Source organism: Culex quinquefasciatus, chromosome 2, assembly GCF_015732765.1.
Source record: "Culex quinquefasciatus strain JHB chromosome 2, VPISU_Cqui_1.0_pri_paternal, whole genome shotgun sequence".
NCBI classification, from domain to species: domain Eukaryota; kingdom Metazoa; phylum Arthropoda; class Insecta; order Diptera; family Culicidae; genus Culex; species Culex quinquefasciatus.
In genome coordinates this window covers 166639627-166765024 of record NC_051862.1, presented here as the reverse complement: position 1 = coordinate 166765024, position 125398 = coordinate 166639627, and the positions used below count along the sequence as shown (strand labels likewise).

Below are 125398 nucleotides of genomic sequence, written 5' to 3'. Positions count from 1 at the left end.
ATTTGTTTATGATGAAAAGTGAGCAAAATACATCTTTTATTCATTATATCTATCATTACACTTGCCTATAGTGGACCCGGGTCCACAATCGGATTATGGACCCGGGTCCACTATAGAAAAAGGGGGTCCATTACAGGCAAAAGAACTTTTTTTTCAAATGGCTATTTTTCTGCTCAAAAAAAAAAAAATAAACTAATGAAATAAATAGTCAAAATTGTTCAAAAGATTTCAGTTTTCATTGTTTTTTTTACAAAGAGTTATGAAAAAGGGCTTAAAATATTGAAAATTTGTGAAATATGTGATCGGCTCTACTAGGGGGTCCACTAATGGTTAAAATACACTCAACCCCCGGTGGTTGGTCACTTTTTCGTTTTAGTTTGTACCCCGTAACGGGTCCTCCGAGCAAAAATTTACAACCCAAAAATTCACTAAAAGTAAAAGTGTTTATTTAATATGTTAAACTGCCTTACTCAAAGCGTTCTCAGTCTCAGATGGTAGTCCCAAATGTCTCCTACAAGCTGTAGGTCGAAGCGAGTTGATATCTGGATGGAACATTTTTTTATTTGAGTTTGAAAATTATGCTATTTTTCCACTAAAATGCCAATAACTCCCTTCAGATTCAACCAATTGGGATGCTTTTTCCTGCAATTTGTTGCATTTCCTAAGCCCTTTCAGATGCATTTTGAATTTTGAAATTAAATTAAATTTTGCTTAAGTTATACTGCCGTTCTACGCATAATTGTCCCATGTTCAAAAAAGGACAACTGAGAAAAACGCGACTGAAATTTTTCGATCGATTTCTGTGTTTCTACGCATAATTGTCCCATGGGTCCCTATTCGCCCTATATGTCCCTAATCGCCCAGGTTAACATTTTATCACCCTTATTTGTAATTCTCTTACAGCTAAACAGGTACACAAGATGAAACGCTCCATAAAACTCATGATTTCGTGATAGAAAATACTTGGTGGGACAATTATGCGTAGAAGTTCAACGATGGGACAAACAGACTTGGTGTTGTTTTCAATGATTTTCTGAACATAGTACTACATTTTATGTGTTTTTCTGAAAATATACGTAAAATTAAGCTTAAAAATGATAAAAAGTCAGATTCGTCCAAAAATGACATGGGACAATTATGCGTAGAACGGCAGTATAGCCTTTTTAAGATTTTTGACGTTTTTGAACCACCAAACTTTGTGTCCCGATTTGCCCCACTTCCCGATTACCTAGAGTGCTCATATTTTGGCCAGATGCTAGTTTTATATGTACAAACAACCCCTGAAAATTTCAGGCAGATTGGTGAGGTCGATGCGAGATGGGTATGTTTTGCTCGTGGACTCGCTCTTAAGAAGTTCATTTTTCGAGTGATTTTATAGCCTTGCCTCAGTGAGGTGAGGAAGGCAAAAAGTACATAATTTAATAAACGTCTGTGCACTTTGTTTATTTTTTAAAATCTGACATTAAACACCTTTAGAGCGAGTTGTGGCGCTATAACCACGGCAGATAGAGTCCAGGGCATTCGTGGAAATTCAATGTCCCATCCCAGAGGGTCCCGGAGTACCAAACCTTCTTAGCATGGTGCTCCCAACGAATACAACCAAATCTCGGAGCGTATGGTGGTGTGTCCCCACGCTTCTTCCTCCCCTGTCGATTCAGAATTGTGTTGTTCAGAGCTGAAAATGTCAGGGGTCATGACGCGAGAATCGACGACGTATACACGAATTTTTCAGATCCATTCACTGAACCGCAAAACCGTGACATAAACAAACCCGACTCAGTCGTGAGTGCCCTAGCTCACTGAGCAGCTCCAATGCGAGGCAGTAGTCAACCAACGCTCATTCGACGTTGCACGCACACACATAAAGAAACAAGTTTTTACACAAAAAGTTGGTATTTATGCGTGGAAATGTAAATTTCAATATAAGTTATGGTTGTTTTAAGTGTTTTGCACAGTCTAGAACCATTCAATTGTTTGAAAATAGTCAAAATAGTGTTTAGAGAGGATTTTACGAGTCAGTCATACGATACGAATTGAGTGAATGTAGCTCATTTTTTCACGTCTCTCATTTTCCAGCAGTCGACCGGCACGAGTCAGGCGGCAGTGCACAGTGGTCCAGATTGCAAAATTAAGTGGAAAATGGATTTTCAGAAAAATGTTTAAGTTTTGGAGCTTTGGTGTCTTCAGAAGAGTTGTTGCATATGGAAAGGGGCAACTTTTGGTTTGGTTGAAAATTAGGGTGGTTCACGATTAGGGTGATTTTGGAAATCTAACATTACAGGAATATTTTTGGGAATTTTTTCGTCTTCTAGAAAGTTGACGGGCTTGCCAATCCAAGCAACTTTGTCGAAGACACCAAAATTTTACCTCGTAATCTACGCCTTCTACGACAAAATATATAGAAAGCATCTGAGCAAACCTTCAAAAATCAGTTTTTTTAACGTGGCAATTCAGGGTTAAGTTTTAGAGAAAAGTGGTATTGGGAGCACTTTTAGAGCTCTAAAAAACAAACATTTTTATTATCTGAAAAGTCAATTTGGACTTAAGGGTCAAAAGTTACAGCGATTTTAAGGTAAAAAGATGCAAATTTAAAACTTAAATATCTCGAAAGGCGCAAGCCAAATTTTAAGCACTAGACTGCATTGGAAAGAAGAGATCCAGCACTACAAACGCTGAAAAAATCTCAGGGTGTTTTCTTTAAACTCGAAATATCTTCATTTGAAAAGTCTAATTTTCAAGGGAAAACCTTATGGGACCACCTAACGAATTTCGAAAATTGTCCAAATATATGTTTTCCATGTAATTTTGCCCGCTGAATCTGAATCTGCCCTCAGAATTGACCCAAAGTGTCGAAAAATCGATTTTTGGTCATATTTTGGGTTTAAATGATAATTTTACATGGAAACCCAAAATATGACCAAAAATCGATTTTTCGACACTTTGGGTCAATTCTGAGGGCAGATTCAGATTCAGCGGGCAAAATTACATGGAAAAAACATATATTTGGACAATTTTCGAAATTCGTTAGGGTGGTCCCATAAGGTTTTCCCTTGAAAATTAGACTTTTTCAAATGAAGATATTTCGAGTTTAAAGAAAAACACCCCTGAGATTTTTTCAGCGTTTGTAGTGCTGGATCACTTCTTTCAAATGCAACCTAGTGCTTAAATTTTGGCTTGCGCCTTTTCGAGATATTTAAGTTTTAAATTTGCATCTTTTTTACCTTAAAATCGCTGTAACTTTTGACCCTTAAGTCCAAATTGACTTTTCAGATAATAAAAATGTTTGTTTTTTAGAGCTCTAAAAGTGCTCCGAATACCACTTTTCTCTAAAACTTAACCCTGAATTGCCACGTTAAAAAAACTGATTTTTGAAGGTTTGCTCAGATGCTTTCTATATATTTTGTCGTAGAAGGCGTAGATTACGAGATAAAATTTTGGTGTCTTGGACAAAGTTGCTTGGATTGGCAAGCCCGTCAACTTTTTTTAGAAGACAAAAAAATTCCCAAAAATATTCCTGTAATGTTAGATTTCCAAAATCACCCTAATCGTGAACCACCCTAATTTTCAACCAAACCAAAAGTTGCCCCTTTCCATATGCAACAACTCTTCTGAAGACACCAAAGCTCCAAAACTTAACCATTTTTCGGAAAATCCATTTTCCACTTAATTTTGCGATCTGGACCACTGTGCAGTGGTTGAACGGACACAGTAGGCTTACAGTCACATGCTAGCAGTGAACTGACATTTTGGTTTGCTTCATGTGTACGCTGGGTTGGAAACATTTTGCAGGCCTGGTGTTGTTGTTCGAACACTCAGTGCTCAAACCAAGGGCAATTCAGTGAGAAACTCTGGGAGTAACTCTGAGTTTCTCAGCTTACTCCCGAGAAACTTCAATTCCCACCCATAGGTTGATACCTTGGTATAACAAAATGTCAATGTCAGGCAAATGTCAGCTAAAAAAATTAAACATTTTTGTTTTGTTCAAAGCAATACAAATCTTCCGCAGCAGACATGTCAGTTTTGGACGCAGTTTCGTAATTTTCCGAAAAAAGGAACTTTTTCTGCCGGAGCTGGTTGAAATTACTCAAACATAACCTGCCAGCGCAGCAGCAGGAGAACAAACCAGGAGACACCTGCCGCGTTGGAGTTCGAAAACAAGTCAACTTGAGGAAGGATTGATAAACGTTCGGCATAGTCTTACACTCCTGCAGGATCTCCAATTTAAAAATTTCCTGAGTAATTTAAACAATCTTTAGAGTGGCTCAGAGTGTTTTTTCCAAAAAGGACTAAACGGATCAACAACTTTGCTACAACCTGTGTGACCACAACTAGCTCAAGGTGGACATGGCTACATACACTGTTGTCTCGTTTGATTTTTAAATCTTCTGAATATGGCAAATTTAAACACATTATTTTGAGATTTATTTATATTTATTTTTCAATTTCACAATTGTATCGTTTGCAATCAGCATTATGTTGAAGATTGTTGCAAAGAAAGAGATCACTTTTTAACGACTGTTCAGGGCACTTGGAGCCGGATGTTGAACTTTGTGTTGTCCTGCTTTCCGTCGACAGTCATTGTTCTTCCAGGAGCAGACCAGATGCAGCTTGAACTGCTCTAAGAACTTGGCCTTGTCACGCACCTGTAATCTAGGCCACGCACGCACCTGACGTGGCATACCTCACAGCGGACCATTGCAACGAGGTGTCAGTTGTAGCTGCCGACGGTGGCCTTGGCCACGCGACCAGTTTATACAGAACCATTTTAGATTGGAAAACCCTTTTCCGGCATCAGCTCCAGGAAATTTTCCGAAACAGGATTCGGCCGCTGCAATTGCGAACTCCGATTTTTTCATTATTTTGAGTAGAACTGCAGGGAAAAAGGTAAAACGAGATTAGGGAGTCATTCCAGATAGCAACGGAACCGGTCTTTTCCACCGGATTTCCGAGAAGCTTACCTTATCGTGTATTTTTGTATTTCGGCTTCTAGATTTACATGATGATATTTGTTTATCAAAATAAACAAACCCCTAGCAACGACACACACTTTTTTCAAACACAAGGTTGATGTATGTAGGTGGGATTGGTGAAAAGCATCCAGAGTAACTCGGAGGAACATTGAGAAACTCCCGTTACTCTGGGCAAAATTGAGGAACTCTTTTGCTCACTGAAATGCCCTTGGCTCAAACTCAACCCAATTACGAGTCATCTCTGCGATATGGCTTTACGCAGTAGGCCTGGCCGCTTTAACGCTTGTGATGTTTCAATGCATTCTAATGCAATGGCGCACTACAAATGTTAATAAATGACAAGAAGAGTGCTAGGCGTCATCTAACCTTAGGCACTCTCCAGGATCCCTTCGAAAGATTGGCTGCGCTAGGGTCTGATTAGATTAGATTAGATTAGAAAATCTGACATTAAACACCTTTGTTTTCTTCTTTGTGTTCTTGATGTTCGTCATCGAATATTTTGGTTTCATAAACATGGCGGCAGTGATAGAGGGCTGCATTATTTTGTTTGGAGCGTTCAGAAAATTCCACGAATGTTTCTTCTATTTATTTATTTTTTCGATTTGTTATCTTTAAGTTATCTTTACGCAACTGAAGATAAACAGAAACGAAAAGTGACATTTGACGTTTGGTCGCGCGGTGCTTGTTTGCAATATGTTTTGATGAAAAAATCTAATATTTGGATTTGCTTATTTGAATGCGACTGAAAATTACTTTGATGTGTATACCTAATATTATTGAAAATTCAGAATTGCCTCAGAACGAAGTTGAAATGAGAGAAAAGCCATACGAATCCTAAAATTGCGGACAAAACAATTTAGAAATTTTTAAATTTAAAAATAAAAATTTCAAAGATTTTGAAATATAAGATTAAGGATGTCAAAATTTCTCAAATTGAGGTATTTAAAACTGAAACTTTGAAAATACAACCATTAAAAAATCATAAATTTAAAAAAAGTCTTAAGTTTTAAAATACAAAAATTTAAGATTTGAAAAAATTAAAAATAAAATTTTCTTGATTTTTAAAACTTAAAAATTTTGAAAACTAAAAAAATAAAATTTTGGAATTCCAAAATTCTGAAATCTAGTCAAAAATGCATAAACTATTTTTTGTTGAAAATTGAAAATTTTAAAATTTGTAAATTTAAAATCAACGATCTAAATCCCAGAACAGTTAACGATTAGATAAAGAATAATTAAATTAATCGGCTTTTACGATTAAATTAATTACAGTCCTGAATCGATTATCCGAAGTTTTTTTTAGACTTTGGATAACCGAATGATGGAAAAAAAAGTTCACTTATTGCCATTTTTTTCTTACTTTTAACATCACATTCGAGTTCTGGAATCCCATTTTAATACAAAATTAAATGGCTGATTGCTTTAAAAATTTCTAAATGCATTTTTTCAATATTTAATCACCGTCATTTTGGCCGCCATCTTGGATTTAAACATTCTAAATCACTTAAGATAAAGTTTGGGGTTTCATAATAAGCATAATGAGAATTGTAAAAAGATACCGATTTTATTTTTCGTAATTCGAATATCAGAAGTGAATTTTTTTCGAGGCTTTCGGATAAAACTCCACAGCTTGCTAGATTCCAACAGTTTCCTGTAATTTAAGATGGTCGAAGGCGGCATTTCAAAATGAAAGAAGTAAAGTTTTAAAGTAAGAAAAAAAAATGTGTTAGAGTATTCCGCCTACAACAATGGGTCGTTGACATTGAGTGCTTGCATTTTGTTCTTTTATCTTTACAAATAATTCTTTGGTCCAGATAAAACTATTTAAAAAAAAAAAAGATTTTCTGTGTAAGACAAGGTGTAAGATCAAATTTTAATTGTTAAAAGGGCTTGAATTTCTTTCGTCGTCTATTTCCCTAAGAAAAACCGAATGTTATTTTTTATTCATTAACTGAACATCTAAAGGGGCGATTCCCCACGTTTTTTATTCGTTAAATAATTTTCATTATTGTTTGAAAAAAGATTGTGTATAAATATATATAGCATTTTGTATATGTTTTTTAGTATTTTTTTTAATGATTTTCACTTTTTTATTATTATTTTCATTATGTAGTTCAACGTCCACTGTGTTACTTGCTACTAATGTTTTCTTTTTTTTAATCTTCGGTATATTGTGTTATGCTTGCCAACATCTACTACTGCGCTACTACTGCTTGATAGTACTACCACGTGTGGGTGTGTGTGTTAAGTTTAACTTGCTCTCTCTCTCTCTCTATTTTCTGTTCCATTTCATCATTTGCTACGGGAAAATTGCTTTACTTCACATTCACATTTGCGCATGACTTCTTTTCAGTACGCTTCTTTTATGGGGGGAATTCGGGGGTGGTTCTGACTAACTCTGGAGAGGGTGTAGTTTTTTGTTTGTTTAATGATTGCTAAAATAATTCTCTGACATTTTTCTGATATTTTTCTTTTTCAAAGATGTTGGAGTTTTTTGTTATTGCATTTTGCGGTTTCGATTTCCCATTTTCTATTTACACTCGTAGGAAACATTCATTTTCCCCTATTGTAGTTGACTAGCGTTTTGTTTGTTTGTTTTTTTTTCTGATGTGAGTTTGTGTGCTTGCTTTTTGAGAATTGGGTGATTCTATTTCCGCGATTTAAAGAGAGGAGGATTTTCGAACATAATCAGACAATTTAGCTCAAACTTACTCGTGGTCAAGTTTTTTTCTCTCGTTAACTAATATGCTTTCTTCGTTGCCGAACACGTGTGGGTTAGCGTGGTTCACGTTTCTATGAAAAAGACAAAAGTTGTTATTTTGTCTTGCATCAACCGGAATTTCGTTCTTTTATGTCCCCAGAAGCACTCCTGAAAATTTGAGCCCATTTGGTAAGGTCTAGGAGCTCCAGTTTTAATTTGAAATTTATATGGGATTTTGATTTATTTTCCATGGGAAACTATCTTTTTTTACATTGTATTAGGATTTTTTTATAAATCGATGAAATGACTTGATTCTTATAGAAGGAGATAGGTTTGAACTGGGAACAACTTTGTAGAACATACCAACATGCTAGGAAGTGACCCTTTAAAGATACAGATACTTTTAGATGGTGGCTGGCCCTTCAAAAGCCACCATCTAAAAGTATCTGTATCTTTAAAGGGTCACTTCCTAGCATGTTGGTATGTTCTACAAAGTTGTTCCCAGTTCAAAACCTATCTCCTACTATAAGAATCAAGTCATTTCATCGATTTATAAAAAAATCCTAATACAATGTAAAAAGATAGTTTCCATGGAAAATAAATCAAAATCCCATATAAATTTCAAATTAAAACTGGAGCTCCTAGACCTTACCAAATGGGCTCAAATTTTCAGGAGTGCTTCTGGGGACATAAAAGAACGAAATTCCGGTTGATGCAAGACAAAATAACAACTTTTGTCTTTTTCATAGAAACGTGAACCACGCTAGTGTGGGTGTGTGTGTTTGTGTAAGAATATTTTTTACTAGATCAATATTGAATCGCACGTTTCGAAATAATTGGTTTAATTATGTGTATTTTTTCGATATCTTGTCATAAGAACTCATCGCCGTGAACACGCCTAAGGTGGGCTGTTTCAAATATTTCCCACGGTATCAGTTTTAGTGATAGAGTGGACAACACTTTGAGGCACTTTAAACGTCCTAACGGTGCAAGCATAATTTTAAGATTTTATCTACGCGTGAACGGTTGATTAACACTTGCATGATCGTAATTAACTACCGCTTTTTTCATCTTCTATGTCACATTCGAATAAAAATCAAGAGTATGGCAGTGTGTCTCTTCCACGGTGTCTCGTGTTGAAATGAGAGCACGCACGTTCGACCGTGCTCTGTAGACAAAAAGACCACGCCTCAAGCGCGATCGCTTCGATATTGTTGGTGTGTTGGTACCCCGATATTGAATCACATCGATTATGTACGTTTGATCGACTAACAACAACACGTAATCACTACACAGAAAGCGGTTTGATTTGTTATTTATTGCAAATAGTGTGGTGCCAATTTGGTTGCGTTTCGAGTCACTTTTGCAGTTTTAGTTTTAGCAATTTTGGCATTTTTAAGGGACGTTGTTGGTAGACAAAGCAAAGGAGAAAAGATAGATTTTCGAATTGTTACTGAAAATAAGAAGATTTTATGTTCGCAATCGAGGTTAGGCAAATTACTTTTCCTAAAAGTAGACAACTTAAACGAAATATTTCCGTCACACTACTTAAACATATTTCAACAATATACACAATTTCGCTTTTAGAGATGATCAATTTTGCTTCTAGTCAAAAATAATTGGTACCTTAGATCGTTACTCCACGGTTCTACAGATTCAATCTACCACCAGCAAAAATGATCATCTTTGTAAATCACAGCTTATTCACACATCGCATCTCAACCAATATTTCGCTGCTTTCGTTAAATTTCTTCTGAAACCAGTGTCCTCCTCAAATCACCGAAACTTTGCCCTAAAAATCCTACACGAGTCTCACTAGAAAGCGTTGAAAAACAAAACATGAAGATTGATTCACAGCAAGTTAGCAGTATTTTCTAAACTATTTATTAACAAATGAATTCATAACAAAAGATAGCTAATATAGATGTACATCAGTGCGATAAAATCATAATTTACAGTTGTGGCGTGCCGTGCGGCGTTTTCCCCCCACCAAATTCGAGTGGACATTCCGCGCCGACACACTCACCAAACCACGATACAGAGTTGTAATTTTGGGCAAACGAAAGAATCAAAACAAATTAAAAATTGAAAATTTGAACCATTTTCAATGTTGTATGCTAGCTCTCTCACTCTCTCTAATGACTACCGAATACTCTCTCGTTCTCTCTCTCACTCTACTGCTTGTCCATCCGCTGGCTAAACTTGGGGCTGTCCGGGACGATCGTGACCACCTTCAGCTCGTTCGGCGCCTCGAGCAGGTTCTTGGCGTGCGCGGCGGCCGTATCACAGTCGGTGCGGCGCGAAATCAGCAGCCGGATGTCGGTGTGCAGCGACAGCTTGCCCGAGCGGGACGTTTGGAATCTGACGAAAAAAAATGAAGAATTGATTAGATTTTCTTCAAATCTTCAGCCGCAAGTTGAACACTCACCTCAGATGGATCGCGTAGCGCAGCAGCTTCATCTGTTCGGCGTTGCTGAGCTGCTCGACGTTCCTGGGCTGAGCTGTGGCTGAACCCTTGGCGGCGCTGCTGTCGTCGTACGCGAGGATGCGCTGCCGGATGAAGGTGGTGGACATGGCGGGCATGTCGCGAAAGTCGTACGGCACCACGAACATCCGCACGACCGTCCCGAGCGGGTTGAGCAAGGTGACCTGGACCGTTCCCTGGCGCGGGATCGAGTAACCTTTCCGTGGAAGACGTAGTTCGCACTGCAATCGAAGAAAACGAGTGATTAGTTTGAACAGCTTCAACAAGAAAACCCACGCAATCTTACCACATAGGGTGTGCTGAGATGTTGGCCAGGCAGTTCATAAAAGTACGAAGCAACTGGAATTGTTAGCTGGGTCGGACAGAAGCTCCCCGAGGCGCCGAGCAGCACCTTAAAGTCCGCCACCTGGAACTTGGGCGAGATGCGACGCTGCAGCAGCGATTCCTCCAGCGTGCCCAGCAGCGGCAACCGACCAAACCGGAACAGGTTCTTGCTGAACGACCTACTGAACGGACGCTGCTGAGCGCTACCAAACTTGAGCGGCGACAGCGGAGTTGTGCTCGGACTGAGATGGAAGTTGCTCCCGTAACTGGTCCCGTTGGAATCCACCAAAAACGGGTACTCATCCTCGGACAGTTGCTCGTCCGACCCAATAGAAGATCGCTCCGACACCGAACTGCGCTCCGACAGATACCGCGAGCGCTGATGCTTATAAGCGTGACGCAAGAACCGCGGAGACAACGACCCCGGCGACAAGTGGCAAGTTGGCGCAGAACTCGACTTTTGCACCGTCAACCGACTCGACTCGCTAAAGTTAAACACCCCGCCGCTACTCCCACCGACACTCTCGTCGATCGGGATCGGACTGGAAGTACTCGCAAAGCCGGAGTCTTCCCGCGCCAGTGGCGAAACATTAAATATGTTCGTCAAATTGATCTTCGGGATGGTGTAGTACGCGGCCGGAGGCGGCTTGGCCCCGGAAACGGCGGTACAGCTGAGGATTTGCTTCTTGTGGGGCGACACGCTGCTGGCGGTGCTGACGGAGCAGTCGCTTTCGGTGCAGTTGACAAAGAGGGGAGCCTTGCTGCAGCCGGCAGCTGGCGTTGATGTTGGGGGCAGGCGGCAGGCTGCGTGGGGCGTGGCGAAGAGCGAGAAGGAGCCATGTGCGCCTTGGACGTTCTTTTGGGTGGATTTCTGGAAGATGGGAAAAGAAAGGTTATGAAAATAGTCTATTTTTGAAGTATTATTTGAAAATTGAAAAGTTTTAAAAAATATTAAGGGATGAATTTTTATCAAAATATTTAATATAATTATTAAAAAAAAAACAATTAAATGCTCAAAATATCTCCAACCAAAATAAAACGCTGTTGCAAAAAAGTGCTCGTAGAATTAGACATTGTTGCCAGATTTTCAAAATTCATTCCTTGTCAGAAAGGTATTTCTAATACCGTTCTAAATGTTTTCGGAACAACAGTTTAGCTAAGCTTTATTTTCAAAGTATTGAGCAACAATTATTGAAAAACTTTGCCTTTTGCCAGATCCTAAAATATTGGTCATTTATCAAAATAATGATGGTAGTTAGAAAACGATAAGTTGATATAGTTGCCAGATCTTTATGATCTGTTGCTCTTTGGAAAAATCTTCAAAAACCTTTCCAAAATGCTCGAAATTGCATTCTAGAAATGTTCCGAAATTCGGTAGAATATTATTTTTTGGGATTTTTAAGTTTATTTTGATAAATACTTTTGAAAAAAAAAAAAAAAAACACTCAGACTCAGAGACTCAAATAAAATAACACCGCACTTCTACGCAAGTGTTTTCTTTTACAGATTTTTGAAATCTCAATAATTAACAATTTCAACAGTTTTGAAAATCTCAAGAATTATAAAAATTACTAAAATTATACAAAATTTAAAAGTATAAAGAATAAAGAAAAACTGAATTAAAAAATATCGCAAATTTGGACATTTTGTTAAAAAATGATAATTTTTAAAGCTTAAAAAAGAAACATAAGATGAAATTGTTGTTGTTCTTGAATTAATAATTGTAAGATTTTTTTTAAATTATATATATATTTTTTTTGTTTTAAAATTTAAATTTAAGAAAATATAAACAACTAAATGTAACTCATTTTTTTAAATTGTAAGATAATAAAAATGTTTTTTTTTAGATTTGATTATAATTAAAATATTAAAATTAAAAATTGCGGATTTCGAAATTGCGAATTGCGATTATTATTAAAATATTATAAAGTTTTAATTTTTAAACATTTATTTTTTTTAAATATTGTTTATATCTATTGCTTTAAAAAGAATTGGGCCCTAAAATGAAGTCTAAATTCGAGGTATTCTTATTGATCACAACGAAAAAGCTTATTTTTCTAAGCACAAAGATCCTTTGTACGACCGCAAAGGGTTTAAAATTGATTTTTAATTCAACTTCGCGGTCCTTCTTGACAGTTTTTTCAAGGGGACCATAGTTGATCGATCGAAAAAATGTTGTCTTGTCATTTTTTTTTGCATTTAGGGAGCGTTCTTTTATTACGTAACGCAGTATGGGGGGTGGGGGTTAGGGGGGGGGGGGGGGTGTCGGAGGCCGTGTTACGCTCCATACAAAAAAAAAATTAAAATTTGTATGGAAATTTTGTTACGGGGGGGGGGAGGGTTTATAAAAATCCGATGTTTTGCGTTACGTAATAAAAGAACGCTCCTTAATATGAAAAAAGTGATCATGAGGGTGCCCAGAAAAAATTACCCCCTGCTCCACAAACGGAAAACGGATTTTTGGGTTATTTTAAGCATGTGTGTAAATTTTTAGCGAGATTGGTTAAGATTATCCCATTGATACTCGAGCCTAAAGTTGGTGAGAAAAATGTATTTTTTTTACAAAAATTACTTTTTTAAATCGCTAATAACTTTTCAGGGCTGAGTTTTACTGCTTTGGTATGTTCTAAAAAGTTGTAGAGCATTAAATTTCCATTAAGAATCTCACTTTTGGGAATATTTTGATGAAAGAAGCGCACCGTGCAGGCCAAACTGTAAGAAAATTGAGTTTTCCATACATTTTTTCGATTTTTCCCATACAAACTTCACCTTCGAGTGTCAATGGGTAAAAGTTGACCGATTTTGCTCATATTTGGCCCAGAGTCCTAAAATAGCTCAAGGAACAATATTCAACTTGTGGAGCGAGGTTTTGAGAAAAAGTCCCATATTCTGGGCACCCTAGTGATCATAAATGGTTTTTAACTTGGTTTTTTACCGTTGTACATATAAATTTATATAGGGCTTTAGGACCCTATTCCGGTCATTCAAAAATCAGGTGGATACTGTAGGGTGGAGGGGAAGTTTGCCAATGGCCACGATCCATGGAAACAATCGTTTCAATAAAAACAATCACAAAAATGCTATTGACTACACATTTTGGTCGTAATATCTCGATCTACTACCGACATTTCTCGGGTTTCGACTGTAATTTCACGATAAATAGTCGTAATTTGTGGATGCTAAAGCGAAATCTCACTTTCGATTGTGAATAAAGATATAACATCAAGTGTATTTCTAATCTTTTGTGCCAAATTTTAATTTTTCTTCTGTTCTTAAATATGTATAAAACGCTCAGATTTGAAAAATCTTAAAGAAAGTGATAAATGGTAATTTTAAGTGGATTTACTACATCAAATACAATAGATAGTAGATGAAATAAGTAACTTACCCCACATCCACACTGCTGGCAGCCCTCTTTGTTCTCCCCGCTGAGCGCGCCGCTCAAGCTGATCGTATCGATCACATCCTCCGAGAACGCCCGCCGGTAGCTCTTGAGCTGCTCAAACGACAGCGTGCCAACCGCTCCGGTCGACGTGCTGAGCCGACCCTCGCTGAGATCATCATCACCTTCGCTATCCCGCTTGACGGCGCCACCACCATGTTTCGCCCCGATCGCCGACTTTGACGACGACGACGACGAAGACGAGGGCAGCGTAAAGTGGCCGACTAGGCTTTCCGAGAGGGTGCGCCGACAGCCGGGCGGGCTGTTGTTGGTGCTGTTGGTGCCACTGCTGCTGCTGCTGCTGCTAGAGCCGCTGCCCGACTCGGTGTCCGACTTGAGAGCCAACTTAAAATTATGCTTCGTTTTTTGTCGCTTGCATAAACGACAGTCACCTAAATCTAACGGTTCCTTACTGAAGGTAAAAGTATCACATTCGCTTCGCTCGCACTTTGCTGTATCACTACCAACGTTGTTGTTATCATTGTAACTTCCACTATAGTAATTATTGTTGCTGAAATGTGCCGTGGCGGCGTCGACGGCGTCGTCGGCGGCGGTGGGCTGATGATCGTTTATGATTGCTGTCCGCTGGATGGCCTGCAGAAGCAGTTCGGCCTTTCGAAGACCTTTGGATTCCTCGCGGCGACGCTGGGCGGCGATCACGGCATCAACCTCTGGTTGGCTAGTATCACAGTTACTACTAGTAGTGTAATCACGGCGCAGATTATTACTATTAACATATTGCATTTTACTATCACTGTTTGTGCACGTTGGCGGCGCTGGCTGCTGTTGAGGGTTGGCACAGAGGCAGCAGCACCCGCTGGCATCGGTTTGCGTGGCCACGGTCGACACGGTTCCGCTGCTCGACAGGGCTAGGAAGATGGCAGTCTGGGTAGCTTTAGTGTTGTTGTTGTTGTTATTGTTTGCGCAGGACGCTGCCTGGTACAGATCATCGCAATTCGAGTACAACGGCGGCTGAATCAGATTGATCGAGGACGTGTACGCCGGCGGGACGCCACAGTTGTTGGCGTGACCCTGCGGCACTGGGATGTTCAACGCGGGTGATTTGCAGACCGGAGGCGTTACCACCATCGGGACTGCTTCGTTCGAACCAACGCTGCTCGTGCTGCCACCACTTTCGAGGGCCTTCTTCTTTTTCTCCCGCTTCATCATGCGCTTCTTGTACTTCAACAGCTGCTTCTCGCGGTGACTCATGGCGGCACTCTCTTCCTCGCCCATTTGCGGATCCTCCTCGTCCTCCACCCGAAACGTGCACCGATGTTTGCCCTTCTCGTGACACGGCCCATCGATACGATCGTTCACCAACGCCTCGTCCATTTTCGCATCCATCTCATCGTTGATCCGCGGAATGCGCTCCAACCGGGGCAAGCTCTTCAGCACCACCTCGATGACGTAATTGTCCGCCACGATGGCATCCGGGAAGTTGTGCACATTCGGCGTCTCGTTGAAGCAGGCAGTGTTGTCGTAGCCCCGGATGCGGAACAAAATGTCCAACTTGGCTCGCGGCAGTCCCACCGGGGACGTTTCATTGCAACTTCCGACTCCTTCTCCTGCTGCCTTCTTGATTCGCGGATGGTTGAAGATTTCCGGCTCGAGTGAGTTCTTTATCAGATCGGTCCACGCGGAAATCTGCGAAAAGTATAATTGACTACGGATGGCAGCGCACAATGATTGTAGCGTCATTGTTGAGTCGGATGATCTGTAACGAAGCACATCATTAGTACAGTTGATAAGATCATCAAGACATGTTTGACTCACTTAATTTTCAGTTTCAAAATCCATTGTTCCAGTAGAATAGCGTGATTTTCGGGTCCAAGATACACCTCGATGCAGATGGCTTCGCCTGTGGTCAACAGGGACGACAACTGCTTGAAGTATGACTGCCAACGTAGACACTACAAAGATAACAAGCATTAAATCAGCACAACTCTTATACGATCAACATCCTCAAAACAACTTACAAACTCATTCCGGTAGCTGCAGCTGTGTTCCGCCTCCTCAACCGGGTCGATCTTGATGACCCCCACCTTTTTCAAAAACTGCTCGCAGTGGGGTCCTTCTCTGGTGCGTTGCTTGATAGCGCCCCCACCACCACCTCCAACTTCCAACTTCTTCTTCGAATTGACCGTCGAAGACCCGGAAAAGTTGATAAACGACGACATAGATGCCGCCGCCGGCGGTACCTTGATCGGCGACACCCCAATCAGCTTCATCTTCTCGAACCCACTGTAGATGTGGTCCCGGCTCCAGGCTTTGGCACTGAACACCAGCGGCGTAGTTTCGCTGCTCCGAGACTCACTCACGTACGTCTCAACGCCGTAGTTGTCATAATCCCCACCGCTGGACCCGGCCTCCACCGTCACCATGTTCTCCACGACGTCCTTGCTGGTGCCCGGACAGGACCGGATCTGCTGCAGCTTCAGGTTGATCCGCTTGGCCGCATCCGTCATGTTGAACGACTTTGGGTGACACTCGGTGCCGACCGCTCCTCCGGCCACCGAGAAAAACCCACCATCCTCGTCCGGGCCGCCACCGCCACCACCTCCGGGACCCGTCCCACCGTCGGACCCTGTTGTTCGAGACGACGATGTGGTGCTGGTGCCGCCATCGATGACCGCTGGCCTGCCCTCAAGCACGATCGACGCGATGCCGATCGAGACCGGAATGGCCGGGTGCTTGGGCGAGATGAAGCTGCCGCTGTGCATCTGTGGGGATGGGGGTTGGAGAAAACGGGAATATTTTAGGAGGATCATTTAGGTTTTGTGGTAAAACTTATTTTTATTATAAAATTCAGGAACTTTTTGCTTAAAGATCTGTTTTAGATTTATTTTTTCCGGAGCGTTTAGTACGGTATGTCCACGCATCCTTTCTCCCCTGTAGATTCTGATCCAATGTGATCCGTTCACAGTAACAGATTTCCAAAAAAGTGTCCACGTGGTTTATGGATGGTCCCCAACAATGTAAACCGTGGACGTGCATGTAAGAGTGACAAAACGCCCTCTGACTAAAATTCCTATTGGCAGTTTGTCGCACTTGCAGGGTGTGTCAAGATAGCACGAACTAATCGGAAGTACATTTCATGTGAAGAGTGACAATATTGGCAACAAAGCACAGATTTAAAATTTCGGCTGTATATCTCAGATTTGAAACCGACTGTTGTGGAGCCAAGAGACAAAAAGGTGGAAAAGCACGTGCGGCAACATGGCACGATGGTGACGATTTGTCAAAATTGTCTGAAAGAAATGTATAAAGAGATGTATTACATTCCTACAAAAGCTCTTTTTTTCTGTAACAGAGCCATGCAAAAACAAAAAAAGAAGTAACCCATTAAAATCTGGTTGTTCAAGTGCCCAACATTCATTGCACGTACACGGCAACGCCTTACAATTGATTTCCCTTTCTTTGGTCACATTTTAACATTCGCACTTCGATAGCGGTGTGCTCTCTTATACTAACCGACATTTTGGTAGTTGCGAGAAAATCGATTTTTAAACTTTGAATTACTGTTTCTGGAAAACTGTTCGACAAACAATTGTTCTAACAATTTTAAAGTATGCACCTGACATTACTTAAAGATATTGTGAGATATAAAAACTTTTGAAATGCTAGAAAAATTTTGGCAGAGAAAATACGAAAAAAAATCATGCTTGCAATTGGCACAAGTGTGTTTTGGGAGTCAATTTGTATGAGTTAGCACAAACGTGCACAGGGCTTTGGTACAAAAGCGTGCAAAGTAATTTTATTGTTAAAATAGTTCAAATTAGTTGTTTCAATGTTATTTTTTCACGAGTTGGTTAATTTAAGCGTAAGAAAAACATTTTATATCAAAACTTTTTTCAAACACTTATTTTAGTTTGAATTTGGTAGGAAAATTAACCTTTTGGAAAAAATAGCATTTAAATCCATATTTTTGTATGAAAAAATTAGTGAAATAATATTTTTTTATGAAAATAATTGTAAAACCATCCATAATACATCAACTATGACGAATACTAGGTTGATGTATTCCTAAAAACATAAGAAAATGATGTTGTAAAAACTTTTAGCTAGTTTATTTTATTTCAATTATATCATACGACCTTTCAAAAACGAATGGTATCCAAGGCACAAACCGTTATTAAGATTTATGGTGAATTGCAGTTGGAACAAGTGTGTCTCATGCAATGGAATCGATGAATGTATTGAATAGAACAATTGTGCCCCAAATAAATTAAAAACGTAATATTTTAAAGTATGGACGACCCATACAGTTGCGCCAAGTGTGCACATCAACTATGGGAGATGTTGTTACGTCGTTTTTTTTGCATGGACGACCCCTTCAGTTGAGCTAGGAGTGCACAACGACTTGAAGAATGTTAAAATTTGCCATTTAGGTTGGGCTAAGTGGGTAATGGGTTAGGGAAAAATGTTGTTACGTTGTTTTTTTTTGCATGGACGACCCCTTCAGTTGAGCTAGAAGTGCACAACGACTTGAAGAATGTTAAAATTTGCCTTTTAGGTTGGGCTAAGTGGGTAATGGGTTGGGGAAAAATGTTGTTACGTCGTTTTTTTGCTTGGAAGACCCCTGCAGTTGAGCTAGGAGTGCACAACGACTTGAAGAATGTTAAAATTTGCCTTTTAGGTTGGGCTAAGTGGGTAATAGGTTGGGGAAAAATGTTGTTACGTCGTTTTTTTTTGCCTGGACGACCCCTACAGTTGTGCTAAGAGTGCACAACGACTTGAAGAATATTAAATATTAATTAGTCTTAAAATGAAGGTATAAAAGGCAAACACGCACATAAGAGCTTATTCAATTTGGTTGCTTTTAGATGTACAAAACGAGGAGGGTTTTTGAAGTGGAGTAGTATGTGTCCAAGGTTGGGAAAACCATAATGTTTTCCGCAAATCGAGTTAAGGCAAAGAACTGTTTGTTTTACTTTCAAGATCAACAATGCATTGCGATGTAATAATGATTTTGATTTTTAGACCTTGGAAAAGGTATGTAAAAAGTTTTCATTCAATTTTCACAACACCACCCTACCATCTGGACAGAGAAGGTGGCTACCATAACGTTATACATATATGCGAAATGGCGACAAAGACAACGTCTTCACTTTCGTTCCCTGCCAACGGCAGCACTCAACGCCCAGCACTCATCCGTTTACCACCGCCCCCAACGATGTTGCTATATGAGGGCACTATGTACAAAATAAGTAGGTCACTCAAAATTCCGGGTTATGTACTGGTGTGGCGGCGCACATAGAACCCCCCTCCTTTTTCCCAAAAGATCTGGGACAGTCAGTGGGAAATTCTGCCATCATCGTCAGGTTTTGGCCACTGACGGGCAGGCACTTCACGTTGGATGCACTTTCAAGTGGCTTTTGACAGCTCAACTTGACTGCTAAATGACATTTGGAGTGCGCCACTTGACCGCAGAGTGGGGCAAACTGTGATTGTGACGTCTGGTTGTCTGTGAGCAGAATTCGACATTCAGCACAACCGATGATGATAAGTATCGAAATCCGTGCCAAGTTCAATTTGCTGCCGTCTGCAGCGTGCAATTCGAACCATATTTTTAGCCCTCCCAATGACGCACCAACGACCAGTCTTCATTTCTAGGGACGATGCGAAAGCATTTTAAAACACTCGATTGCGTCACACAATCTCCAAACCAGCACCCGGATAACTGGAGTTGGCATTTGATGATGTCTTGCAAAAAAAAACATTTCCCTTGCTGTTGTGACACCCTCTGCAAGGGTTGTTCGCAGTAATGTTGAAAAGTTTTATGCTTGACCCACATGTGGTAACCACTTTAAAATTTATTTCAATTTGCGAGAGCCCAGTTCAGCTCGCATGAAAGAGTACATAAAGGTTAACCGTCGGTTGGGTGGCATTGCATAAAGTTGTCGATGGCGAAAGGGTATGTAATTGATGAACGCAAAATAAAAAAAAATAAACTGCAAAAAGTGCAGCACCAGTAAATGATGTAGACTTTAGGGTACAACCAGGCCAATAAACTACCGGATAAAGTGGATTAAACGAGTTGGTTGGTGTTTCGATATACTTTTTAAATGCGATTAGCCTCGATGGAAAGAGGATAATGGTTCAGCAACACGTTCTAATCTAATTTGAGTCGACTGCAACTTCCGGATTGGAGAAACTCACATATCTGAACAAATATTAGCCTTTTGGTTTTTCCCCAAAAAGTCGGAGGGAAAAATTGTTGATAGTCAACTCTCTAGATGTCGATCTTCTCGATCTCAATGATGATTTCTTCAGCCCCTTCAAATTGAGTAGTTCTGTGCTATTCAGTCTTCTATCTTCTCTTTTGCTTGAAGAATCTTTTTCTCTGTTTGTCAAGAAGAATCTTGAACGGAATGGAATCGACGTAACACCTTATAATGGCGTGTATCGTTCTTTTTGCGACAAGACTCCGCCTCCCAGGTCTCCTAAGTGTGATGCTATGGCACGGGGAGAGGGCACCGAATACCTATATTAACACTTACAATTTTTGCGTTTGCCTCGGGATTCGAACCGGCGACCTCTGGATTGTGAGTCCAGTGCGCTGTCCGATTGATCCACACAGGAAGACAGAATTAAATTTGTTCCAAAAATACTTTCCGGTTGTCGATATTTTCTCTTTCGCATGGCATAGACGTTTTTCTTGCGAAACATGGATTTTTGACATTCGTTTGTTTTTGTTTTCAGGGCGTTGTCATGGCCTTCTCCCATAGCTGGGTATCAGGAATACAATATTTTCAATCGAGTATTCATTTTACATCGTTCAGTAAAAACTGATACTTCTCTTTTTTGATATTCCCTTGAATATGGACAATCATAGAGACGAATGTATAAAAAAACAAATACAGTAAAGATTCGGCAACGTAGCCCAGTTACCGAATGTTGCTCGCTAACTGGGCTGAACGAAAAAATACGAGGGGACCACCGATGCATAATATTTTCCAGATGGTATATAAAAATATAAGCTACTCAAATTTATTTACAATACTAACTTTTCATATTTCTTAAATAGTAACTTGAAATTAAATAAAAGTTTGAAAAAATTTTCTTTGATTTTTGCATCCATCAAACCCTCTGCCATTTCGGATCGTTTTGGTATTTTGACGTGTGTCTGCTTTTTAACTGGGCTACGGCCCAGTTATCGAGCGCCCAGTTACCAAAAAAGTACTGTACAATGGATTGTGAATTAACTAATATTTTTGAAATAAGGGACTTTTTAAGTTTTCTACTTATTTGGATTCCACGTCCAAACAGCTGGATCAAATCATAAGTGCTCCAATATGGCCGACTTAATCAGATCCATTTTATTTGTTTGTTTAGCGAGGGTGGTCCTATCCGAAATAGGGTTTTCAAAATTTACTTTAAACTCGACATGTTTCAATAAAGATTATTAGTTGTGCATTTAATTTTCATCTTAAGAGATAATCTGTACAAACGCTAATACAGATATCTTGTAAAGGTTGCATTCTATGACAAAAAGAACAATCAATTGTTCATGTAAACTCATATGTTTTTTTATGATTATAAAGGCATAATGGCTTTTCTAAATCAATTTGACAAACATATGAGCAGACATTAAAACTTATTTAGCAATACCTTGTACTGCTAACCGTTAGCCAATCACCGCGACAACTTTCCATCCCCAAGGACACCAATCCCCCCGCTACAATCTCAAACGACTCATTATCTTAAATGTCCCATTCAACCGTGTCCAACGTCGCCGTTTCGTTCCACGCGAGGCCATTCGCTTTCAGCTGGAAGCCCAAAACCTGATCAATCGACTGTGCGGTCCCTCTCCATACACTGAGAGGTCGTGGTGCGTGACGTAACATATACCAACTCTCGCTGCTTTGTCTTACAACAATATCAGGTGAACTGCGCCCATAAAACAACGGACTTGGCCGTCCTTGCCTAGCTTTGTCCATCGGTTACTCGGTCAGTAGTGTGGACAGGAGTCTAGAATGTGGGGTTCTTCCGCAGCAGCCCCAACCGCAATAGACAAAGAAGACATCTGAGCCTCAAGAGGAAGAACGCGACAACGGTGTAATAACAGAGTCCATCACTGGGAAGGGTGAAACAGAGGCAATTAGCAACAGCCCCAGCGAAATGTGCAGTTGCTGACACGTACCAAGAGGTGGAAAAGAGAGCTCGAGCTGCCATCCAGAAGCTACAAAGGCGAGCACAGGGAAATCACGTGTGCAGCCGTCAACGTGCTGAACAAAGAACCTCGGCGAAAACATATGTCTCCTAGCTATGTTGAGCTAGCTTTCTTTACATGTACTGCGCTGGGAGTATATAAAACCATAGAAGTCAAAACGAAGTCACGAGGTTCGACTTCCAGGGACCAATCCAGCTTGAGAAGTATCGATACGTCAATATTTTGAGTAGCTGACGAAAACACAATATTTGAACGCAGTTCTCAACAAAAATTTACTAACATAATGAAACCTCCCAAATCATCGCCATCATCAGTATATAAACTCGATGTAAACTACCCCCACTCAGCCGTTACAGTCCTCCCGAACCATAACGATATTAATACATAAGGCACCCGCCCCAATACCAGCGCAGAGTGTGGAAAACATCTGATTCCCGCTGGCAGCAGGGTAGCGCAGTGAAGGCTAGAGGTAAATATGCGCGAGTGTGTCTTGCTGCCTTCTGTTCGTGTTGATAGCCTGCAGCCTTCTAGTCTTTATCATTCGTTGAGGTAGGCAAGGAATCGAAAACAAGAAGAAAAAAGGCAAAACAACTCAAAATTTACTTTTTCTTCCATTTACGACCACGTTTTCATATTTTCATGCATGATGATGGTCTATGTGTACGTAAGAGGACCCTAAACGTGAATATGGAATGGTTTACAGTGGCCACCCTAACGAACGAAACACTTTTTAGTTTAGACTTGCAACCAACTGAACCTAGTCAAATCAGCGGAGTCGCACTGTATTTAGAACAACCCTAGCCGAGGCGAGGTGAAATATGATCATGTTTTCCTTGAGTTCGGTCGTCGTTGTTGTTGTTGTTGGCGGTGGTGTTGCGCGTAGCCTACTCGATCACACGTGGCACGAGTTCTCGTAACGGTCGGTGTTTGCGCGCAACGTTGCTTGATCAGCTGATAGTTTGTGTGGTAGGGGAGGAGCACTATTGAAGACATTAGTTTCGAGAACGTAAATCTCAAGTTGAGTGGGGATATGGAGGGAGCTTCCGTGTTGACTTAGAATTATCTCTGCGTTAAGGGTGCTTGAGAGGATGATTCGCTTACAAATTTTAAAAGTTTGTTTGACGGACTAAGTCATTGTTTAAATTTTTATAAATTTTTAAAGGTATTGGAAATTCTCGTATGTTTGGCAGGTTAAGCACTCGCTCCTAATACCGTCCAATTTGCTCATTTTCAATATTTAAACAACTAATTTTGCAAAACTTTTGATAAAAACTTGCTTGCTCACTTCTTATTGAGCTATTTATCACTCGATTTCAGTTGAAAACGCTTTCAATGGGCAGTAATTGAATGCTAAAGTACTGATATGGCAACATTAGAGGCACGCTGGAATTAAATGCTCGCACGTGCATTGTGAGCCAAATTGAGTTAAGAACAGAACGACAAATTCGATTTCAATACTGAAATATTCAAAAAATCCCGAAAAAATCTTATTATTATAACTCACCATGAAAATTGCTGTAAGTGCGACATCTGGCCAAAGAGATTTCAGGTGAGAACGCGTTTGACACACGTACATGCCCGACTACCGTAAACATTTGTAATTATAACTCGGGACTCTGGCAATCGCAGGCCAAGGGCGGATGATGCTGATGATACCTCTTCAGTTGACGCTCAGGCGAGGAACATCCTGGAAGGAGCGTCACTGACTACGTCCGTAGTCCTGTTAGATCATTCTTGATCAAGACAGTATAGCTCTGGTTCCTTGCAAGTGTCCTATTTTCTTACCTCCACGTTGGCTTGGTTTTCATGATGACCTAGCTGGTGGCCTGTGGAAACGGATCGTAAACCTTTGACCACCGTGGGTCAAAGTCGAGACGGCTAAAAGAAAGGGGCGCGACAATGTGGAAAAGGGAAGTAATTTATGATTGTAGACGGTATTGTTTTGATTCGCAGTATGTTGAGTCAACTGCTGTGGATGTACCTGAGCATCGCAGAACGGGGTTTCTCTTCTTTCCATTTCAGCTAACAGCTATCTTCTAATTATTTTGTTTCACTGATTTTCTTAAAAAAAAACTTCTGTTTACTATCCTCCATTTGATTTCGAGTTTACTCATTTGATTCTCTTATTTCTCAACGCTTTTCCACTCTATTTTACCAATTGATGCTGCTGTAACAAACTTTCTGCTTTCCCTTAATTTGGCAGCGATGTCAATTTTGTTTATCATGTGCCTTTTCTTTATTTATCTATTTGAATAATTTCTCATCTTCCCTGTAAATTGCCCTAAATACAATCTAAGCTTGTTTGTTACCTCTATTTATTACCTATTGTTAATTTCTTTATCTACTTCATAAATTACTATCTTTCTTTTACTATTGATTCTTCAAATAGTATATTTCTTTCACTGTCCATTGTTTTCAATCTTCACCCTTTTCTTCAAACAAATGAGGTTCGAGCCCTTACTCAATTTTTTGAATGATCAAAGAATTAACACAAATATTACTATTGTACTTTTGAAAAACTTTTTTAAAATGCTTAGGACCAAAAATTGTAACAAAACACCGCGACAAAAGAAATAGCAACATATAAACACGACTCAACACTAGGAAAGATTTCAGGAGAAAACAAAACACAGTAAATAACAATTAGTTTTTGAATTAGAACTAAAAATAAAACAGTTTTTGCTTTAATGAAAGTTGATAGGCACACTTTAAATGGTTAGGCGCTTATACTTACATCAAACCCTACGTAATGTACCACCCCCGGCCGAGTTAAAATGCGTAACCGGAAAAGAAGGTGTGCATGCCTGGCACGAACACTCAAAGCGTGTTCTAGCGTGCTGCTCGTACTGACTCAGAGCAAGGGTGAGATGTAGGTGTAAGGGCAGTGCGTGTTCGTCGGGAACCTGGTGCATAAGATCGGTCAAGGCCCGTTCTTACACTGAAAATTGCGAATTGCGAATTGCGAATAACTCGGGACTCTGGCAATCAAATTTAAGCAATTTTCGGGACAATGCACAGAATGGTCAGCCAAACAAAAAATTGCGTACTCTAGTTTTTGTTTATTCAAGGTCTAACATTGAAACGCGTTTTTCACGGAACGTCATAAAGCGACGTGCGACAAGATAGCCCGACAACGTCGATTTGGGAAATGAAGTTTGAAAAGGACAATAACTTTCAAAAAGTTGCCCTTATCAAATCAGAGCACAGAAAAAATCTATATTTATGTTTTTATTTTTTTATTTTACGAAATTTAAGAAAATTGCCGAGGTTCATTGTGCTTTGCTTTGATACTTCGTTTCACTGGCATTTAATTGGGACGCAAAACTAACTCATTAACTTACATAACCATTTTTGTACGAAGAAAATTGAATTTATATGAGTATAGGCAATTCAAATAATGGAAAATCCCCATGGTCTCCATATAATAATCTCGATTCGGAGAAACATAACTCATATTTGTTAATCTCTCTCGTCCCGTTATGTATGCGTCTGCACGCAAGATATCACTAGCACAAATACACACACCAAAATATCCAACTTGTTCATCCTCCATGTTCGTCGTGATCCCACTATCAAATCATTCCCTGTCTGCATGTCCATTTGTTATTCCCGTCCATGGTCCATGTGCTTCGGGTTTGGTGCCTTCTCAATGTACTCATGTATAAATAACGCAACATAAAAATTGGTTCTTTCCTTTCGCCCAGGATCTTCTCAATTAGTGTCCGAAACACCACAAAGCAAGGAAAAGGGCACTTTGCTGTGTTCTCCACACAGAATCTTGAAAAAAGATCGGTTCACTTTACCCCATCTTCATCGCCACTGCCGAACTCCTGATCCTCTTCCTCCTCGACCTCGGGCTCTGGCACTGCTGGATTGTGTCTGATCCACATAACTTCTATACTGACTATGTCACACTACCACGTGGAGCAATTACCGACCACAATTGAACGTAATGCACTTTCAACTTCCAGTCACTTGAACGCTTCGCGTGAGAGTGCCGTTCTGATTGTGGACCCGTCGCTGCTGGCTGCCCGTTGGTCTTCGTGATAACCTTTCACGGAGGTTCTCTCCGTGCTAATGGAGTTTGATTGGGCATGTTTACAGAGAGGGGAGCATCCATTATGATGGCTCATCATTAACGTATGCTGAGAGCCGTAGATCGGTGCATGATTGGATCCGTGAGTATTTGTAAGAGAATTCACTATCGGAAAGGGTTTGTGTTTTGACTTGCTCTCGTGCAAATGTCACTGATAAGACGGGCTTGCGATCACGCTGCACAGTACCGTTGGTCATAGTCCAACTGGTTTGATCCGGCTACGTGGCAGATCCGCGATACCCTTTTTACGCTACGCGAACGACGTAATTTCGATTCGTTTGGCACTAAAAGGGAGGATCGCGGTCGCGATCGTGTGTCTGCTGGCACGTAGTGAAGTTGCGTTGTCCATGTCAGGTCAAGATGTCAAAGTCTCATTAGCGTGGATGGTGATAAGAAGCTTTCCATTGTGTGGGAATCGGTGGATTGTTCAGTCATGCGCTGACCGACTGATCAGCACGACGTCAAAGTCCCAGCAGAGATGGAAGTTCCACACTCCACCACACTCGGCTGGTGCGCAACTATTTTTACCAACACGTGGCCGTGTACATCTTGTTGTTGTTGTCGATGTTGTGGCGATGCCCGAAGGTCCAAAAAAAGAACACGCTCAAAATAGTTGAGCTCGAAATTCTGGTTCTACCAATATATAACCGTGAGGCAATCGAATCCGCTCGAGCGTTCGCTTACTCGAGCAAAATGTAATCAAAATGTCATAATCTTATCTGCCTGCCCCCCGTTGAAACCGCTGAAGTCTGGTGCCTGCACTTATGATAATTACATAGCTGGAGCAGTGATTGCCAATAAGACCACAGCGTTATCTTGCACTGCATCAAACCAGTTGTGATGGACTCACTTTCTCTGATCTCCCGGAGTTGAGACACCTCAGGCTATCATCTTCTACCTGTCGGCCACAATACGCTGTAGATAGTCACCAATCACTAGACTTGCGACGACCCCCCCCAAGAAGGAAACGAAGATGATACCATTGTGTTGCGCAGAATAACAAACAACTCGGCGACTTGGCGTAATTAGTACCGGCGGTGGGCCTTACCTGCAACAAGAGAGAGAGAAAGAGGAAAGAAAGGAAACTTTTAATCTTTATGTTCTTGTCTTGGCCGACCGAGAAAAAGAAATGTATTAATGAGCGATTGTGTTTGCGTTGCAAAAGTGGCCACACAGAGAAGGAAGCGCAATTGCGGCGCGGCGACACATATGACTCAATCCATCTTTTAGAAAGCGTCAAGGCCCTAGAAGTCGGAAAAGAAATCGCGTTGATGGGAGTGACGTGCGCGAAGACAAGTGGCACAAATCCATACTTGCGTGGTCATTTCCCGAATCTTGGAAGCTTTGTTACTTTAAAATGTTCTTCTGAACAAGAACCTAGTGGAATACAGCTCAACCAAACGTCTACACGGAGAAAAATCAGTTCCCAAAATCGTGAAAATTGAAACCAAAAACAGTGTTCAAATTCGGTAAAAACTTATCAAGCAATTTGAACACTTTGTTCGTGGTTTCAAAATTCATGAACGCTTGTTCACGATCTTGGAGACTGTTTTTTCTCCGTGCAGATGCAGCAGGTTACTACTGCAGGTAATACCATTGGAACTTTGCACTTCGGCGCTGATACCGCGCGACTAGGGCTATTATTAACCACTTGCCATTTCACTCCGTGATTGCACATTGTAAGAGCATCCACCTCAAGTGGAATCAAGCTTTCCGGACATGATTCCCGCGCAGCACAGCTGTACCGTACTTGACTGCCCCAACCAACCGTCCCCGTCAACAGAGGGGGTGATAAACAGTACCCCCACTATGCTGCTGCTGCGTAATAGGAAAAATGAAAACGATTAAAAAGAATAAATAATTAATAGGTCTTTGGCTCGTGCAGGGCGGTATTCAGCTGGGTCGACTGAATACGGGTCGTCCAGACGCGTTGCGAACCGGTCTGGTTTGCGTTGTTCTGTTTTTGTTGAGCTCGCCGCCGCCAACTTTCTTCTGTACCCAAAGACAGACAGCAGTGAGAGAGGGGGCATCTACAGCTATAATACATTATAAGTCAGTTTTTTTGTGTTGCCTTCCTGTCAGCGCGTCATGACAACGAAACGGTTGGAAAAGGAGTTCGCCGCGGAACTAGTTCAACCTGTCGTCGCCCACAGGGTTCTGGGTGGCGAAACAGAACGGTTAGGATGCGTTCGAGGCCATTGACCGGTTGGTGTCGGGATGGGGAGTTATGTAAAGTACTTTAGAACGCTGAGGAGCATTACTTCATGAAACTCTCTGAATCTTTCCATATGGAAGATTCATTGGTATAACTTGGTATTACCAAGATGTTTTGTTTTTGAGCTCGTTCCTTACCAAATATTATATACATATATACATCGATCTATAGCGAATCATGGAGCTTCTATCCAGATCATTGCACCAAGTCACAAGTGTTGTAGTTTGTACCAGTATCTGTTGAATGTCGGAGTAGACCCAACGAACTATTATTATTGATCATTTAGGAAAAAATAGTTAACATGGACCAATTCATCTACAATATGCACAGTCTGTGAGTCTTTGGGATTCTCACGTATACACTACATCACACAATCCTTTATTGACGCTTGACACCATTTTGCGTGTTTGAAATCAGTTCATGATCAACATCGTACACACTTCTACAGACTTCTACGTTTTTTGGCATGCACCGCCTCGTTGTCGTGGTGGTGCAACTAAACCTGCCCCGTCCTGAGTAGTGTACGGCATTGGGTAGATGCTAAACACATCGTGTGACGACGACAATCCGTGAACACAACTTTGCTAGGGTAGGGTGTCCCAAATTGGAACCCCAAATTAATTTGTTGCTTTTTAAGCTTATACATCCTCAAACTGATCGTTATTTCTTTCGATTTGAAGTATTCTTGAGTTCAAATCACAAAGAACCTTTGTCAAACTGCAAGAATCAGACCGCAGAACCGTGAAACCAAGTCCGCCCAACCGTCAGAGCACTGGCATCGATCATTCGTCAGTGAAAAACGTGTCTCCAATCTGTCTGCCAGATTTCAGCAGCTCTCTCTCTCCCTCCGCAATACCCTCGCGTATTATCGGAGGAAACCCGCCACCACACTTGAGTGACATTGTTTGCGGTGCTATTTTCAGCACGTTCTGCGAACGCTCGTTTGTTGTCGTTTTGGGTCGAGTTTTTTGCACTTTTGGTACAGATTTACGCTGGGCGGCACGAATTCGTGGTGAAATGGTTCAGAATTTGATCTACCGTAGTTAAATGGCGCAAAAAAGATCAAAATAATCACGAAAACGAAACTATTGGCACTACGCCCCCCGGGGCATGGCCTTCCTCTAACGTGGGATTTCTGCTCCAGCGCCTCTGACGAGACAGGAGAAACCGGGACCGACGTTTTACTTCACCATCCGATAGAAGCTCAGTGGATAAGGCGGGAATCGAACCCGCGTCTCATAGCATCATCGGGATCGGCAGCCGAAGCCGCTACCCCTGCGCCACGAGACCCACCCAATAATCACGCATTACCTTAAATCCCTCCACTGAATTGGCTTCAAACACCGCGCCAGCTTGTTGTCGCAAGGCGTCTCACACTGATGATGACAGAGTCTTCATTCTCTGAAGCTGCAACGTGTGCGCGGCGTATGCTACTCAGGGGCACGCTGGTTTTGCATGCTGCTGATTGGTGCCATATCTTTGAAGTGTTTTATCGACGAAGAAGCACTCGACGACGACGATGAAATCGTCTGTCTGATGGAATAGAAGGTTGATGTCTGCCTGATGATTTGTTTTAAATTAGACGTAGACATCGAGATGTTTAATTAGCAGTAAATTTGTAGGTTGTAAAATCATCGTCAGGTGATGTCAACTTGAATCATCATGCCTAAGGCGTTCGATAGATTGCGTCATTATTGACAGGAATACGCACGACTGTGTGCGTTGATACCTTCTCGAATCGAGATCTACACTCAGACAAGGTAGGCGCCGGTAATGGTTAGGGTCAAGATCCTACTCTGTACAAGAGGTAACCTTGACGATCTCTCAAAAGCAAAATTCATATAATTTGTATAAAGTTTTCTCTCGATAAAATAGCATGACCTGCATTGCACACGTTCACAGCCGTGTATACTAAGGCAAATCATCAGCTGAGCCACATTTGAAAGATTTGGGGGTCGACTGTGCGAAGCACAACACAAAAAACTAGACCCTAGACGGACATACAGCTGGCTGGTCAAGTCAACGTTTTTTTGGTCATCAATTTTGTCTGGTTTTACGTTTCTTATACACGTTTCGCAAACAAATTAAAGTAGCATGAAAATTGGCAAAAATCTACTTTTAAGTTTTTTGTAACTTTTTTATGTATTTTGTCACCTACCGGATGTCTTGCTATTAGGGTGTTTCCATACTTTGCAATTTCTGTGGAACGTTGCGCGTCTGCAAGGTGAATGCGATTCTCGCGATACCAACCTATTCGCTGTCATTATTATTACTTCTTTTTGTTCGACGTAATCACGATCGCACCGAGTCGTCGTTAGACGGAGCAGCCCCAGGCTTCCTGGTACTGGGCATGTGAAGGTAACTAGGGTGGTTCATGGAGAGTTTTTTTTTTCGATTTTTTGTTGCCAAACAAGTCATTCAACATGAATTTATTTCTCAAACTACCCTATATTTCTGGTCGAAATTCATCAAACATATCTAAAAGAGGGTACCCTCCCCTATCAACAATGGCTCCGTTACACACCGTGCCGTGAAATGTTGTCTGCACACACCTCCTCCCAGAGGCCAGTACGCGAATCTGATTTTGATGTGTGTGTGTTTGCAAGCGTGAAACGCGAACAGCATACTTTCAATTTCTATTGAGGTTACTCGTGACTCGAGCATTGGGGTACGAAAATGGGCGATGAAAGGGTTGGGGTCGATTTTGTTGTTGCTTCACACTCTGTTATGTTTGCTATGTGTGTGTGTGTGTGGAACGAATGTTGCTCGTGCCGAGAGCGTGAAAGATTTTGGGGGTTTTGGGAAATTTTGGACACACGCGACTGAGGGAAAATCGAATCTAATCGAAAATACGAGACAATCATGTATTGCCATACTTTTGATAATATTTTTTAAAGAAAGGAACAGTTTGAAAGCATTGTCAGCATATACAAGTACAAGTAAAAACCAATTACACCTGAAATTAAAAAAGGGATTTGGAAGACGGTTTTGATGCTCAACATTTTTAAGGGGATAAGGGAAAATTTGACGCCTTAAGCAAGCGTTGCAACCAAACTTTTCAACTAACGCAGCGATTCTCAACGGGGGTACCGGGCCTACTTGATTTATGCTCCATACAAAAAAGTTTTTTTTTGTATTACCAATTGTCCACGCGTGGGGGGGGGGGGGGTACTGATCGTACTCTACTTTATCCTGCACATGAAAGATGCAGCTGGTTATGTGACAGACATGACCATTATGACTAAGAACATGGTTGGAAAATAAAACTTCCGTTCAAGAAGAATCTGAATCGGGACCAATTCTGTGGCAATTTTGAAAATTGTATTGTACAAACTCGTTCCATAAATGTTCCCCCATTGCAACACATTTGAGTGCTCTTGGCGATTGCGGGATGTGGAAATTTTCGTCAAATTGCTTTTTTTCATGTTCGGTATCCAAAATCATTAGTTTTGATACCCTTTTAACTCAAAGTTATGTGGTATTTTTTATAAATTCATAGATATTTAGCAAATTTGTAACAAGAATAACTTTTGTTTAAAAATGTTGAAAATTGAGTATGATTTTTTTTTATTAATTTTATTAAAAATTTTAGCTCCTCCCCCTTTCTTAAAAACATATTTTAATATTTTTTTATATTTTTATGAAATCGTGGTTATTTATACCAATCTTTTTTATTTTATATAAATACTACTACCAATTCACTTTAAAAAAGACAATATCGACAAAAAAATCCTGGAGTTCAACATCTATTGGTCATCGTATATCCACTTTACCCTAATTATTGTAAAAATATTTCTTACTGCTATAATACCCGGAGGTGCTTAACACTTTTCAAGGGTAGGAAGATCAAACATACGCAACCTCACATTTTGTTCACGAAGCAAGAATTATCCGCGGTCATCATTCTCTTAAATAATGGCAGCACTGGTCCTCCATCCTGAATACATAGGGTGGTAGGGTGTTCCAAAATTTTATTTTTTATGATCGATTTCAGTGACTTTTTTTAAAGTGGAATTCAAAAAAATCAAAAAACTTCTACGAAAGTTAAAACTTCTTTATGTTAAGGCTTTTTATGCCATTTAAACTCGAAAACCAATTTAAACGCAAAATAAATTACAGGTCAAAAGTTTATGATATTAGACGATTTCTTCCACCTCACTCAAAATATAATTGGCTTGCGATCGCGATCTCTCGTGTTTTTTTGTTAGGCAATATTTTAAAAACTACTAAGCGAATTAAATATATATTTAACCGTTTCAGATTCTGAAATTAAAAAAAATAAACTGGCTTATTTATAAAAGTTACACTTTTGTTTAATTTTTTATGTAAACTTTAAACCCTGAATGCAACATTCCTGTCAAATTTGTAACACCCTAATACGTAGTGTACTCACTTCTGAGTAAAAAAAAACGCTCACTCTCAACGCGTTGCGCGATCGCCACATAAACCGAAATCGCGCACCAACGGCAAAAAACATATTTTTGGCGATTGGGCGATGTTTTTATGTGAGTACGGTTCGGATCAATGCCGAGCTAACCTCGAAAAATGAAAAGTGGATATATAAAGTTTGTGTGCGCATAGGTATACAAGCGAGCAACCTTTACGGATTTACGCCGTGCTGATCGCGTCGTCATCGTCGTCTTGCGACGATATTTGCTTATAAATAAATAAAGATTGGCTTTCGATTAACTCTCTTCCTGGCGCAGAAGCATACATCATAAATTGTCGGGTGCGCAGCAAGCCGTTCTCGAAACGCGATCCTCAAAAGGCGCTAGAAATGGGTTGACGTTAGAGGTTCTGAACACCTGATGACGACGTGGAGTTGTTGGCCGGACACAAAACTGACCTCGAAAAAAAAGTAAGTGTTGGTCAACGTCGCCGCACTGAAAAGTCGACTCGAGACACTGCTGATCTTGCCTTGCCGGTTCAGTTGGTCGTGTTTGGGTTTGATTTCCTTCTTTCTGCTGCTTCAAGTCAAGTCTGGTTGAGTTTTTTTTTTTTTGAAAATTCAACCAGCAGCAAGAAACGTGGAAAACGTGTTTTACAGCCAATCCGTTGTTGTTTCATGCGCAATGTCCAGGCCAGGAGGACCGCATGAACGTGGACTGTAACGTTAGCAGTAACTGGTTTTTTTGGGGGGATGGGTGATGGATGTGGTTACTAAATTTCCATCTACGTTCAGTTCAGTAGCCGGGCAGTTCGAGCAAACTGGGTTATCCGATGCGGCTGAACGACAGAGTAGAAGGGCTACCATTTATTCTTTGAATTCAATTAGTCTAATGCAGGAGGGGGGAACGATTGAGTTGAAACGACGTGTACCGTGTCGTAGCTTCAAGGGCAATCTACGGGTGATGTGTGCGAGTACAGAACTATACAAATACGACGAAGAGTCGACCATATCCACAGGTTGTTGTGAGGGAGCATAACTCCGCATGTGGTATACATAATATATTAAAAATAGAACAGTTACGTAAGCTAGCACAGATCGCAGTTCCAAGTTCCGGATCATTTCCATCAAGCATATGTTAAGCAACAACAAACAGTTGTCTGTAGGGTCTGACCTTTTTCGCTTCCGAGAGTTTAAACACCTTTCCAGCCGCAGTCGTCGAAACTGCCAAACGGCATTGAACGTGTCAGCAGCTCCTTTTCAGTCCAGCTCCACAGCTTGGCACAGCAACGAAGTTCCACAACTCGCTAATATCGTATTAATTCAACGACAAAGGTCACTCCGCACCACTCCACACCACTACATCGGCAATCACAACAATGGCCGTACACATCCTGGGCCTGCTGAACAAAGTGCGTACAACATCCAAACAATCATCGTAACTTGCCCAACACGACTCGTATCTCAACTGCGGACTGCACAAGCAGGTACATCTGAAGATAACACTTATCAAGCCCAGACACGCACACACTTCTCCCCCCTCAAACGTCACGTTTCGTCTCAAACTTCACCTTCCCGAACCATAAAAACACAGTCACTATCACACGGCATTAGAACAAAACATACGGACCAGCTGTTTGCCCGAGGCAGACAACGGCGAGCTCTAGAACGCACGAACGTTTATCGAAGTAGTTAACACCGCCAAGTCTCCACTGTGACTACCACCGCACCGACGACGATCGCTAGCTGACTGACTGACTGATGAACAATCTGAACCTCCACGAGACTGCTGTGTAGCTCCGACAGGGGGAGGAAGAGTACGGCAGCAGCAGCACAAGGCAAAACAAAATGTAAACGAAATCGAAAAACGTGTAGCCAAACATCTACATACAGACGGAGAAATAAGCAAGCATCACACACCCACAAACACGCGTCAACAAATAGTAGAACGTACGTACAGTCGGAAACCATCAACACGACGACCACTACCAAGTCGATATGGGTAATAGAAGCAGCGAAGCTTCTTGCTGGCACTGAAAGTGTTGGATCCGCGCTAGACCGCTAATACACACATGTGTTTCGTGTCGTAAATCAATGACCACCACAACTCGGAGATCCAGCAAGCTCCGATGTACTGTAGCTCTAGATCTGAGACTGTAATTGCACAGGCAATCGCATTAGTTGGAATGGAGTTGGAGCACCGCGCGCTGGAAACTGTTCTCGGTGTAGGGTTGTGGATAACCCTTTGAAGGACAAGTGGGTTCCACGTGGTACTCCGGTTGACGATCGTTACACTGGTTGCTCTTTGTATTCACAGCTGGTGTAACAGTTTTATTTTAATATAGCCCAGCAAGAATATACTTCAATTCGATGAGTTATCGACTTCAAAGCTAAACACAGTACTCGACCCCTAAAGGGTCACTGTTCGCTGCACCGCTTTCGTGCACACTACTGTGACAATGCAGGTGCTGGAAGAACGCTGCCTCGTGCCTCCAGTAATTATCTATATAGACTGTGTGCGCTATAGCTACAGGCAATAACGTAACACGTTCTGTATAGAACAACTCAGCGCCGGTGTGCTCGACTGCAAAGAATACCCGTTGGAGAAGTGACCGGCGCGCACAACAGCTGAGCACCTCTCCAGATCAAAGGAAGATACGCAGCGGAGTGAAAATCTCAGTTTTCATTTTTTTTTCCTGTTTCCTACATAGGAAGAGAAAAATCTTGCATAAGTCCGAACAAAACGACCGTTTTTTTTTTCTTCCACCTGAAGCTACACACTTATTAAGTTTCAACCCAATGCCATCGGGGCGGTTTGTGCTGTTGCGATTTCTGCATGGCAACAGCTGAGCGAGAGACTCTAGCCAGTCGAGAAAACTGCAAAGCCGCCGTCGAGGATAATTTGAAGGTGAAACACGCCGATACTTAGAGAGCCAACCAGTTTGGGCAGCGCAAAAATGTTCCACATCAAGTGAAGCAGCAGCCCCCCGACCGACTGACATTATGGAGAGTCAAGTAATTAAACTTTTGGAACGTCGTCGCTCTCCTCGCTGCCATGGTTGGCCTGGTCTTTGCCAAAATCGGCGGCGGGGCCAATTTTGACCGTGGGTCCATCATGGCGAAGGTCGCAGATTTCACGCGAAAAAAATCTCAGTTCATCGCCAAAAACGAACAAATAAGGTGCCAAATACACTAATGACAACGATTCGTCTGGTCATTAGCGAACCTTGTGTGGCCGAGATCTTGGAAAGAAAGGAAAATTGTGCTGCAAAAAAGAGCAAAAGCGAACATAATTGGAGGAAACCCGGCAGCAGCGTAACTGTGGACAATTAGGGAAATTTACCAATGGAAAAATACCAGCCCCCACCACCGCCCGTTAGAAGTAGGTTATGCAGACTTGGACTGGACGCAGAGAGTGGAGTGAGCTGGTGGGAACCGAAAGGTGTACCGCAGCAACTTGTTGTAGCGAATAAATATTAGACTGATTCGCATGCTACTTTGAGAAACTTTTCAGAGAACTGAAGACACCTAAATTAAATCCCGTATTCTATAAGACTTCTACACCCATAATTAGAAGACCGAGAGGAAAACTCTACAAAACTGAGATGAGAGCCTTCAGCTTCTAAAAATTTGGCGACTGAAGCTTCTGCAAATTTGGCGACCCCAAATTCAGCTCTTCAAGAAGATCCGATTCCAACTCTGACTCTAACTACCGTCAGTGGGGGTGACCTTGGGTCAAAAAACGATACACCTCTCATAATTTCTTAATAACAAAAACAATTTAAATAACATCGAACATCTTTCAACGAAGATTTGTTCTTAGATAGTTTACAAACATTTTCCCAAAATATGATGGATTTTGATGAACACTACCTTAAAATGCCAATAACAGGATTTGTTCTAGGAACGAGATTTTTTCAGCGAAGTCATCTTAAGATGTCCCCTACACAACCCTTTTAACATAATTTAGTTTCATTGAGAAGAACCTGAGAAATGGTAGAATCCGTAAAAAATCACTTTGACCCAATCTCACCCCCAGACCCAATGTCACCCCCACTGACGGTACTCTAACAACTACTTCCATACAACATTGTTGATTTTTAGCCGACACCAACTCGAAGATTTCGAAATGTACAGCTCCAACACCTCAAACTTGTGTGAAATTTCCCGAGGATTCCGAATATGTCAAATTGAGCCCAAAAATTGCCGATTCGTCCGATTTAAAAAAATGCAGACTTTTTGTCACAGATATACAGACACCACCTTTGAAAATAAAATAGCAACCGTCTACACGGCTCTCTCGTGACGTTCAGACCCGGCCGATTGTGGTTATGTAAACAGTATTTTTAGCATAACTTTAACACAACTAAATGAAACTTAACGATTTTCAATACCAGGCTATGGGACCTGAAACTGAACCGAGTAGACTGAGTAGACTACATCCGGACAAAATTTGTTCAGCCAAAGCCATGAAAATCAAGTGCAAATTTTTGATCAACATCCCCAAATACGTACAGACATTTGCTCAGAATTTGGTTCTGATTCGATATGTATCAATGAAGGTGGGCCAAAGAGGTCAAATTAAAAGTTCATTTTTCGAGAGATTTTTTTTTTACTCTCCTCAGTGAGGAGGGCAACACTGCGATTGGTCAACAAGTTAATACCGTAGGCTTATCGTCCACGAAATTCCCTATCTTTTTACCATAGGGTGTTGGAGGCTGATGTAAAAATATACTGGGGTTTAAAATATTTATTTCTAACAGTAATTTGCAAAAGCTATGAGAAAAACTCAAGCTAATCCCGGATACTTATGGCACATTTTGAAGTGCTTAAAAAACCCTCCAAACTCACCAATAGAGTAAGATTTCATCAGTTTGGTTTGGGCACCAAGTCTCTGTCGAATGTTGTACTGCAAATTATTCATTCCAGAGCACTTAAAAATTCTCAATATGGTGCTTCTTAAGATTGCTTACAAAACGAAACGTTATCGGGGAATTCCTCAGTTTCTTTTGTGGATTCAGAAACGTATTGCTGTTTGAATAGCCATGCTCAAACTCAATCTATTTCAACGAATAATTTTTGCGGTTAACTTTAGACAGTTGGCCTGGCAATAATAAAAGAAGGAAAATTTGGAATACTCAAGCATTCTCCAGGATGCAATTCGAATGGTTTGCAGCTCTGAATTATATAAGAATAGAATAATGAAATATTTCACCTGGTCATGGTTACCCCGAAAGCAATCTTTGAACCAGCCTATAAAGTTCGAACACACCTCGCCCCGGCTTGCGGTCACCAAATGCACCGCGATTGTCATAATGACGTTAATTGCGATTGAAAAATTTAACACGATAGAATGGATAAGTCGCGTGGCATTCACACGAGGCCTCCGGATCACCGCGAACCGGTTCAGATCCTGCCATTTCACGTGCAAGTATCTAAGCTGGTTGAGTTGAGTTGAGCTCTCGCAGATCAATCTGAGGCTGTTGCCATGGTGCGCATAGAACCTTGAAACACGTGCCAATTTTTCGCCCGTGGACATTTGGAAAGGTTGCGCAGCCGACCAGCAACAAGGTATCGCGTGCCAACTTTCAGATTTTTCTGTACAGTGACTGGAGATTGGTGTAGTTCGCAGATATAATTTATGCTTGCAAGTTGATCGAAGGGGGGAGGTTTACATGTGGTTTAGGGTAGAAATTAATCAACATGACGTGTAGTAACTATTGAACGCTGCTGAAAAATCTTGATTCGAGAGTTTTTAAGGCATCGTCGAAGCGAGCAGTTCTTTATACACGCTCGTACGCGTTCGACAGTCTATATGATCAGGAAAAACGTGACACCTTCCCTCGCATCGGCGATTGTGATCTGAGTACTGATCGTTCCCCAGCCGTCACACACAAAGAACACCAGCTGTTGCGCGAGCCGTCCGCCCATCTAGGTCTAGTTCAGCTTACAAACTGTCATCTACCTAGATATATCAGAACAAAAAATCACTGCTGATTGCGCATGCTGAATACGGATCGCACGCTTCTGCGCAGTATGACAAAAGGCGCGCGCGCTCGCGATTCTAAAGTAGGTGATCGCGAAGTGACTTCAAAAAGTTGTTGTTGAGATGGGTTTAATTTCTTAATTCATATGCGCGCATCTGTCGCGGAGACCTAAGTCCACCACACCACAGAAGTGCATCGCGGGGTGCTCTCAATACTGCAGCTTGTGCATATTGTGCATACGTTGTGCATTTATAATTGCAAACAGCTCCTTAATAGGCGATGGCGATAATGGTGGTGGCGGCGACGACGGCTGACGAAAATGATCATCACCAACATCACCACCGTCATATAGTGCTGTGATGATGATGATTTTTGATGATGAGTGTAAAAACGGTTGGCAAAAAACTGCAATTGCAACGAGAGACGCCGCCGTTGCGCTTGCTTGTATGGGGCTAAGTGTCGTAAGATCAAATCATGGCCGCTAATTTTCAAGTTCACTGAAGGAGAATCCGCTTGACACGGGCAGCGGTGGCGGGTCTGTGTGTAGGATGTTGACGTCAAAGCACCGCTGCAGTTGGGTTGTAATAAACTTTTGGAGCGTGCCTCAAAGAGTGCATTTGCACGCAAGGGGAAGCGAATGTAGACTTTGGAAGGATACATATTTGACAGACGTTCTGATTGCGGTACTGAGGTGGTACAAACTCGATCCTAATTTGAAATCATTTGGATTTTGTTAGGACCGAACTTACGTTGTGACAGATGTCAGATATGAGTAAATTTCATCAACAATTTGGGTAATTCTCCGCCAACTCACACAGCAGTTGCCCCGACCCCTCTTCGATTTGCGTGAAACTTTGTTCTAAGGGGTAACTTTTGTCCCTGATCACGAATCCGAGGTCCGTTTTTTGATATCTCGTGACGGAGGGGCGGTACGACCCCTTCCATTTTTGAACACGCGAAAAAAGAGGTGTTTTTCAATAATTTGCAGCCTGAAACGGTGATGAGATAGAAATTTGGTGTCAAAGGGACTTTTGTGTAAAATTAGACGCCCGATTTGATGGCGTACTCAGAATTCCGAAAAAACGTATTTTTCATCGAAAAAAACACTAAAAAAGTTTTAAAAATTCTCCCATTTTCCGTTACTCGACTGTAAAAATTTTTGGAACATGTCATTTTATGGTAAATTTAATGTTCTTTTCGAATCTACATTGTCCCAGAAGGGTCATTTTTTCATTTAGAACAAAATTTTTCATTTTAAAATTTCGTGTTTTTTCTAACTTTGCAGGGTTATTTTTAAGAGTGTAACAATGTTCTACAAAATTGTAGAGCAGACAATTACACAAATTTTGATATATAGACATAAGGGGTTTGCTTATAAACATCACGAGTTATCGCGATTTTACGAAAAAAAGTTTTGAAAAAGTTGGTCGTCATCGATCATGGCCGTTCTTGGTCACCCGCGACAGACACGGACGACGAAACAAAGAGAGACGCAAAAAGTAATTTTTTCCAAACTTTTTTTTCGTAAAATCGCGATAACTCGTGATGTTTATGAGCAAACCTCTTATGTTTATATATCAAATTTTTTGTAATTGTCTGCTCTACAACTTTGTAGAACATTGTTACACTCTAAAAAATAACCCTGCAAAGTTAGAAAAAACACGAAATTTTAAAATGAAAAATTTTGTTCTAAAATTTGTTTTTGAAAATTTACCATAAAATGACATGTTCCAAAATTTTTTACAGTCGAGTAACGAAAAATGGGAGAATTTTTAAAACTTTTTTAGTGTTTTTTTCGATGAAAAATACGTTTTTTCGGAATTCTGAGTACGCCATCAAATCGGGCGTCTAATTTTACATAAAAGTACCTTTGACACCAAATTTCTATCTCATCACCGTTTCAGGCTGCAAATTATTGAAAAACACCTCTTTTTCGCATGTTCAAAATGGAAGGGTCGTACCGCCCTCCGTCACGAGATATCAAAAACGGACCTCGGATTCGTGATCAGGGACAAAAGTTACCCCTTAGGACAAAGTTTCACGCAAATCGAAGAGGGGTCGGGGCAACTTTTCCCGATTTCGTGTGAGTTGGTAGAGAATTACCCATTTATTAAATATTTAGTAAAGTTCATCCGGATTTCAACAAAATTTATCCATAAAGCCACGTGCATAAGTTGTTGTACGAAGCTTATTGCTACAAATACCGGCGTAAAGAAGGAATTACATCTTCCACCCAAACATGCACCGGAAATTTGAGCACTTCGCATAGACGCTCTTGTTTCTATTACGCCTATAAAAATGAGCTACCACTATATTCTTTCATATATAATTCAACTGCAGTGGTTTATTATGCAAGTGGGGCAATTTTAAGCAAAATATTAGTAAATGTTATTTGAATAGTTGTTTCATGAATTTCTGATACAAATATAAGCTATTACAAGTTATCTATAGGATTGGGTGATGGGTGTCATCCAAGCGACATAACAATATTATTCCATTAAATCTTCCAACTCACAGTAAAAACAATGATGGACTCTCTAAAAATCTATGGAACAATTTTTCGTTCGACTAGAATATTAGTCGAATGTAGAATCCACAACATTTATGTTAGCCAAGCTTATGAAATATGCAGATGGATTTTCTATATGTAATGAGGTAAAGCGTATCCTAGACTTTTTACCTTTACAAAAACCGTTCAACGTCAAACGAAGATTACTTGGGAACACCATAGAGATTTTCGCTTGTCCTCCTAAAAAAGTGGAGCATCGACACTTCCCATCTTCCAAATCATGCTCCAAATCATTTTTTTGCCTTTCTTACTAAAGAAAGGTATAGGTTTTACTTTAAGGCAGGACGTCATTTCCATCTTCGTAAATATGATATAATCGGAAAAATCGTGAAAAAATCACACTGCATCGATTTTCGACGCTTTATCGATTCACCTTGACAGAACTCGTTATCTCCAACCCTCGAATTTTGAGAAAATAAATTCCGTGGAGGTCGAGTGATGTTCGTATGTGGTAAAATTTTGCAAAATTTTGTGTCGCGCCGTTCTCAGCTCCCATATATCCGATTTCGATTCTTCTAAATGCAGATGAAAGCTAGTGTGCTGAACCTGGGCGAGTTGCCGCGCAAATTTCGAAATATCCATCTGTTTTCGGATGCGGCCAGACTTTTCAACAAAATACACAGTTTTCAAATGAAAATATGGTCAAATGTTTTCATTTTCATATCTTTTATTCATCTCAAAAATTGCATTTTTCGAGCCCTACAACCTCCCAAATTTTTATCCAGATTCATAATATGGTTCTGGAGTTAGAGCCGTTTGATTGACCTTCCATAAGAAAAAAAATCCCAAAAAAAAGGTAAAAGCCCACCTGGTGACCTTCGCCAACATTTTTCATTTCTGATTTTATTCGAAATTTCTTGCTACATTCATAGTACAGACCATGAGTGAGCATCTGAAACAAATTCGACATCGATCGGCAATCCCGATCAATTTTTAGAACGATTTACTTTTTGCCTTTCTTACTAAAGAAAGGTATAGGTTTTACTTTAAGGCAGGACGTAATTTCCATCTTCGTAAATATGTCGATTCAGCATGAATTTTAATCGGAAAAATCCTCAAAAAATCACACTACATCGATTTTCGACGCTTCGTCGCCAAGTCGACAAGTTGTCAAGTTGAGCTTCGAATACTGGCGCGAGAATGCTGGCTCGACTTATACTCATTTTGTAGTAGCTTGTCTACCGATGTTTCCTTCAGTATTTAAGATATCGTAGCTTTTCGGTTTCTTTTGCCCTGTCCGTTTTTGCATAACTGTCCAATGTTTATGCAAAAACCTTTGTGACATAGGACATTCATCCGGCTACAATCATTTTGTTTCCCGTGCGCTCCTAAAATCGCCTAAATGTAGACTTCATTTTTTCGTGATTTCGTAAGTGTATTTAACAGGGTTCAATGGATTCCAATAGGAGCTTTCTAAGCTTTTCATCGTTTATATCGTTTTCAAAGTGTTCAATGCTGGCGACTCCAATGGCTTTCTTCCTATGGTTCTCGCGATTGAGTGTGTAGTGGTGCGGTTTTTAAAAATAGCTATCTCTGACTCTGTCACTTTCGTAGAAGCTGAATGGCTAGCTTCCATGCACCGTGCGGCACACGCGGTTCACTTGTACCTTGGTTTTGCTTGTCTTGGTGCGCTGGTACGATGAACCAAAACACCAACACACTAGAAACTAGAAAACCAAAACCGCGGTGTGCGTTGTTGGGAAGCTTGCTATGATCGCGTTTGTCATAAACGCTTGTTTGATTACAAAACTCGAATTAGTTTTCAAAAAGCCGTAAGAGCCATTGGTAAACAAAGTCCTTTTTGCATCGGTATTCGACCTACTTACGAAAAACCAATATCAACAATGCTTGAGATTGTTCATCTACACGTCCTTCAAGTGCCCCATACTTAAAATAAATGAAATATTGTTTCATTTTCGAGAAAAACGAAAATTAGTGTCAGAGGTCACGGTGGCTCTTACGGCATTTTGAAAACTCACCCGAGAAACGTACAAACATATTGTACGATTACAAATATTCTTTTGGTGAAAATTGCGTTTTTTATTTCTTTTGGAAATCATATCATTCATAATACTCATAATATCATCATAATACTTTGCTTTCATCATAAGACTTTCTTTTGTGCTGACGTTATAAATAAAGTCGATGTTATTAATTGAAAGAAGTTCTAACATTGTTATACTCTTTAGTAAGAAAGGCTCTTTCTCACCCCAGGTGGGATTAAATCGGGTTTTTTTTTTCAATATTTGAGCTAAGAATTTTCTAATACGACTATTTTCATCAAAATTCTGTTCTACTAATCCAATAATATCCTACATTTCGTCAAACATAAATATAGTGCTGTGCCAAAGCCCATTTCTAACACACAAAAAACAACAACCAGCGAGTTCAAACTCGATAATCAGCTGATAACACGCAAACATACACAAAAGAAACAGGAAACGAACCTTATATACCTGCCCAAGGTAACCAGTCCGTCAGCATGCACTTGTGGAGCGGAGATCGCGCGGGGTATTATATTTATTTTTCATGCAGCACCAGGCACACATTTTCCCTGAGCTTCTCCTATGTTGCTCGTGTTTTTTTTTTAGTTTCCAACTATAGCTATTCTGGGGCCGCTGCCGGTAGGCATTCAGGTATAAATGAAGGAGAATTGTTGATGCTCACGTAACGTGTACGCAAACGGCTGCAGCAGGCTGACGTCATGGAAAAATGATAGCATGAACAAGAGTACCTAAAAGTAATACGAAACAGCCGTAGACGGGGGCATATCACCCACTGCTACTGTTTGGTTGTCCTTCCTGGCTGGAGAGAACCTTGGAGGAGGCACTCTGTAGGGAAAATGTCAAAGTTATGGCTTCACCACTTTTTGTAGTCAGTTTCCGGAAATACCAGAGCTATTGGTTAAGTTTTTATAATTGCACTTTATAATTGAAACTTTATCGGGTGTCGAGCTGTGATGTTTCATAAACATAATCAAATTTTAATTTGAAGTCTTAAAAAAACATGAATGAAATCACCAACGAATCAATCGTAGTCACGTGCGAAAAATGTCTGAATTAATCAGCATTCATAGTATAGATTAAGTTACAATAATACAATAGCTCTCACCGCAAAGGCTTGTCGTAAAGTATCAATTAAATAATGCAGCTGATGCTTGTTCCAGTCGGTAACGCTGCGATTTTGCGAAACTGGAATTATTCCATGTGAATCATTGTTAATTACAATACATCGCACTGACAAAGTCGTGCGCGGTAACAAAAAGGTACTGCACGAATCAATAAAAACTTTTTTAAATCATCGTCTACAGTTCATGCAAAGATTTTTTTGAAGACAATTTTGAGAAATCAAAATTATAAATGCTTTTTGTTCATCAAAAAAAAAATAAATAGTAATATCAACGTGTAATACAAATACGGATATCAAATAAAACACCATAAAGCAAGACCTCATCAAACTGACACGTGCTTAACTATTCCAAATATTTATTTGTAAATGGATATTGCGCGTTACGGAGGAATTTTCCCAGCGATGTAGTAGTGCGAACTTAGTGTGCCACACTGCGAATCGATCAGTATGCAAGAGAGGAGAAGGCGAGTGTACAAAAAGTGGCATTAAAATGGTAAAGCATTACAGAAAAGACTAATCGTTAAGACTTTTTGTTGTCTGATGTTCAACAACATTCAATGTCAATCAAAAGTTAAATGTTTAATTTGATAATACAATCACTTGTTTGTTCTCAATGTTATGTCATTTAATAATATGTATTCATTATCTTAATCATTCTTACAACATAAGACGTCAGTACACCATCTTGAAAACTGCTCTATGGCTAAAGTGTTGCGCACTTTATTTGGCGTTTTTCCTTTCTTTCCCCTTGAAGCGTGCTACACTTATCATGTTTTTATGAGCAGTCGTTCAGCCCGGGTGTTCGCAGCTAAGGTGTACTGTAACGAGTCTGAGCTTAGGTAAATTGACCTCCAAAGATATGGAAACGTAGTGCTAGTACAGCGGAACAAGGAAATCGTTTTCCGATGACGAACAAAATTATTTGTGTTTCTATGCAAAATTAATAATTGCTGGTTATTGTTGTAACAACTTACTTTATGGATTTACATAGTCTTATTCGAACGATTGTCGAAAGATACAAAGTAAATTCAATGTAGGCACAAACAAAGTTTCTCAATAAGATATAGTATGACCTGAACCTCAGTAATCATCAGATCGAATGAGTGAGAAATTTAAGAAAGTGACGCAGCATAAATCCCACAACATCTCGAATCAAACATCCGTCGTGACTTTGACCGGAAAAGTAACTCGATCCATTCTAACTTTTATATATACTCCTTAATCCGTTCTTTTCTCTTGCGATAATTATTTCTGTACAGATTGTTCGAAACACGTTGTAAATAATATACTTTGCAGTCAGCTTGTTTCGCTGCTATACCACAGTAAAAAAAAAGTTTTATTAACCTTCAACGCGAAACTCTGCACACCAATTCGATGATCCCAGGTTCAATCCCCGCGAAAACACAACTTGTTGTTTTTTCGCTGTGCCATTCTCCAGCACACAGCCGAAGCAAAGACCCATCGCCAAATAAAGCTCAGTCTGGCGGATGGTCCTTCAGTTTGAGACTCGTTGAAACTGTAAAATGCGCATATATAACAATGGTTTGCCATCATCAACATTTACAGCAGCAACAACAACGACATCAGGTTTCAATCGTGTATGGTCCGCGGAGTCCCATCCCGAGACGACACAACGGCACATGGATCATGGGGCGGCGAGCAAAGGTGTTGGCGAGGAGGAGCAGCAGATCGACTCTCGACCACAACTTGATTCGCAAAAAAAAAAAAATCAACGATACAAGTTGGGGCTACCAACATCATCAACAGCAGCCCCGTGTCAGCTGCTTTGGAGAGAACAGCCAGTCGGTGAAGGTGTTGTTGTTGTGTACACTCACAAATACTGCCAAGTGGTATAGTACATATTTGAACGTTGAATACTGGTTTGCAGAATAAAACTTAGAATAGGGTGTCTTGAAGTTTTTCAAATGTTTTTACGAAGGATGAAGCAGATCCATTTAATCATTTTTTTAAATATTTGTCGATCCATTCGCTTTTCTCTTCGTGGGATTACTGCAAGAAAAAAAATTACAGGGCAAGACAGTGAGCAAAAGAGAAACTCTCTCTCTCTCTATCTCTCTCTTTCTCTCTCTCTCTCTCTCTCTCTCTATCTCTCTCTCTATCTCTCTCTCTCTCTCTCTCTCTCTCTCACTCTTTCTCCTTCACTCTAGACTTTTAGCATTTATTTTCTTCGTCCCAGATTACCCTGATATATTTATATTGTTAGTATTTCTAATAAAACAAAAATTATTAAAACAAGAATAACAAAAAAGGTTTTTTTTCTTTCATTTGCTTATCAGAAGTACCAAAAAACCTTAAGATAATCAAATCATTCAGGTTAGGTTTGATTATACGAAGTTTAGATTTTCCGCAGCCACATGTTTCGAGTTCGAACGATCGAATTCGAGTTCGACGGATCGGATTACATGGTCTCATGCTCAAGACGAAACCAAAAGCAATAATTGTTTTATTTTGCATTTAGATGTTTTTTTTTTTAATGATGCAAAAATACCTCAATGGAATTACAAAATTTTAGAAAAGATCTTACAAAGGCGGAAAATATGAAGAATGAGTTTTTTTTTTGAGTTTTAAAGTTTTCAATCGACGATACTTTTGATCCGATTGTAAAATTATGTAATTTTTATGAAAAAAATATGCTCAGATTTTTTAAATTATGCATAATTATGCAAAAAAATATGTTCAGATTTTTTAAATTATGCATAATTTTTTAGAAAGGCCTCCGATTTGACAATCCAATTTTATAGATTGGTGATTAGGGTGGTCCTTTCAGAAGTAGGGTTAAAAATGCATTTTTAATATTTTTATTTTTTGACGCTGGTTTGACGTGAAATCGCTGTAAGTATATTCTTCTATCTCGGTTACCCTATTTGAAAGAACGACTCGTGCCTGAATACTTATACCTTACCGATCGGATATGGATTACTGAATAGCGTTACAGTTCTAAATCCGCTTAGTACCTATGTACAACTTATTTCAGTTTGTGAAGATTTTAATCGGATGAATTAGTTTTCTATTGGCACGGAAATGAGAAACATGATTCCATTTTCTTTATTTCCTAAGAAACCCCTAAACTATTTTTAAGTAGCATGAAATCTCTATAAATCACACCTGTTAAAGATGCGCCAGTCTCAAGGTCCATCTGGCTAATCCACCCTCGGTGAACTTGCTCAACTTGATCACTCACTCGCTAGTTAATACCTTTCAAGTCTCCCTGCCTCAACCACCACCATCTCTTACTTGCTTCACCCATCACAAATTATATCCCTCGCATACATTTTCACCCTCTCTAATACACCCCATCTCGGGCTTGCCAGCGCTCGCTCGTTCGCGTGGAAATCCACCAAAGTATAAGGTTGTGCCTGTGCCCATGCTGCGAGATGCCCCAAAGCTGTGTTAGTGCCAACTTGCGGCTCCGCGCATGCTTATTTATTTCTTTCTTTGTTTACATTCACCAGTTCGCATCCTACTGGCCTCGGAACACGAACGGTTTGGCCAGCCAGCAGTGGGCCACAGCACACGCCACACAGTAGGCGCAGGGGTTCTGCTGGTTGCGCTACGCTAGTGTGCGAGCCCTCCCCGATCAGCTGGTTTACCAACACCAGGGCAGCCGCGGGGCGCGCACACGCGAAATTATGTTTCGATTTCGTAATTTATGTAAAGGTATCGTTGAGTATATTCAGATTCACACACATTCACATGAGCAGAGCTGCTGACGGCATTCGCGAAGGTGTGGAAGTGGTGCCAGGTATTAGGTTGTTTCAGGGAATGAATCGGTGATTAGTTGAGTAAATAATTGAATCGGAATTGATTGAGATATTCTTTTGGAAACTGAATAAAGTTAGGAAGAGTTTTCAGCACACTAACACAGAGAACCTATACCAATACATTCAAAAGAACGATCCATTCGAATGGAGTGGCCTTCCTTCGCTCGTGTATTGGCAGCTTGCCAAGTGTCGCACGTTCAAGCCTTCTTCGTCGATGCGTGCGATAGATATACAAGTGAAAACAAAGTTTATTATGTATTTTAATACATGCTTCTCACTCACCACATCTCCCGACTTCATCACAGCGATGTTGTGTGTATGTATCTATTTATTTATATTTTTTTTCGTTTTGGCACTTTTGACTTGGGAAGCGAATTTTTGCTACGCAATAACTTGTTACGCACTTTTTTCGGGGTAGCTCTGGTCGTCAGTGAACCAGATGGAAGGAAGGTAGGTAGGGAAGCGTCTAATACTGGGTCATCGAGCTCTCGACGCAAGGAAGTGTGAACGTATACAAGCGACAGCACAAAGGACGTTGACTCTACTACGCAGGAAGGAATTGGGCGAGGACAAGTCCGATACAGGGTTTTGGAAAGGATAGAATTTTAAATAAATGATTGATCGAGCATTGACATGAAAGTTAGGGTTATTTTTAGAAAATTGTAGTTTTCTAAACTTTTTATGATCATAAAACTCACGTTCATTTCGGGTTGAATTCTCGGATTAGTTTTCAAAAAGACCTAAGAGCCAATGGTAAACAAGTCCTATTTTGCCTCGATATTCGATCTACTTACGAAAAACCAATTTCAAAAATGCTTAAGATTGTTCATCTAAACGTCTTTCAAGTGCCCTAAACTAAAAATAAATGAAATTTTGTTACAATTTGGAGGAAAACGAATAATAGTGTCGGAGGTCACAATGGCTCTTACGGCTTTTTGAAAACTCACCCGAAAATTGAACTGTTGTGTACAGGTCTTTTACTTTATAACTTTTACAGATCCCCAAAACTCGATGCCAAATCTGAGATGTTTAGCAATAACTATGAAACCATTTTTGCTACTGCGACTTACGTGTAGCAAAAACAGTTTGGGACGGTATGTCCACGCATTCCTCTTTCCCAGTAGATTCTGTGAAATGTGATTTTTGTATTAATGTTTGGGGTTTTCGGATGTAGGTAGTGCAATTTTTAATATTATCAAGAATTATGCCGATTTTCACAACTTATTGGGCAAATTGTTTGGTAGAAACCTGCTTGCTCACTTCCCGTTTAGGGGTTACATATACATGTAGAAAATCACAAAATTTCATATTACAGAAAATTTATGAATCCACTAAAAAGATGATTTTCAATCACTCCTGAAAGTTTCATGAAGGTATTTCCAGGGTGACCACTCAAATCCCATTTTCAAATTCTCGACTTTTCCAGAACCTCAAATATATAAATGGAATGAATGATATAAATGATATGAATGATTTCAAAGCTAAATTCTTTATAAAAAGTCAATTCAACCATTGAACAAAATTTCTATAAAAAAAACAAAGTATTATTTTTTAAAGTAAAAATAGAAAGAATTGATTCAGAGAAAAAAAAAACAAATTAAAAAAAATCAAAAAGCCTAACAATATAATTCCAATGTTTATTTTTAAAATTGTCAAACATAAAGATTTATTATACTTGATTTTAACTGGAAATGAAAAAGGCGTCAGTATTTAAATGTTTTAATTCTTTTCAATGGAATATCTAGATTGATAAGAACCTATGTTTACCAATAATTTTATGTGAAATGATTGAAAAGACAAATCCTTTAAACATATTAGCAAAAACTTTAAACACGATTACAGCAATAACTTAAACCAACATGTCTAGAATTTAATAATTTTTCAATATATATTTTAAAATAGTTTTAAGAACGAAAAATGTATGGATTTTTTTCGATGTTTAAGTTTTCTAATAACTAAAAAGCTTTATTTATTGTTATTTACCAATACTCACAAAAATGTTTGAGGAAATTATTGATATTTTTATTTATATTTGCGTTTATGGACTATTTAACTCAAGAGTCATTCGGGTCCGATTGAGGAAATTAAAAATATGGAAAAAATATAGTTTAACACTTAAACATTAAAAATATTTACCACGAAAAACTCAAATTGGAATTGCAAGCAATATGACAAGATGAAAAAGAATCATAGCTTTATTTTCATATTGGTTTTGCAAAAGCATTGTTGTTGTTTAAAGTTAGATGTTGTTTGTTTGGTAAACTTTGTCAAAAATAACTTAACATTATTTGATTCATATTTTTTTTAGAAATTTGTGTCAAATGCCATTTTATTCATCCAATATTGATTGCCTCAAATAGGTTATAATAGTGAAAGGAACCTTAAATTTAAAGTTAGTTGCTAAAAACAATTAAGTGAAATTACAAAAAATATATAAAATCAATTAGAGACATACAATAATTTTTATACAAGTATGCTTGGAATTCCCGACTTTTGTCAAAAAATCACAAATTCCGTACTTTTTCCAGATTTCCCTTAATTTATCACATGATTTCAGATGAAAACGCTTTTTAAAAGCTGTAATTTCATGCTGTTCCATGATTTGGACTTTAAATGTAGCGAATTTCAGTCAAAAACACGGTCAAGCAACATTTTTCAAATCGATGGCAAAGTCTATCAATCTAAAGTTTTTTTTTTCAGATGCCTTTTGAAGATCAAAAAAAAAATAGAAATAAGTCGTTGTTGGTAATTTTTAAAAATGATGCTTGTTTCTTGGTAATTCTTCAGCTGAAAAAGTAAAAACACTGACAAATATCTGTTAGCTCGATGATAATGAGTTCATGCATCAACAGCAGCAGTTCATTTTGGTTTGCCACAATAAAAAAAAAAACCATTTCATGTCGACGACTGAGTTATCTTATCGCGTGTGGACCACGAAAAAAAAACAAACATCCATAATCAGCACCCCAATGAAGGACCACAACGTGACACAAAACACGAGACCGCAATCGCTGCTCGAAGTATGCTGCCCTTGGAGGTCTAATTTGATGTACAATTAGACTTTGGGTGAGAAAATCAATTTTCAGCAGGAAGTTGAATGGCGGTTGCGTCAAAATGTTATATTTGGAATGATGCATTAGACTGATTGACACTAACATGTTGATGTTGAAGTCGGTATAAACCAACCATGTAAAGTTATGTGACTTGTGCAGAACTCAGCTGTCACAAGTCAACCACCAAAAGTTCAACAACTTTGTCTGCATTCCTCCAAACTGACCTTCTTCATCAGGTTCGATTTCTGTCCACAACCCACAACCGTCGTGAAAGTTCTGCGTAAGTACACTTCCGCGTGTAATTGATAACCACCGCGCCCCAGGGTTTGACCTGTGATTCAACGGTAAAAGCCACCAGACATGAACCGCCACAGCGATTGAACGTTCAGTTGCCACCGCCGGCCGTCGCTGCCCTGCCCCTGGTCAAGGGGAAGGAAATCGAAATTTGAAATTAAAATGCCGTATATACAATTTTATAAACCACTTTTCCTCTTTTCCCGTCTGTATACCGGCTCGGTTGCGAGCGTTCCATGAGTCACCACCACGATGCACCAAGATGGACGTTGGACGGTAATTTAAGCGAATCTTTGTGACCAGGAGCTTCCGTGTGACTCTCCCAGATTGGTCTGTGAGACGGGATAGGTCTGGAAAGTTTCCCGTGAAGAAGAGTGATGGATGCGTTTTTTTTGTTGCGCATGCTGGCCAATCTTCGAGCTATCCAGACTGATGAAGATTTCTTTGTGTGAGAATAAAATTGGCCCCAGGATGTCGTCGTCGTCGCCGTCGTCTGGCTGGGAAAAGTGCACAGTGAGTTGATGTCTCCAAAAGTGTGGCACGCGGCACAAACTGCTGCTGGTGCACCGCAATAAAGAAAGACCCTCCCCACGTGTCTGCGGCCATGGCCAACAGCAAAATTGGTTGCCCCACGCCGCGGCGGTAGATGCATTTCCACGTCACATTTGGGTGGGGGAGAGATGTGACTGGGTGTGCAACAAAGAAAAGTGCTGTTCCAAGCATTATGCACATTTGGGGGAAAATCGTGAACTACGCGAGTGGAACGAACCGATGGGGAGTTGCTTTGTGTGGGGCCTAGCGTGTCCCAAAAAAACACGAAGTCGAGGAATTCAATGTGCTCAGTTCTCAAATGATAGAAAATCATGTTAGAAACAACTCTCTCATACATGAAAACTTTCGGAAAAATCGTTTACCACGTTCCCTGGGCATTTTTTTGACAAAAGTCAGTTTTTTCGACAATTTCACAAAATCTGCTGAGAAAAAATGGAAAATTTTAAAATTTCAAATAGCCTATACCGTTAAATGATGGTCTGTGGTCCAATAAACAAGTTAATGTATCGATTTGGCCTTTTAAAACCTTGTTTCCACTTTCCCGGTAGCTTTTATGTCGAAAAATACGAGTTTTTGCTTTACTTTTTTTCAATCTTTTCCCTCGGTATTGAACACAAAAATTTCCTCATATGTGAGAATACATGCATCTTGTAGGAAATTTTCCGCCGAAGATTTTCGTCTAAGCAATTTTGAAGTTTCATCAACTCTGAGCTGAGATATTCCAGTTTTTGTGAAGAAAGAATATTGAATATTTGAAAATGTTGATATTAATCATCATTTGCATACAATATTAAGAATAATTTAAGCCTAATTTGAAGTGCGGCTGTATTGCATCTGTTTTTAAACATGATTGGTTCATCCTTCAATACTAAGGGCCACCTGGTGTTGTTTTCTCATGGCACACTACGTGCTAAATCAATGAATTATTTTTAGCAAATAACTCATATTTAGAGCATTTTGCATTTAAACCAATCGATGCACGTTTGCTGTGTTTCCATGGATACAAATAAACAAATAACAAATATAAGGTTCAATTGTACGCATTTCCGTGATCTGAACCACAACGTAACGTTTACACTCCCTTCTTATAACTCCTGTTGATAAATCCGATGTTCAGGTAAATTAAAAATAACACTAAGTATTTGGAATTTATTCTATAGGGATCCATCCATTAATCACGTAGACATTTTTTTTAAATCTCAGCTCCCTCTCCTTCTCGTGGTCAATTGTCCATAAAAAAAACTTTTTTGTATGGAGCGTGGACAATTGCCAACCCCGTAAAATCGAACCATATATTTCGATGCCTCTGTGCTCTCTTGTACTTAGCTTACTGGTTTTCCTATCTAGTTAGCATAAGAGAGCACAGATGCATCGATTTGTTATTTGTTTATTTGTATCCATGGAAACACAGCAAACGTGCATCGATTGGTTTAAATGCAAAATGCTCTAAATATGAGTTATTTGCTAAAAATAATTCATTGATTTAGCACGTAGTGTGCCATGAGAAAACAACACCAGGTGGCCCTTAGTATTGAAGGATGAACCAATCATGTTTAAAAACAGATGCAATACAGCCGCACTTCAAATTAGGCTTAAATTATTCTTAATATTGTATGCAAATGATGATTAATATCAACATTTTCAAATATTCAATATTCTTTCTTCACAAAAACTGGAATATCTCAGACTCGTATTTTTCGACATAAAAGCTACCGGGAAAGTGGAAACAAGGTTTTAAAAGGCCAAATCGATACATTAACTTGTTTATTGGACCACAGACCATCATTTAACGGTATAGGCTATTTGAAATTTTAAAATTTTCCATTTTTTCTCAGCAGATTTTGTGAAATTGTCGAAAAAACTGACTTTTGTCAAAAAAATGCCCAGGGAACGTGGTAAACGATTTTTCCGAAAGTTTTCATGTATGAGAGAGTTGTTTCTAACATGATTTTCTATCATTTGAGAACTGAGCACATTGAATTCCTCGACTTCGTGTTTTTTTGGGACACGCTAGTGGGGCCATTTGTAACCTTGCCAGCATAACCTGATGTGGCAGCAGCAGTTCCATTCCCCCAAAAGCCATGTCTAGTCGTCTGGATCACGACAGTGTGCTGTAATGTGGCACTTTTCTTTTTTTTTTCGGTGATTGCAAAAAGGATTGCCCGCCGACAACAAAGACTTGCTTAGGGCAGACCTCACAGTTTGCACTTGGTCCTGTACTATGTGGCTAGACACTGAACTACCCCACCACATCGCCCATCGAGAGATCCTTCCAATTTAGCACTTCTCCATGCAGAGTGTCTGGAGTGCTGCTATGTGCATATACAACAAAACTCCACCCGTGTTAGAGCTGGACAGGTTCAATCGTGTCTTTGGCTTGCACCAACTGGTTCAAAGCTTGTGCTACTACGTTGAAAGCAAAGCGACACGAGCGGTGGAAAAAAATGTATGATATTATATTGCTTCAAACTCTGTTTGCTCCCCAGCGACACGAACGGACGGACGGACGAGACTCTGTCAAGACGATTTAGTCCCTTGTCTTGTTACTGTGAAGTAAAGAAAGAGGAAAAAAACATTGGGAGAAAGCTCTCTCATCCCCTTTCCTCTTGCTGGATGAAGAAGATCTTAGAAAGACACTAACAGGTAAGATAAGAGTAAGACACAAAGTTTTAGTTTCTATAAATTAGCCCTCTTGACTATCCAAATGATGTAATTGAGTACAATGTTGTCCAGACTCGATTATCCCAAGCCTCGATGCTCCAAAGTATCGATTATCCGAAGGTTTGTATAGAACTTCGGATAATCGAATTACGAACATCTTTTTGGACATCAAATTTGAGCTTTGCGACCTCATTCCATCGGATGAGGAAGTAAAATGTCGGTCCCGGCCTTGGTTGTTAGGCCGTTAAGTCATTCCAGGTGTAGGAGTCGTCTCCATGCCATAAGTACAAACAACACACCAAACCAAGCCTACTCCGGTGGAATCGCTGGCGGCGGTTGGACTCGCAATCTAAAGGTCGTCAGTTCAAACACTGGGGTGGAAGGTTCCTTGGAGTAAAAAGAGGTTTGGGTGCTCTCCCCATTCAAGCCTTCGGACTCCTAGGTTCGAGCAGAAACTTGCAATAGAGACCACAAAAGACCCGGGGGTCGTTAATGTGGATGGTTTGATTTTGATTCGACCTCATTTTAGTATATTTTGTGTTAAAACTAACTTAACATGTTTCTAATGCATTCAATTTACTCTTGTACACAGTAAAAAAAAATCATGGTAATATTACATCTGGGAAGGGGTACATCTTTTATGTCACAAAAATGTGTAAAAAATGTTTAATTTTACAGCTTTTCTGGTGTTATGTCACTTTTTCAGTATAAATTGAGGTAAAATTACATCATAAAAACGGTAATATTCAACCTTCAAAAATTACACCTTCCAAATTTACTTTTTACTGTGTACTAGATTGTTTCAATAATCTTTTAACAATGTAACTTGTTTTCAATTTAATTTTATACTTGTAACTTGAAATTTCGCATAAAATAGTTGCACATTGAATTGAAACGATTTCAGTTAGGAAATTGCTAATTTTATATTAATGGTTGTCATGTCAAAACAAACAAAAATCGTTAAAGTTGTGTTACTAAAAGTAAAAGAATGAAATCATAGAACATGGCTTTGTTAAATATCAGCATTTTTTAATATTTGCGTTTTGTGAATAATGGAGATCCAACGCTCTCCCTTTTTTCAAAGCCTTTCAGTGATTAATATTCTTGATAAATTATGTGATTTTTACACAGACATGACATTCCAGTTTGATATACAGTTTAGACTCTTTTATCCGAAGCAATCAATTGTTTCGTTGTTTTGTTTTGGGTTGTTGAGTTAAAATATGACTTGAAAAATACTCTTAACTGATAAAAAAATTAGTTTAATATGCACAGAAAAAAAAATCATGGTAATATTACATCTGGGAAGGGGTACATCTTTTATGTCAGAAAAAAGGTGTAGTTTTACCTCTGGAAATGTGTAATTTTACCACTTTTATGGTGTAATGTCACTTTTTCAGTCTAAATTGAGGTAAAATTACATCATAAAAGAGGTAATATTCAACCTTCCAAAATTACAGCTTCCAAATTTACATTATTTTTTTCTGTGTGGTGGTGATGAAATATTTTGAAAATGTAATTAGTAATGTATTAAAAGACAATCAACCAGTCAGATTTGATTAAAATGAGGCCGTAGAGCAAGAATTTGGCGCAAAAAAATGAGAAAATAAAAAAATGGAGATAGCTCCGAAGTTTCTTAAAAACTTGTGATAGACAAAATACAGTCTAGACTCGATTATCCGAAGGCCTTGGCAAAATATCACTTAATCGAAACTTCGGAAAATTGAATCACGAAATAAAAACTCGTTGTCTTATTTTGAATTGCTGAGCTTAACTATGACCTAAAAATACTCTGATTTGATTTTTTAATCCAAGATGGCGGCCAAAATGGCGGTGATAAAATATTGAAATAATGTATTTTTCAATCTAAAAAAAAGAAAAAAAAAATGTTCTTGATTCGATAATCCGAAATCCTTACACCTTCGGATAATCGAAACATCGGAAAATCGAGTCTGGACTGCACAAAAAAAATGATCGGATAACTGGTTTGTAGATGCGGCCTCAAAGAAATTCAAGTATTAAAATATTGTTTTTATCAAGTGCCACCTAATAAGCACTCATATTTTATTTGACGATGACTCGACAAATATATTAGTCTTATTTTCAATTTTAAAAAAGGATATCAAGCAAGGTTTTCTGTTTTTATATTAAAAATATTTCCAAAACATTATTGTCAAGTCAACATTTTCTTTTTTTACATTTTCAGACCTTCGAATTTATTATAATTGTCATGAAGACTTGCTGTTTAAGATTTAAGATTTCAGATGTACTGCCGTTCTACGCATAATATGTCCTATATTTATTATTTAGTTTCTTTGTTTCTACGCATAATTATTCGCCCAATATGTCTCTAATCACCCCAGTTAGCAGTTTATCACTCTTAGTTGTTGTCATCTTACTATACAACAGGTAGGGGAAATATACCAATTTTTATCACACTGAGCCGTTCGACCAATTCTCATCACTTCTGCCGTTTTCCGCCATTAAATCAACATTTTCAACAATGGTTAGTTGCTTGCTCACTTTAATTTGAGCTATTTATTACTTTGGAACAGTCAAAAACACTTTATTCAAGCTGTAATTCATGATCAAAGTGCTGATAGGCCGATAATAGGAATAGGCTGAGAAAGGGTATAGTTCCCTTACACAAGATAAAATGCTTCGTGGAATTAAAGAATTTGTAAAAAAAAATGGTGAGACAATTATGCGTGGAAGTGTAACGATGGGACAAATAGACTTGGTGTTGTATTTGATGAGCTTCCGAACAAAAAGTCTAAAAATTGTCAAAAAATGACATGGGACAATTATGCGTAGAACGGCAGTGTAAGTTATCTTAAAAATCTAAAGAATTGATTTCAGTAATGAACTAGCATAATTTTTCCATGTTAAAACACAAATTACTCATAATCTGTGTCTGTTTCCAAGTATTTCCCAGCACAATCAAAGAAAATTCCAATTCTGGATTTCCCAACGACACATACACCACCACAAAGTGAAGGGAAATGCTGATGGAGCTCCTGCTGGAGGAGCTACACTCAGCTGGTTTATACCAGCTAGCTCGCTCTCTCGCAGGTGAGTTGGGTGGTTGGTGAGTTCCTCTGACAGCTGATTTTGTTGACAGTTGACTGTCGAATCCCTCGGTCTTTATTTTCCTTCTGCTGTTGCACGCAATTCACCCATACATGAGGGCAGCCCCAGTAATAATACGCGACGAGCAGAAATAAATTTACTCCAACACAGTTAAAGTCAAAACTCACCACCCCAGAACTCACTGGTTGTGTGTATAATTAGCATTTTGTTGTCGACATGGGGGCAATAAGAAAAAAGAAATGCGAAAACGATTGACAGAAGAAATGAGACCAAATATTTTGATTTTGAAAAAAAAGATGCGCTTGTTATTGTATGTATTGCCAAGCAAAATTCAGATATTATTGGCCACACAAACTTGTACAATTAGGCAAAATGACGTCTGATGCAAACATGAAACCACTACATGTAAAGGTTTAGAGAAATAATGTATAACTTACCTTACTAAAATAAATTCGGAAAATTTCGATCAAACGAAGATACTGTTATATAAATCCATTTTTCAAACACGGAAAATCTTCTTTTACTAGTTTAATCAACATATTGTCCTAGTTTTGAGCTGGTATCTATCGTATACCGTTTTTAATTCGCTTTACTTCTTGTATCTTCTGACACCACTTGAAAAATGCACTAACACAATTGTAACAATTTTTCTAATTGTTTTGCTTAAACTTGATCGCAACTATTTTGCAATAATCCTCTATTGTTTCACCATACAAGCTGCACTGTTGGTAACTATGCAATCCAAAATGTCCCCTCAAGTCCCGAAATATATCAACTTTTCTTTTCATAAAACGACTTCGCCCAATCCTTCACTATTTTCATAGATCCACTTTCAGTTTTTCATCAAATTATTTGCGATATATATGGACTCCTGATCCCGTAAATAAATGTCTGAGAATCCACTTTATAATCCACTTATTTCACTTAATTTTTCAGCACAATTGCTCCTCGCCCACTTTTGCTTGCTCTTCTCCCCCCAATCAGCCCTTTTGCTGGTTACTGATTTTGGCTGCAGTATATTTTCTTTCTGCAAAAACAGCAAATTCTCACTGAAACCTACGGGGACACACGACGATGGGTGTCGGTTCCAGGGATGGATGAGAGAACTGGCTGCTGGGAAAGCAGGAGGATTGCTGGATGATTCCTTTTTATGGGGAGCAGTCGCGCGAGGACACTTGGTACTGCTGCTGCCTCTAGGAAAATCTCGAACCGCTCACCACCGTAGACGAAGAAAGACTGAGCTCTGGCCCGTGAGTGGAAAATCCTGCTCGACCAGATAAGCAGAGCTCTGTGAACGTACCCACCGTGATTATACCAGCCAGCACAGCTGACAAGTGGTTGACTGGCATAGGGTTGATAGGGTGTTCAGGGACATGGGTTGGTGATTGCTTTTGAAAAACTTAATACACTCAAAATACTGTTCACCACAATGCTGCATGAAAATTCTGGTGGCAGATAATTTTCAGTCCGAAACAACGTTTTACATGAATCATGCAACTGTCGCAGTGCATTCATGTCAACCCAACTTGATTTGCACGTAGCCTTCACCCACACAACCAAATGCTGCGTGAAACTCATGCCTGAAAAATCGGGGGCGTGGCATGCAGTCATCTGTTTCTTGGTTTGCATGAAATTCTTGTTATATCCACGTGGAAAATGTTTTGGAAAAAAATCACTAGCATTTCCATGCAACATTGAAGTGAAAAGTCATGGTGATGAATGAGGTTGCGTGAAAATCCTGTCTGCAAATTTTGAGTCGGGCGTGCAAGTCTGGGACAGTCAGTTAGCTGCTGATTGTCATCAACTGAACATGGTTTCAGTTTTTTTTCTGTTTGTGCCGGAACAATCTAGCACTGTTTTTTTCGAAGTGAGATTATGAAGTGCAATAGTAAGTATTTTGCCCACAATGCCATCGTGTTTTGCTTAACTTTTTTTATTTTATTTGTTTATTTTCTAGGCCACGAAAACCGAAGTTCCAAAGCAACAACGTCGGTGCAAATCACCGACAACAAAGCCAAGCGCAACTTGAAGCCGGAGGTGAGCTAGGCTCACCCGGTCCAGGACATCATGGGAGTCAAACAAGCTAAGAAGGTAATAAAGGCACTGGTCGCGTGCGGCAGAAGGTGAGTATCGCTAGGGAAGCCTCCCTGGATCCACGTTCCGCAAGTGATAAACCGAAACGAGAACCAAGAGTGCGTGTGTGAAATTATTCTTTGAAAATGTCTCCTGAACCAGAAAATAGCAGAAAATTTTAGTATGTTGTGATTTATAGTGTTTTATGTGAAGTGAACAAGATTTTGTGTTGAAGTGTTATTAAAATTGGAAAATAAAAAATGTCAAAAGAGCAACCATTTTTTTCTTTGATAAGTAATCACAAAACGCAAAAAAAGATTACTAGTAACAAATCCTAGAACAAATCACAAGCCACTCGAAGCAAAAACGCATGAAAATCAAGCGAATACATTCTGCTGCACATGAGGACCACGTTAAAATCCAATAAAAAGCACAGGACAATGCGGAGGAAGCTACATGAAAGTCCGGTGAAATTCATCAGAGGCGCATGCAAACTTGCTTTCAATGTGTGTGTCAGCTGGTTTTCGGTATGCATGAATTTCATGACACAATCGCATGGGAATAGGTTTGGAAAAAATCCACATACCTTTTCATGCAGCATTGTGGTGAACAGTTTTTTGAGTGTAATAATCAAAAAACTGCAAATCTGGGCATCAAAGTAATAACAGTGAGCTAAACTTTACTATTTATGAAGTTTTAAAATTGACCTGCGCAAGACTGTGCAGAAATTTTGTTGGTTGGTGTTATCAGTTTGATCAAAATTATCATTACTTTAGTTTTAAAAATAGAATTTTGGAAATATATATTTACTTTTACACAATACTATCAAGAAGCTGAGAAGATGATTAGTTATATTTTAATCTTTCTTAGAGGGAATGTGATATTAATTAATTCTTTTGAAAGACATTTTATAACGAGATTCTATTTTGATATTTTATTCTTAATCTATACGTGAATAAAAATGTTAATAAAAAATCTTCTTACTGTATCATGTCAAGACAATCCGGAGCCAATTGTTCGATAATTGCTTCCCTCCTAATGTCAAATGTCTGAAAGGATGCCCAGGTGTGATTATTTTCAAATGATGGCCCTGTAGTGTTTGTTGAAGTATCAAACATCTGACGGTAGTTCTCCATCTTAATCGTTTCTGTTAACTCTTCATCTGCTGCTACTAAGCGTTCTAACAAAGCGGTATAATCTTCAACATCACCGTTTTTGGTAAAACTTAAGATATCCTCGTTTAAATCTTCAACTACATTGTTGATCCACCACACATTCCTTGAATTAATCGTTTTTAGTTTACCTTTGAGGCAGTCAAATCTTTTGATCAATTCATTTGTGTTTTCAACTAGTGGTGGGGTTGTTTTTCTGGTTTTACTCGAAAACCGTGCAGAAAAATTAAGAATGGAGTTTTTGATGCTACTAAACGCTGCAGGTGCTACCATAGCTAACATAAGACATCCGTTTACGTAATCCAAGCCAAGACCGGAGGGCTTTGGGGTGAAAACCAAAGAACTTTGTTTGCCATCACAAACTACAGATGCATTTCCGTTGAACTCAATAGGTTTGCAGAAGGAGTAGGAGTCTTCAACGATACGTTCGTCCGGATTGATTTTTGTAAAAACGGTGTATTGCGAATTCATGCTAAAGCACTTGGTAACGATCGACTCATCAGATTGTTTGAAGTGGTAGCAGTTTTGAAGTACAAACGTATGTTTCGATTGATCGGGAATTGCTTGGAATCCTACACTTTTACTGCAATATTTGTTAGTATTTGGTACGTGAAAAAAGCTTGAATAATAACTATTCAATGTTGACATAAAATCATTGATAATTGAGGAAAACAGTGGTACACCTGAATTTGAAGCATATGGATGGTCTTTGAGTTGAAAGTTATCCACAACTTGTAGTTGGCAGCAATCAACATTACGCTTTTCAATCGAGTGCCGATTCGATGGTTTAGCATCATCCAAATTCTGGAGTAATTCCGTAACAATGCCTTTAGTTCCATCATATTTCGATACCTCAAACAGAATAGATTTTACAGCATCGATCACTTCATCAGACTGTTTTGATGAAGAGCTGACGAGTTGAAGGAACGGTTGGCGAACTATTAATTTTGCGTTTTTAATTAAGGTTGTTTGAATTTCGATTAGTAACTCGTGGGTTTGCTTAAAGTATGATTTGGCATCAGACAAAAAGACTTTCATATCACCACTCTGTCCTGACTTTATGAGCTGTTTAAGGTCCTTGAGATGGCCATGAATTTTTGATTCGATTTCATGCAATTTGGTTGACACCTGCATTCCAAAACTTGCTCCTATCGTAACTTTCCAAATGGTATCGGGACTAGACCAATTCCATTCAAAAATGTTCAGATTTCCATCATTTGCAATAGCGCCAGCATAAAGGGCAACTCCAGCAGTACTCGTGACAACGCTCGCGACAAATATAATTCTTTCCGTTCCAGCGAGACTTATGAATCTTTTGTGTACGTTTCCAATACCAGCAAACAACGTTGCTCCTGAAACGGCTCCCCCAAATAAAGCATTAAAAGTGGCAGGATCAGACCAGTTCCATTCTAAAGGATTCCAGTTTTGGTTGGCAGAAGCTGCACTCAAAAAAGCAAAACCTCCAGCAGTAGTGCCAATAACAAATCCAGCTGCCACTGAGGATAATCCTACAGTTCCAGTCAGAAAGGTAAACGATGCACCTATCCCAGCTGGAGCTAAGCCACCCATGACGGCTCCAAGAACTCCACCAATAAGTGTAGGTTTGAGTTTCCACTTTGTCGGATTAAACGATCCGTTTGCGGCAGATGCCCCCAAGTAACCTCCAACGGCAGCAAATGCCAGGGGAATCAAAAACGCAAATTGACCATCTGGATCTACCAGAGATATCGGAGAGTTTCCAGCGTACACGTAAGGACTAGGATATTGCTCCTTTGGATCGATTTGGTAGAATCGTCCAATTTCAGGATCATACAACCGGGCATGATAGTTGTAAAGATTTGTTTCTTCGTCCCACTCTTGTCCTGTATATCGGTAAGCAATTGCTGCTTCTGGATCAGTATTGTACTCACGAAGCAACTGGCCGTACGGTAGGTAATCGTAAGCCGCTACCACTTCACCGTTCCTGATCACCAACCGGATCGACCCTTCGTGGTCAGAATAGACGCTGTAGAACTGACCATCCCGTACGAAACCAAGCATAACGTTATCAGAGAATATGTACGCAGTACTACGGACATGTGTTGCACCATTTTGGGAGTGTGTTACTTCATAGTCCACTAAGCACTTTCCTTTAATATCACGAATGTAATATTTTTGTCTCAATATTTGCCCATTATGATCTGCCACTACTTTAAGTATCCTCTCTCCCCGAACGTCATATTGGAAGAAAACTTGTCGTCCATCAATCATGTCAATTTGTTGTACTCGTTTGTTCAAAGGATCATACGAAATATTGGCTATACCTTTATGAGTTGCTTTCGTAACGCTTCCCTCGGAATCGTGTTCCATAGCAAACTCTTTTTCCCTCATTTCTTCTGTTGCAAGATCAGTGCAGAAGATTTTGGAAATTTTGTTCGTATTTTCCTGGTACTCCAAGCGATATCTTTTAAATCCTGTATAAAAGTGCACATGATTGCCGTTTGCATCGATATCGTAAGATTGGATGTCACCAGCCGAGTTGCCTAATCCTTTAGCAAAGTGTTCATACAGTGTGGACACAATTTCGTTTAAAAATCTAGAATGATTTTTCAACGCTGCATTAAGCTCTGGGTTCAGAGCCTTCGTAGACTTGTTAGATCTAGATCCCACAAAGCTTTGGGACAGGAGCTCTTTCCAAACCTTATCACAAAACTCGTCACGATTTACGAGATCGTGCTCATGCCAAATTTTGCAAACAGCTGAAAAAACAGACTGCGGAAGATCTTTCCTAACTTTGATTGCTCCTGCAAAGAGCACCTCAAGGGAAGCGGAATTTATGTGCTGCGTTATCGTCGGATGAAACAGCGGCTTGCCCGGCAAAGCATGACACGTTTGGCTGTTGCTGCAATCAGTTATAATAAATCCTGCAGATTTTAAAGAATCCCAAACGTTTTTGGAGTCAGTAACACTTAATCCCGGTATCAACTTGGAAAACGATTGCTGCGTCAGAGGATCAAGTGTGACTTCGTCACTGCTTTGAAAATATTTCGCTTTTATTAGCTGTTTGTGATTTTCGTAATCGTAACGATGGCCGTAGAATGTGGGAAATCCTTCATTCGTCAACACTGCAGCAATATGATTAGCCCTGCTTCCAGTACCGCAAATAAGTGGCATTCGTAATTCTATTGCCGGATAGAACGATTTAAGGGGTCTTCGGAGATCATCTAGAAAACCTAGATTTTCCAACGCATTTAGACACAAACTAGCCTGCTCAAGCGATGTGTCCTTGGAAACGAAATGTTTAGGTTCAAGTTTGATAAATTCAACATCACTTTTGGAATGCCATGTGGAATTGAAGCTCACAGCAGACACTGTACCATCTCCGAAGGATTTGCCTCCGTAACTTCCTGAAATGTAATCCACGGTTTCAAAGAGGAAATTATCCCGAACGGATGATAAATATCCTGGAGCGTTATAGTTAAACTTACGCTTGTATGAGAAACGACTACGCGGTTCAAAATGTATTTCCTTGATTTGTTCGTGAGGAGTGTACTGAATCGATGCGAGTGTTTTACCTCCCATATTTAACGACTCAATTTTTCCGTGCACGTTATAGTCATACCGTACTCTTAAAAGTTTTCCATTGACACCGAATGGATAGTTGATTTTCGTTAATCTACCATTCATGTATTCGTAATTGATTGCCATCGAGTTATTAGCCGATATGAAAATTTTGTTGAGCAACTGGTCTTTCTCATCAAAATGCAGTGCTTCAGTAACGATCAAGCCTTTAACACTTTTTCTGGACTTTTGTACACGATGTCTGATAGAAAACACAAGTTCATTTTCACCACGGTCGTATACTACAAAGTTGTTTGTCTTTGGTAAAGTACTATTATTGGCCAAATAACGGGGAAGCTCTTCCGATGTTATTTTCAAATAACCTTTTTCTGCAATTTCTCCTAGAGAGTTGTATGTGTAGAAAGTAACATCTTGGCTGTCATTTATGATGAATCTTAACAATCCCTCTTCTGTGTACATGTAACGTTGTGTCCCGGAGTCCGGAGCTGATTGCTCCACTAGACGTCCCTCTGCATCGTACGCGTACGTCTTGGCCCATTTATCTCGCATTTTAATTTCTGCCAAGGTCAGCTTTTGATCGAAGAAAGGATCGGCTTTAGATAGTGTTTTAGCTTTAAAATGGTACATTGGTGGAAGCACCCGCAGTAAACGATTATTACTATCGTATTCGAAAGTAGTCAACCGATGATCGTGATTTATTACTTTTACTAGTTCCGCGACTTTATTGCTACTTTTGTCATAAACAGTTATAGTTAGTGATCCCCCCGAGTTTAACTCAAACTCATGTCTAAAGCCTTTATTTGTTGGAAAAAGATTCCTTATAGAAGACACGCTGGGATTCGATCCAAATTTTACGCTGTACGGTCCATCTACCGAGAATGGTTTCCCAGGAAGGCCTGTAGCAACTTTCTCTTCAAGTGGATCATCCCGATAGGTAACCCACGTGTATGGGTATCCTTCGCAGTCAGAGTTTAAATCAGATACTAGTCCTTCAGCTTTACGTGTTGATAATAATTTACTAGCATTCATGAGAAATTTATCATCATATTTCAACAACATATTCTGTTCCCTTATTACCTCTGTCCATTTAGTTTTTAGGACCGGTCTATCAATCTTATCATAAACAATTTGCCTTATTTTGACGCTACTGTGATCTTGCAAGACAAGTTCTTGAATAACCAGGCCGAGTTTATTGAAATAGAAAACATGCACTGATGGATCATACATCAACATAAATTGCGAAATGGACACTTGTCCAGTGGTATGAACTCTAAGCTCAGAACCAAAATTTGAACTCAAATTCCGTTTAATTTCTGAAATAATATGTCCTTGATACCAAGTCACAATATACGATTTAGTCATAAGAACAACGATTTCACCCTCTGAATCTATAGAAATAGAAGTCGAATCGTTAATTTTAACCGAAACCTGCTTCCCATTTCCCATCACTTCAAATGTTGTAGCATTTAATGTTATGTTTATGCTCCCGCTATCAATAACTTTATACAGGAAACGAAAACTGAAAGTGTTTGGAGAATATTTCAAAGTTTCATTAACCCTTGAAACACCTACCGGTACAATTTCACCCAGAGCTGGCTTCATCTCGACTTTTGAGTTTGAATTGTCGTTAATGTGTGAATTTCTTGATTTAGATGTGAAGGATTCAATCGATCCACTTTCGGACACCTTTGCAACTATGTTTCCAAATGGATCTAACAGTGTTTGTTGTAACATTCCAGAATTTTTCAAAATGGCACGAATATTTCCACTTCTAGCATCGTACAGATTAGCTTCAAAGTTGAAGCTCAGTGGATTAAAACGAACATGGTCAACATCAAGAAAATCCGAAGAAGGATTTTTTATTCTAACTTCAATTTTATGAACATTTTCACCCGGAGATGATTGGTATGAAGCCTCAACGTAGCACCAGTCTTGAATGTTAAATTGTTTCGATCCTTTGATTTGTTTTAATATAATTCCTTTTGAGGAAAGTATGTTCATCGTGAGAATTTCTGAAATAATGGAACTTTGCTGAGTACGAATCCAGCTGGACACCACAAAAGATAAATTTTCCAGTTTTGGAGAAAATGTTCCAGAGATTTGAGAATTGGAAGAAAGTCTAAGGAAATGATTTGAATTTTCTTGCATGATGCGATTTTCATCGAACTTCCATTTGTTGTTCGTTGAACCAATTCGATTGGATTCAAAAGGCTCGAAACCGTAGTACGAAATAACTTCTTGAGATAAACGATATGGGCGCAAGTCAACGATAACACGTCGTTTTAAGCGATCGGTTAAAAATTTCTCATCATCAAATTTTTCATTTCCATTTGAATTTTCCTCTTGCTTAATTGTTTTAACAATTTTCGCTTTAGAATTTTTAATAACTTTTGTGCTATTTTTCCCTTCTATCAAGTCAAATGATTCTTCGTACCAACCGTACAGTCCTGGGTTAGCACCGGGTAAAATTTTTGATTGAGTGAAAGCAAATCCGTCTGAATAAGGCGTAACTTTGGATGCATCATATACAAATTCATTAGTTTGCTTCTCGTTCTCAGTATGGATAATGTCTTGTCTAGTTATAACGTTTTGTCGGTAATTGAGAAAAGATTTTACTGGTTTCACAGAAGTTGCTGTGCCGTTTTCATTGGCTGTAATAATTGCCAAATGGTTACTCATTCTGCTGATAAATTCATCGCTTGAGAAATGATGAACTTTCTTATTTTCAAATGTAAAAATCACTCCTGTGCTGTTCGGTTTCTGAACGCATGCATAGTCCGGGTATGATAAAATTAAATCATTTCCATGAATTGATTTGGTATCCCACAGTAATTTATTGTTACGAAGAAATTTGAAGGTTTCATTTTTTCCTGCTTTGGACAACACAGAATCGTCATCTAATTTTATCTTCAAATTCGCAACATTAATTTCATTTTCTGGAATTTTCACCTTGTTCCAGCGATAACCATCGAATTCAAGCTTGTGTGAAGCTGCAACAATGTTTTCGTGGCTGACAAACACACCAAACTTGGCTGGATCAAGGGCAAAAGGTATTCCGGCGGTAACATTCTTGTACACTTCCTGGAGATCGCTGTCCAGTTTGTCGAAACTTTCCTGGCGATATTTGTTTTTTTCACTCTCCGAAGCGTGGGGATGTTTGCGAATTTCGTCTTCAACTTGTTCCTTCAACCGTTTAACCTCATCCAGGACAGTGCCCGTGTGATGTTTTACTTTAAGTTTAAACTTTCCATTTACTTTTTCGTATCCCACTTTGAAGAAATTGTCTTGCATGGGTGGAAGTTCCAGTATATATTCATTCAAATCTTCAATCAATATTGATACAGTTTCCTGATTGATTAACTCGTAATTACTGCTGAATATACGGAAGTGAAGGTTCAGGAAAAGTTTAGAATCTTGAAGACTCAAGCTTCGTACTATAACAGCATTGTGATGTGTTTGCAGAACTCCTTGCTTGAATAAATCTTTCAGTTTATCAATTGTTGCTTGATCAGTTTCAAACTGGTCAAAAACCAGCAAACTTGATTGAAGAAAGTTTCCAACAACTGGTATGGGTTTGTTGATCCAGGTTCCATCTTCACCTTGGAAGCCAATTGTTAGCTCAAAGTTATTGTGAACCACATAAGCATAGGAAAATGTTTGCACAATAGCATCATCGGCAAGGTTATTCAAAACTGGCTTAACGTCCCACTTATCATTCACTAATTGTAGAATACCAAGTTTTTTGCCATTACGGATAGTAATAAACGATTTTCCAGCCATAAGTTTGCTGTTTTCTGCAAGTTTCATATAAGATGCTTCCGAAGACCATCCTTTCGATTGCTGCCGGAAAAGGCAAAGCTCTTTATGCTTCTTGTGATACAGTAATACGATAAAAAAGTTATCTGCTGTTAGAACTTCAAATTTGGTGACACTTTCTTTTCCCAAAGCTGGAAACAGTAGACCCGACATTTGTGTTGTGGCAGAGCCAACAACATCCCTGGCTTGAATGTGAACTTGGCCTACCTCAGTTTTACCAGCTATTAACATGTAATTTTTTCCGTAGGTAATTTGAATATCAGCAAAAGATTGGAATTTATTCTCAACCAAAGCCTCTGGAAACGATATGAAACTGTACGAGAATTGAGATATCAAACCATTTGGGTATTGAATCTCTGTCATTTCACCTCGAGCACCTTCATATTTAAATTTCAAAATTGGAATGTTTACTTGAGATAAAGAAGTTAAACGTGGAGAAGATTTAATCAATTCATAATTCAAATTCACCTTTTGTGTGTAAACTGACGTTTGTACAAAAAACTCAGTTAAGAGTGTAGAATTGTATTGCATGTTGTAAGTAAATCTGACTGAATCTCCATTGTTACTTGTTATTTTTAACAAATTCAATCTTCGAGCATAACTTTCCCCAGAAGAAAGCTTGGCATAATCCGGTGAATAAATATATTTCAGAAAATTTCCATGCTGATCTTGTCTCATAGCAAGAAACCACACTGAAGGTTTTGCTTTTACTGCCATCCCACTGTTTACCAGAGGCCAATTCTCAGATCCTGGTTCCCACTGAATCCAATCGACATTGTTAAGCGATCCATAAAAGTATTGTTCAGAATTTGTTTTTATAATCCATCTTTTCTGTGATTTATGAAACTTTATTTCCACTTCTGGCGAACCATCTAGAGAAAATGAAATAATTTCGTTTGATTTCATTTGAAAATTACGTTTCAACTCTGTTTGAGCTCCACCCTTCACAAGGTAATAATCGTGATCAACGGGAAAAATACTTCCTCGACGTTCGATATAGATACAATCGATTGGTAAGGACCAACCGGCACCTAAAACATCTGCTGGTTTATATTCTTCAAAAGCGATTTGTTGCGTTATTGCTATCCCAAAAGTGCTGGGAACTTTAATTAGTGGCACCGAAAAATCCAATGTTCCAACAAGAGGATTTCTTGGATGTAAGAATTCTTTAAAATCAAGTTGATCATGTAGAAAAAGGACTGACGGAGGTGCATCTGTAATCTGAGAAATCGGTTGTGTTGCTCCTTCTGGCTCGAAACTGTCTTCGATAACATTTTGTTCAAGATTCGTCTCTTCCTTGGTATTCAACTGCAATGTAAATGAAGCTACACTGATTTTTCCTAAGGCAACAACAATTGCTCGATTATCAACGTCAACTACAGCTACACCTTTTGTATGCCGATGAGTAACATCCATATCCTTATCACTCAATAATGCGTTTGACGAATCAATATTCACCGACACACGAACTATGTTCAATCCCGACGGTCCACTATAAAACAGTTCATCGATCCCATCACGATCGATATCATGCAGCATCACTGATCCAAGATGATCTGCAGTCCAACCACGCTTCCTTGAGAATTGAGGTCCGTAAAATGTAGCGACAAAGTTCCTCGATGATTTATCGTACTTGTATACGGTCATCCCAGTACTATTGAAATGTAGAACGTCACGTACGGGGTTGACATCCGAAAAGAGCTTTCCGTAGAATACCCGGTCGTCATCCGAAGTTGAGAATGGTATTACGTTGCTTTCTAACACTTTTTTCACGACGTGATTCTTTCCAAACTTGAATATTTCCAGCTTCTCACTCGTTCTTATCGTGAACGCATGTTGATTGCTGGAATCCACGAATGCTAACGAAACCCCAGTGCCAGAGTCCTTCCAGTGTTCCCCAATCAGCGGATCAGAGTCCATCTTCCATATTGGCTGCTGCGAACGAGCCAATGCTTGTTCCTTAATCACCGCTTCGAACGAAATTTCACCTCGATCATTTCGACTAATTATGCCAATTTTGCTCGTATCGGCATAAAAATGTCCAAATAACAGCAAATGGTCAGACCTGTTCCAATTATAAACATCGTGATACCGGCCGTCAGACGAAAGCAGTTCCATTCTTAGCTGTTCGTTCAATTTGAAGATGTGGATCCCCGTTGAATTTCTCACAACAACGTATCCATCCTCACTCACGATCCAAGGACAATATTTCACTTCGTCAGTTTCGGCAAAAACGTTGTCCTTTTTCCACAAATGATGCCATTTTTGTAAGGCTGGATCATATTTGTAGCACTGGATAGCTTCAGCCGATCTTACAAAAAGAAGTTGATAACGAACTCCGCCAATTTGCAGAATTTTTGACTTCACTTCCATCGGTGGTCCTCCAGGATCATCCAAGTGCTGAACATCAGCAGGCAATAAGCGCTCCATGCTGTATCAAACTGTTCTGTTCTCGTTTAAGCTCGTTCAACGACTGAGCTGAAATTTTGCCAGCATCGCTCAAATTATCAAATGGTGAACCCCAGTCTGGGGGCGCGCTATCAAATGCATGTTGTATGTTGTGCGACGAATTAAATAAATAAAGATGCTGGATCTATTCACTTGTAGAGATAGTTATTTTGTCATTGATATTCAGTTTGTTCCTCATGACAAAAAAATAGCTTGTATTCAAAAAACATGAAATAGCAACAGATTGGGAATACAGAGCTTTCCAGTAGAAATAATGCGAATAGTAAAGTTTCAAGTCCGGGGGAATCCCTCGAAAGATTAAAATTGAAAACAACTTCTCAAGTCTACCCTGCTCGTCGGTCTGACCGTTGGCTAATAAAACTAATAATACAGATAAGAATGCCACTGTCCGAGTGAAAAAAGGACTTCACTTAGTTAGTTGAGTTTGACGAATGAAGCAGCGATGATCGTTAGTGCGTTAATTCTTGGTTTAATTTTGGCCGTAAACTGTGCAGCTGGTGCCACGATTGGCCGCGTGAGACGACAGAGCTTTTCACCGCTTGGAGCATGTACGGTTTCACATCAGGAAATTCAGGAGCTGATCCAGCTCACCAAGAACATGCAAACCGCCATGCAGTCCGTGATGATCGACACACGATCGGGATTTGACGAGGAGGAAGCGAACCGTGACAGATGTTACAAGCAACTTGCCACATTCCGGGGTTCCGTGCAAAGTGTGATTCGTGACTACAAGTCAATAGACCGAAGTTCCATGACCGAGGCACAATACGAAAGAGCCAAGGCCCGCTACCAGACCGAGATTCAGCGATTACTTCGTAAAATAGACAACCTGAAGCGTGATGTCGAGGACAGCTATCGCGAGGAGGTCGAAAAACTGCGCAACGGTATGCAAAACTTCAAGAGCGAACTGGACGACAACATTTCCTTGCTGGAGAAAGAACGCGCCAGGAGTCGATCCGCGTTTATTAGACTGTGCATTGCCAACGTGCGAGCCGGAAGGATCAGGGATGCTGCAGAGGACTTCCGTGGGCTGGACGGATTACCGTACGAACGTGTGGTGACGGAAGTTTACGAAAATCAGCCGGAAAATGCAAACTTGGCGATGAACTTCTTGGAAGCAATCGACTTGAAGTTTGAACCAGTGCGCGGCTATGAAGTGCTGTACGGACTGATGAAACAAAACAACCAGCTGAACGGTTCGCTGGGACGGCGATTGCTGATTCAGCTGCAGGCCCTAGCCAGTGCCGAAGATGAGAATTTCAGACGCGCGTCAGCTTTGCTGAAATCTTACAAAGAGGACGTGCATGAATAATCAATGGACGAGATAAAGTTGTACTAAACATCATTGTAATTAAAACTATTTGTCTACTATGCAATTGTTACATAAAAATCATATGATAAAGATAAAGTCAACAGTACAAATTAGAATCATGTTTTCTTGGTTTTCTTAGATGAAATCAATGCAATTTAGTTCAAGGCTTTCTAGAACATTTAAGGGGTGACTACTTTATCTTGGGCAAGTTTTTTTTCCGATAGGTCAGTTAGATTGTTGTTCTGGTTACCTTTTCATAAAATATTGGTTAAAAGATTTGTGATGGACAGATTTTAAAAATTTAATTCAAGATCATCTAGATTTTCAGTTTATTATTAAATAAAAATTTAGAAGCCTCTCTGGAACCAGTACTGTGGAGTCAGAGTCAGAGCCGGGTCTTTTTGAGGAACTGGAGTATTTAAATTTTGACCAGCGGGAGTCGGAGCCGGAGTCGAAAATTGTTGTAAAACTGTGTATTACTTTTCAATATAAGTGCTAAAAAGTTCAACTATAAAGCACTCATGTGGGTGCAGAAAAGTAAAACAATTTATCCCTTGTATCGAAAAGTAAAACCTTTACTACATATTCGATTCGGTTGTTTTGGGTAGTTTCACAATACGGCTTTCTAGTCAGAAAATTACCAACACATTGAAAGTATTTTTACATGACAGCTGGACGTTTGTTTGCATCAGGTTTCCTATCTCTTTCTAGCAAAATTTGCTTGTCTGGCGACTTCTAGCTGGTTTTTTTGACTGACCGCCCGATACTTCGCCAACATACTTCGCAGGGCTGTGACAGCTCGAGCTCGATCATTGTTTGCATCAGGACACTGTGACGAGGCGTTCGTCATTTTTGGGTTAAATTGTATTTTTTTCACTGGGCATAGAAAGACTTATAGAGTTGCAAAAAACTGAAATTTCGAAACAAAAGCCCCGATTAAAAAAAACTTTAAACAACCTTACTATGGTTGAAATAAAATACTAAAATGTAACGTGGAAAAAATCAATACAGAGGGTGGTGCCTTACTCACATTTACAAAGTAATAATGAAAATAAGTTTATGAAAAAAAATATATACCTGATACAAACTTTTCCAGATAGCATGCAGACTCTCATTTGAAGCAATTTGGCAACCGGGCGTTTCGCATCTGGCGCGACTCTCGCACGTAAACAAAAAGACCCAACCTTTTGAGGTTAGGCAAAAAATCACCTTTTTTGTATCTACAAAAATCTTTTTCTTGACATAACTTCTTAAATACTTAACTAATCATCATAAAATTTAATAGGGTCTTAGGGGACCCCAAAACGAACAGAATAAGGCGGATCCGGCCAAAATTGGTTCAGCCAGTTCTGAGATAATCGTGTGGAAAAAAATCATGTCTACACACATCTCCACAGACATTTGTTCAGAATTTGATTCTGAGCCGATAGGTATACGTGAAGGTATATCTAGGAGTCGTATTTAGGAAGTTCATTTTTCGAGTGATTTTATAGCCTAGCCCCAGTGAGGTGAGGAAGGCAAAAATTGTGATTATGACAGCATAATCAACTTGCATACAAGTTTCTTTCAACTACTATGAATTTTGTTTTTACAGCTAGTTCACATTAGCAGCTCTACCGCAATGACATCCAGTAGAAAGACACTTCGAAGATAACAAGCGTCAGTCAGTAGAGTGCAAAGTTTTGCACTGAAAACAACACAAAAAATGGATCCCAACGCCAGCATCGATGTTGAATATAAAGTTTGTCGAATTTGTGTTCAATCCACCGTAGAAGATAGCTATCCCCACAATGAACTGTACGATGAAGTCAGCGTCGAAACGATGCTCAAGGAAGTGCTAGAGAAGTTGCAGGTAGGCTTCATATAAATAAGTTTTTTTTGGATAGCAATAATTATGTTATTTTTTAGATTCCTGACGATGAAAACCTCGCTGTACGATGCTGTAGCTCTTGTAGAGAAGAGCTCTGGATTACCTATCGCTTCATAAAAAAATTGGAGGACGCCAACAATAAGATCAAGAACCTCGAGCATTACGTTGTGGAAGCTGACAAAAGGTATTTTTTGTAATTTTCCTTAATTATTGTTTTCTTATAACAATTTCGTTTGTAGTGATCCCTTGACGGAATCTCCTAGTAAATCACAAATAGATGTTAAATTGGAATATGAGGTAGAAGATTACTCAACGTATGAACAAGAAAACACAAATGATTTTGATGAAACAGACAGCGATGATAAACCATTAATGCAACGGCGAGCGAAGCGCAAACCTGGAAGAAAACGCAAGAAAGTCAAAACTGATCCAGAAGACTCTGATGAGAGCGAATACTCACCGAAACATGAGCAAGAGGAAAACTCATCAGCATCCGAGGCCGAGGAAAAGGAGGAACTAACTAAACACAAACGAACTCGATACGCAATCACGGCCAATTCGCAACCGAAGCGATGCTGTGGCTGCAAGGAACCCGTCAGCACGCACGAACAGCTGGAAGAGCATTCCGAAAAATTCCACCAGCAACGAGCGTTCGATGCTGAGATACTCGAACAGAAGCCGGAAGAGTGTTCGATATGTTACGAGAGGTTTGAGACGAGAATGGAACTCCTTCTGCACCGCAGAAAAGCTTTTGCTAAAGAGTTACACTCGTGCAAAAAGTGTCCTGCCGATTTCGCGAATGCTTACAACCTGAGAGTTCATTTGAAGAACAACCACAAGCGGGAGAAAATCGTGAAACAAATCGACGAAATCCGCCAAAAAGTGCACATTTGCTGCAAATGCCACAAACAGTTCGAAACTAAAGAACTGATGATAGAACATGGCAACGCGGAGCACAAAATGCGCCATCCCCCGGATACGGAGAACCAGATCGAGTGTGAAGTCTGCCATCGTCGGTTCAAGTCGGAGCACGTACTAACCGAGCATCAACGCAGACCGTATCGGGCTCACCGATACCAGTGTGCACACTGCGGAAAAACTTTCCAAGAAAAGCAGGTATTTCTGGACCACGAGCAAAGCCACGCCAACATCCGGCCGTACCAGTGCCACATGTGTCCAAAGTCCTTTTCGCTGAAAACCAACTACGTTACCCATATAAAGTACCACTCCCTGCCGAGCGATTACTTCAAGTGCGACAAATGTGGCAAAGGGTTCAAGAAAAAGCATCTCTGGCAAGACCATCAGGTCATTCACATCGAAAGCGCAGAACGACCCTTCAAATGCCATCTTTGTCCCAACACATTCACCCGCCAACAACTGCTGGATTTCCACGTGAAGGAACACCTTGGGGCAAAACCGTTCAAGTGTACAAAGTGTACCTCGTCCTACATCCACGAACGGGACTTGCGCAGGCACATCCGGGCTAAACACGAACCTATCGTACCGTTTAGTTGCGAACTTTGCTCGAAAGAATTTCACCGGAAGGATGCTTACAAAAAGCATCTGAAGACTCACGAAGATGAGGAGGCGAAGAATTTGGGATGTCAAATTAAATTGTAAGATTGTAACAACTGGAATTGGCAATAAAATCTTTCGTGAAAAAGGTCATATTAAAAATTAAATCATTATTTTTTTTTATTTCCCCAGAAACACACATTGATATATTGCAAAAAATCTGTTCAGTAAACAAGTACACACACAAGTACACCGAATTGGGTAGTTGAAAAAACGGTAAAGTTTATATCGGAGCACCATCTCTCAAAATGAACAACATTTTACCGAATTTCAGTTATACGATGAACAATTATTAACTGCAGTACCGAATTTCGGTAAGTTTCTACCGAATTCAGTCATTTTCAGTTTACCGAACTGTTCAGCAGTTGAATATTTGGTAAACTTTACCGAATTCGGAAAAAAATCTAAGTTTGTAGGGGAAAATTCTCGTATGTTTGGCTGAGCGAGTTGTGGCGCTTTAACCACGGCAAAAAGGGCCAGGGCACCTGTGGAAATACAGTGTCCCATCCTCGAGGGTCCCGGGGCACCAAAACTTCTTAGCGTGGTGCTCCCAACGATTCATTGCTTTAATAATCAGGAACGTGAGCGGGGGATCCCCACGTTTCTTCCTCCCCTGTAGATTCATCAAATGTTTTGTTGTTTGAACATTCGTGCTCAAACGCAATACATTTTAGCGAATCATCTTTGCGGTTAACTTTACGCAGTTGGCCTGGCCGCTTCGACGTTTGTGATGTTTCAATGCATTCTAATGCAATGGCGCACTGCAAACGTTGATAATGACAAGAAGATGCTAGGCGTCAATCAACCCAAGGCATTCTCCAGGATGCCCTCGAAAGACTGGCTGCGATAGGGTTAGATTAGATTAGATTAGAAAATTCTCGTAGGTTTGGCAGGTTTAGCACTCGTTCCTAACTCCATCCAATTTGCTGATTTTCACTATTTGAACAACTATTTTTGCAAAACGTTTGATAGAAACTTGCTTGCTCACTTCTTATTGAGCTATTTATCACTCGATTTCAAACGCTTCAAAACGCTTTTAATGAGCTGTAATTGAATGTCAAAGTGGTGATATGGCAACATTAGAGTCACGCTGGAATTAGATGCTGTTCCCCTGCTCACGTGAGTTGATGTTAACATTCGGAACTAGCAGGATAGACTGTATGTTTATTAACCCGGGTCAAAAAAATTTAAGTTTCTCAAATCAAAAATTATATGAGATTGCCCGAAAGAGTGCTCAAAATGGAGGCTCAGGCCAAAATTTCAGCCCATTTGTTTGAAGACTGGCTTGCCTTGAGCAGGAACAAGTTTAAATAGGAATTTATCCGTAAAACTGGAGCATTTGGGTAAATTGGCTTGAGCAAGTCAGCCGGGGAGGGGGATGGTCTGGGGAACAATTCCTCCGAAGCGTGTAAGACGATCCGAGGCCCCTGGTCTTGCCTTGAACCGGATTCATTCCGGCGTCGCAGAAATTCTCATGGTCCCAGCAAAATGTATAAGGAAAAATCAAAGCACACTAAGAAGGCTGCCTCGATTAGAGGACGCCACATGGCAATCAGCCACCACGTGGCCGGTAAATAACTTCAAATTCGGCTTCAAAATTACATTTAGCGTTTTTATGGTGTTTTTGATCTAATATCTGGCTGAATAAAGTGTTCTTAGAATAACAAAACTACTTTAAAAGCAAAAATTTATGATACCCTCTTGCCACGTGGTGGCTGATTGCCATGTAGCGTCCTTTAATCGAGGAAGCCTGCTTAGTGTGCTTTGATTTTTCCTTATACATTTTGCTGGGACCATGAGAATTTCTGCGACGCCGGAATGAATCCGGTTCAAGGCAAGATCAGGGACCTCGGATCGTCTTGCACCCTTCGGAGGAATTAATGCCAAGACCATCCCCTAGGACCCCATGGTATGCAAAAGTCGTCATTTGTTAACGGCTGACTTGTACAGAGCAATATACCTAAATGGTCAATTTTTACGGGTTAATTCCCATTTAAAGTTGTTCCTGCTCAAGGCAAGTCAGTTTTCAACCAAATGGGCTGAAATTTTGACTTGAGCCTCCATTTGTAATACTCTTTCGGGCAATCTTATATAATTTTTGATTTGAGCAACTTTATTTTTTTTGACCCGGGCTAATGTTTATACTTCTGCTTTGAGCCATTTACATTACCCTGTTAGAAATATCAGTTATTATTTTTTATCTTCAAGAATTTTCCATAAAAATATTGCCGAGAAAAAAAAATTTCATGTAAAAACCTGTTATTTTTATGAAAAAAAAAAATACTGCAATCATTCTTATTTTCAATTGAAAAAAAAATCAACAGCATTTATCAAAAATAATCAAAAAACCTGTTGAAAAAAATATGGAAACGCCTTTTCCTGTATCTTGGCGTAGATGTATCTATTGTGGATGTACCTTATTGTAGTATATCTTTGAGATCCTTTTGAATCAAAAGCAAGATTTGTTACTTGATTCGACTTTTTTTTTGAGGAATTCTAGTGGTTCCACTTATTAAAATATAATTTATTTTAATTAAATAAAATATTAAAAGAATCATAATGATGGAAACGCACGGTAATTGAACGCATCTTTGATGTATTCTTTGTTATATAAAGAGAGTGGAAGAAAATAATTTTGCAACTGAGATTTTTTAAATTATTTTTACAATGCATTTTTTTTTCTTGGGCCAAAACCAGACTGAGCTCTAACGCAAAAAAAATCAACTGCAATTATATTGACAAGGTATGCTGAATCACGGACAAACGAACGCTTGCATCCATTTATGTAGATAGACTCGTCTCTACCTCTCGTCACTGGTATTGGTGTCTACCCCCCCGCATGAAAACAAAACACAAAAGTCCACCCGATAAGCGATTTTTTGCCTATTTTGAACTCGAACCCTCAGTCCTGCTTCTGTGGCTTGGTACCGAGGTAGTTGCACTTGCAGCTGAATAATTGAACGCCGCGCACACATTCTCTATTTGGGCAGATCTTATCGTGGCACTTTGGCCATATGTCCACTTTGTGTTAAGAAGCAGGTTCTTGGGTTTGCGTCGACATGAAGATCAAATTGCCGTTACATTCACGGCCGGCCACCGATGGCGAGCGGAAGGACACCATGCAAAAGGTTGGTACGAAACTTTGGAACGCGTTATAGTGACTAATTGTGAGCAATTGCTTTGTCCAGGTACCGACCGGCGAGGGTTCCTTCAACGAGCAGGACGATCGCGATTGGCAAAATGGCGATGAGCAGAGGTAGGTTTGAGATTTGGGGAGTTTGATTGATTTTGAGTAATGTTGGGGTATTCAACAGGACATGGTTCAAATGGTGCAGACCATCGTTCATACCGATTTCAATGATACTGCTGTTGATTGTGATGGTTGTGTTGCTGCCACTGCTGGACACTAACGAGAAACTAGCAGATCAACGTCGAAAAACAGCCCGAAGCAGGAATGATGTATGCCTCGAGGGATGTAGAATCAGCATAGTGGAGAGTATTCCCGAGGGGCTGGTCTATCCGAAAGGTAGTCCGTCGTTTATGTCTACGTACGACGCGTGGAAGCTTCTGATAAAATCAGCTCAACAGAAGATTGAAATTGGTTCGTTTTACTGGTCGTTGAGACGCGAAGATGTGTACAACCACTCGAGTGCCTGGCAGGGTGAGGACATTTTCAAAACACTGATGGAGACCGGAACCAGCGGAAATGTGTCGATCAAGATCGCGCAAAGCATACCAACTTCGGCGAATCCCAGCGTGGACACGGAGATCTTCACGAAACGCAACGCAGCCGATGTACGATCGGTGGACTTTCCGCGGCTGTTCGGAGGTGGTGTGCTACATACGAAGGTTTGGGTGATCGATCGACGACATTTCTACGTGGGCAGTGCCAACATGGACTGGCGATCGTTGACACAGGTCAAGGAGCTCGGAGTGCTCGCCGTGAACTGTTCCTGCTTGGCAAACGATATTGCCAAGATTTTTGATGTAGGTTCAAACGGCTTTGTTTAGTTGGTAGATTTTAAAGCAAACCTTTTTATTCCAAAGGTCTACTGGGACATGGGAGTGCCCAACGCTCAGCTTCCAGATCAGTGGCCAGCAGCGTACTCTACAAAGTACAATGCCAACAACACTCTGTCTGTTCAGTTCAACGATGAGTACAAAGTGGACACGTATCTCTCGGTAGGAATCTCGAAGTTCAATGGTGAAGAATATTGAATGATACCATCTATGCTACTCCACAGAGCTCCCCTCCACCGATGTCAACGCGAGGACGCAGTCACGACGTGGATGCCATTCTCGATGTTATCGAACGTGCCGAGAAGTTCATCCATATTTCGGTAATGGACTATCTTCCCTTGACTCTCTACACTCCAAAGACACAGTAAGTGTATTCATCTGTTCAATTCTTAGGAAAAATCCAAACAATGTTCTCCCCCACCAGATTCTGGCCAATCATCGACGACGCGCTTCGACGGGCCGCCATCGATCGCAAGATCTCAATTCGCCTGCTAATTTCGTTATGGCCACATTCGCGGTCATCCGAGCAGCGTTTTCTGGATTCGCTGCAAGTGATCTCCAATTCCTTGCCCGGGGTCAGCATCGACATCAAGCGATTTATCGTACCAGCTGACGACGATCAGCAGAAGATCCCGTTCGCGCGGGTTAACCACAACAAGTACATGGTAACGGACAACACGGCCTACATCGGAACCTCGAACTGGTCCGGCGATTACTTTATCGATACGGCCGGAATCGGGCTGGTCATGTCATCTTACGAGGGTAACCGGACCATCGTGAACGACCTGCAGGACATTTTCGAGCGTGACTGGAACAGTGATTACGCAATTAGAATGGACGAGTAGGTGGTTTAGCTCAAATTGATTTATTTCTTCTCCTTTTCATAAGATTTTGTAGTTTTTTCAAATAAAAATTTTCTAAAATAGGAAGTTTCATTGCCTAAACAGTCGACGCCTCATTACTTTTTTCATGGGTCTTTAAATGCACCAAAAGCGGCTTCAACTCGACGAATCCCTTTGGACAGATTGTGCAGCTGTAGGTGAAGTCTCCTTCGTGCTTTTCACGCACGTGCCGTCGCAGAGCTCGCTGATGAATGTACGAAGCGGAACACTGTTGGCACTTGAAGGCTTTCATACCTGCGTGCTCAAGCACATGGGCATCGAATCGGTTCTTCAGCGTGAACGAAAGCGGACACATCGGACATTTGTGTGGACGATCTTCGGAATGAACGCGCATGTGACCCTTGAGAAGACTTTTCTGCCGGAATCCCTTGCCACAATACTCACAGTGAAAACTTTCTTCGGAATTGTGATTTCGTACATGAACTAGCCAGTAAGCCTTCATTGAAAACTTTTCATGACAAATTGGACATTCGTACTTGCATATGTTTCGGTGAGCGTCCTCGTGATCTTCCAGTTGCGATGGCTTACAAAACCCACGTCCACACTGCGAACAAACAAATTTCTTCTCCTTCCAAAATCGCAGTTTATGATCTTTTAGATATCTGGCCGATTTGAAACTTTTGTAGCAGGTGTCACATTCCACTGCGGTCTCAATTTGAGAAGGTTCCCGCTGGGGCAAGTGAACCTGCAAGGAGTGTTCCTTGAGCTGTTCCTGAGACTCAAACTGCTTCCGACAGCCACAGCAAATGTTACTCTGCATACACTTATCCTCCATCTGATGAACCTTCAGCCTTCGTTGGTGGCTATTTTTCAGATGCGTCTGCAGTACGTAGGGATTGGCAAACTGCTCATCGCAGTGCTTACAAGAATGCAACACTTCAACGTACATTTTTCGCTCGTGCTGCCGGAACTGCTTCTTAGTTTCGAATCTCGCAAAACAAACCAAGCACTCAAACGCTTTGCTAATCTCCTCTTTAGACTCTACCAGTCTAAAATGATACTTTTTCGAATGGTCCTTCACCTTTTCCATCGAATCCAGTGTAAAGTCTTTACAGCTGCAACATCTCCTTGGTTTTGAGTTTGACTTGACCCCATAAAAGGATCGTGACGCCCCCGGCGGTTCTTCCGAGGAACTGTCCTTATGTCCGCCATCAGGCTCAAAATCGTCATCCTCTGATTCTGCAGAAAAATCTGCATTTTCGTCCTGTTTCTGCTTCTTGGCAGCGTTAGGTAGCGTGTTGGAAGCTTCATAAGGAGTTTGTGATTCAGCAGGGGAGTTCTCTTCGACCTTTACGTGTTTTGGTCTTCCTCGTCCCCGTTTAACGATTTTTTTAGCTGGTGAAAATTCCGTTATGCATTCAGTGATTGGTTCTTTTGACTCTAGTTTGATATTCTCTTCTGCGATAAAATTGGGCGGTAAGTGGTTCTCATCTTCAATAGATTGACTGGAATTTATTTCAAGCATTAAAGGACAGAATAATTGAAATTTAAAAATAATATTCACCTCTTTTCTTTCGTCAAAAGTTCAAGCGAAATAAAGCGGACACCAGACTCGTAAATTCTGGTCAACAGCTTCATTGCAACGATCAGGTCCTGGCTACAGTCCACACAACATAAACTGGACAGCTCGTCATCGGATATCTGGAACATGGCCCAAATAAGCATTCAAACTATTTATTTTTTAAATGTTCAATTTCTATGCATACCGAGACTCGAAAGCAATCCTCAATGGTTTGAGCTATTGATTTGCCATCATTCAACGCATCCGATAGGGAATACATCTCAATGGCTTCGGAATTACAGCAAAACCGACACTGCTGGTTCATCGTTGATAAATATTGTTTCTTCGCTTACGAACAATTTTGAAGGCAAAAGTAGGAATCGTGTAAACAGAGCAACTTGTATTTTGCTTATTCTAGAGTTACATCTGACATGACCGATCAGTTGAATACCGTAAACCAGGGATTAAAATATTCACCGAAACTTATATATTCAGCATGTACTAAATCTTCGGAGAGAGTGGATTGTTTGAAAACTCGTGACGAAGAATCCATCACGCATTCCATCAAATTATTAAAAATCAACATTTTTTTTAACAAAAGTGTCTCCCGACAATTTATTGCGCTAAAAACAGCAACGTGAGCGGAGGATTCCCACGATTCTTCCTCGGAAATGTGTTGTTATTTGAATATTCCTGCTCAAACTCAATCCACTTCAACGAATCAGCGTTGCGGTTAACTTTACGCAGTTGGACTGGCCATTTAGCAAAGAAAAATGTTGGAAGTAATTGCCTCAGGATGCTTCTGAAAGGAAGGCAGTTTTAGCTTTCTTGGTAATTTAAATTCAGCCCATCGTGACTGAGAAAGGAAGCGAAGCTTCAATGAACACTTGAAACACTGATGTAAACAAGTGATAGAAGCTGCCAGAACAAAACAACATTCGGCGCAGAACGAAATCTAACAAACGTAGAAGGAATAGGAACAATGTTTTGCCGTATATGTTTAGCCAATTGTGAAATAGTAGAACAATTTAACTTGTTTACAACACGGATTGATTCCAGGCCACTTGCCACCGTTATTGAGTACTGTTTCGAAGTAGAAGTAAGTTCCGCAAGGATGTTAAGGAAAAGCTTATTGCTGAATGAAACTTTATGTTACAGATTTTGGAAGACGAAGATAACAATGTATTGTGCACAACTTGTAAAAGTGATCTGGAATGTGCATACAGGTTTGCTACAAAGCTTCGGAATCAGTCAAATACGGAGATAGCAGATCTAGACGAAAGATCAGTTAGCTTGAAAGATGACTGTTCGTCCCCGGTGTACATCACAGAGGTCGAAATTGAGACAGAGCTACCTCTTGAGTCCATAGAAGAAACATCTGGCAGTAAGAACGAGCAGGTTGATGGTGTTATTAAAACTTCTCAAGAAGAAAACAATACGTCAGAACCCCCGGATGATACATCCCAATTTTTGCTTCCGGAGACAGAACAGAAAGATGATTCCGATAATGAATGCTTCCCAGATTTAGATGTATTTTATTCCTCTGAAGATGAGAGCGATTCTATTGAAGAACTGAACTTTAGCTCAGACGAAGATCAACGGGAGGGCAAACAACCTCGGAAGCGACTTTACTATGGGGTGAAATCAGATTCCCAGCCAAAACGATGCTGTGATTGCAAAGAGCCACTCGTTTCCCAAGAGAAGGTGGCGGAACATTCCGAATTGTACCACCAACAGCATCGAGTAACGAATCCAAAGGAGTTTGGCGACAAACGGTTCGAGTGTCCCGTTTGTTTTAAGCGATTTGAGACGAAGAAACTGTACCTGCAACATCAGCGAAAAATGTACGTAGACGTGCTCCATCCGTGTTCAAAATGTGAGGAAGAGTTTGCCAATCTGTACGTATTGAAGAGACACCTCAAAGTCGATCACAAAAAGAAATTTCTGATCACGGAGCTTGAAGAGCTGCGAAGTCAGTCCAACATCTGCTGTGGATGTAAGCAGCATTTCCCTACTGCCGAGACACTCAAACAGCACGTTGAAAAGGTTCACTATCCTGAACACGTACTTTATGATACAAGTAACAGGTTTGAGTGTAACGTGTGCTTCAATAGATTTAAAACTTTGAAATCGCTCAAACATCACCAACTACGATTGTACAAAGAGAAGAAATTTGTCTGCACTCTATGCGGGAAAGCCTTCAGAGAGAAGATTCGTTTAGCAGAGCACGAAAACTCCCATCGAAAGATTCACCAGTTTCTGTGCTCGTTCTGTCCGGCAACATTCGCCATGAAAAATTCCTACGAAGTACACCTGAAGATGCACGACGGGGAAGAGCGCTTCAACTGTGAATACTGCGGTAAAGGATTCCGCAAGAAGAGTCTCCTGTTGACGCACCTCCAAACTCACAGCCTGGATCGCCCGTTCAAATGCCACCTGTGCCCGAACACCTTCACCCGCCAGAACATTCTGGATTCACACCTGTTGACCCATTCGGACGCCGGCAAGCCGTTCAAGTGCCTACAGTGTCCGGCGTCGTACATCCATCAGCGTGATTTGCGAAGGCACACGCGCGAGAAACACGAAGGTATTCGCAGCTTCAAGTGTACCAAGTGCCCGAGGGCCTACATCCGGCAGAAGCTACTGCTGGCTCATTTGAAAAGCCACGAACGGTGAAACTTGAGTAAATCAATTTATGACTTTAGTGCAAATTTAGAAAATAAAAAATAAACAGATTAAACAAAAAAAAAAAATGCATTTTCTTTTATATTATTTCATAAGGTTATTTTAGGCTGCCTAGATCGGATAAACTCGTTACGTAAGGGACAGCTTCGATCCGTAGCTTCGTGAACTACTGGATCCATGTTCCAGTTGCCATGGGATAAACTAGAGAAAGAGAAGAAGCTTGGAGATTTTTTCGAGGAGTGATCATCTATTGTCCAAAACTGACATGGAGGTAGAGGACCTGCCGAGAAGCAGAGTAGCGTAGTAATCCGGCTGAACCCACGATATGGAAAAGTCATCAAAAAATGAATAGGGGTCATTCCATCTCAACTGTGCACGAAAAAGTGCAAATTTGAAAATTACCCTCTCCGATCCTGCTCAAATTTGACAGAGCGGTTGATACTATCAAAACATGCAAGAATCCCGAATTTCATCCAAATCGGACCACCCCCTCCATTTTTGTACCTCCCCAAAAAATCGACTTTTTGGTGATTTTTGACCAAACCTCCTAGTTTCAAACGACGATAGCTCAGGAACCACAAATCTTAGAGGGTCGGTCTTAGACTCAATTTTGAAGGAAATTGGACGTAGAATCCATTTCCGTGATCAAAATGTTGATTAATTTATTTTTTCTACCTGTATTGCGCAATTGAAAACTTTAAACGGCCGTATCTCAAAACACCCCAACTTATTTTTTTTATTTGACCTCACCATCGTGTTCCCCGGCCAATTTTACATAAGAATCACTTATCGACAAAAATGAATATGTTTCGTTCCAGAGATATCGAATTTTAAAGTTTTGTGTTTTCGAGATTACCTACATCAGCTTCATTCGCCGCATCTGCTAGAAGCACACAGGTGGGCTGATCAATAAATGCTACCTGGTCATTTATTGAAAAAATATTTCATCATAAATAATCTTTATCATATTGGGCAAAAATTAACTTTATAACATTGTAGGAAACTGGAATTAATCGCGAATGTTTATTTGCTCAAAAAATGAATTAAGTGAATTTCTGTGCTAACCCACAGGACAGAGCAATAACGACAAACAGTAAAGGGCAGAATTGGATTCCGACGGAGCGAGCAGGAAAATGCAATTAATCTTGTTAGTAACACTGAACATTACTGAGTAAATATTATGAATTAAAAGGAATAAAAATTGTTGAAACGTTGTACTCTAGTGAAGGACGATCACAAGGAGTAGGAAAAGGATTTCTAGAAAGTATAAAACTGAAAAATGTAAGAAAATCACAAAGTTTGATCTGCTGCAAAACAGCTAATTCCCCAAATTTAGTTGCGATGATTTCGACACCGTCCGAACAACAGTTTTTTTTCTTCTATCATTCTTGGATTCTTGGAACACAATACGGCTGCTGTCCTCACGTATTAGGATTTTTTTAAATTAAATGTACCTTGACTTGAGTTTCGTTTTTTCGTACCTTGACCAAAACCATCTTTTAATCAAATGGAGCTGGCTCATAATATAAAAATTGATTTAATATGATCAATTTTTTAATCCATAAATCAGATTTGCCAAATTATGGTAAAGTGTCAATAATAAACTATAATAATAATAATAAAGCAGGTTTTGGGGTTTTTGCAGAATGGCACTATTTTGCTACCGCCCATGATAAAGGCCCTAGGCATGGCCTCGGAGGTACTCTAAAACGGTTAGCAACATGTAAAAAACGGTGCATTCAAAATAACCCAATAAATATTCCTTTCACAAAAATAGATTGATCAAGGCAGGGGAACAGCATCTAATTCCAGCGTTCCTCTAATGTTGCCATATCAGCGCTTTGGCATTCAATTACAGCTGATTAAAAGCGTTTTCAACTGAAATCGAGTGATAAATAGCTCAATAAGAAGTGAACAAGCAAGTTTCTATCAAAAGTTCTGCGAAATTTGTTGTTTAAATAGTGAAAATGAGCAAATTGGACGAAACTAGGAGCGAGGACTTAACCTGCCAAACATACGAGAATTTCTCCTATTAGTCATTCGAATAAATATTTGCGTAAAATTATAAAAATATAAATTAAATTAACCATCTCCCAGAACACCAGGTAGCAGTTATTGATCAGCCCGCCTGTGTGCTTCTAGCAGATGCGGCGAATGAAGCTGATGTAGGTAATCTCGAAAACACAAAACTTTAAAATTTGATATCTCTGGAACGAAACATATTCATTTCTGTCGATAAGTGATTCTTATGTAAAATTGGCCGGGGAACACGATGGTGAGGTCAAATAAAAAAAATAAGTTGGGGTGTTTTGAGATACGGCCGTTTAAAGTTTTCAATTGCGCAATACAGGTAGAAAAAATAAATTAATCAACATTTTGATCACGGAAATGGATTCTACGTCCAATTTCCTTCAAAATTGAGTCTAAGACCGACCCTCTAAGATTTGTGGTTCCTGAGCTATCGTGGTTTGAAACTAGGAGGTTTGGTCAAAAATCACCAAAAAGTCGATTTTTTGGGGAGGTACAAAAATGGAGGGGGTGGTCCGATTTGGATGAAATTCGGGATTCTTGCATGTTTTGATAGTATCAACCGCTCTGCCAAATTTGAGCAGGATCGGAGAGGGTAATTTTCAAGTGATGTTCCGCTTCAGATGGAATGACCCATAGCTGATTTTGTTTCTTCACATTCTTGAGCTTTATTCTTCTCAAAACACATTCTTTGTGTTGTTGTATTGTCTATGCCTTCGAAAACGTTGCCTCATCACTCTTTTCGTGGGTCTTCAAATGCACCAGAAGCGGCTTCAACTCGACGAATCCCTTCGGACAGATTGTGCACTTGAAGCTGAAGACTCCTTCGTGCTTTTCACGCACGTGCCGTCGCAGAGCTCGCTGATGAATGTACGAAGCGGGACACTGTTGGCACTTGAAGGCTTTCATACCGGTGTGCTCGAGCACGTGGGCGTCGAAACGGTTCTTCTGCGTGAACGAAAGCGGACACATCGGACATTTGTGGGGACGATCTTCGGAATGAACCCGCATGTGTACCTTGAACAGTCCTTTTTTCCGGAATCCCTTTCCGCAGTACTCGCAATGGAAGCTTTCCTCGGCATCGTGGTATCGTACGTGAACTTGCCAGGAAGCCTTCATCGAAAACTTGGCATGACAAACTGGACACTCGTACTTGCGTACGTTCCGGTGGGAGTCCTCGTGATCTTCCAGTTGCGCTCGCTCGCGAAATCCACGACCACACTGCGAGCAGACAAATTTCTTCTCCTTCCAAAAGCGAAACCGATGCTCCTTCAGATATCTGACCGATTTGTAACTCTTGTAACAGGTGTCACATTCCACGGCGGTCTCACTTTGAGAAGGTTCCCGTTGGGGCAAGTGAACCTGCAAGGAGTGTTCCTTTAGTTGTTCCTGAGATTCGAACTGCTTCCGACAGCCACAGCAAATGTTACTTTGCATGCACATATCCTCCATCTGGTGAATCTTTAGTCGTCGTTGGTGGTCATTCTTCAGATGCCTCTGCAAAACGTAAGGATTGGCAAACTGCTCATCGCAGTGTTTACACGAATGCAACACTTCGATGTACATTTTTCGTTCGTGCTGCCGGAACTGCTTCTTAGTTTCGAATCTCGCGAAACAAACCGTACATTCAAAAGGTTTGTCAATCTCCTCTTGAGCATTAACTTGTCTAACATGATGCTTTTTCGAATGTTCCTTCACTTTTTCCATCGAATCCAGTGGAAAGTCCTTACAGCTGCAACATCTCCTTGGTTTAGAGTCCGGCTTGACCCCAAATATGGTTCGTTTGCTCCCTCTTGGTTCATCAGAATCATTGTCCACATGCTCACCATCACGCTCAAAATCGGAGTCCTCTGATTCCGCAGAAAAATCGGACACTTCATCGTCCGACCGTATTGAATAAGTACTCATTCGTCGTTTCTGCTTCTTGACCGAGTTAGATGATTCTTTCGTAGATTCATCTGGGATTGTTGTTTCCGCAGGCGGATTCTCTTCTACCTTGACCTTTTTTGGTCTTCCTCGTCCCCGTTTGACGATTGGTTCAGGAGGTAAGCAATCCGTTGTGTCATTCAATTCAGCGAGCGTTTCTTCTGGCTCGAGCTTAATTTCCGATTCAGCAATAAATATGGACGATATGAGGTGATTTCGATCGTCAAAAGATTTGCTGGAAATTAATATCTAGCATGAGTTGACAGAACAACAGGAATTTTAAGGAAAATACCCACTGCATTTCACCTTTCAGTATTGGTTCAACCGACTTCAATCGAATATCAGACTCATAGATTCTTGTCAACAGCTTCATTGCAGCGATCAGGTCCTGTCTACAGTCTTCACAACATAAACTGGACAGGTCGTTTTTCGAAATCTGGAACCCAAACAAGCATTCAGCGATTGACTTTCAAAAGAAATTGTCCATTTCCAGTACATACCGAGAGTCGATAGCAGTCCTCAATGGTTTGAGCGATTGATTTGCCATCGTTTAAAGTCTCCGATAGGGAACACAACGCGATGGCTTTGGATTTACAGCAAAACCGACACCGCATTGGTTTGTTCATTATTGAATGATTTCGTTTTCTGAAAGCGACATTAGACTTCTGAATCAAAACAAGTTCGCTCAAAGCGAACAAAATTTGTTAAATGCGTTGTTTACATCGTGGAGTGAAGCTTTCTGTGAATTTTAATTCTACATCTGTGTGCGTACTTCACAGGTATTACTGTTCTGTCAGTACATTTTGACAACCGATGTATTTTCGTGAGCAAAGAAAAACATAAACCAAACTTTGCAAATTTAAGGTGTTTATTTGGAAACAAATTTGTTCGTGAAATGTAACTCACAATATTCAATTTATAAGCGGGGAAATATTTTGTTACAACAAAATGTCAGCGAAGATATTCAACCAAATCTGTCGGATTTGCACGGATGCGTCTGGCGACGAAATGCATCCGCTGTACGAATCGTTCGGCGACGGGAAAACGCCAGCGCACTTTATTGAAGAATGCTTCGGAATCACGGTAATGGACCAAATTGTTCCCATATCAGATTGAATTCTAAAGCTATGCTTATTTGATAGCAGATCAACATACTCGACGGCATGCCGTCAAATTACTGCAGCAGTTGCAAGGGAGACTTGCAGGCGGCACTCCGGTTCCACGGCCGCCTGGTAGATTCCGAAGTCAAACTCAAGGATATGTTTGCCGTGCCCAAGATTGAAGTCACGTAAGTTTGTTCTTCGATTCCCACTTGTAAAAGATTTATATAATTAGTCTCATTTTGCAGCGAACCTGTCGACGGAAGTATCTCGTCGGTTTTCATCTCGGAGGTCTACATCAAGTCGGAAGCGGAAGAGCTCGAACCGGGAGAAGTTTCCAATTACGGTGGAAATTCAAGCGAAGAAGAGTTTCAGCCTAGGCCGAAACGAAAGACCAGACTAAGCAAAAGAAAGGCAGCTAAAACGGAACAACCGCCGATGGTTTCCGTGAAGGCGGAAATACATGATGATTCTGTGGACCGGAAAGCTGCAGAAGACGTTGCAGATGTTAAGCCGGACACTTCGAAGCCACCGAAGAAGCGCTGGACTATGGAGTCAGACGTTGATTCGAGCGACGATAGCTTGTCTGATTACGCCGACAGTGCACGCAGCTCGGACAGCGACGATGACGATGAAAATGGTCACTCGTCCAAGAAGAAACGATTGTATTACGGCGTCAAAGCGGATTCACAGCCGAAGAGATGCTGTGAATGCAAGGACCTCTTGCTGGACAGCTACGAGAAGGTTCAAGAACACTCGGACAAGTATCACCTGCGGTATCGCGTGACGAATCCAAGGGAAATCGACGACAATCCCTTCGAGTGTCCGCACTGCTACAGGCGATTTGAGTGCAAGAAGGAGTTTCTTCGTCACCAGCGCAAAATGTACGTAGAAATGTTACATCCGTGCCCAAAGTGTAACGAAGAGTTTGCGAACCATTACGTGATGCAGAAACATTTGAAAACGTACCACAAGAAAAAGCTGATCATCGAGCGGATGGAGGAATTGCGCCAGGAATCTCACATTTGCTGCGCTTGCAAGCAAAAGTTTGAAAGCAAGGAAGCACTGAAAGCCCACGCTGACGATGTTCATCTGAAGGAAAGCCAAGCGTACGACGGGGACTTGGAGATTGAGTGTGATGTTTGCTATCGACGCTTTAAGACTCGCCAATCCATGAAGGTGCATCAATATCGTATGTTCAGAGGAAAGAAGTTTATTTGCAGTTTGTGTGGAAAGGCGTTCAAGGAGAAAAGTTTCCTGCGGGACCACGAGAACTCTCACCGGCGGGAGAAACCCTACGAGTGCCCCAAGTGTGATGCTCGATTCTCCATCAAGGGTTCGTTTGATGCCCACGTCCGGCTGCACGACGCAAAGGAGGAGTTCAAGTGCGAATATTGTGGTCGCGGATTCCGCACCAAGAGCCTGCTCAAGGGACATCTCACCGTTCATTCCGAGGATCGCCCATTCAAGTGTCATCTGTGTCCGATCACATTCACGCAGCAGCGACTGCTCGATTCGCACATTGAGTTTCATCTGGGCAATAAGCCGTTCAAATGCCAGCAGTGTCCGGCCTCGTATCGATACCAGCGGGACTTGCGCGGACACATTCGCGAAAAGCACGAAGGTATTCTAAGTTTCCAGTGTACGCAATGCCCGAAGGCGTTCAACCGGAAGAAGCCGCTGTTGGTTCATTTGAAGACCCACGAAGCCATGTAATGTGATCGGTGTAAGATTTGTCATGTATCAATAAAATGAAAATTTCTTGAAATATGAAGTTTTTTGAAATTGTTACCCCTCTGAGAAAACAATGCATGACCTACCACGAAAAGTTAACCGCAGAGATGTTTCGTTGGAACCCGCTTTGAGGATTTCTCTACCGCATTCTTTAACAGAAAGTTGCTTAAAATCATTTATTGAAAACAATAAAAACGAATACTGCTGAACAATGCTTTCTCCAATCACGTCTGAGTCAAATGGATAGCCATGTGTTTACGCAGATAGTCCTTCCGCGGATATCCGCGCCCACAGATTGTACAAACAAACGGCTTAATTCCCTGATGGGCCATACGATGCCGCTTCAAATCCGTCGAGAATGCGTAGCTAGCATCGCACTGGTCACATTTAAACGGTTTCTCTCCCGTGTGCATCCGCATATGCGAGTTCAGGCAAGACTTACGCGCAAAAGTGGCCGAACAAAGGGTGCAACTGAGCGGCCGATAGTCGGGCGCGTGTGTTATGTAATGATCCTTCAGATTTCCCTTGGTTTTGAACCCTTTCTGGCATATCTCGCACTTGAAGCGATCCTCTTCGATCGAGTGCGATTTCACGTGCTTCCGGAAGGAATCCTTAATGGCAAACGTTTTCGAGCAAACGGCACAAACAAACGGTCGCTCGCCCTGATGACACCGTTCGTGGTCTGAGAGGGCACATTTATCGCGGAAGATCCTTCCACACTGCGAACACTGGTACTGCTTTGTCCGGTATGGCTTTGATTTGTGATCCATGAGGATACGCTTGGATTTGTACCGACGGTAGCACACGTCACAGCTGAACTGGTTCTCGTTTTCGCTTGAACTCTTCTGACTTTCAGGCAGATGGACTTCGTTCCCATGTGCTCTGAGCTGATCTTCAGATTCAAACTGTTGGTAGCATGCACAGCATTTTGGAAAAGGTCCTTTCTTGGGAACCTTTTCCTTTCCGTGGCTATCCTTGTGTTCTTCTAGTTGGGATGCAGAATGGAAGTCTTCTTCACATTCGTCACACTCAAAAGCCTTATCGGCGTACATCTCGCGTTGGTGAAGCTCCAAAGCTCGCTGTTTAGTGTACCGTTTGTAGCAGTTCGGGCACTCATAGGGACGTAATTTGATTCGACGAGGATCTGTGATTTTGGATTCCTCGTGTATTTTGGAGTGCTCTTGGACCTGCTCGATACTGTGCAGGCGCGTTTTACACCTACAACATCGTTTAGGTATTGAAGAGTAGTTTGTTCGTTTAACTCTGACTTCCTCTGCTTGCACTTCATGATCTTCACCGTCGCTAAGCGCATCGAATTCGTCTTCATCTTCAGAACTTTCTGCCGATTCGTTTTTGATTGCTGTGTTTTCCACGGCATCGTTACTAGTATCCACAAATGGTTCGACATAGACAAGTTCCTCACCAAGTTTGTACTCCGATTTAAACGAACAATCCGTACGAGACTCTTTTTCTAATATCCTAAAATACCAGCCACTTTAAAAATCTTGATGGAAACATTTAATATTGCAATAGCTACCTCTCAACAGAAGACGTATCTTCTAACAGTTTCCTAAATTTGGTATCCGATTCAAGGAATCTAACCACCAAGCTGTAAGCAACCAACAGATCGTCTTTACAGCTTCTACAACATTCGTAGGGAAGACCATCGTTTTCGTGAACCTGTTAGTAAAAACAGTACATATAAGCTGAACAATCTTGCTTTGGCGTAATTGGTACTGACCTCTAGTTTAACACAGCAACGTAACATCTCAATGAGCGAGCTTCCATTGAAGGAATGACTCAACGAAATGTTTTCTCCCAATGATACGAAGCAAATCCGGCAGGGACTTTGTTTTGCTTCCATTTTTTTATCAGATAAAACCAAAACAAATGATAAATACACAAGCAAACGCACTACCTGCTGATGATTGTTTACACAACATTCCGTTTCGATCATCGATGTTGTCGGATGATACGCGATGCATTGAAAACGTCAACAACGCGTTCTCCAACATACACACTGATGGTGTTGTGTTGATGTATACAATCCAAACGTCAAACCCGTTGTCACCTGTCACACACAGTTCGCAATCTTCCTTCTTATTTACATTCTAATTGGTGAGCTTCGTCCGAATCTTACAATCCCAAAACGCGATACACTGCCACGACGTACGATGACCGCCCACCCGGGAACCCTATCCATGGACACATTCCACAGCTCCTGTCGGATCTGCTCGTCGGTGGTAGCGAGCGCTGTTCCGCTGAACAACTTCCCGGACAGCAGTACCAGTAGCTTGGCCGATATGCTGCGGTACTGTGTGAATCTAGAGGTAGGCGGAATCCGTTCTATAAACTTGTCTAGAACCGGATAAAATCTAGCCCTTTTTCAGATCAATGAATACGATGGTCTTCCGTACCAATGCTGTGAGCAATGCAAAGCGGACCTGGTTGTTGCGTACAAACTGGTCATCCGGTGCCATCAGTCCGATGCCAAGTTCCGGGGGTTGCTTATGGATAGCAAAACCGATGCTAGGTGAGTAGGCGGTGATGTTCTTTTTGGGATTTCACTAACAATTTTATCTACACCTTCAGGGATTCGTTGATGGAAAGTGATGAGTTTCCTCAGTTGGTAGACAGCTTGATAAAAACTGAAGTCTCCGAAGACGTGCTGAACGATGAGTGCGTTTACGCAGAACCACTGCAGCCGGAGGTGGATGTAAAGCCGATTGTGAAGAAAGAGAAACGCCGTGAAGTCTCGGAAGATAGTGATTCCGAAGACGACGATGAAGACTATGCTGATCCGGATTTTAAGCAGGAAAGTGAGGATGAAGAAGAGGAAACCAGCAAAAAGCCAGTAACGAAGAGAGGCCGGAGACCAGCGAATAAGGAAATCAAACGATGCTGCAGATGTAAAGAGAAGCTGTCTACAATGGAGGAGGTGCTCCAACATTCGCAAACGGTTCATGCCAACACCAAGGTTACGGACCGAGCAAGAATGGAGGCGCGTCCGTATGAGTGTGACGTGTGTTTCAAACGGTACACCACCAAGAAAGCTCTAGCTCTGCACAAGGAGCAACTTTACGTTGAAAACGAATTCAAATGTGATAAGTGTGAGGAAGACTTTAAGAGCAAAAGTCTTCTCGATCAGCACATCGAGTCACACGCAAGGGAAATGATTCAACCGTATTGCAATCGCAAGGGACAACTACCGCGATGCTGCGCGTGCTACGAACAGTTTGAAAATGACGAACTACTTAAGGCACACGCCGCAGAAATCCACCAGCCGGAAAGTCTCACCGCAGACGATAAAGACAATCAGTATTCTTGCGACGTGTGCTTTCGACGGTACAAAAGCTTGCGAATCCTTCGGGATCATCAACTCAAAGCGTACCGCGTGCAATCGTATCAATGCGCGACCTGTGGCCGTATCTTTCGGGACAAAACGGCAATGGCCGATCACGAACGCTCGCACGAAGAAGGGAAATCCTTCGTTTGTCCAATTTGTGCGAAAACTTTTGTCATGAAGGACTCATTCCGGAAGCACGTACGAGCTCACTCCATAGCAGCGGATCGATACAAGTGCGAGGTGTGTGGAAGAGGATTCAAAACGAATTCCAACCTGAAGAACCACCTGATTACCCACAATCCGAACCACCGGCCGCTCCAGTGTACGCTGTGTCCATCATCGTTCGCCTGGAAAACCTGTTTGCAGGCTCATATGAAACTGCACACGGGAGAAAAACCATTCAAGTGTGATCAGTGCGACGCTAGTTATGCATTCTCGACGGATCTGAAGCGACACATCATGGCCCACCAAGGCATAAAGCCGTTTGTTTGTACTATCTGTGGGCGCGGATACCCACGTAAGGATTACCTGCGAAAACACATGGCCAATCACTTGACGCAGGCGTGATTAGTTTGTACTGATAAAGTTGATAAATCTTCTTTGTAAGCCCGTACTTTTGTTAAGATTTAATAAATAAAGTGGTGAAAGAGCAATACAACATTCATGTTTACGCTGACAAGGATACAACACTGACGAATCCCATCCCTTATAATGACAGTATTCAAACATTAGTCTAAATTTCGAAGAAATTCTATAGCTATCCTTTGGCACATCAATTGCTAATACTTGACTTGACATAGTGCACTTACCTTTTTTAGTTGGTCTTGCCTCATTGTAAAAACCCTGAAAAAAGCAAGGAAAACAATTTATTAGGTATGGGATATTACTTAAAACCATCAAATGAGTTATATTCTATGCATAGAAAAAAAAATAAAGCCATACAGCCCATCATTGAAAATTTGGCTATTATGTCATGAATGCTATTGTTTGTTTGAGGTGTGCGTTGATAAAAATACTATTTGATCAAAGTAGCCATTTTTCGATTATTCTTCGGTCCAAATATGCCATTTGGCGAAACATTTTGGATATTGTGTGACATTTGTGAGTATTTGCTAACGCGTTGCAACAGCGGAATCTAATTAGAATCGTACACAAATTCCATTTCAAACGCAACAACCGGTTCGAACACGTTATAATTTAAAATCAATACTAACATTTCGAACGAGCCAAAAATTCAATATTACACCCTTTGGAAATGTTAGTCTTGATTTTTTTTTGAAAATATTGTTTTCGAAAAGATCGGAAAATTTCACGAATGTTTCATATTTTAACATTGTAAATCGGACCATTAGTTGCTGAGATATCGACATTAGAAAATGGTGGGTTGTTTGGGTGAGACTTAGAAACTATTTTCCAAAAAGTTACCTAAAAATGGCTTTAACTTGAAAACGGTGCACTTTATCTAAAATTCACTGAAGTACTTTTTGATTGCAAATTCGATTTTACAACAAAAACTAACTTAATCCACCTGTGTGGTTGATGCCTTCCTCACTTTTTACCAACAATGGGTAATATGAGTGGTTTGGACACATATTTCAGCTATTTTTTTAGGTCCAGAAAAATAAGTACACAGATATAACTTAAGTGGTCATAACTCGAGACAGGGTTGCCAGATCTTCAATGTTGTGGACTCGTTGGAAAGGTCTCTTGATTATCTAATCAACGATGGGTCGGATGATGGATCCGGACATCGTTTACATGCATTTAAGTGAAACCTGGCTTCAAAAAAGTACATAAATATCACTTAAGTGGTCATAACTCGAGACATGGTTGCCAGATCTTCGATGTTGTGGACTCGTTGGAAAGGTCTTTTGATAACCTAACCAACGATGGGTCGGATGATGGATCTGGACATCGTTTACATACATTTAAGTGAGATCCGGCTTCAAAAAAGTACATAAATATCACTTAAGTGGTCATAACTCGAGACAGGGTTGCCAGATCTTCAATGTTGTGGACTCGTTGGAAAGGTCTCTTGATTATCTAATCAACGATGGGTCGGATGATAGATCCGGACATCGTTTACATGCATTTAAGTGAGACCCGGCTTCAAAAAAGTACATAAATATCACTTAAGTGGTCTTAACTCGAGACAGGGTTGCCAGATCTTCAATGTTGTGGACTCGTTGGAAAGGTCTCTCGATTACCTAACCAACGATGGGCCGGATGATGGATCCGGACATCGTTTACATGCATATAATTGAGATCCGGATTTATATGAAAACACATTTTTATATATAACTTTTGAACTACTTATCGAAACTTCAAACAATTCAATAGCGATGTATGGGACCCTAAACCAAGTCGAATGCAACTGGTTCGATCAAAATCGGTTCAGCCAGTGCTGAGAAAACTTGGCAAGATTTTTGAACACATACATACATACACACACACACACACATACACACACACACACACATACACACACACAGACATTTGTTCAGTTTTCGATTCTGAGTCGATATGTATATATGAAGGTGGGACTTCGAGCTTTTAATAAAAAGTTCATTTTTAGAGCAGGATTATAGCCTTCCCTCAGTGAGGAAGGCAAAAATGAAGTTGAAAAATGTTTGCTACCAATATTTCGATTTTTTTTAAATCTGTATTGATTCAGAAAATCATAACTCGGTCAAAGATTTTTTGCTCATTCTGGAAATTTCTGGAAAGTTGGCATTTGATGTCCTCTAAAACATATCAAAAAATAAAATAAAAATAAAAATAGTATTTTTTTTGCAAATCAAGATTTATTGACAAAAAGTAAAATTAAAAATCACCAATTTTTTTACCGTGTATATTTTTTTTTTCATTGTAATCCATATCCATACCTAAAACTTTGCCGAAGACATCAAATCGATCAACAAATTCCTTGAAAAGATACAGATTTTTGAATTTTCACATATCATTTTTGTATGGACAACTGCAAAATTTGTATGGAAAATTATATGAACGAACTAATGATGCAAAATGGCTTCTTTGGGCATACCAAAGGCACCAAAAAAGTTTCAGCCGGATTAAAAAATACAAAAAAAAATCGAATGACCGAAATCTCAGAGAATTGCTCAGCTACAGGAGGTTGAGTGTCAAACTCGAATTTTGACATTCACTCAAGAAGAGAAAAGCAAAAAGAAAAAAAAAGAAGAATGCGGTCTGAAATGATCCAGAAATCTGTTCCTGGTGGCACGTCAGTTCATCAGTTCCATTTTAAATCCTTTGCGATCGAACAAAAGATACTCAGAAAAAGAAGCTACAGTAGTTGTTCGGTAACCGGGCGTTGTTTAACTGGGCTGTTTTTTAACTGGGTGTTCGATAACTGGGCCGTAGCCCAGTTAAAAAGCAGACAAACGTCAAAAAACCAAAACAAACCGAAATCACCGAGGGGTATAGATGCAAAGATCACGTTCAATAAATAAAAAAATCTTTTTTCAAACTTATATGTAATTTCAAGTCATAATTGAAGAAATATAAATAGTAATCAGTGTAAATAAATTTGAGTAATTTTAATTTTTATATTTCATTTAGAAACTATTATGCATCGGTAGTCCCCTCGTTATTTTTCGTTCAGCCCAGTTAGCGAACAGCATTCGGTGACTGGGCTACGTTCTCAGCCCAGTTACCGAACAAGTACTGTATATCGTTGTGAACAATAATATCACCTCAAACTGCATTAACTGAGTTAGGGACGATTTTAGCTCAAATTTAGCCTTGCGCAAAGCGAACTGTCAAACTTTGTGAGCGTTTTTCTCTGAACACAAAGTTGATTTACGATGGGATGGACCAATTTGATTGAAATTTGAGGTGAAGACTCTATAGATTCCTGAGAATTTTTGATTTACACTCAAAATACTGTTCACCACATAGTAGCATGAAAATTCAGGTGGCAGTCAATTTTTGGTCTAAAACAACGTTTTACAGGAGTCATGCAACTATCACAGTGCATTCCCATCAAACTGACTTGATTTTCATGCAGCCTACCCTCACACAACTAAATGTTGCATGAAATTCCAGCCTGAAAATTTGAAGGCGTGGTTTGCAGTCAGCTGTTTATTGGTTTGCATGAAATTCATGGAACACCCGCATGAAAACTGATACGGAAAAATTCCGCACACCTTTTCATGCAACAATGTGGTGAAAAGTTTGTTAGTGTTAGTTGAGATGATTGAGAGGTTACATGAATTTCCCGTCTGAAAATTTTTCGAGACTTGCCGATCACAAGCCAATGCTCAGTTGGTTTTGCTCCGTGACTTGCGACGGGTGTGTTTTTATAAAGAAGTTGAGAGTTGAACTTTACGCGTGGACTCTAACCATCATAAGATTTTCCGGTGCTTCCGTCAAGATCGTCTCACTCGAGGCGGACAAACCGCTGGAGCAGCAATCGTCGGCACGCCGGAAGCTCAGTGGAAGGCCCGGTATCTGATGCGGGAAGAGGGCTTCGTGTCCGGCACCGACGACGTGAGATTAACCATGGAGATCTTGGTGCCGAGTGCGCAGGTGAGTGTAAGCCATGACATGACCCGGCTGCCCGGCCCTCGACGGAGTTGACAGAACTAAAAAAAATCCTTCAATCATCCAACAGGTCCGACGCATCATCGGCAAGGGTGGCCAGAACGTGCGCGAGCTGCAGCGGGTCACCGGAAGCATAATCAAACAACCCGAGCACACGTCCGCGATGCACGTCCACACGTCACATGTTGAAAAAATAACCGATTGCATACAAATTGGTAAGTTTTCAGCTTTTCCCTGATGTGATTTATATTATTTTATCTAAGTTTTTTTTTCTATATTTTTTTATTTACAGAAGACGTTTGAGATGATTGCAAACAAGAATTCGATGCATTTTCTTCTTTGTCTATTCATCAACGGTTAACCTGCCGGCGTAGGATGGCTGAATGGCACTCGTAGCGGCCCGACCGCTCCCAAAAGCAGATAGATCAGTACTGGCCGGGGCCAGGGATCGTGCCCCCGAAGGATGATGGTGGGATCTCACCGTCCCGAACGTCACCGAGAAGGGAACTCCATGCCAGATGGACCAAGTGTGTCAGATGTACCAGGTGGATATAGTGGATTATGCAATAGTGTGTGAATATTGTGAAATTGTGATATTTTAATGAATTATAAATGTGAATAAAGCAAGCAAATTAAAATCTAGTTGATTTTCCCTCATACACTCTTCGTCGAGTATTTTCTAAAAGGTTTTATGTGCCATAAAGGCGCACAAAATTTTTTGAAAACTTATATCACTAAAGGAAAAATAAACCCCCACCCCCAACCCCCCTGTACTGAAAAAAACACTAAAGAATAACGCGATGATCACATTCCGAGAAGGTAAAGGCGGCGTGAACTGGCTGCAGCTATGACATGAAAATCATGTGATGTGGTTTATGACTGTATTGGTTTGTTGGAAAATGGACCAAACGTCGCCTCCTGAAGTTCACGTAGATTTGGCATGAACATCCATATGGAAAAAAATCACATATATGTTCATGCTACATTGTGGTGAACACTATTTTGAGTGTACCCTTTCAATTATTTTTGACTTTAAATTTAGTTTGGTAGGGCCAATTTTTTTACCAGGCCCAATTTACGGACATTTACCCCAGTATTGATTTACCTGCAAGCACCATGGCGAAAATTTCTTTGCAGCTCTATCCTAACTCTATTCAACTTTGTCATAACATGCAGATTTCTAAACATAAACCACCATCACTAACTTTTTTTTCCACTTGATTTGAACTAAACTAGATTGAGTGCCAACATAACCCCACATGTTTATGCTGGTTTATGTTGTGACATCAAACGCTACGAAAACATATTTTAATCATATCATAATCATCATTGGATAGAAACTATAAGTTTCGCTCGAATTTTAAAGTAAAACTACCTTCACTGGGTTCAAAAACACACAAAATTAACTGATTTTTCACTGAAATCTCTCGCGTACGGATCGTTCGGCTTCCCGCCATGTTTACCGTTTGTTAAACGGAGTGGGCGCACTCGATTTTACCGACTGAGGCTAGTTTGGCCACAGACTTTCCAGATGTCATACTGGGAGAACTCGTGATGCCCGTGATGCAGAGTGTAAAATGAAACGCAAGATTCTCGGTAATTTTAAACTATTAACTCGACTAATTGTAATTGATTGTTTATTTGTGACGAGAGCCTGTTGGTTTACAACTTTTTATCAAAAAAAAAAAAAAAGAATCCCGATGGTTTAACAAGAATCGCTGTCAATCTGTGGTAAAACCAACGAGGTACACTGATCTGCTAGGTTCGTTTCCAAAACACGTCCATTTGTGTCGGTTGACCTAATGAAGCTCGGTAAAAAGGAAAACTCCCCCTTTAGGAGCACACCTGCTTCCATGCTACAACATTCAGCATAAAAGGCGAACAAACCTCACTTTGATCTGTCATGTTGGGTTTTGTTTACAACCCCTCGTGAGTGTGTTGCTGTTGCATACGAATTTCCACCCACCACCTCTTCGGGCAAAACAATCGCGATTTATTTTTGGAATATTTTAAAACGCTTTTACGCTTGGTTGGTTTTCTAAAAATATTCATTCCACAGAAGAAGAAAAAACGCATTTCATGTTGTGACGCGTGTGTGAACGTGGCTCTGCATTTCTGGCTAGAGAAAGGCGCGGCCGTTGAACGACCACCTACCGATTCTATAGCATTTTTGAACCGTACTGTGAAACGATTTGGTCAATCGCTGCCTGCTTGCGAATCGTGGTTAGCTCAAGATTGGTTGGGCGTTTTGATCGGAACTGATTCAATCGCAATCATGCAATAGATTTAATAGTAAAAGATTATTTCAAAATACTTAGCTAAAATTTGGTAAAAAGATACTTAACGTTGTAATCGGTGAATTTTTGATTATGGCTAGTTAATCCTACTAAAGCTCAAACAAAACTAATGAAAACATTTTCCAACTTTCAGGTCCATCGTCACTGTCTCGCGCACCTAATCTCACCGGCCGTCATCACCTCTTTAGCTTTTGCACTCGTCGTCTCGTCCAACATAAACAGCAACCGCGCGTGCCGGCCAGTAAACACGACCAGATCACTTCATTTGCGAGTTGGCGCTCGAGACGGTGGTTGTGTGGTTTCACTTTCGTTCCGCAGAGACCGGCATAGTCGCGACGGCAGTACGAGGTACAAGTTTTCACTTACGCAATGAGGAAGTTATTCCACAAACAGGGCAGCCTGATCCTTAAGGAGACCCCGTTTGCTTGTGTCCTGCAGTCACGTTACCGGGCGGAACGCTGCGACAAGTGCTTCAAGCCGTGAGTAGAATTTTAATGACGGAATTTCCTAACTATGATGATTGCCTTAATTTCAGGGGAAAGGTATTGAAATGCTCGAGTTGTTTGTACGTGCGGTATTGCAACCGGCTCTGTCAGAAAGAGGCTTGGCCCGACCACCAGGAAGAATGCGGCAAGCTGAAGGAGATTGGCGACCGAGTGGTTCCGGATGCTGGCCTAATGATGTCTCGGATAATCCGTAAACTGCTGAAAGGCGGCGACGTCATGAAGGGATATTATACAGACAAGTGCTACCGGCGATTCTGGGACTTGATGCCTCGTGAGTAGAACCATAACTTGTGTTCCATTTCGTCCTCTGACCTCTTTTGTTCAATCGAGACTCAGAACGAGCGATTTGTCAGTTCATTGAGTCCAAAATGACTAACAGACAGAGAAACAGCGAGCGAGATTCGCGAGTTCGACGAAACATTTATGCGAATGTTATTTTTGTTCACCGATTTTTGCGTTTGCGCGCGCTCGCGTTTTTCTTCCGAAACATGATCAACATTGAAGAACGCACCGAAGACGACACCGTAAGAAACTTTATGTTGAGGCATTTGTGTTGTTTTCTTCCCCTAACAATGTGATCGCTGTGTTTTTGTTTTTTTTTTAAAGGGCGTCGAACTAGCGTACTAATCGATCGAACTGCTGCTGCTGATGATTGAAGAGTTCAGTTTGAACCGGTTGCACGGCGGTGATTTATTTCTGGATTGGTGTCGTTTTACTTTTATATAATGTTTGCTTCTAAATCGGGACGATTGATCAAAAAGAAAAATACGCAACCGGCTAAATGTCAGCAGCCTTCTCAACACCTCAACAATGCCTCAATGAAATTTCTCACGCCCGTTACAGATGAGGAGGATATCAAGAAAGATGAGAAGCGCATGGAGCACTTCCAGTCGCTGACGGTCGTGCTGCGTTCGTTGATTGACGAGGCGGCCATGCCGGGAAACCAGGAGTTGTTGCGGATTTTCGGAAAGGTAGGCAAATTATGAAAAAAATATTGCGTCCATGGATAGATATCCCATATTGCAAGTTACAAAATTCGAGTAAATATAATATCTGTATTAAGTATTTGACATTAAAAATGGTAATGCAATGATAAAATGTATACAACATTTTGGAAAAAAGAATTTAAGAATTTAAGAATTTAAAAATTTAAGAATTTAAGAATTAAAGATTTAATAATTTAAGAATTTAATAATTTAAGAATTGAGGAATTTAAGAATTTAAGATTTTAAGAATTTAAGAATTTAAGAATTCAATAATTTAAGAATTTAAGAATTTAAGAATTTAAGAATTCAAGAATTTAAGAATTTAAGAATTTAAGAATTTAAGAATTTAAGAATTTAAGAATTTAAGTATTTAAGAATTTATGAATTTAAGAATTTATGAATTTAAGAATTTAAGAATTTGAGAATTTAACAATTTAAGAATTTAAGAATTTAGGAATTTAAGAATTTAACATTGTTTTCGCAAGAGTTTGAGTAAGTTTGATTGTAGATAAGGTGCTATAGAAAAAATACATTGGTTTTGTTTTTGGAGCAACATACGTATAAATCTGTTGAGCAAATCTTTGAAATCTATCCAATGCCTCTGTGCTCTTGTATTAAGCTTACTGGTTTACCTACCAAGTTAGCATAAGAGAGCACAGTGGTATAGATAAAACGTTGTCGATCTAGGAAAAAAATTGCATCAAAATCCAGAAAATTGTAAACGATTTTGTTCAAAAAAAAAAAAAAAATGACAGGTTTTAATATTATTTTGAATTATTTCTGTGATTTTTTATGTAATATTTGAAATAAGAATATTTTTCTTCCAGAATTTCTGGGGGGCACAATGTATGGACTGCCCCCCCCCCCTGCCCAATTTAAAGTGGGGCAAAAAGTATCGTGCCCCCCCCCCCCTGAGTCGGCGCCTTTGGTTCAGATTCACAAAATTAAAACGAAAAGAATTAAAATGCAAACAAAATAACAACTCATCAGACAAAAAAGTAGAAAAAATGACAAAGATAAAATAAATAAATAATTGATTGCTGACACTAGATCAGTTGCAAATAGGTGACAGTCATTGGCCATCAACGGCGCCCGCCATGTCTGTTTGTAGATCTCGATTTTAAGAGTCAGGTTGCTACTAGGGCAGCTCGTTTACCCTGTGCAACCGTTTTGCCTTCCTCACATTACTGAGGAAAGGCTATAAAATCACTCAAAAAATGAACTTCTTAATTCGACCTCGTAGACCTACCTTCATGTATACCTATCGACTCAGAATCAAATTCTGCGCAAATGTCTGTGCGTGTGTATGTCTGTAAGTCCGTGCACCGAAAAAAATGCACTCGATTATCTCCGGACTGGCTGAACCGATTTGGGCCGTTCTGGTCTCATTCGATCCGTCTTAGGGTCCCACAAGACCTATATTAACTATTATGACGTTTTGTTAAGTATTTCAAAAGTTATGCTAAAAAAACGATTCTGGCTAAAGTTTGAAAGATTGTAAAAAGAGTGGTTTTTGTAAGAAAACCCGTCTGATCATACATTTTTAGAAAGGTATTTGAAAGACCTTTCTAATGAGCTTAAAAAATTGAAGATCTGGTAACCCTATTAAAAGTTATGAGCACTTTAGTGTCATTTGTACACATTTTAGAGGCCGGATCTAAAATATGTTGATGAAAAAGTTGTCCGGATCTATCATGCGACCCATCGTTGGATAGGTAATCAAAAGACCTTTCCAACAAGCCAAAAAGATTGAAGATCCGATAACCCTATCAAAAGTTATGAGCACCTAAGTGTCATTTGTACACATTTCAGAGGCCGGATCTCAAATATTTTGATGAAAAAGTTGTTCGGAGCTATCCGGAGATCTGGCCCCGGGGATTTTGTTGATTTGAAACTCCCGGGAAAAATGAACAGATATATTTTTTCACTGCCTTAAGGCTTAAAAAACTTTAAAGTAATATAACTATTGAAAGTGAACAATTTTCATGAAACAGCCCCGTAGGTGTTTCGTTTTCGTTTTACGGAGCAAGGTGGGGGACGCGGCCTCAAGTCAGTCCAAGTTCGGTTTCTTGTGGAAAAAAGGGTAGTGGCCGAACTAGTATTGCATACAAAATGAACACCACCGGAAGATATAGGGGATCGGGAGGGGGAAGGTGAAAGAAAATTAGTGTAGGTGTGAGTAGTAAGAACTTGGATGACATGAGCAGTTACGTTAATCTAACTTTAAAACTGAATAAAGGAAATCTGAAATTATGATTCAATCAAAAACTCATTTGAGATTTATACAAAGGGAACCTATGATGTTTTTCAAATTTAAAGGAAATCAAGTAAATTTACTGGAAAATGAAAGATGAAAACTACCTTGTCAAGGGCATTTTTTCTGGGCTTCATCCTGTCGCGTTCGTCAGTAGTCTTGTCGTACATTGCAACTAACTTTAATTTAACTAATCATTTATGTCCAATTATTCATTTCAGAAAACTAACTAACTTGGATCAACAACCTCAATTAAACTGTCTGAGAGTTACTTGAATCTCAAATCCCCGAAATTTTAATTACAAAGCCAAACATTCTTTTACCTATTTTTTAAACCTGTATTGCTGCTTCCAAAAACAATAAATATTAATGAAACGTTCATATTTTACAAGTTGAACACTCGTTGTTAATAAGACTATTTCGTGCCTTCTATTTCAATATATAGGGCACACAAGCTTTGCAAACAAGAGTGTATCCCTATCATACCTTAAGTAAACTATCATTTGAGTGAAAAGAGACACAATCCTGTTCACACCTGTGTGTCCTTTTGAAATGTTAGGCTCTATTTGATCGTCAAAACTCCAATAGATCCTCGATTCGCAACAATGGTCGATACAACCATAATCCGAAAACCGTTAGTTCAACAGATTAACGAATTTTGTCCGATATCATTTCATTATTGAATGATCGAGACTCTATGGATTTTATGACAATTCAGAATGGTTAGAATACCACTTCAATTGAAATCAGAGATTATGATAGCATTACTGAACTGGCTTACACATAACTGGAGTCTAGGATTATAAAACAACCTAAAAAAAAGTTACAAAAACAACTATCTATTCCTCCCCACTATCAAACAGATTTAAACCTGTTCATAACAGATTTTACGAACAAGACTGAGACTCAAATAAAAAAAAAACAATATCTTGCAATTTTACATATTATAAAAGTTTTGATTTCTATCAACACAAGTACATAAATATAAAATAAATGTGTGATATATATCAACATCGGAAACCATCTTTGCAAGTAGCCCTGAAACGACGGCAACGTGTGGCTCCATCTTCAGGGATGAAACAGCCCCGTAGGTGTTGTTCTAATATTACGTCCAATGATTTTTGGGATTCTATACCCCATACTCCATGTAAATATGTTGTAAGAAGTAAAATTTAGATAAAATTTGTAGGTTTGACATTCTTACTACAGAAACAAATATGTACATAATTATGAGGAAGGCACCAACCACCATCGGTGGATTAAGAAACGTTTTTATTTATTTAAGATGTGTATTTTTTTAAAGTCTTTTTTTTCAATTTTTAATTACCCCTTTAGTTAAAAATTTAGATAAAAACTTATAAATATTTTCCAGGAGATTAAGTAAAATATGTGTAATAAGCCAGGTCGAAAAAAAAAACTAACAGACGACGCGTGTGCTCCAACCCTTCCAGATGTGCATCAACAGCTTCAACATCCTGGACGACGAGATGAACAGCATCGGCACCGGGATGTACCTGGGCGCGTCCATCATGGACCACAGCTGCCGCCCGAACGCGGTGGCCATCTTCGACGGGTGCAACCTGAACGTGCGCCTGCTCGAGGACTACAACGGGGCGGAGATTGACTTCTCGAAGATTTTCATCTCGTACATCGACCTGCTCAATCCGACAGACGTGCGGCGCGACATGTTGCGCAAGCGGTACTACTTCGAGTGTGGCTGCGAGCGGTGCCGCGACGAGCAGGAACTGAAGCTGATGAATGGGGCCGCCTGCGCGAACGCCCAGTGCGACGAGCCGATCTCGATGACGGCACGGCAGGATCGGTGTCCGGGCTGTTCGACGGCCATCAAGCAGACCGAGCGGGACAAGTTCCGCGAGATAAGCGCCTTCACGATGACCCAGCTCGAGCAGATGAAGGACGTTACTTGTAAGGAGTGAGGTTTTGGAGGTGGGATGTTCTGTATTAACTGGATTTCTTTTATTTTTTTTAGATTTGGACATTTGCCAGCTGTGTTTGAGCAAGCAGGAGAAGGTCTTCCATCCGTTCAACGTTTGGTACTTGAAGACGCTGGATCTTGCGTTCGAAAGTGCCATCGAAATGGAAAAGTGGGAAGACGCGATCGATTACGGTAGCCGGCTTAAGGATGGCTTCAAGCGGTTCAACGGAGCGTTCCATCCGCTGTACGCTTTGCTGCTGCTCAAGCTGGGCAAAATCGAAATCTACCTCAAACACGGCAAGGAGGCGCTGATGAACGTCAACGAGAGCGAGAAGATTCTGCGCATCACGCACGGCGAGGAGCACGACCTGTACAAGAAACAGCTGATTCCGCTGCTGTGCCAGGCCGCGACCGAGTACGAGCAAATGGACAAATGAACCCATCCATGGAACGTGATATTCTGCTGGATCAGAGCGAGAGACAACTATCGTGTTAAACTATTGCTACCTAATTTATTCAACTTGTTTTTTTTTCTTCTTATTTGCAATTTTACAAAAAAATAAACTCAAAGACACTGACACACAACCGGTTCAAATTCCTTTGAACGCACTCACCTTCTTCAGCATCTGCCGCTTCCGGTGGGCCGACGTCTGCTTCTGCCGTACAAACTGGTGCTTCTCCAGCGTTTGCTTCGTCTTTCCCTCGCGCCGCACCAGCTTCACGTCCTGCGTTAGCCCGTAGCCTACAATATCCGCAAAGTTAGACCCGGCGAAGCAGTGCTCGTCCAGTTGCTTTAAAACACTGACCTTCACGCGGCACGTCACTTCGTCGTCGTCGTCGTCACCGTCGTGCTCGTCCTGTTTCTTCTTCTTTTTCTTTTTGCCTTCCGTGGGGACCTCGTCGGGAATCTGTTCGGTTTCCTCCTCAACGGGTTGGCAGTCCTGATCATCTTCCTGGGACTGTTTTCGCTTTTTCTTTTTCGACTTCTTTTTTGGCGCCTCGTCGACTTGCTCTAAAGTCGCTGCTTCTTCGACGACTTCGCCAACAACTTCCTCACTGTCGTCGGATGGCTTTCGTTTACTTTTCTTCGACTTTCGCTCAACAGGTTCCTCCAACTGTTCTAAACTGGTCTGCTCTTCTACAGTTTCTTGAGCTTCCTCCTCAATTTGCCTTTGTTTTTCCTTTTTGGACTTCTTTTTGGGAGTTTCTTCAACTTCCTGTGCGACCTCTACTTCCGGTGCTTCATTTTTTGAACGCTTCTTCTTCTTTTTGGGAATCTCTTCGACTTCTTGACAAACTTCAGGCTCTAGTTCCGGTTCCGGTTGCACTTCCTCTTCATGCTTTCGTTTCGACTTTTTGGACTTTTTCCTTTCCGGCTCTTCCACGGCAGCCGCCACCTTCACCCCCATCTTCTCCTGCATCTTCATCTTGAAGTAGTCCTGCACCGACACGGCGGCCTTAATCGTCGTCAACCCCAAAATGTTCCTCTCCTCCGAGGGTTCAGCTTCCTCCTCCACCTCCACCTCATCCGCCACCTCACCACCCACAATCTGACTCTTGACCTCCTCCAGCGACTTCTTCCCGAATATGTTCGCCAAGTCCTTCTCGCTAGCCCGGCTCAGATCCTTCCCCCGAGTAAACTTCTTGTAGTGCACCCGGGCGCGCGAATTCTTCGACTTTTCCTCCAGCGACTTCATCTTCGCCAGGTCCACCTCATCCTCACCTTGCGCGGCGTCATCCTCTCCCCCATTCAACGACTTGAGCAGCTGGTTAAAGTCCTGATCGTGCTGCGTCCAGTGGTCGTCCTTTTCGCCGGCGTACCCGAACCCCTCGCTGTCCTGCTTCAGCTTGGGCAGAATCGGCGCCGACATGCCGTCCTCGCGCTTGCCCAGCCCCTTGCCCTCGGACCAGCCCAGCTTTTCGAGCATCCGCACGCCAAAGTTGGTGGAATCTGCGAGGGAGACGGAACGCGGTTAGTGGCTTGAACAACCCATTAGGGTAGGGAAACACTCACCATTGTAAACAGGGTTCGCACGTGCTTTCATCTTCACCTGGCACAACTTTTTCTGGCGCTGCTTCATGCTCGGCAGGGCCACGGAACCGAGGTAGTCGTCCATGGTGCCGGATTTGGTTTGCACAATTTTAGTGTTTTAAATGATCCAAATTCCAATTTACTGAAGCAAATTCCGTTTAAATTCCACAAAATGATCCGAACATCGGCGCGAGAATGAAAACAGTGCGAAACAGCATGCTCGCGTTTGACAGATTAGAGGTAAACATTACACTGTGAAATGAAATTACAACTTGCGAAGAAGGTAGAACTCTTGTCATTTTACCGAGCGGCTTTGGGTCAACACGGTCAACTCTGGATCAAGCGTGATTTGGAAACGCACCTTGTTGAAAATGATAAAAAAGATGATTTTCAATCACTCCTAAATGTTTCATGATCAAACTGAGTAGGGAAAATTCTCGTATGTTTGGCAGGTTAAGCTCTCACTCCTAACTCCATCCAATTTGCTGATTTTCACTATTTAAACAACTAATTTTGCAAAACTTTTGATAGAAACTTGCTTGCTCACTTCTTATTGAGCTATTTATCACTCGATTTCAGTTGAAAACGCTTTTAATTAGCTTTAATTGAATGTCAAAGTTTTCGCCTGCCAACATTAGAGGCACGCTGGAATTAGATGCTGTTCGTCTAAGAGATGATTTAAGCCAAAATTTAAGCTCAAAATTTTGCCAGGCACAAAGTGAACTGTCAAACTTTGTGAGCGTTTTTCTCTAAAACATAGTTGATCAATTACGGTTGCCGCGATATCTCGAGATGGGATGGTGGTGGGCAAAAAAAGAGCGAGCCACTCAAAGAGCCGGTTCACTAAAAAGAGTGAACGAACCATGGCTCACAAGAACCGTGGTTCTTTTTTAAACTCCGGTCTTTTGAAAGAACCGTTCCAAGATAGAATGATTTTTAAACTTGTTATAAATATAACTTATCGAATTTTGAACAAATTGCATAAAAAAATGTTTTTAGAATTGAAAATACTATTCTCAATTGAAAAATTATAGCTTATAAAAATTAATCCCAAAATAGCATTGCTGCCAAAAACCACTTTAAGCGGTGTATATACTTCGGAAGGAATCGGTTAAGAAAAATTTCAAATGGACAGGAGTAGCAGTGGAAGCAAGCCAGAGAGGGTGAAGAAAAGCCCCAAGAAAACGCTCCCTCTCCTTTGTTCTGCTGTTCGTAAAGCTGTTTCTTGACCCCTCATCGATGAAATCAGAATTTAGAAAAGAGTTCGCAAAATCACACAATTCTTTAAAAAAAACCTTTATATCAACATTTTGAAAAAGAGCGAAAGAGCCGTTCAAAAGAGCGGCTCTTTTTAGTGAGCGAACGAAAATGAGCGGCTCCTAAAAAAGAGCGGTTTTGCCCACCTCTAGGATGGACCAAGTTTTACCACAGACAAGTTTTACGAAACATTGTGGCTTGTTCACGTCCTGTTGTATAGCAAGAGGACTACAAATAAGCTACGATGCCAGATTATTTTATGGGAGATCTGTATTTTCTTAAAAATAAATCTGTATTTTATCTGTATCATGTCAAATTCGTAGCCACAGAAGATTTTTTTTGAATTTTAACAGCAGATTGAAGCATTCTAGTCATATAGAATCATAATTCAGTTACAAAATTGTTGAAATTTTTAAAATTTAATCATTTTAAAAAAATCTGTATATACAGATTTTTGTGATTTTTGGGATCGAATAATCTGTATAATACAGATTTATCTGTATACACTCAAACCCCGATGGTTTGACACCAACTGTTGTCAAACGAACGGGGTCACTTTTTAGTTTGACACACCTTTTACACGGAGTTCACACACACTACCAAACGTTTGTTTTGATAGTGTGCGTGAGCGCCGTGTAGAAAGTGACAGTTCGTCACTTTTTAGTTTGACTTTGACCAACCAACGGGGTACAAACTAAAAAAGCGTCAAACGAAAAAGTGACCAACCACCGGGGGTTGAGTGTATCTGGCATGGCTGCAAATAAGACTGAACAATGGAGCATTTTCATTCGTTTCTACCACTCGAATAGTGTGCTCCATTAGGTTTTACGCCGACTCGGTTTTTAGGTTAGAAATTTGACAGCTTGGCTGCACTGTTTACATTTTTTGCACCTGTTTTGCACGTGTGTTTCAGCAAAAATGTGTGTGCGTGTGCGCTCGTGACGTCACGCTGTAAAACCTAACTGCTAACTGGGGCGATTAGGGACATATAGGCGAATAGGAACCCATGAGACAATTATATGCAGAAACAAAGAAATCAGTCGTGAAATTTTAATCGCGTTTTCTCAAAAATGGGGTTGATAATATACAACAAAAATTTTGTTGATTCAAACCTCGTACAGGCTGATTCTACAAAACATTTTTCTGCGTGTACAAATCTGTTATAAAACAAATAATTTTTCAAAAGATCGATCCACTTAAAAAATCAAACCAAATACCAAAAACTTTAAAGCTTTGAAAAACGCATTTTTTACCGATAGAATATTTTGATTTGTACAGATCCTGATTCAGGCCGGTAAAATTATCTTTCTACGTATAAATGGAGCCTAACATTTTAAAAATGCACAAAACTTCTGTAAACAATAGTGCATCCCTTTCACTCGAATGACAGTTTGTATAAGGTGTGAGAGGGATACACTGTTGTTTACAAAAGTTTTGTGCCCTAATGAAATGGAAAGATTTAATGTCCGATGGGGTATCTCGGTTTGAAATACATATTTTGTTCCAGACACACCATGCACCTCGTAATTTTGTGTTAGCAAAAAAAATCCAAATTTTGTGTTCGCAATTCGCAATTCGCAATTTTCAGTGTAAGAACGGGCCTTGACCGATCTTATGCACTAGGTTCCCGACGAACACGCACTGCCCTTACACCTACATCTCACCCTTGCTCTGAGTCAGTACGAGCAGCACGCTAGAACACGCTTTGAGTGTTCGTGCCAGGCATGCACACCTTCTTTTCCGGTTACGCATTTTAACTCGGCCGGGGGTGTTACATTACGTAGGGTTTGATGTAAGTATAAGCGCCTAACCATTTAAAGTGTGCCTATCAACTTTCTTTAAAGCAAAAACTGTTTTATTTTTAGTTTGATTTCAAAAACTAGTTGTTATTTTACTGTGTATTGTTTTCTCCTGAAATCTTTCCTAGTGATGAGTCGTGTTTATATGTTGCTATTTCTTTTGTCGCGGTGTTTTGTTACAATTTTTGGTCCTAAGCATGTTATAAAAGTTTACCAAAAATACAATAGCAATATTTGTGTTAATCATTTAACCATTCCATAAATTGAGTAAGGGCTCAAACCTCACTTGTTTGAAAAAAGGGTAAAGATTGAAAACAATAGACAGTAAAAGAAAATTTATTTTATAAAAATCAAGTATCAATAGTAAGAGAATGATGAGCGTATTTTGAAGAATAATAATGAAAAGCTAGATGTATAAGATGTAAAATTGGGCAATAGTTAATAAATAGAGATAAAAAACAAGCTTAGATTATAGTAATTATTATTTATAGGACAGATAAAGAATTATTCAAATAAATAAATTCGCAATAAAATCAAAAAAGATTAGGCGAATTTTAAATAGACTTGATATTACTAGTACATTAAGGAAAAGTATATTTTTAAGAAAAAAAAAACAAAACAAAGTTTGTTATAGCAGTATCAATTGATAGAAAAGAGTGAAAAAGCTTTGAGAGATAAGAGAATCAAAAGTTAGTAAAATTAAAATCAAATGTTGGATATTAAATAGAAGAATCAGTGAAGAATTGGGAATCAGAAGAGCAAAATAAAAATAGGAAATAGGTGGTAGCTGAGAATGAAGAGAAGAGAAACCCCGTTGTGCGATGTTTCAGGTACATCCACAGCAGTTGACTCAACATACTGCGAATCAAAACAATACCGTCTACAATCACAAATTACTTCCCTTTCCCACATTGTCGCGCCCCTTTCTTTTAGCCGAGACTTTGACCCGCGGTGGTCAAAGGTTTACGATCCGTTTCCACAGGCCACCAGCTAGGTCATCATGAAAACCAAGCCAACGTGGAGGTAAGAAAATAGGACACTCGCAAGGAACCAGAGCTATACTGTTCTGATCAAGATAATTCGGATGATCTAACAGAACTACGGATGTAGTTAGTTACGCTCCTTCCAGGATGTTCCTTACGTGGACGTCAACCGAAGAGCACGCAACAAGGTCAGTGCCATTGCATGCTCTTAGGTATCAATCCTTGGCCTGCAGAAAAAAAAATCCAAATTTTGTGTTATCACAAAAAAGAATGATTGCTGTCTTACAAATTTTAATTTATCACCTCCGTGTACGCACGAGTGCAAGCAGCAGTCAAGTGCTCAGTGCTCCATCGTTTTTTCGAAAATTTTCGCCGTAATTTACCGTGATTAGCCGCGAGTTTGCTCCAACAGCATGCCAAGGGCCGGCCGTGGCCGTGGCAGTTCGAGTGCGGCCTCGAAAAACCCGCGAAGTTCGTCTACCGGCCGTGTGCAAAAAGGTAAACAAACCAACGCCGCGTCGACCGCCATCGCGCCGGGGAGTGTGAGCGCCAAAGGATTCGACCCCAAGTTACTACACGCTAATTACCGCGTCCAGGATCGCAGCCCTATTAGGCTCCGTTCAGCTACTTCCGGCAATCCGTCGACCGATGGCGCTTCAACATCCGCCAACATTCCCACCAGTAACAAGTTCGCGAGGCTGAGTGACGAGGAAAGCAGCTACAACAACACCGACGGTAGCACTACCCTGTTTGAAAAATGTCGCACGTCGTACGAGCTGTCGCGCGGTTTTGATTTTACCGTTTCGATATCGATTGGTCGAAAGGACGACAAACGTACGACAAACACTCGACATGCCCGACATTGTTTTTTCCATCGATTTCCCTTCAATTCGACGTCACGATTTTCGTCGACGCAAACAGTTTGACAGTTCTCTTCAGTTGGTCTTGTTTGGACTTGATTGCAACCGAATCGAACCAGTTATTGTTGATGTTGGGATTCGGAAGGATTTTGACCGGTTGATAGGTAAGTTGTGCTTCTTTTTCTGTCGGAAAGTTCCGGCCGGAGTGGGCGAGTGGCCAAATTATAGTTTCTTATGTTCCAGATATTCAGAATTCGGTCTTCGTGGCGGTGGAGGAGGAGGACGAGACGCATGAATCCGGCAGGCCAGGTCTTCGTGGCGGAAGACGGGACCGGAAGGAACCGAGCTTATGGAGGATATGGTTCATTCCAAAGGAGGAGGAGGATGAAACACCGAGTGTCAAAAGTTCTACCCAAGGTAAGAGAAAAAGGGGTATAGAAAAAATCATTTCGTGGCGGTGTTTCTGATCCACCGGAAGTTTTAATCAATAGAAATGTTGCTTCAAGTCATTGAAATGATGGAAGAGGCGCATTTCAAAGTATCGGGAGTGAGCTTGGAAGACGGAAAGTATGAGGGCTAATATTGGGTGTTATTATTACTGGACTTCAGAATTGTATAATAAAAAACTCTAACATAAGTGCTCCGCCAGGAATATCTTGATGATGAGCTTCAACATTTGAAAACTACCAACATCCTGAATAATATTGTACAGATTTTTTTTTATTTTTTTACTTAAAAAAATAAAAATAATTTAAATAAAAAAGGTTGAAAACAAAGCAGATTACAAAAAAATAAGTATTTCATTAAAAGGTTTGCAGAAATCTAAAATTCTAAAATTCTAAAATTCTAAAATTCTAAAATTCTAAAATTCTAAAATTCTAAAATTCTAAAATTCTAAAATTCTAAAATTCTAAAATTCTAAAATTCTAAAATTCTAAAATTCTCTAAAATTCTAAAATTCTAAAATTCTAAAATTCTAAAATTCTAAAATTCAAAATTCAAAATTCTAAAATTCAAAATTCAAAATTCAAAAATTCAAAATTCAAAATTCAAAATTCAAAATTCAAAATTCAAAAATTCAAAATTCAAGGTTCAAAATTCAAAATTCAAAATTCAAAAATTCAAAATTCAAAATTCAAAATTTTCAAAATTCAAAATTCAAAATTCAAAGGTTCAAAATTTCAAAATTCAAGGGTTCAAAATTCAAATTCAAAATTCAAAATTCAAAATTCAAAATTCAATTCAAAATTCAAAATTCAAAATTCAAAATTCAAAATTCAAAATTCAAAAATTCAAAATTCAAAATTCAAAATTCATTCAAAATTCAAAAATTCAAAATTCAAAATTCAAAATTCAAAAATTCAAAATTCAAAATTCAAAATTCAAAATTCAAAATTCAAAATTCAAAATTCAAAATTCAAAATTAAAAATTTAAAATTTAAAAATTCAAAATTCAAATATTCAAATATTCAAAATTCAAAATTCAAAATTCAAAATTAAAATTCAAAATTCAAAAATTCAAAAATTCAAAAATTCAAAATTCAAAATTCAAAAATTCAAAAATTCAAAAATTCAAAAATTCAAAAATTCAAAAATTCAAAAATTCAAAAATTCTAAAATTCTAAAATTCTAAAATTCTAAAATTCTAAAATTCCAAAATTCCAAAACTCCAAAATTTCAAAATACTAAAATTTACAAATTCTCAAATTCTCAAGTTCTAAAATTCTATTTTTTTATTTCAGAATCTTTTAAAATGTTTTTGAATTTTAGGATTTTAAAATTTTAAATTAAAGATTTATAAAATTTAAGAATTCTATTTCATAATTTTAAAGTTTTTAAACTCTAAATCCTGAAAATTTTAATTTTTATGATTTTGAAATACTTAGGTTCTACAATTTTTAATCTCTTAAATTTTTATATTGTATTACACTCAGCCCCCGGTGGTTGGTCACTTTTTTTTTTGTAAAATGGGTGTCAAACTAAAAAGTGACCCCTTTCGTTTGACAACAGTTGGTGTCAAGCCATCGGGTTTTGAGTGTATTCTTGTAATTCTTGATATTTGTAAATTTCAAAAATATCAAAGAATAAATTTCATTTTTAAATTATTCAGATATTTTAAATTTTTACGATTAATTTAAACATTCGAACATTTTAAAATTGTTTAAAGTCTTTTAAGTTCTTAGCTTCCTCAAAGCATGGACTTTGGGGTCTTCAGAAACACAGGCACTTTAAATTAAAAAAAATCAAAAATATTTAAACAGGTCCAGATGGGTTTTCTCCATAAAACTTTGGAGAAAAACCATGTGTTGATGTTGATTTTCAATTTAGAAATTTAAAATGTTAGAATTTTTGGTTGTCTTAAACTTTCTTTTATCTTTATTTTCTTAACAATTTATATGTTTTAATTAACTACTCTTTTAATTTTTTTTTTTTTTTCAAAAATTTTACATTGAGAGTTAAATTTTTGAATGTTCCTTAATTATTTATGAATGAATTTTCACAGATTTTTTGAATATGATATCTGTCCTGAGATTACCTTTGTTTCAACAACAAAACTCTAGATATGATTTGGATATGAATTCAGCCGAATGACGTTATCTTTTTTTCAGGTAACCAAAAATATTCCAATCTGATCCTGCTATCAACCCAGGGTCTTCGTGTTGTCCCACGCAGTTTGTTGAACGGAAGCTGTAACGACCGCAAAAACACCTGCTCCGGAAGTGCGTAAACCGACGTTGTCCCGTACTCCGGATGGCCATCAATCCATGGGACATAAACTGTGGCGCCGCACCCCGCCGTATCTGCGACTAGTCGAGGAGCAATAGTCCATCTTGATCAAGATGCTGCCTCGCACGCTGGCGTCGGCTCGAAAGATGGCTGGCAAATTCCGGACCCGGAAGACAACGCCAAAACTTCCGGCCAAGATGAAAGACCAACCGGAAGACAACGCCAAAAACTACGTGGAGGTCGCGACACACAATGAATGTATTTTAAATCGAGTGAAAAAGTACAATTTACAGTAAAAATACATCTAAAAATAAATAAAAATAAAACAAACATCATTTTTTTACTGCAGCATAACCTAAAAATCCGAAATGACATCACACGACAAAGGTACGACATCCTAAATAACAAAACCATCCCTGACTGAAAAGTCCGTCAGACGTCCGTCGTTTGTCGTCCGTGCAACCGTACGACGTCGCACGACAATGTCGTGCGACTTTCGCGCGAATGTCATACGTTTTTGCACCAAAATGTCGTATTTGTCGTGCGATCGATGATCGAAATTGTACGACATTGTCGTACGACATTCGACCGACGTCGCATGGTTTTGTTATTTAGGATGTCGTACCTTTGTCGTGTGATGTCATTTCGGATTTTTAGGTTATGCTGCAGTAAAAAAATGATGTTTGTTTTATTTTTATTTATTTTTAGATGTATTTTTACTGTAAATTGTACTTTTTCACTCGATTTAAAATACATTCATTGTGTGTCGCGACCTCCACGTAGTTTTTGGCGTTGTCTTCCGGTTGGTCTTTCATCTTGGCCGGAAGTTTTTGGCGTTGTCTTCCGGGTCCGGAATTTGCCAGCCATCTTTTCGAGCCGACGCCAGCGTGCGAGGCAGCATCTTGATCAAGATGGACTATTGCTCCTCGACTAGTCGCAGATACGGCGGGGTGCGGCGCCACAGTTTATGTCCCATGGATTGATGGCCATCCGGAGTACGGGACAACGTCGGTTTACGCACTTCCGGAGCAGGTGTTTTTGCGGTCGTTACAGCTTCCGTTCAACAAACTGCGTGGGACAACACGAAGACCCTGGGTTGATAGCAGGATCAGATTGGAATATTTTTGGTTACCTGAAAAAAGATAACGTCATTCGGCTGAATTCATATCCAAATCATATCTAGAGTTTTGTTGTTGAAACAAAGGTAATCTCAGGACAGATATCATATTCAAAAAATCTGTGAAAATTCATTCATAAATAATTAAGGAACATTCAAAAATTTAACTCTCAATGTAAAATTTTTGAAAAAAAAAAAATTAAAAGAGTAGTTAATTAAAACATATAAATTGTTAAGAAAATAAAGATAAAAGAAAGTTTAAGACAACCAAAAATTCTAACATTTTAAATTTCTAAATTGAAAATCAACATCAACACATGGTTTTTCTCCAAAGTTTTATGGAGAAAACCCATCTGGACCTGTTTAAATATTTTTGATTTTTTTTAATTTAAAGTGCCTGTGTTTCTGAAGACCCCAAAGTCCATGCTTTGAGGAAGCTAAGAACTTAAAAGACTTTAAACAATTTTAAAATGTTCGAATGTTTAAATTAATCGTAAAATTTAAAATATCTGAATAATTTAAAAATGAAATTTATTCTTTGATATTTTGAAATTTACAAATATCAAGAATTACAAGAATACACTCAAAACCCGATGGCTTGACACCAACTGTTGTCAAACGAAAGGGGTCACTTTTTAGTTTGACACCCATTTTACAAAAAAAAAAGTGACCAACCACCGGGGGCTGAGTGTAATACAATATAAAAATTTAAGAGATTAAAAATTGTAGAACCTAAGTATTTCAAAATCATAAAAATTAAAATTTTCAGGATTTAGAGTTTAAAAACTTTAAAATTATGAAATAGAATTCTTAAATTTTATAAATCTTTAATTCTAAAATTTTAAAATCCTAAAATTCCAAAAATTCAAAAAAAAACATTTTAAAAGATTCTGAAATAAAAAAATAGAATTTTAGAACTTGAGAATTTGAGAATTTGTAAATTTTAGTATTTTGAAATTTTGGAGTTTTGGAATTTTGGAATTTTAGAATTTTAGAATTTTAGAATTTTAGAATTTTAGAATTTTTGAATTTTGAATTTTGAATTTTGAATTTTGAATTTTGAATTTTGAATTTTGAATGTTTGAATTTTGAATTTTGAATTTTGAATTTTGAATTTTGAATTTTAGAATTTTGAATTTTGAATTTTGAATTTTGAATTTTGAATATTTGAATTTTGAATTTTAAATTTTAAATTTTTAAATTTTAAATTTTTGAATTTTGAATTTTGAATTTTGAATTTTGAATTTTGAATTTTGAATTTTGAATTTTGAATTTTGAATTTTGAATTTTGAATTTTGAATTTTGAATTTTGAATTTTGAATTTTGAATTTTGAATTTTGAATTTTTGAATTTTGAATTTTGAATTTTGAATTTTGAATTTTGAATTTTGAATTTTGAATTTTGAATTTTGAATTTTGAATTTTTGAATTTTGAATTTTTGAATTTTGAATTTTTGAATTTTGAATTTTGAATTTTGAATTTTGAATTTTGAATTTTAAATTTTGAATTTTGAATTTTTGAGTTTTGAATTTTGAATTTTGAATTTTGAATTTTGAATTTTTGAATTTTGAATTTTGAATTTTGAATTTTGAGTTTTGAATTTTGAATTTTGAATTTTGAATTTTGAATTTTGAATTTTGAATTTTGAATTTTGAATTTTGAATTTTGAATTTTGAATTTTGAATTTTGAATTTTGAATTTTAGAATTTTAGAATTTTAGAATTTTGAATTTTAGAATTTTAGAATTTTAGAATTTTAAATTTTAGAATTTTAGAATTTTAAATTTTAGAATTTTAGAATTTTAGAATTTTAGAATTTTAGAATTTTAGAATTTTAGAATTTTAGAATTTTAGAATTTTAGAATTTTAGAATTTTAGAATTTTAGAATTTTAGAATTTTAGAATTTTAGAATTTTAGAATTTTAGAATTTTAGAATTTTAGAATTTTAGAATTTTAGAATTTTAGATTTCTGCAAACCTTTTAATGAAATACTTATTTTTTTGTAATCTGCTTTGTTTTCAACCTTTTTTATTTAAATTATTTTTATTTTTTTAAGTAAAAAAATAAAAAAAAATCTGTACAATATTATTCAGGATGTTGGTAGTTTTCAAATGTTGAAGCTCATCATCAAGATATTCCTGGCGGAGCACTTATGTTAGAGTTTTTTATTATACAATTCTGAAGTCCAGTAATAATAACACCCAATATTAGCCCTCATACTTTCCGTCTTCCAAGCTCACTCCCGATACTTTGAAATGCGCCTCTTCCATCATTTCAATGACTTGAAGCAACATTTCTATTGATTAAAACTTCCGGTGGATCAGAAACACCGCCACGAAATGATTTTTCTATACCCCTTTTTCTCTTACCTTGGGTAGAACTTTTGACACTCGGTGTTTCATCCTCCTCCTCCTTTGGAATGAACCATATCCTCCATAAGCTCGGTTCCTTCCGGTCCCGTCTTCCGCCACGAAGACCTGGCCTGCCGGATTCATGCGTCTCGTCCTCCTCCTCCACCGCCACGAAGACCGAATTCTGAATATCTGGAACATAAGAAACTATAATTTGGCCACTCGCCCACTCCGGCCGGAACTTTCCGACAGAAAAAGAAGCACAACTTACCTATCAACCGGTCAAAATCCTTCCGAATCCCAACATCAACAATAACTGGTTCGATTCGGTTGCAATCAAGTCCAAACAAGACCAACTGAAGAGAACTGTCAAACTGTTTGCGTCGACGAAAATCGTGACGTCGAATTGAAGGGAAATCGATGGAAAAAACAATGTCGGGCATGTCGAGTGTTTGTCGTACGTTTGTCGTCCTTTCGACCAATCGATATCGAAACGGTAAAATCAAAACCGCGCGACAGCTCGTACGACGTGCGACATTTTTCAAACAGGGCATGCGACGTCGGTCGAATGTCGTACGACAATGTCGTACAATTTCGATCATCGATCGCACGACAAATACGACATTTTGGTGCAAAAACGTATGACATTCGCGCGAAAGTCGCACGACATTGTCGTGCGACGTCGTACGGTTGCACGGACGACAAACGACGGACGTCTGACGGACTTTTCAGTCAGGGTACCGACGACGACGACGACGATGGTCGTGCACGGAAAAAAGTGCCGACGCCAAAAAAAGTAATTACTCCAAAGGAACGACGACCACCACCAATTTTTGTTTTGGACACGTTGGCGGACGATGTTGACGAGCAGCTGGAAGGCCTCGTGTACTGCCTCAAAATAGGTAAAGCGTCAGTGCAAGTGTTCACATTTGACCAAAAGAACTTCGACCTGGTTGTGGAGAAATTTAAGCGTAAAACTTCAAATTCTACACATTTGACCCCGCGCAGAAGACCGCTGTAAAGATTGTCTTGCAGGGGTACCAAGACCGCCCGACCTCCGTCCTCAAGGAGCACCTCTTGGGTGCCGGAATAACGCCGCGAGACATAAAAGTCCTCTCGCGGAAGACAACAGTCACAGGTACACACACTGTACCTGTTGTACTTCGACCGCGGCACCGTCAAGATTCAAGACCTGCGGCGGACTAAGGCGTTGGACGGTTTTGGGTAAACTGGCGGTTTTACTCCAAAAATCCGACGGACGCAGCGCAATGTCACCGTTGCCAGAAATTCGGCCACGGCTCGCGGAACTGCAACCTCCAGCCCCGCTGCGTGAAGTGCGGTGAGTCACACCTCTCGGAGGTGTGCGCACTGCCACGAAAGGCGGACTTGGGGGAAAACGCAGAACAAACCAAGCCGCGCGTAAAGTGCGCGAACTGCGGCGGTAACCATACCGGTAATTACCGCGGATGCGTCGCGCGCAAGTCCTACCTCGAGGAGCAGGAAAGAGGAAGAAGAAAGCAGCAGCGTCCCACCCTCCTCAACGAAGTACGAGTGCAGCCGTTCCTGCAGCTGGCCAGCGTACGGTTCCAGCGGACAACCCAGCGATCCCTCCTGGCTGGGGGCGATCGTTTGCCAGCGTGGTCGCGGCCGGTAGCGGCAATGCGGCCCAGCAAGAAGTCACCGGGAAGATCTCTTTACCCTGCCGGAGTTCTTTGCTCTCGCGGGGAGATGATGACGCGGTTTCGGAGCTGCCGTAACAAGGCGGAGCAATTTCTAGCCCTCGGGGAATTAATGATTAAGCACATCTATAAAGGATAAAAAACTGTGATCTAGTTTTAAGCTTTCTCTATTTCTATCCCCTTTTCCTAGCAAGTTTAGTAAGTTTTTTTTTTAATTTTTCTTACTCTTGGTAACACCTTTATTTACAAGCAATAACTGTTCCAAAATGGATTATGATGTAACACACAGCTGAAAGGAACTCCAAAACTCTGTTTTGTACCAAAAAAGAACTTATTGTATCTTGATTATTCACCAATAAAACCGAATTTGAATTTGAATTTGAAAAATTTTAATTTATTAATTCACATAACATTGAAGATTTAAACGTTTAATGCTTTCACTCCTTCATAGCAGCATCTTGCGAGGCGGCCGCTGCCGCCGCGGCCATTTTCGCCTTCCGTATCTCCAGCGCCTTCAGCCTGTTGGCGGCGATTTTGGCCCGCATCTCCTCGGTCATAGCCGGAGAAGGTTCCTTCGGGGCAGGCGCAACCGGTGGCGGAACCGGCGTCCGCATACTCTCGTCCCGCACGGCGTCAAAGTTGCACTCCGAGACGGACAGATCGGCCACGCCCGAAGTGTTGGCCGCTCGCGAGATTGCGATCTGCTCTTCGATCATACTGTCCAGCGGATCGAGCGGTTGGTTGAAGGCGGCGTTCGACTCGTACATCAGCCCGCCAGCATTCTCGTCCCCGCCGTCGTCTGCTTCGGCATCGTTTGTAACCACCGGATCGAGCATTCCCAGCCGGTACTTGTTCATGTAGGTGTGCATCTGCTTCTTTTTGCCGAGACGCTCGATCGTGCTGAGGCAATCGTCCAGGTTGTACTTGGGGTACATCCGGTGGGCCCAGTGCTGCATTCGTTTCATGATCGCGTTCAGATCGTCCGCTTCACGCCCTTTGCCGCGAAATTTGAAACCCTTGAAGTAGTTCTCCAGGTCGGCGATTCCGCGCGGTCCGCAAAGGCGTTGGACGTTCAGCAGGTTCCGAGGGTTTCGAACGGTTCGCTGCTTCGGCTCGATCTTGACCGGTTTACTGGGTCCTGCTTCGTTGTCCCCGCCATCACCATCGTTGTCCGGCTGACCTTCGTCCTCGGAGAGGATTCGGCCGTCGTTTTCGTTGCCAAGTTCATCCGCATCGCCAAACAGATTGTCGTAGTGGGACATTTTACTGGCAAAGTTGATTCTAAAATTAATTAAATCTTACAATTTTTACAAACTGTGTTTATAGCAACAAATTTCAAAATATGTTTACAAAATTTCGCGCCAAATCGAATTTCTACTGACGGGCACACCTTCTTCGAGGTCCTCAAAGGCAAGTTGTCGCCGCGTTCGGTAAAGTCGGTAAAAAGAGATTCCGATGAAGCGCGTGCACGCGCTGTCATTTCAAAACGTCACTTTTCGGCATCTCGATTTGTTTTCTTGTAAATTACACACGTGCGGAGAACGCGGCTAACAATTTTCCGACTTTTTCGCTGTAATTTCGCACAGGTAAGTTTTGAAAAAGTTCGCTTTTGATTGCTTTATTAGACTACCTCCGAAATTTGCCTGGGATTAGAGGAAATCGTTGAAATTAGCAGAAATATTGACGAAACAACTTTTTCCTACCGACAACGGAACATAACCTTAAAAATCGTTGCTCAGAATTTCGTCAGTTTTGATTGAAATTTCATCCGTTACAGACCTTCCCACAATGACTGAAACCGAGACGAAGGTGGCCGCCGCCGAGGAGCCCACAAAGACCACAGAGGAAGAGGCACCGGAAAGCACGGACGAAGCAACGACGACCCCGGCAAATGTGTCCAAGTTGGAGGGATCCATCATTCGCCAGCTGGAGTACTACTTCGGCGATGCCAACCTAGCCCGGGACAAGTTCCTGCTTGAGCAGATCTCCAAGGAGGAAGGCTGGGTTCCGCTGGACGTGCTGCTTACCTTCAAGCGGCTCAAGTCACTGAGCGAGGACAAGAAGGTGATTGTCGATGCCATCGAAAAGTCCGACGAGGGACTGATCGAGATTAGCGAGGACCGCGAAAAGCTGCGTCGCCACCCGGAACGTCCCGTGCCGGAGCTGAACGAGGAGAAGCGCAAGGAGATCTACGCGCGCACCGTCTACGTCAAGGGATTCGCCCCGGAAGACGGCACCCAAATGAACGAGCTGCTCGAGTTCTTCGAACCGTACGAGAAGGTGTCCAACATTGTGATGCGAAAGTACCACGACAAGGCCACCAAGAAGTACCTGTTCAAGGGCAGCGTGTTCGTGACGTTCGCCAACAAGGAACAAGCCGCGGAGTTCCTCAAGAAGGAGAAACTCACCTACAAAGAGAAGGAGCTGATCTGCAAGAGCCAGGACGATTACTTCGAGCAGAAGAAGGCCGAACGCAAGAAGAAGGACAAAAAGAAGGAGGAGGAAAAGTTCGACATCGGTCACCTGCCAAAGGTCGCCTGCGTCCATCTGGACGGCTTCGGCAAGGAAACTAGCCGCGAAACCATCAAGGAGACGATTCTCAAGCTGGACGAGTCGCTGGAGGTCGCCTTCATCGATTACCAGAAAACGGACAGCAACGGCGTGGTGCGGTTCTCCACCGAAGGCAACGGCAAGAAGTTTGTCGAGAAGCTGACCGACAACAAGATCACAATCGACGACGAAGAAATCACCGCCCGGCTGCTCGAAGGGGACGAAGAGACGGAATTCCTGCGCAAGGTCGTCAAGGACCAGGCGGCGCGGCGAGCGGCCCAGGGCGGACGCAACAAGGGACGCTTCCAGAAGGGAGGCCACCGGAATCACAAGAATGGCGGTGGCGGCCACGGTGGCAAGAAGCGAAAGACCGAAGACGAGAGTTCGGCCGAACCGGCCACCAAGAAGGTGACGACGGAGGCGAAGGCCGATGCGTAGATTCGATTTTCTCTTTTAGCTTGATAAGGTCAGGTTTTTTTTCCTTTCGTCGATAAGATT

General features: G+C 40.1%; 15 protein-coding genes and 1 long non-coding RNA gene across 28 annotated transcripts in view; 9 read left to right on the top strand and 7 right to left on the bottom strand.

The window, feature by feature from the left end:
- Window positions 1-9532: 9532 nt before the first annotated feature.
- On the bottom strand, window positions 9533-59152 carry LOC6050868. 6 transcript variants are annotated; one of them, XM_038251328.1, is made up of 8 exons: window positions 58974-59152; window positions 58351-58540; window positions 15902-16645; window positions 15699-15835; window positions 13869-15639; window positions 10443-11351; window positions 10100-10377; window positions 9533-10032 (listed from the first exon to the last, which is right to left on the bottom strand). In XM_038251328.1, the coding sequence occupies exons 3-8, from the start codon at window positions 16643-16645 to the stop codon at window positions 9846-9848; spliced, it is 4026 nt and encodes a 1341-aa protein (XP_038107256.1). In that variant the 5' UTR covers window positions 58351-58540; window positions 58974-59152; the 3' UTR covers window positions 9533-9845. The 6 variants fall into 6 exon arrangements, with proteins under 6 accessions (XP_038107256.1, XP_038107257.1, XP_038107254.1 ...); XM_038251329.1 differs by having other exon boundaries at window positions 58351-58527; XM_038251326.1 differs by having other exon boundaries at window positions 58351-59152.
- Window positions 59153-59501: 349 nt separating this feature from the next.
- Window positions 59502-60257, top strand: LOC119767906. Its single transcript, XR_005277783.1, has 2 exons — window positions 59502-59801; window positions 59871-60257. It is a non-coding gene; the product is annotated as an uncharacterized LOC119767906 (long non-coding RNA).
- A 648-nt stretch (window positions 60258-60905) lies between these two features.
- On the bottom strand, window positions 60906-70990 carry LOC6050867. Its single transcript, XM_038251911.1, has one exon. The coding sequence runs from the start codon at window positions 70963-70965 to the stop codon at window positions 60967-60969; it is 9999 nt and encodes a 3332-aa protein (XP_038107839.1). The 5' UTR covers window positions 70966-70990; the 3' UTR covers window positions 60906-60966.
- Window positions 70991-71407: 417 nt separating this feature from the next.
- Window positions 71408-72428, top strand: LOC6050866. The gene has a single exon (XM_001867356.2). The coding sequence runs from the start codon at window positions 71447-71449 to the stop codon at window positions 72314-72316; it is 870 nt and encodes a 289-aa protein (XP_001867391.2). The 5' UTR covers window positions 71408-71446; the 3' UTR covers window positions 72317-72428.
- Window positions 72429-73938: 1510 nt separating this feature from the next.
- LOC6050865 (zinc finger protein 391) lies at window positions 73939-75868 on the top strand. The gene is made up of 3 exons (XM_001867355.2): window positions 73939-74168; window positions 74225-74370; window positions 74426-75868. Exons 1-3 carry the CDS (start codon window positions 74022-74024, stop codon window positions 75804-75806), a joined length of 1674 nt encoding a protein of 557 aa, XP_001867390.2. The 5' UTR covers window positions 73939-74021; the 3' UTR covers window positions 75807-75868.
- Window positions 75869-78604: 2736 nt separating this feature from the next.
- LOC6050864 (5'-3' exonuclease PLD3) lies at window positions 78605-80710 on the top strand. Its single transcript, XM_001867354.2, has 6 exons — window positions 78605-78889; window positions 78950-79017; window positions 79076-79748; window positions 79809-79943; window positions 80006-80145; window positions 80206-80710. Exons 1-6 carry the CDS (start codon window positions 78821-78823, stop codon window positions 80624-80626), a joined length of 1506 nt encoding a protein of 501 aa, XP_001867389.2. The 5' UTR covers window positions 78605-78820; the 3' UTR covers window positions 80627-80710.
- Window positions 80628-82634, bottom strand: LOC119766990 (zinc finger protein 112-like). The gene is made up of 3 exons (XM_038253962.1): window positions 82390-82634; window positions 82188-82324; window positions 80628-82128 (listed from the first exon to the last, which is right to left on the bottom strand). The coding sequence occupies exons 1-3, from the start codon at window positions 82507-82509 to the stop codon at window positions 80721-80723; spliced, it is 1665 nt and encodes a 554-aa protein (XP_038109890.1). The 5' UTR covers window positions 82510-82634; the 3' UTR covers window positions 80628-80720.
- Window positions 82635-83088: 454 nt separating this feature from the next.
- LOC6050863 (gastrula zinc finger protein XlCGF26.1) lies at window positions 83089-84937 on the top strand. Its single transcript, XM_001867353.2, has 2 exons — window positions 83089-83283; window positions 83343-84937. Exons 1-2 carry the CDS (start codon window positions 83167-83169, stop codon window positions 84858-84860), a joined length of 1635 nt encoding a protein of 544 aa, XP_001867388.2. The 5' UTR covers window positions 83089-83166; the 3' UTR covers window positions 84861-84937.
- Window positions 84938-87596: 2659 nt separating this feature from the next.
- LOC6050862 (zinc finger protein 668) lies at window positions 87597-89474 on the bottom strand. Its single transcript, XM_001867352.2, has 3 exons — window positions 89324-89474; window positions 89120-89259; window positions 87597-89058 (listed from the first exon to the last, which is right to left on the bottom strand). The coding sequence occupies exons 1-3, from the start codon at window positions 89447-89449 to the stop codon at window positions 87606-87608; spliced, it is 1719 nt and encodes a 572-aa protein (XP_001867387.2). The 5' UTR covers window positions 89450-89474; the 3' UTR covers window positions 87597-87605.
- Window positions 89475-89621: 147 nt separating this feature from the next.
- LOC6050858 (zinc finger protein 62) lies at window positions 89622-95661 on the top strand. The gene is made up of 6 exons (XM_001867351.2): window positions 89622-89906; window positions 89969-90111; window positions 90172-91637; window positions 93698-93987; window positions 94048-94190; window positions 94250-95661. Exons 1-6 carry the CDS (start codon window positions 89772-89774, stop codon window positions 95568-95570), a joined length of 3498 nt encoding a protein of 1165 aa, XP_001867386.2. The 5' UTR covers window positions 89622-89771; the 3' UTR covers window positions 95571-95661.
- LOC6050859 (gastrula zinc finger protein XlCGF26.1) lies at window positions 91847-93644 on the bottom strand. Its single transcript, XM_001867350.2, has 3 exons — window positions 93399-93644; window positions 93195-93337; window positions 91847-93136 (listed from the first exon to the last, which is right to left on the bottom strand). Exons 1-3 carry the CDS (start codon window positions 93612-93614, stop codon window positions 91882-91884), a joined length of 1614 nt encoding a protein of 537 aa, XP_001867385.2. The 5' UTR covers window positions 93615-93644; the 3' UTR covers window positions 91847-91881.
- A 3618-nt stretch (window positions 95662-99279) lies between the features above and the next one.
- LOC119766389 (insulin-like growth factor 2 mRNA-binding protein 2) lies at window positions 99280-100198 on the top strand. The gene is made up of 4 exons (XM_038250900.1): window positions 99280-99286; window positions 99397-99551; window positions 99637-99781; window positions 99859-100198. The coding sequence occupies exons 1-4, from the start codon at window positions 99280-99282 to the stop codon at window positions 99867-99869; spliced, it is 318 nt and encodes a 105-aa protein (XP_038106828.1). The 3' UTR covers window positions 99870-100198.
- A 1264-nt stretch (window positions 100199-101462) lies between these two features.
- LOC6050857 (histone-lysine N-methyltransferase SMYD3) lies at window positions 101463-108125 on the top strand. Of its 7 annotated transcripts, none has more exons than XM_038251439.1 (6): window positions 101463-101595; window positions 101997-102342; window positions 102399-102640; window positions 103213-103340; window positions 107061-107535; window positions 107600-107982. In XM_038251439.1, exons 2-6 carry the CDS (start codon window positions 102233-102235, stop codon window positions 107980-107982), a joined length of 1338 nt encoding a protein of 445 aa, XP_038107367.1. In that variant the 5' UTR covers window positions 101463-101595; window positions 101997-102232. The 7 variants fall into 7 exon arrangements, with proteins under 7 accessions (XP_038107367.1, XP_038107369.1, XP_038107365.1 ...); XM_038251441.1 differs by having other exon boundaries at window positions 101473-101789; window positions 107600-108125; XM_038251437.1 differs by having other exon boundaries at window positions 101473-101743.
- On the bottom strand, window positions 108033-109810 carry LOC6050856 (PIN2/TERF1-interacting telomerase inhibitor 1). Of its 2 annotated transcripts, XM_038251435.1 has the most exons (3): window positions 109560-109809; window positions 108352-109496; window positions 108140-108287 (listed from the first exon to the last, which is right to left on the bottom strand). In XM_038251435.1, the coding sequence occupies exons 1-3, from the start codon at window positions 109660-109662 to the stop codon at window positions 108276-108278; spliced, it is 1260 nt and encodes a 419-aa protein (XP_038107363.1). In that variant the 5' UTR covers window positions 109663-109809; the 3' UTR covers window positions 108140-108275. The 2 variants fall into 2 exon arrangements, with proteins under 2 accessions (XP_001867382.2, XP_038107363.1); XM_001867347.2 differs by having other exon boundaries at window positions 108033-109496; window positions 109560-109810.
- A 12955-nt stretch (window positions 109811-122765) lies between these two features.
- On the bottom strand, window positions 122766-123719 carry LOC6050855 (protein TIPIN homolog). The gene has a single exon (XM_001867346.2). It carries the CDS (start codon window positions 123610-123612, stop codon window positions 122788-122790), a length of 825 nt encoding a protein of 274 aa, XP_001867381.2. The 5' UTR covers window positions 123613-123719; the 3' UTR covers window positions 122766-122787.
- Window positions 123720-123821: 102 nt separating this feature from the next.
- The window catches only part of LOC6050854 (la protein homolog), a 1749-nt gene continuing 172 nt past the window's right edge, over window positions 123822-125398 (top strand). The window contains exons 1-2 of the mRNA XM_038255654.1: window positions 123822-123936; window positions 124128-125398. The exon at window positions 124128-125398 is cut by the window's right edge and continues 172 nt beyond it. Coding sequence (XP_038111582.1) covers window positions 124139-125338 — 1200 coding nt within the window. The 5' untranslated portion in view covers window positions 123822-123936; window positions 124128-124138 and the 3' untranslated portion in view covers window positions 125339-125398. The remainder of the gene's footprint in view (window positions 123937-124127) is intronic.

What these genes read in the sequence shown, in the direction of transcription:
- LOC6050868 (XM_038251325.1), bottom strand. Translation starts at nt 25,988, where the DNA reads ATGTGGATCAGACACAATCCAGCAGTGCCAGAGCCCGAGGTCGAGGAG. An exon ending in GCAGTGGCGATGAAGATGGG is followed by an intron (nt 16,646 to 25,901) that starts GTAAAGTGAACC and finishes CCATCCCCACAG; the next exon opens with ATGCACAGCGGCAGCTTCAT. An exon ending in GCAGCTACCGGAATGAGTTT is followed by an intron (nt 15,836 to 15,901) that starts GTAAGTTGTTTT and finishes TTATCTTTGTAG; the next exon opens with TGTCTACGTTGGCAGTCATA.
- LOC6050867 (XM_038251911.1), bottom strand. Translation starts at nt 70,965, where the DNA reads ATGGAGCGCTTATTGCCTGCTGATGTTCAGCACTTGGATGATCCTGGA.
- LOC6050866 (XM_001867356.2), top strand. Translation starts at nt 71,447, where the DNA reads ATGATCGTTAGTGCGTTAATTCTTGGTTTAATTTTGGCCGTAAACTGT.
- LOC6050865 (XM_001867355.2), top strand. Translation starts at nt 74,022, where the DNA reads ATGGATCCCAACGCCAGCATCGATGTTGAATATAAAGTTTGTCGAATT. An exon ending in AAGTGCTAGAGAAGTTGCAG is followed by an intron (nt 74,169 to 74,224) that starts GTAGGCTTCATA and finishes GTTATTTTTTAG; the next exon opens with ATTCCTGACGATGAAAACCT. An exon ending in GTTGTGGAAGCTGACAAAAG is followed by an intron (nt 74,371 to 74,425) that starts GTATTTTTTGTA and finishes TTTCGTTTGTAG; the next exon opens with TGATCCCTTGACGGAATCTC.
- LOC6050864 (XM_001867354.2), top strand. Translation starts at nt 78,821, where the DNA reads ATGAAGATCAAATTGCCGTTACATTCACGGCCGGCCACCGATGGCGAG. An exon ending in CAAAATGGCGATGAGCAGAG is followed by an intron (nt 79,018 to 79,075) that starts GTAGGTTTGAGA and finishes GGTATTCAACAG; the next exon opens with GACATGGTTCAAATGGTGCA. An exon ending in ATATTGCCAAGATTTTTGAT is followed by an intron (nt 79,749 to 79,808) that starts GTAGGTTCAAAC and finishes TTTATTCCAAAG; the next exon opens with GTCTACTGGGACATGGGAGT.
- LOC119766990 (XM_038253962.1), bottom strand. Translation starts at nt 82,509, where the DNA reads ATGAACCAGCAGTGTCGGTTTTGCTGTAATTCCGAAGCCATTGAGATG. An exon ending in AGGATTGCTTTCGAGTCTCG is followed by an intron (nt 82,325 to 82,389) that starts GTATGCATAGAA and finishes GCCATGTTCCAG; the next exon opens with ATATCCGATGACGAGCTGTC. An exon ending in CTTTTGACGAAAGAAAAGAG is followed by an intron (nt 82,129 to 82,187) that starts GTGAATATTATT and finishes AATAAATTCCAG; the next exon opens with TCAATCTATTGAAGATGAGA.
- LOC6050863 (XM_001867353.2), top strand. Translation starts at nt 83,167, where the DNA reads ATGTTTTGCCGTATATGTTTAGCCAATTGTGAAATAGTAGAACAATTT. An exon ending in AGTACTGTTTCGAAGTAGAA is followed by an intron (nt 83,284 to 83,342) that starts GTAAGTTCCGCA and finishes TTTATGTTACAG; the next exon opens with ATTTTGGAAGACGAAGATAA.
- LOC6050862 (XM_001867352.2), bottom strand. Translation starts at nt 89,449, where the DNA reads ATGAACAAACCAATGCGGTGTCGGTTTTGCTGTAAATCCAAAGCCATC. An exon ending in AGGACTGCTATCGACTCTCG is followed by an intron (nt 89,260 to 89,323) that starts GTATGTACTGGA and finishes TTTGGGTTCCAG; the next exon opens with ATTTCGAAAAACGACCTGTC. An exon ending in ATACTGAAAGGTGAAATGCA is followed by an intron (nt 89,059 to 89,119) that starts GTGGGTATTTTC and finishes ATTAATTTCCAG; the next exon opens with CAAATCTTTTGACGATCGAA.
- LOC6050858 (XM_001867351.2), top strand. Translation starts at nt 89,772, where the DNA reads ATGTCAGCGAAGATATTCAACCAAATCTGTCGGATTTGCACGGATGCG. An exon ending in GGTACTGTGTGAATCTAGAG is followed by an intron (nt 93,988 to 94,047) that starts GTAGGCGGAATC and finishes GCCCTTTTTCAG; the next exon opens with ATCAATGAATACGATGGTCT. An exon ending in GATAGCAAAACCGATGCTAG is followed by an intron (nt 94,191 to 94,249) that starts GTGAGTAGGCGG and finishes CTACACCTTCAG; the next exon opens with GGATTCGTTGATGGAAAGTG.
- LOC6050859 (XM_001867350.2), bottom strand. Translation starts at nt 93,614, where the DNA reads ATGATCGAAACGGAATGTTGTGTAAACAATCATCAGCAGGTAGTGCGT. An exon ending in GTTGCTGTGTTAAACTAGAG is followed by an intron (nt 93,338 to 93,398) that starts GTCAGTACCAAT and finishes TTTTACTAACAG; the next exon opens with GTTCACGAAAACGATGGTCT. An exon ending in GATACGTCTTCTGTTGAGAG is followed by an intron (nt 93,137 to 93,194) that starts GTAGCTATTGCA and finishes CTGGTATTTTAG; the next exon opens with GATATTAGAAAAAGAGTCTC.
- LOC119766389 (XM_038250900.1), top strand. An exon ending in TCTTGGTGCCGAGTGCGCAG is followed by an intron (nt 99,552 to 99,636) that starts GTGAGTGTAAGC and finishes ATCATCCAACAG; the next exon opens with GTCCGACGCATCATCGGCAA.
- LOC6050857 (XM_038251441.1), top strand. Translation starts at nt 102,233, where the DNA reads ATGAGGAAGTTATTCCACAAACAGGGCAGCCTGATCCTTAAGGAGACC. An exon ending in TGTTGCGGATTTTCGGAAAG is followed by an intron (nt 103,341 to 107,060) that starts GTAGGCAAATTA and finishes CAACCCTTCCAG; the next exon opens with ATGTGCATCAACAGCTTCAA. An exon ending in GCAGATGAAGGACGTTACTT is followed by an intron (nt 107,536 to 107,599) that starts GTAAGGAGTGAG and finishes TATTTTTTTTAG; the next exon opens with ATTTGGACATTTGCCAGCTG.
- LOC6050856 (XM_001867347.2), bottom strand. Translation starts at nt 109,662, where the DNA reads ATGGACGACTACCTCGGTTCCGTGGCCCTGCCGAGCATGAAGCAGCGC. An exon ending in TGCGAACCCTGTTTACAATG is followed by an intron (nt 109,497 to 109,559) that starts GTGAGTGTTTCC and finishes TCTCCCTCGCAG; the next exon opens with ATTCCACCAACTTTGGCGTG.
- LOC6050855 (XM_001867346.2), bottom strand. Translation starts at nt 123,612, where the DNA reads ATGTCCCACTACGACAATCTGTTTGGCGATGCGGATGAACTTGGCAAC.